Source organism: Epinephelus fuscoguttatus, linkage group LG14 (assembly GCF_011397635.1).
Source record: "Epinephelus fuscoguttatus linkage group LG14, E.fuscoguttatus.final_Chr_v1".
In the NCBI taxonomy this organism is placed as follows: Eukaryota; Metazoa; Chordata; class Actinopteri; order Perciformes; family Serranidae; genus Epinephelus; species Epinephelus fuscoguttatus.
This window is the reverse complement of record NC_064765.1, coordinates 3,847,404-3,991,582: the sequence shown is the minus strand read 5'-3', so window position 1 is coordinate 3,991,582 and position 144,179 is coordinate 3,847,404. Positions and strand designations below refer to the sequence as shown.

At 41.6% G+C, this 144,179-nt stretch overlaps 1 protein-coding gene across 1 annotated transcript; it reads right to left on the bottom strand.

The window, feature by feature from the left end:
• Positions 1 to 51,731: 51,731 nt before the first annotated feature.
• prkd1 (protein kinase D1) lies at positions 51,732 to 130,978 on the bottom strand. The gene is made up of 21 exons (XM_049596164.1): positions 130,347 to 130,978; positions 106,840 to 106,978; positions 88,216 to 88,347; positions 87,924 to 88,093; positions 86,808 to 86,831; positions 86,202 to 86,409; positions 85,934 to 86,011; positions 85,543 to 85,744; positions 85,326 to 85,449; positions 83,913 to 83,990; positions 83,589 to 83,756; positions 83,204 to 83,315; positions 79,519 to 79,571; positions 72,427 to 72,499; positions 70,622 to 70,728; positions 68,467 to 68,628; positions 67,988 to 68,086; positions 60,286 to 60,446; positions 59,997 to 60,103; positions 54,662 to 54,747; positions 51,732 to 52,119 (listed from the first exon to the last, which is right to left on the bottom strand). The coding sequence occupies exons 1-21, from the start codon at positions 130,590 to 130,592 to the stop codon at positions 51,883 to 51,885; spliced, it is 2,766 nt and encodes a 921-aa protein (XP_049452121.1). The 5' UTR covers positions 130,593 to 130,978; the 3' UTR covers positions 51,732 to 51,882.
• Between the last annotated feature and the right edge of the window lie 13,201 nt (positions 130,979 to 144,179).

Below are 144,179 nucleotides of genomic sequence, written 5' to 3'. Positions count from 1 at the left end.
ACCACTCCTCTGCATCATCTCCTGTTGGTTTAGAGGCTAGTTTGGTGTATTTTCTGTCTCTGTTGGGTCACAAAGTTTGCTCTTTCCTGCACTAAAAGTCACTTTAACATCAGTAAATGATGAAGCCCATGCCGCTGTGATAGAAAGCAGACAGACAGAGGAGTCCCTGCAGCTCTGTAACCAACTGCCGCCTCCTCTAATGATCAGATCAGTGAATTAATGACAGCCTGGTCGGTCTGGGAGAAGCCTCTCGCCGTGTTTCTCAGACCTCCAGGTCCTGCAGGGATTAGACAGAGCCGGGGGCTGCTGCGTTAGCATGGCCCAAAACCACAGCTTGTCCCTGGGGAGAGTGGTGAGGCACTCACCCAGAGACCCGGAGGAACAGGTGGAGCGTGGGAAGGAAATCTGATGTACAGGTAATGAATAACTGTACTGGGTGACATGTTCCCTTATCACCATGAACACACACACTGTAGTTTATTTTCACTCAGTCCCACACACACCGTCACACCGCTGACACAAATACTCACTGGAGCACCAAATGAGGATTAATCCGCCGCTGAAAATAGTCCCCAGAGTCACTATGTCCTCCTGTTTGTTTCATAAAAGCTACAGTGAGCAGCTGTTTGAGGAAATCACTGATGAATCTGTGGATTTGTGTTTATAAAGATCTCCAGTAAGAACCAACGTGCCTTTGAGCTGAAACCACCCCCCCACCCCACCCCCGTAAGTCTTGTGTTTGCTCAGGTGAGCGACCTGCCGGTGTCACGTTTCACCTTCACAACACTTGTGTTTAAAAACAAACACTTCTTTGGCCACAGACGGAGCGAGAACACAAAGACTCTTTGTGGTCTCTGGTTTCTGGTGACAGACATCAAACGAACACATTTAATAAACTGTAATTAATATGTTTGTTTGTTTGTTTTTGTCACAACAGCGTCTCATGTTTCTCATGTTTATTTTGATGAAAATAAAAGTTCTATTGCACAAACTGGACTCTATTTACTTTTGATAATGTCACGCAAACATCACAAAGTGAAAAATAAAAAGTTAAGGATCTTGCTGATCATCTGTTTGACAAGGTGTTAAAAACCTTTTGTGAGAGTCTGATCTCTGTTTGATGGAAACCTGAGATGTTTGTAGCATCTGTGAAATCACTTAAAGCTCCAGTGTTCAGGACTTAGGGGAACATGTTGGCAGAAATGGAATATAATATATTAAGCATGTTTCTTTAGTGTATAATCACCTGAAAATAAGAATCACTGTGTTTTTGCTAACTTAGAATGAGCTGTTTATATCTACATAGGGAGCAGGTCCTCGTCTACAGAGATCACCACGTTGCACCATCATGTTACAGCAGCCCACAACGGACAAACCAAACACTGGATTCAGGTTATTGCATCAGCCACCGCAGTAAGAAGCAAACCTGCAATGTGCAGCACCAGAGTTTCACTGATTCGTTACATTAACTACTTTATTCAGTGTTTTTACTGGTTTAAATCATCATGCCTGGTTGTTTTGGAGAGGAAGAGACCTCTGTGGATACTTCAGCTCTCGATAAAAAACCTCCCCACCAAATTCCTTTAAATCTTACAGCGGCGGGGTTTCTGTGAAGCGCTGTAAAGTTTAGATGATTGAAAACACATATAAAACATACATTAAACACACATAAAACACATATTAAACACACATTAAACACATATTAAACACACATTAAACACACATTAAACACATATTAAACACATATCAAACATACATTAAACACATATTAAACACACATTAAACACATATTAAACACACGTTAAACACACATTAAACACATTAAACACACATTAAACACATAACACACACATTAAACACACATTAATTAAACACACATTAAACACACGTTAAACACACATTAATTAAACACACATTAAACACACATTAAACATGGCTTAATAGAGATAGTTTCAAACACAAATCAGCTTCACTATAACTCGCAGCATTCACAGACAAACACTTGTCTTTATCTAGACACATTTTCCCCACAAATACAACATGCTAACGTTATTAGCACAAGCCTATGGCATTTTACATTGTATAAATTAGCCTAGCAGCTAGCGGACTTTTCCCTCTACTCATATGAAGCCAGGGACAACAGCAACATTTAACAATGGTAACGTTACAAATTTGTTTCAATTGTAACTCACAAGGTTCACTGAACTGTCTTAAACTAGACACGTTTTCACCACAAATACAACATGCTAATGTTATTAGCATAAGCCTATGGCATTTTACATTGTATAAATTAGCCTCATGGCTAGCAGAGCTTTTCTCTACTCACATGAAGACAGGATAAATCACACACAGAACCTAAATTGCCACTTAGCTGAGACACTTTCTAGAAAACTTGCAGCCCCCCCCAGGATGGTTAAGAGGAATGAGGAGTCAGCAGTCAGTGACAATATAAAACAGGCTATTCAACTATTATTCATCACTGTAACCAAGGGAGGTCCTTAGGCATACAGTCATACATGTACACACAAAATATTAGGCTGACTGGTCCAATAGTTTGAGAGATTAGTTGCAGACAGACGGATACACACACTCACACACACACGACCAAATGATTACACCTGGCAGAGATATGACATGTAGTCCAATAAGAAGTACATTTGTAAATACAAATGCATTATGTTAGTTGACTGAAAATCAGTTCTTAATTGTTTATAAATTAGGGTTGAAAGGATAAATCAAAAAATTAAGTGGCTTCTTCCCTCTCAGTTCTAACTAACTATTCGTGATGATGATATAGTTCTTGTTCATGTGATAAAAAAAAAAAGTCAATAAAACAGTCTTTTCAACTATTGCGACTACAAGGAACCATAAGAGGTCCTTGAGCATGCCTTCATACACATAAAATATTAGGCTGATTGTTCCAGTAGTTTGAGAGATTAGCTGTGGACACGCAGATGTGCAGACTCACACGCACGACCAAATGCAAATGACCTGCCATCAGGTTAACACTACAGGAGTATCTAAGCAAGAACCACAAGACCGCTGAAAAGCTTCCCTCAAGCTGATAGGCTGCTGAACAGCCAATCCCCCAGACTCTGCTGCAAAGACTTTATTTGCACCTTTATCACCACATCTGGACACTTAAATTTCAAAGATCCTTCAATTATAAGATAAGATCGGTAAAAGAAACACACAGATCAGTATGGTAAGAAAACTGTGTAAAACACAAAGCAATTTAATAAGTAAGCTGCAAAACAGAATAATCAGACAGAGTGGCTGATTTCACATCATGGATGTATAGATATGGCACAGTTTAGCATGTACTGATTTTGCACACATCATTCAGCACTTGTCACTGTTTTGTTTGTGTTTGTTTTTAGTGCGATTGTTCTTTTATTATAATGTTCATTCTGTATTTTGCAGCTGAGATCTTTAAGACGCACACTCTCTCATTCTGCCCTGCAAAACACATGTGTGGTGAAATGACAAAAACGCTGAAGTGAATTGAACTAATTATGATAGAGGGATAGTGAGGACACTTTAGGAACACGTGGACATATTTAGAAATCAAGGACATTTGGGGGTGACAGTGACACTGTTTTTGAAATTTAAAGGCCTTTGGACAAAGAGGAGATTTTATTATGTTTGTAGGCTTCAGATAAGGTTTCAGTTAAAGGACGCTCGCCTGCTCTTCTCAAACTGTTTATATCTTAAATGTTGTGACACACAAGTTAAACTGAAACCCACCCGGAGCTGCTTCAGGGTCACACTGAAATATACATTATTCATCATTATTCGTAGAATTAGTGAGTGGAAACTGTGTGTGAGTGTTTAATCTAAAGATAGACGTGTGTCCCCGCAGGTCCTGCTGTTAACATTTTAACTCCTGACATCAGAAACGTGAAGCCTGATTAAATCTTCTTCTGTGGTGTTCGGGGCAGTCTGCTGTATTTACACCACAGTGGAAATGAAATTATCTCTGCTGGAACCGAGCTTGATTGAGAAGAAGAAATGAAAAAAAACAAAAACTGAATGATGAGTATTTTCAGGCCGAGCTGATCTAAATACTCCCGGCTTCAGGTTTGCAATGTGCACGTTCGGGGGCGTAGAAACACACACTTCCTTTATTTCCTGCATGTCAATCATCGTCCTTTTTATTAGACGATTAGTTAAGAGAAGAAAAACACTGTGATTCTGCAGCGGGATCTCCAGGAAGCGAGCGGCGGTCTGATTGCGGCGCCGCTCGGCCCCTCGCCGTCGACGGCCCTCGTCGGCTGAATGCCAGTAATCATTTGTCTGATTTGATACGAGGAGGAATGAAGCGAGCCATCTTGATTAATGCTGATTTGAACGGATGGATGGATGGATGGACCCCCCCCCCCTTCTTCTCCTCCTCCTCCTCCACGCTACCACCATCACCAGTATCACCAGCACCGGCCCCCCTGAGGAGACAGCGGCCTGCGGGAATATTTTTACACATCGACGGCCTCCAATCAGCTAATGGCTGCTTAGCAGACGGGAAGGTGGAGGATTGTGGGATATCTGACCTCCTCAGCAAGAACGAAGGCCGACGCCTGAACACACCGCCGGCCTGTTTGGATCCAAACAGGCAAAAAACACCACAAAGCAAGAGGAGAGTCGTCCAGACAGACACTCAGCAGCGCGGCTAGATTCATCAGATTTTATATGAGTCTCTTTTTATTACAGCAACTCATCTTTCACTTATTTTATACCTTTATGCCACAAGATAAAGACAAAAGTAATCCCTCTAAATCATCATTTCTGACACACTCTCTGTGTTTTCCTATTTTCTTCTTATTTTGCTGTAGGCCAGACGTTCCTGATGGAAACCAGTAAAGTAGAACAGGCATAATTTGATCTATGGAGGGAGTCCTAGTAATGACACGGTCATGTGTGACTTTAAACTGAGTCTTTTGGACTTTTGATCTGAAAAAAAAAATAGGTATTCATAAGTGATTTTGAGCTCTCGTGAGTAATAATGTGTTAAAGATAACCCATTGTTCACTGATCAAAAAAATAATCTGCAGTTGCAGCTGTAAACCAATGTTTTACAAAATGCTTTACAAGAAGAGGAAAGACAAAGAGACAGGAAGATATGAAGAAATATAGGATGTGGTCAAAGGACAAAATATAAAGTTATAAAATTAAGAAGTAGTAAGTTATAAGATGCTTTTTAATCAAGTGGACGTTTGTGCCAAATTTGAATGAATTTCCTCCAGCTGTTCTTGAGATACTGTATTCATTAGAATGAAACACATGCAAGGTCTCAGCAACCTTGACCTTTGACCAACAAAGTCTAATCAATTCATCGCTAAGTCCAAAAGAAAGTTTTTTTCAAATATGAAAAACTCCCTCAAAGATCAGAGTAACCTTGACCTTTGATTACCAAAATCCAATCAGTTTATTCTTCAGTCCAAGTGGATGTTTGTACAAAACCCCCTCAAAGCCTTCTTGAGATATCACATTCACTAGACTGAAACAGAAGCAAGGTCACAGTGACCTTGACCTTTGACCACCAAAATCTAATTAATTAACTGTCAATTGATTCACTACCACACTTTAAATCCAGGCTGAAAACTCACATGTTCAGGCTTTCCTACTCTCTTTGAGTGGGTAAGTCTGAACAGATGTTTTGCTTATGTTTGTTTTGTTTGCTTTTTAAACTGATATTTGTTTGTTTGTTGTAAAATGTTGAATTATCTTGTACTTTGTATTTTATTGTATTTTGCTCTTGAGTGTCATGAAAGACGCCTAGAAATAAAATGTATTATTATTATTATTATTATTAGTATTAGTATTAGTATTAGTATTAAGTCCAAGAGAATGTTTTTGCTAAATTTGAAGACATTCCCTCAATGTGTTCCTGAGATATCGCATTCACAAGAATGTGATGGTATGCAAGGTCACAGTAACCTTGACCATGTAAGAAGTTCATCATTGGATCCGAGTGGACGTTTGTGCCAAATTTAACAATAACTTCCTCAAGGTGGTCCTTAGATATTGCCCTCAGAAGAATGAAACAGATGTGATCAAAGTGACTTTGACCTTTTACCTATGACCACAACAATCTTATCAGTTTATTCTTTAGTCCAAGTGGACATTTGTGCCAAATTTGATGACTTCCCGAAAGTTATTCTTGAGATATCGCGTTCACAAGAACTGGACAGACAGACAACCTGGAAACATGATGCCTCTGGCTTTCTTTAGCAAACCCTGGAGGCTCAACTTATAAAAAAATAAAGAAATTATATTTTCATGTCTTAAAAGAGTCGGTTCACGCTAAAATATTAAAGCCATCATTTATAACACGATCACTTCAGGTTTAAACACAACACGAGTGCTTCCTGTTTAACTGCCAACATCTATAAATCTGTGATATTTAAAGAGGGAATGTGAAGAAATTTAATGGGCCTTTCTAGTTATCTGAAATCTGGTGGCAGACCCCGCCTCTACAGGAGGATGTACAGGAGGCAGACTCCAGTTCTAACCATTAATCTAAGTGATATGCTGCAACAACTGACCCTAAATTCTATGAATGCATGAAACAGGGTTTCTCGTGGATGGAAACAAGCAGAATTTTCCATTTTGGGCAGAAAGAAATTCACAATTTTATAAACTGTAACTTCCTCTCTAGAAAATTCAGATTCTCACACATCTCTTTGTTGCATCAAATCAGAGCTGGTTTTGTTGGTGTTTGTCACAAATCTGCCTCACTCACAGATCCATGGCTCAGCCTCCGTCAGTTGTCGGCAGCGTGAAATAAATGCCTTCATTTTTTATTCAGGAAACAACTTTGATGAAATTTGCTTCACCCGGCGGTGCTTGAATCAAAGTGCAAATCAGAGGTAACAGCGAGAGGCTGCAGGCCAGTGACGGAGACGATGCAAAGACACATCTGATCAAGAAAAATCAAAGTGTGGCTCCTTCGCCGCTCACAGGGAGAATGAATACGTCCTGGCTTCTGATGATGACGATCTAAAAATACTTTTTTTTTTTTGGTTCAGAATAACCTGCATGTTTGGCAGGAAGCCTCCATCAGTGTTACGTGACAAACACACAATAGATTATAAATACCTTCTTAAAAAAACGTGGTTCTGGCTGCTCAGACGATTGTAGGCGTCTCAGTTCAAGTTAAATGAAGTCGTTGTCAGTCTGGATCCATCAGACAATGCCTTACAGGGTGATCCTGTGAAAAACATAAATTTATTGTTATATTCTTTATGAACAGGGGTGTGTGTGGTTTCACAAGACACAGTAAATAACACATTATGATACAACTGGTCTTTTGGCCCTCAAACAAAAAGTCTAAAAAAATAATTAGTAATGGGGCCTTAAAGGATTCGTTCAACCCAAAAAAATATGAACTGTAAATAGTGTTTAACTCTGTCTGTGTTCCCAGGAAGAGTTTTCTATTGAATGGCAGTAAGGTGAGTGGAGCACCCAAAACATGAGAGCATATCAGTGGAAACAGACTTTGATGGACACCAAATGACGCCAGAACGTCTGAAAAACTTGGGTGTGTTTGGATTTCAGTGAGCCGACTAATGGGTAGAAGACATCTGATAATGCTGCGCAGGTATTTTTCCAGACCTTCCATTCAGCCTCCATCAAGGTCTGTTTACCAACAAAATATTACTGTCAATAGAAACATCGTTTTGGGACCATGGAAAGCCTTGTGTTGAGAGTCTATATTGTGTTTGGGTGAGCTGTTCCTTTATCAGTGATTATTAGAATTTAAACTCACTCACTTTTCACTTCCACAGTGAAAAGCTGTGGATGGTCCCAACAGAAGCGTTCCTTAGCGTCCCCATGTTTGGTCCCCCCTCTGTTGGGGTACCTAGCACACAGATCTGGTACTAAAAGGTGGAGCTGTGAACACTGCAGTCTGATTGGTCAGTAGAGGACGGTCACTCTGCTCAGGGCTGAGTTGTGTCTGGTTTTGAGGCTCATGTAACCACTGTTCATACTGTGGAGAGTTTTATTAGTAAACTGTAACTATAAAATGAAAGGATGTGTTGCTGCCTCTCACAGCAGCTGGAGTCTGAGAAAAAATAACTTCATTCACTGGGCAGACTGCCGGCAACTTTTAAGGTGGAACGTTAACTTGTAATGTTACTCAATGCATGAGTTGATGACGTGAATCCATCAGCACACCTTAAATTTCACTGTGACAACTTTGACCATCACTTTAGTTTTTATATGACACACACTTTTAGTAATGACTTTAAAAATATAGATTCATTTGGAGCGGATTATGTGAAGGTCATATATTCTAATCCTCACTTCCTGTGGGCTACAGCAACACTAAACCCCTGAGCTTGCCTGAGAAGGACTAAATGCACAAAGCTGCTATTTTGAAATATCCCATGGAGAGAGACTCTCACTGCAGCCTGTTCTATTTTGTTGTGAAAATGTGGGCGTGCAGCCTCGTTCTGTGGACGATAAACCAGGTGCAGACTTCCATCTGTGTCACCGCTGATGAGGAAATACAGCGAGTGCTTGGCGGAGCAGTGAGTGACAACAACCCCGCCCACATTTAAGAGGACTGTCTGAACACACCGAGGGTCTAGGTACCATGTCTGAAGGCTTACTGCTGGTTCCAGAGGGACTGGACTGAAAGGGTTTGGTGGAAACAGGGCTTAGAAGACCATAAAGAAAGTGTCGCAGGGCTGACTAGTAGCAAGGAGAAAATGTTGGCATTGTACATTTCTGCAAACCATGAATACATTGGGAGGTGGAGGGGACAGTGGTGTAACACCGAGGCAAGACGCCTGCCAAGCTGCAGACCACTGTTCAGACCAACAAACAACAAAGGTTGTTTTTCACCAAGACATCTCAGCATTCCAAGCAGGGATTGTGCCCCCAAAAGGCAAAACACGATCTTTTACAAACCATAACCAAGTGGTTTGTGTGCTAAAACAAAACCACACGTTTACCACAATGTTATTGTAACGTAAAGTTTTAATTTAGAAATGTAACATATCCGTGGTTTGCAGAAACGCACAGTGCCAACATTTATTCTGGTGACTGGGTGGCACAGCAACCTAATCTTCTAGAAATTACATTTGTATGTCAAGTAAACAAGATGATTCTGATGTGTTCTTATAACTGTTTCATAGCTATTCAGATTTGGTTAGCTCTTAGCAGCTGTGAGGAGCTTCTTTATTTCCTCCCTACACTGCACAACCCTCCTTGTTCTAGAAATTAAGTTTATACATGGCTAACTAGCAGGAGCTAATATAGTTTCAGAGAAACAGGCAAAAACACCAGCCTGTTAAATTACTCACACAAAAGTATTAATGCACATATGATACTTACTACTTTACTAAATATTCAATTTAAAAATAGGGTTACTGTTGTTGTATGTGTGCAGCTAAGCTAAGCTATCACTGCCCTCATTAGCACAGGAGGCTAACATGTTTACAGCTTAGCAGACACAAAATGAAGGGGTTCAAACATGCTAACTTCACCAGCCACCGACATGTACGATTTTAAAGATGGGGTTACTGTTGTTGTTGCTAAGCTATCACTGCTCTCTCATTAGCATAAGAGGCTAACATGCTAGCTTTCCAGCTAAGCAGACAGAAAATGGAGGGCTCAAACATGCTAACTTTACTAGCAACTGATATTAATCACATTTTTAATGGAGGAACACATATATTAATCACACACACATTAAAATGGATTTATTGATGCGTTCAACTCATCGAGTTTCAGGTTGTTACCTAAATGTTTGCTGCTCCCAGCTGGTTACCTGCAGGTGAAGGTGCAGACTGTCAAACAGGAAGTGGAAGAATCCAACTGGTTTTATAGGAGGGGGAACCTGGACTGTACCAAGTGGGGGAGAGTACAGAGGGGGGTTTGTCAAAATGTATAGTTGTCAACAGAGAAATATAGTCTTTAAAAGTACATTAAGCAACATCTATTGTGAACTTTATGGACATGATTTTTTACTTGTTTATAAGTTAAAAAAAATGTTTTGTCATTTAATGATTTATGCTTGAAAAGGTTAATTTAAATACTAACTAGTAACTGTGCGAGTCAGATAAATGAAGTGCAGTAAGAGGTGCAATACTCACCTCTGAGATGTGCAGGAGCGTAAAGAAGCATCGAATAGAAATACTCAAGAACAAGTGCTTTAAAACTGTACTCAAGTACATCATCTGAGTAAATGTATTTAGTTACTTGCACCACTGGTCGAATGCTTCATTTATGTCCTCATTTATCCACTAAGACAGATTCTAGCACCAGTGGTGTTGTTAAGCCTGGGCGTCCAAGGCGTCAGTCCCAAATGTTTTATGAATAGCATGATGTGATATTGCTGTAATCCTGGAAACACCCCTGTCAAGTTCACTGTTTTTATTGACAGACAATCTTTTTCACTTAAAAATGTGAAAACTTTTTGGTGATATTTTGACTTTTGCTTTGAATCCCTGGTGTTTGGAGCACAGAGTCACAAGCACAAGAGTCATTTAATTTAGTTTTCAGAACAAAGAGCTTTAACTAAAGGCGACTAACACTTCACCAGTCTGAAATTAAATAAATCATCAGAGCTCCCTCTCACTACGTTCACTCTCAGCGCTGTGTGACGGCCCAAGGCCTCGTCTGAACCTGACTCAGTCAGCTCCAATCAGCTGCTGGCTGACGGTTGTCAAAGCAACGGGTTGAAAAGGTGTTTGATGTGGGGGCAACACAACAGTAAAGCTGCCCTCGCTTACCGAGCTGACCAATCAGCTGCTGCCCCCGCTGCCAACATGTGACAGCGCTTAGCCCCGCCCGGCTCAAGTAGAGGCCCGTCTCAGTGCCACGAGACTGGTTAATCTGTGTGTGTTTGACCAAAGACAGCGAGGGAGACAGGAAACAGACAGACAGGCAGCATGAAAACAAGATGGAGGAGTTGAGGAGGAGGTCACGTCTCTCCGTGGCTCTGGGTTTTAATTTCCTGTGTGTTACTCAGCTCCTTGTACAATATTTGTCAAACTGACAAACTCCGAGTCAAAGCGTTCAACCCTCTTTAACTTTTATATGAATCTTAACAACTCTGAGAGTCTGCAGCCACGCTAACGCTGCTCTGAGGCTGTAATTAGTCTGGGAGATGTGGAGGTTTGTCACAGGAGGGCTGACGTTTGGACCTGCTGGTGCTGCTACATACATGGAAAAGCATCAAAGTCACGAGGATTCATCTTCTGGAAACCATGAATATGTGTTCCAGATTAGTTGTCAGATCCTTTACTTCAGTAAAAGTCTGAAAAATGTACTTAAAGTCGAAGTTATGTTGCAGGAAGGGACTGTTCTTAATTTATCAGAGAAAGGCTGGTGGCTGGATGTGAGTTTTTCTTTTGACTCTCCCCTAAGCTATAAATATTTTTCCTTGAGACACCTTGACTGGCAGAAAATCCATGACCCTCCCTCCACCATTAATTAGTTATTAGATTTCTAAAACTTATCCTCTGATGTTTGAAAGTTATAAATTGAGGACAAAATCCAGGAGTTGAAAAAAGCCTTGCTTTTTCACTCTTAATGTCGTGCTGGCGCAGGCTCTTCTCAGAAAGTGTTTGTACGATTTCCTGCAAAAAAGTGTAATTAGGTTCATTTTGTCTACTCAAAATAGATTAAGTGTAGAAAGTTTATTTTTACCAGACAGTGAGTTTTTAAGGAGATGTAGTTTACCTTGACATGTTTCGACTGTCACTTCAGTCTTCTTCAGAAGCGTCATCTGACATGCGTCATGACGTGTCTTTATCAGCTGGTAGTATCCCGGAGGCGTGACCAGCCTGGCAGTCCGACAGATTTGCCAGGCTGGTCACGCCTCCCGAAAAACCAAAAGCAGCTACAAAGACATGCTGACTGTATCATACATCAGGGGGATCAGCGAGCGCATACAGAGGACAATGAAAAAACACAAAATAAACGCAATAGTAAAACCTCACACAAAACTCCGCCAGCTTTTAGTTCACCCACAAGACAAGATAAACATGGACAAAAAATGCAATGTGATATACCAAATCCCATGCATAACGTGAAAAAACATACATAGGAGAAACAGGAAGAAGCTTCAATACAAGAAAAACAGAACATAAAAAAGAATGCGAAAAGGAAACGACAGAGAGAAAGCAGAGCAGGTGAATCTAAAATCAGCCATATCAGATCACTGTAAAAGAAATAATCACGTCATGGACTGGCACAACGCAAAAATCATCGGATCGGAAAGCAACAAGTCCAAAAGTTGGATCACGGAGGCCATAGAGGTCAGGAGGCGGGCCAGGGACACCATCAACCAGGATGAGGGGGCTTTCATGCTGTCGCACACTTGGGACTCTCTCCTCCAAAGAACACTGGGCGGCGGGAGGCATGACGCAGAGATGACGCTTCTGAAGAAGACTGCAGTGACAGTCGAAACATGTCAAGGTAAACTACATCTCCTTAAAAACTCATTGTCCGGTAAAAAGAAACTTTCTTCACTTATTCCTGCGAAAAAGTACTGCACCCCAACTCATATATATCACATGTATTTTTGGAAGTCTGCGCTCATGTGACCGATGCAATCATGAAATCAGTCTGGAGTGGTCTGTAAGGAGACAGGTTGCGGTGGTGGATGGGTCACAAAAATGCGTTTGGAACAATGTAAACTTTGACTCATTTTAAGGCACTAAACTAAACTTAACCTTGACCTTACGTTTAACTGTACCTGAAGGATGTAACGTCATTCATGGGGCGCTAAATTTAAGGATGCCACACAAACCGTTCTATGAGAATACCTTGGCCGGTTAATTCATGCAAAGGGTGAAATTCTAAATGAGCGTAGAATAAAGTGATTTTGATGATGTATCACCATTTTAACTTATGTTAGTCGTTATGTTTTTTCTGTTAAAAGCATTCATTGCACATGATGTCACCAAGGACCGCTGGAAATTTAAAAATCCATCTATAATGCTTGTTACAGTTTCTGGCTGTGAATAAATAATGATAAATTATAGCTGCTGTGCAGTGATGTGTTGGGTCTGGGCATTTTTAGGCAATTCTGAGCAACAAGCAGAAGAATTGGAAGACATTTAGGAATTTAGCAACACAATCTGCCTTTTGCATCAGCTGAGGCTTGAACTCACAACCTCTGAGACTAAGAATCAATTTCTATCTCACTGAGCTAACTAGTCAGTGACAATTTGTGTGTAGCTTCACAAACTGATTAAGCCAGACGTGCAGGTTTAGCAGCTGTCCATGCATGGAAAAGCAGATTTCAAACCACTGTAAAAAAATTTAGTTATCGAAACAAAAATCTGAAAATACACATATTGCATCTAGACAGCATGGAGATGTTGGTAATTTGTTTGTAACAATGATTGATTTGCTCCATAAGTGAAAAACTGATGTTTAAAATTGCCATTTTTACATTGACTCCAATTGTTCACATTAGAGCAAAATTCAAAATGCTGTCAAAAATTCAGTTTTTGAGATAAAATTCTGAATTTTGCCACACATCATCTACCATGACTCTAGAATTTTGTCTTTTTTTCATGAACATTGAAGATTTATTTAGCAAGAATTTGCATGTATATGTTTACAGTCAAACATTTTGATGCACTGTAGGCTCAATTTTTGATAAATCAAAAATCTGAGAAAAAACAAGATGTGCTCATTTTAACTCCTTAATATTTTGTTGGGTCGTTAAATCTACAGCGATGCATCGTGTTCTACTCAAGACGTTAACTTTTCATGGTGTGAACAGTTTTGTGACAACCTTTCCAGCTGATCCAAGGGGGTTTCTCAAAGAGTTTATTTCACTTAAGGAGGAATCCATCAGTTTATATCAAACATTCATATCAACTTATCTGGCGATACATGGTTTTCCAGCCCGTTCTCAGGCTTAAGTCATCAAGTACTGCTGCCTATCAGTGATCCTGGCATCAGATACCGACGCTAAAATCCACCTTTTGCGGCAGTATGATACGCTGCTGGACAGCGTCAGTTTGTAACACAGCAAGAGGGAAGAGAGAGCATCAGTTCATATCGTTTTGCCCGATGGCACCTGGCGCAGTGGTATATGCCAGTGGATTGTGTTAGTTTGAAACACTGCCACTAATGACGTAATCTAAGAAATATAAGGAAAGTCGGGAGGGACAGTGGATGGGTCCAACAAACCCTGGACTTTCACCCAGGAGCCCGGTGTTTGCTACCTGTATGAATGTAGAGCCAAACTATGATGTGTGTTTCTAAACCTAACCACGTGCTTTTGTTGACGTCCCGGGGGTTGGTTGTGGCGTCCCGCAACATCAACAACAGACACAGGAGGATACCTATCGCATAATATGACGTGAAAGTTCACTGACAAAGCAGCGATATGTAATGGCTTGGGGTGAGAACGTGTTGGGTTTTCAGTCAACAGGAAGGGGGGTAAAAAACTGTCATCTTAAAAGTAACTTAAAGTGTCAGACAAATGTAGTGAACAAAAAAGTACAATATTCACCTCTGAGATGGAGGAGAAGAAAGGAGCAGAAGATGGAATACTCAAGGAAAGTACAAGTACTCAGTGATGTCGTGTGTACAATATATGCCGGTATACCCATATTCTTTTTTCTAGCTGTTTATCATGTACCCACCTATCAACTAAAGAGCCACTGGAATATAAAGGCTAAGGTATTTACCCTCTGTAACCTTCCCATGTAGCTCGTATACAGCCACTACAATCAACTCAAAACTGTACTTGATACACTACCTACGGATTTCATTGTAATCTATGGCGTCATCAGTGATCATTAATGTTGAGGTGTGAACTCTCTGCTGCATGATAGTCTGTCAGACTGTTGGGATCACAGGTCAGATTAAATAACTCTGACCTCTAACTGGTAGCTGTCTTACAGGAAAATATATTTTGTTTGTGGTTCAACAAAAAACAGACTAATCTATAAGTTAAAGTAAATAGAGATGATTTTCATATATTGTTTAATGATGCCTGACTCCACCGGCACACTTAACTTTAATATCTACTAAAGTGTTAATGTCTCATTTGCATGTATTTCCTGGCGTCACCTCTTTCTTTTCATTTACAAGTGCAAATAAAGCAAACTAATAACATGGGCGACATCACATTTAATTATCCACAAATTGTCTTCACATTCTGTAGAATGACACTTTCACCAATCTTCCTCAGCAAGAAAAATATAGCCTGATAAATTAATGTAAAATATTGTTTCTGTGCTTTCGAGATACTGAAAGCAGCAGTCGTTGCACACTTTAATTTCCACCAGTCACGTTCCTAATTGAGTGAGAACAGAGGCTGGTGGAGTTTTAATGACAGCGTTGTTTTTCTTCAGACACTTCACAAAGTTTAAATTTGCTTTTTTGAAAATTACTTTCCCACATAATTTTCAATTAAAGCTGAGATACACTGAAACATTCTGACATCAGCTGACATCCAGTTTCCCCACAGGGATCGTCGTCTCATCATCCTGCTCCCGAAAAAACAACTGAAAAACATCTCAACAAACTTCAACTGAACTAAAACTGCACAAGCATCTGACAGTTATTATTCACAGTTTGTTTTCCTGGATTTTATGCTAAAAGTGGAGTGTAGAAAACACGGTTTATATAAAACCTGCTTAAAGCAACAATATTGACTCAACACACCACCTGATTTTATTTTTGGTATCAATCTACTGTGAGTTCGTTTCCTGTAATCACTCTAAAATCCATACATATTTCCAGACTAGATGCTGTGAAATCTAGATTTATTCATTTATTTATCTATTTAGTCTAATCAAATTTTTATTTCGTTTCCTTGCAATGCATTAATAATAAATCATATATCCTCCTGAGATCTCAGCTTCTGTTTGATATACATTTCTAATGTCTCTGAGCTATTTGAAATCATTTAAGTATAAAAGTATAAAAAGTTTGAAGTATAAAAAAATGAGTTTATAAAACTGTATAAAGAGTGCAGTGATGATAAGAATGATAAAAACCTTGTCTTTATACAGGAAGTAGTTCTGGAGAAAAAAAAGTAAAGATGTCCTCACATGGGGACGATGGGTTTATCTTAACAGTCACAAGTGTGTAATAAAGTATAAAACTGATCACCTGAACATTGTTGTGCAAAAACTAAACTACAAATAATGCAACAAATCTAAAAGTCATGTGATTTGTTATTTAAAAACTCTGCAGGAATTTTTCTTGATCCACTCCAAGCTAAGAATGTCCTTTTGTCTCTAGGAACAGTCTGTCACATCTGATTGGTCCCAACATCCTGAAATTAGACGATTATAAAAGCTTGTTACTGATGCTTAAACTGGTCAAATTTGTTGCCGTTTCAAACTACAAACATTATTTATCATAAACAAACAGGTCTCAAACATAAAATGTGATCAGGTTTTGGACCTTGTCCACTTTTGTGTCAGGACTGACTTGGCAGAGATGGCTGCCATCTTGTTTTGCACGGATGGGTGTTTTGTACTTTTGCTGCCACTAGATGGGACAAAAAAGTGTCTGTGAACGAGGGCAACAGGTCTACGTTACGTAGACTGAAGTATAAGGTGCAGCAAATCCAGAATGTGATGTCCTCATATGAGGACGCGGGGTCTCAGGAGGATATGCATAGCCTCATCTCTCTGTAGGTGTCCATATATTTTACAAATTTTGCAGTTATTGAAACTCCAGAAGAAAAAAATTAAGCTTTTGCCTAACCCTTCCCTCCACACACCAGCTGGTTTAGGATGACCTGTGATGTCTAAGTTATATAATATAAACGAGAAGGGGGAAAAACAAACAACAACCCCCCAGAAAAAACGTACATGGATACAGGGACAAGAGAGACAAAATGAACTAGAAAAGCACTCAGAGAGTGCAGACCCCCCCCCCCCCCGCCTTGCCTCTGCCAACCGGTGGCACACGTCTGGTCATGGAATGAGTCTATTCTAAAAGTCGTTGAATACACAGTGCTATTTAGCGCTATTTTATTATTTTATCCACTTTGCTTCAACTGATCACCACCAAAATTGTATCATCTGTTCCTCGTCCCATTATCCACCTTTTCTGAAAATTTCATCAAAATCCGTTCATAACATTTTGAGTTATTTTGCAGACAAACAGACCAACGTAGGCAAAAACATAACCTCCTTGGCGGAGGTAATAACTACAAAAAAGGGACCATCTTACTCAGACAATAATAGCAACAGGACTATCACTAATAAAAGTAATGCTTGCACACAAATACCGTATACGTGTACACATGCCTACACATATCTAAATCTAGTTTTAATGTTGAAGATGAAACAAACAGCACAGTCGCCAAAAGAAAATCTACGTATGTTGTACGTTTCTGCAAACTATTGATAAGTCACATTTGTCCGTTTTATGTCATATCAACGTTTCTGAAGTGACGTGTGAGCTGACTTTGTCACTATGTAGTGGAGGAAATGGTGGATGACGTAACTTAACGGGAAATTTCGGTTTATTTCAACCTGTCTCCTATCATCCTAAATTTGTTTCAAGTGACTAGTGACATAAAAATAATAGTTAGCATGTTAGCCGTTAGCCTGGATATAGTAGCGTCAGACCTGTTAAAACGTACGGCACTGTATGAGATTGCTGCTTGTTCTCGTGATATTTCGGCCGCGCTTTGGAAAGCAGAGCTAGATGGTAAACAAACATGGCAGCACACCGGTAAGGTAAGACAACACGTTTACATGTGGTTTTCTATATGTTCTCTGACATTTATCCTAACGATATGAGGCGGTCTTTGTGGAAAAAAAGCTTGTTTAGTGGACTAACTTTGCACTTGAAGGTTGCCCGTTCACTTATGTTTTAACAGGTCTGATGCTACTTTGCGCCCCGGCTGTATCCAGGCTAACGGCTAGATTTTGCCCCAAATTTAGGACGATAGGAGACAGGTTGAAATAAACCGAAATTTCCCTTTAATGTATTCTTATATAATGGTTTGTATGTTATCTCACGAATTAGCATCCCTCCAATGACGTTAAGTCTTTGACGTACAGTTACGTAATTAACTTAAAGTTACAGCGGCTAGGTTTGGAAAAAGAAATATGCTGAGCACGTACCTTAAAACGTCTCAAAGTTCACACAGTCCTGAAGACATGACTCCAGGGGACAGTCTGGGTTTTTGTCCCCCAGCTGCCACTCCAACCTGCCTCCTTATAAGATCACCTGGGACTGCTTCCTGTCAGCACGAGGGCTGGGCGATATGGTGCTAAAACAATATCACAATATTTCAGGGTATTTTTGTGATAACAATGTTCTAGTTTGTTTAGTGACCTCGGCCCTAAAAGGGTCCATACATCATTACAGCAGTGAATACTGTGTGTATTTATTCACAAGTATTTGACTCAAATGTCTAATGGACTCAACGACTGGAGAAACAACAGGATGTGCAATCAGTTTGAAATGACCCTCCAATGAACATAAAATCATTTGACCTCCTCAGCAAATTAAATGTCACGACTCATTCTAATCAGTTTTTGTGACGTCATTCAAATGTCAGAGTGTGGTGCAGTGATCTGAGGACAGTGATGGCGTTGGATGTAGCAACAGTTAGTCCTGGTAATTCTCCTCTACTCTCACTGTTCACCTCCTCAACTCCATGTTCTCACCGTCTCTCTGTAAAGGTCGCGTCCACTTGTTTCACTTGTTTCTCTTCTAAATGATTTTTTCATGCAGCGAGCGGCAGACAAAGACAGAATTCTCCTAAATGTCTCATTAAATCACCTCAGTCTGATGTGAAGTATCTTCATACTAAATGCAGATACGTTAATACAGGTGTAGAGCGGACGCAACAAGAAGTGTAGAAGTTTTTTCCAAACCAGAACAAAATACTGCTTATTACAGTCTGAACACTACCTCCATGCTAAGGTCACCTGACGACATCTGACGCTCTCCTTTCACCAGAAACAGCTGTGGTTCTTGAACTGGTTCTGTTCAGGGTTATGGGAACCTCGGTAACTTCACCTCCTAAGTGTCCTGTTTACTGCTGTGGGTTGACGTGGACCCTTGATTGTACTAAGAATAAAATCACGTGCACATCTGCATGACAGTAGCTGTCCACGGACATTCAATGCAGATAGTATGTCCAAGCTTAACTAGATTTATCCGACACTAATCGCAGTGATGGATTACTGAAAGAGGAAAGCACATGAGAAGAAGGGAGGAAGAGAAAGACACCTCAGCATCCAAACCAGCATCCAGACCTCTGACACAGCGACAGAGTTCACAGGCAGAGTCTCTTTCGAGAGGCTCAGACAAGAAATATGTAGGTATACGACAGCCTTGTGAAATTAATATTTTAGTCAAATCAACATTGGTTAATGTTACGTTTTCAAACTGTCGATCATCACTTGCCGACTGCTTCTTAACCTCATAAATTATGACATGCCGCTCTCCCCCACATTAAAAAGCCACTTTTAATAATAAAAAGTGTCTTATCAGTATCGATATCAGCGATTTTGGCCCCGTATTACTGGGTATCGGATTAAAACCAAATTTTGTGGTATCACCCACCCCTTGTTTCCAGCGAACCGGCCTGAATTTCCACCAGTTTTCGCCAGTACCATCAACAGAGGGCGCTGCACAACGCACACCAGACTGTGTACCAGTAAGTAAACAGGTTTCCATCACCCTGTGGAGACATCAACACCCCTGATGATAGGAAGTTGACGGAGAGGGCAACTTGTTTTAACAACAGGTGGAGAGCACCTCGATGTGTTGGAGTGGTAGACGGCAGCCATGTTCCCATAACAGCGCCAGAACTGGACCCACGTGACTCATAAAACAGACTGTTGTTGAAGGGAAAGGTCTGTTCCAAGATGTGTGTGTGTCAGGTATCACAGGAGTGTGCATGATGCACGAGTAATGGAACAGTCACATCTGTGGGAAGTGGGGAGCAATGGACAGTTTTTACCAAACACACTGTCAATATCTCTAACCATGACACAGGACACTACGTCACTGGACACCCTGCGCACCCACTGTATAAACTTGGCTGATAAAGTGTTTTTCTGATGCAAGCAGACTAACCTCGTACCAAGAGGTACAACGCCAGTGCAAGAGCAAATGTGGGGACGACCTTCTGGAGACAAAGGTCCTGATTAGCAGAATAGCTGAACAGACCCATTCATGTTGACGTCATATTTCGATGTTGCCAGGACGCCAAAAATATACACCTGGGTGAAAATAGCCACACTGGCTCTTTTAGGTGTGAACTCAAGTCACATGACATTGAGTCAGAGTCAAATCATTAATTTTATGACGTCACAATTGACTTTAAAAAATCAAAAAAGACTTGAATTGACTTCATCACCTGTGATTCATGACTTCACTTGGACAAGAGCCTTTGGACATGAAAGTACTTACCTACCCTCCAAACCCAAAGATTAAAAAGTGCACCTCAAATCAAGTCACCTGACTCTAACACTGTTCATTCCCATCAAGTCAACACTTAATTCTTCAGGTCCACTTTATTTGAATGAACCTGACTGCATCCAATCAAGTTGCAAGAGAGAACTATGAAGGACAAATGCTACATTAGTGAGCACCAGTTAGAAAAATGGCACCAAAGACAATTTCATTCTTGAACAACGAGTATGTGGAGGTCAACAAAAAACAAACGCAGTAGTCAAAAATTTCATACGGAGACGACCAACAACAAGCAAACATCTTTTAACTAATAAACCGAGCGTAGTGTTAGCTCAGGCAGGACATGATGTGAAGCTCAGCTCAAAGCCCAGCTACATCAGCTGATCTCAAGCAGCCCAATCAACTGATGGAGCAGCTGATGCCAAGTTTACAGTTGGTAAACAATGGAGGAGAAATTGGTGGTAGCGGTTGCTGGATACCCAGAGCTATACGACTTTATAAACCGCAGTAAAAAGCAGGCGTGGAAGCAGATGAGTGCAGTACTGTAAACGTCCATGATGGAGGAGAAGCTCCTGGACCAACTGGTGGTACTCCCCATGATCCAGCCTCTTTTTTAGGGTCTCATGTACCCACACAGATCTCTGTTTATCTGCTGACAGCCTCTCACCCTCAACCAGAGCTACAGACAGTACCCTCTGCCTCAACATGGCAGCAGCTACACACTGATTACTGGTAGATTGATTAGACAGGAAAGTTAGGGTACAGAGTTGATGGGTTGGTTGCCTTGCAACAATAAAACATTTTTACTAGTGGCTTTCGATCTGGGCCTGAATGAGCCTTAATTCCAGTTTATTTCGTAGTTAGTTTAGAGTGCACTCAGAAATATTCGGTCCAAGCGCCGTGGCACATTTTGGTACAAACTGGAATGTTCGTAAATTTGGAGCGTTCTTGGAATGCTCTTTTTAATTGTCCAGAGCAACACACTCTAGAAGCAGCAGAGCGTTCTCTCGGCACTCTGTCCGGGGGGGGCGGAGCAGCACCAACACCGGAGCAAAGCGAATGTGTGATTAACTTCAGACTTATTGCAGTGTAAAGCATCAAGACTGGATTTACAAACGCACCCCGCGTTCCACCAACAGAGCCTGTCAGTCCTGTTACTATGGTTACCCTCAGGTTAATACTGTATGTACCTTGAGCTGTGGTTAAACTGTATTTGAGGCGTCTTGATATGAGACAGAGACCGGGATCAGAAACAACTATTTCCTGCAGCCACGTCGAAAACATAATCCCCCCTCGAAAAATTGTTCTCCTAATGAAACCACATTGGACATGAAGGTAATTCTTCAGAGAAAAGGTTATATTAGCTTTCTAATTTAGCAGCTAGCATCTCTGATTGGTTGGGGGAGTGGACTCACCCTGAGAGACGGAGAGACAAAGAGTGGTTTAATTCCCTCAGTGAAGGCCGGAGCTGCATGAGAAACCAATCTGAGAGCTATTATCTTCTTCTTCTCTCATCAAATTGGAAGCAGGTCTGATTTGGCCTTAATCGAGCTAATCTCCCCCGCTGCTTCTGCACAAAAACTGGCTGCAGCTCAAATCATTTCCCTGCCTGAGGAAGAATATTGGTCATTTTCTTTTAGCACCAGGACTCTTATTAAGAGCCATCTCTAATTTTCTCTCTGTCTCACTGAGGGGTTCATGGTTGGAGGAGGAGGAGGAGGAGGAGGGGGAGGAGGAAGGAGAACCAGGCGTCGGCACGTGATTACAGTTACCTAGACGACGGTCCGGCAGTGCCTCCGGGATCATGGCCGGGCAGGGTGATGGAGAGCAGAGGGAGAGCTGAAATTGCATTCCATTAGTGCTAATACAGAGACATTAAGAGTCTTGTCTGAAGCGCAGGCCGCTAACGATTACGGTCACTAATTCATCCAATCAGCTCGCAAGCAGACGCTTCACCAAGTCATAATGACCTCACCGCCTCTCCTTGCTGGCTATTACCGAGTGATTGACAGCAGCCAGGGCTTTGTTTTAAACGGAGCCAGAGAGGAGAGAAAGGCCAAGAGGAGAAACATCAGCGTCACTCTGACAACGATTTCTCCTCCAGCCTGACAGCTCTGTACATTAAAGGAGCAGGCCGCAAATTTATCTCAGTGTTTCAGCTCTTATGTCACACATCATGTTCCTCACAACTTAAACTATACCAAAGAGATCAATCTGCAGCAGGCAGCCACGGTTTCACTTCATTCCCATCAAACTGCAGAGAAACTAACACATCAGAGTCAACATGTGGGGACTGTTGGTTATTTGTTAGGGGGAGGGGGTGGTGCAAAAAGGGGAGGTTTTTAATTTGGCGTAGGAGAGAGATGATATACAACTTCAAATGGCTGTCCTTTGAATTTATTTTGCACAGATTTTTATGCTGCATGTTTTCCATATGTACAGATACTCAATTTTAAATGACTCAGATCGGGATCAGGGTAAAAAACTTGATTGTGACATCCTGATAAAATGTAACGCACCTGTTTCTAATAAAGTCCTCGGGGTGGGACTCTGCAGGCACCTCATGATCCAATTCGATAAAATGATTATTGGCGTAAGTAAGTATTCACAATATTCTTCATGTTTACCTCACAAATGTAAATTATTAAGGCACTAAATGAAAACAAGCTGCAGCCGCCGTCTTTTGTGAGGATGAATTAGTACAAGTCAAAGTTAACCTGTTCTGTCAACATCTTGCAGGGCCGCTCCTCCCTAAACGCACAACACGCGCTGTGCGTAGGGCCTCATCTTCCATGGGGGGCCACATTTTGCGCGAGGGGACGCGCGTACAATCAGCTTGAGGAAGGAGAGAAGAGACCTGACCGCCCATGCGTCGCTGCAATGATTGACAGCACTCCACATCTGAACAATCAGAGGGGTGCGCTGGCAGGCACTTGCAGAGCTGCAGCAGGTGAAGAGTTGTCGACATGTCGTCCAAAAGAGCCTCAGGAGTATGTGCGGGGACTTTCTTTTGATGAGTAATTGATGGCTATTTGTGACTCAGATTTGTTTATTTATTTATTTCAGTTTGAAGTTATTTTTATTTAATATTTATTTATTTATTTCAGGTTGAAGTTTTTATTTTATTTGACTCATACAGCCAAACTACTGTATCTACAGTACATTTGTTATTGCCAATAAAAGTTGTCAAATTAAATGGCAAGTTGTTGTACGGTCATTTTGTACCTATGATACATTTGGGATGGGGGCCTCCAAATACTGGGCCCCAGTTTGGTCAGGGGCAGCCCTGACATCTTGTTATGAACAAACATTTAAATAATCAGTTATTGACATTTGTGAATTGATGCCAAATCGTCCACATCGTGATGCATCTATGAATTCATTTTCACCCCAGTATAAATGAGCACCACTTTAAAAAAATCCAGAGGATTTATTTGTCATAAATCAGCTCAGGAACGACCCAAACGCAGAGCAGTTTTAACAAAAAACAAGATTTAATAAAGCTGATGAAAAGGCAGGTAACAGGAAGTCCAAGTGACAGAAGAACCAAAACTAACCTGAAAACAAACCGGGATAATACGATGAAGAAAGGTAAATAAATCCAAACTAAACACAAGACACCAGGCAGGAAACGGAACAGTGAACGACACCAAGAATGACCAGGAACAAAGGGAAACACACAGGTATATAAACACAGAAAACTAATCACCTAGAATGAGACACAGCTGGAGCAGGTGGACACAGGCAAAAGGGAGGAAATGGGGATTGGCTAACAACAAGGGTGGAGCAAACAAGGCTAACACAGAACAGGTGTGAAGGGTTAGTGTTAGGACTTTGGGAAGAGGGAAGGACTAACGAGACTGATGACGACAGGTGCAACAGAAAACAGGCGGGAAAACACACAAAAACAGGAAGTAATATCAGACACGACTCATGAAGAGAGAATCTACAAAATAAAACAGGAAACAGACTGAATATAAATTTGTAACATGAAACAAGGAACACAAACGCCTCAAAACAAAGCCTGCAAGATAACATAATATTAACAAAAACTCAGGATCATTACGTTATTTATTAGTAAAACTTAAAAGTTATGATTAAATGAAAAAGCACCTTTAACATCATGGTCCCAGTATGTTGTACTGGTTACAGGGCTGCAGGAGCATCGTTGTAATGAGTAAACAGCATAAACCACCAGACAGTGTGGATTTAAAACCTGGCACAAGCCTTACGAATCTCCCAAACAACAGTCGTGACAAAAAATTGATGGACATGGATATATAAAGAGACCTGGATACAGCATTGGCAGCGGTGCCCTGTTCATTCCAATGAGAGCTGCTCAGTGGTGCATGAAGCCAAGAAAACTCTATTTCTGTGGTATGAAATTACCTGGATGATGGCCGCTGCGTCTGCATCATTGGACCCATAGAGCAGACAGTACTGGCCACTGAGCACTGCCGAGCAGCCAGCTTCAGGTTTAGCACTCTGCTAACTTGAATGGGGATACAATTATTTCAACTTGTGGCTCTCTTAGACTTCACAAATGTCATCGGACCCACTGTATTAAATCATGACAGTGGAGCAAGTCATTTCACAGAGGTCACACGCTCAAAAAATGTATTTATAGATGATTCTTTCCCAATGTAAGTTTATGGGAAAAAGTATTTTGGACCCAGAAAATTCCAGTCCCATTGTTTGGCCACTATGAAGAACTTGGCTTTAAAGCCTGCAGAGAGAACATGAAGAACAGCGAGACTTTTCGGCCCAGTTCAGACCAAAGATTCGTGACAAGACGAACCGTGTTAGAAAAGCTGCAGCAGTGTGATCTGGCCGGTCTGAGCTCTTTAGAGTATGACGACAGGACATAGATGATGATGTCAGAATGTAGATTATGATGACAGGATGTAGATGATGATGTCAAGACACCATCAGCCGGCTTGAGTCGAGCTCAGACTGGCCAGTTCACACTGCTGCAACTTTCCTAAAACAGCTTTGTCTCGTTGTGAGTCTTTGGTCTGAGCTGGACTGTAAATGTTCGCACAGAGGAACTTAGAGATAGCTCTTCTTTGGCAGTTTTTGTTGCGATAAAAAAACAAAAACGCACAAACTAAGGTTGCATTACAGCTGTGCACATCATTAAAGGTCAGGGGAAATAAGAGTTCATTTCCAGCAGTGTTTGGAGCTGGATAACTCGCTCCACTCATAATACTGTATGTTCATCCTTAAAATGGAAACCTGTCGATGGCTGAATCACGGCTCTAACAGCAGGGCAGGTTTGCCTTCATTTGAAGAGCGTTGATTAAATAACGTGGCCAGAAGCTGCTTTTTATACACACGCGTTATAATGTGGAACGGCCCTCCGTTAAGTCTAAGTGGTTAAAAGTAAGAGGGTCTCTCAGGTGCAGCTTTTGTCACACTGTTCTCTGCCCACATCGGAGACAAAGACCTGTGTCTAAATCTGGGTACACATTCAAGTTCTAGGTACTTCAGATCCTGGTGAACTTTGAGCTTCCTGTTCTCCAGCTGCAGGGAGTCTGGTCTCTGGTGACTGTAGAAAGAAACTCTTATTTCTGAAAGGGACAAAACTTAAACCAAAGAAACACGTTCGTCGTTTACCTTACAAGTCACAATGAATTTCATGAACGCCTTCTGATCCGTCACCTCTGTAGACAAAGTTTGTTTAGATTCAGGTCACCAGGAGCCTTTTTACACCTTGCATGTTTGGTTGGACTGTAGGACCAAATACAGGACGTTTCACGAGGCCATCATCAGAACCAGAAAATGAAAAAACAATCAAACAAAATGAGCCGTGTAGCACATGGGGAGAGGAGGAAACCAAATATTTACCTGACATTTGGTCAGACTGTTTTATTGAGAGTAGGTTGGAAAAAAAATCCCCCAAAATTCATTCATTCATCCATCTTCTAACTGCTTCATCCTCTTGAGGATCATGGGGGGGCTGGAGCCTATCCCAGCTGACACTGGGTGAGAGGCAGGGTTCACCCTGGACAGGTCACCAGACTATCACAGGGCTGACACATAGAGACAGACAACCATTCACACTGACATTCACACCTACGGACAATTTAGAGTCACCAATTAACCTGCGTGTCTTTGGACTGTGGGAGGAAGCTGGAGCACCTGGAGGAAACCCACGCTGACACAGGGAGAACATGCAAACTCCACACAGAAGGGCTCCCACACCCGGGATCGAACCGGCAACCCTCTTGTCGTGAGGCGACAGTGCTAACCACCACACCACCGTGCCGCCCTTCCCCCAAAATTCAACACTCTACATTTATTTTCTAAGAACGAGATGATACGAGAGCATCTACAAACCAATCAATGTCAAGCGGAGACGCAGCTCGTGTAGATAATGACATCAGGATCTTTGTGTTGTCAGGACATGAATCTTGATGTCAGGACATAGATTAAATTGACAGGACGGAGATGATGGCAACAAGATCTAGATGATGACGTGAGAATGTAGAATATGACGTTAGGATGTAGATCATGAGGACAGAACGTAGATGATGGACATTAATTATGTCGTCAGGACACAGATTAAGATGTCAGGAAGTAGATTACGATGACAGCAGGTAGATGATGACAGGATTTAGATCATGACATCAGGAGGTAGACTATGATGACAGGATGTGTATTATGATAACGGGATGTAGACTATCACGACAGGACATAGATTAAGACGTGAGGACCTAGATGATGACAACAGGACATGGATTATGATGAGAGGATGTAGAATATGATATTAAGACGTAGATTATGATGCCAGGACATAGATTATGACAGGATTTAGATCATGACAATAGGATGTAGACTATGACGCCAGGACATAGATCATGATGTGAGGACCTAGATTATGAAACAAGACATAGAAGATGATGTCAGAACGTAGATGATAACATCAGGACGCAGGTATTGAGGTCAAATACTCACATGAAAATAAGTTTCCAATACAGAAAATGTAGTTTTTCATGGGTGAGTAAGATGAGTCAATATTTTTATTTGTGATGAAGAAAAATCTTCATTTGGGTAGCTAAGAAGTAGCTACGTGAAATCCTGTCTTATTTTAGTTTCAGGTGGTATTTAAGATTTTTGAGATTCCCTGACTGCTTTTAGGGGTAAAAATCTTACCTTAATTTAAGGATAGGAAATTGCCTGTAACAGAAGTGTCCTCATTTAGGAATTACTCAAGTCAGAAATGGCATAGACTCCTAAATTCAAAATAACTGCCAAAAATGGCAGCAGCACCATTGTTGGGTTTGCATGGCCAACATCAGTCAGTGTTGCTTTCTTTTAACCATGACTATGATGGTTTCCTCATCGCTAACCAAGACGTATTTGTGCCTAAGTCTAAACAAACATGAACAGTAAAGGTGGCAGATCAGATCAGAGAGGCTCATGGGAATCATTTCTGTAAATATGTTGTTTGATCAGAAAACACTGAGTCATGTTTGAAGGCAAGTAACACACAAGCTGTTTGGCCGTTCAGGTCGGAGATCATCTAACCAGCCTGATCTCTGCTTCCAACAGGCAGGAGTCTTAGGCTGCTGTCAGCCCTAGAGTGGTCTCCTTTGGTCTGAATCAGGGACTCATGTTGTTCCAAAGTTGTATAATTGCCTAGAGTTGGTTGGTGTTCTCACGGCAGCATTTACAAGAGGACCAGATCAAATGCCTTGTGTGAGAAAGCTGCTCTTGATTGGTCAGAATTTCCATGTGGGAAAAATCCAGGAAGTAAAGCAAACGTTGAAGAAGAGTACACTTGCAAGATAAATGTGACACTTTCTAATGTCACAATGGAGGGACAACTACGCAGGTTGATTTTAGCGCTGCTCATCGTGGACTATATTGCTGTCATTGTTCATTTTAGTCAAAGCATACAGTTTGAAAACGAGGCAAACGCGGCTCCAACTAGAAAACAATGTTTTGATGCATTGGATGTGCTGAATGTGCATATTAAGGCAGTACAGGAGGAGGTGCACATTAATAATCCTCCAGGACTGTAACATGCTCATGTTTAACCCAAACAATGTGTCATGTGACTGCAGTTGCTTCACATCCAGGTCGCAACACCTTCTCACCACAAACCAACCGCACCAGAGTTCCTTTGGAACCGGACTGAGACCACCTCTTCAAGAAGGTCTCGGTCTGGTTGTTTTGGTGCACACCTGAGTGTGATTGCTGTGTTCACACCTGCCCAAACGAACTGCACTGAGGGGGCAAACCAACCTGAGCTCGCTGAATCGAAGTGGTCAATATCCGAAGCTTGGGCAGCGACAGATACTGACGAGAAAAGCTGTCCGTGTGATTCACGACCTGTTGCCATTAGTTTAAGCAGCGTCAGGGGAAACACAGCAGGACAAGAATGAAAGTTAAGGCAGTTAAAGTCAAAGCAGGGCAGGCAGGAGGGGTGGATGGGACCAACAAACACCGACTTCCACCCAAGAGAGCAGTGTTTGCATCTGATTATAAAGCCAAACCCTGTTCTTTTTTCCTAGACCCAACCACATGCTGTTGTTGTTGAAGGGCGTAGAGAGTCTATGACCAAACGTGGATATGCGACGAGGTCAGAGTGAGAATGTGTTGAATTCACAGGCCTACGACAGATCTTCGTCTGTAAATGTAATCGCAGGTTGTTTTAGGCATTTGAAGAGCGATGCTGTTGTTTCTGTGGTCTGAAACATTGTGCAGTCATCAGGAGGAAAAACAAACGGAAAAGAAACTGAGACGGCAGCTGAAAATAAAACACCACTCCTCTTTCTTTTTTTGGAGCAGATCTCCCAACATGCCACGTCTTGCCTTGTTCTCAGTTATCATCTATCTTCTGTATGTGCATCAGGTCATTTTCCTCCATCTTCCTGCCGCGATCAATAATGTTTCATCTCATCTCGATGAAACCACAAAACAACAAACACCCAGGATCCGAGATGGAAAACCGACTCGACGGCAGGGCGATAATTGTGAGGCTCGATTCATTTGTTTTTACTCGTCTGTTGTCTTTTCTGCTGCTGTGTGTAATCAACATGCGAGCGAGCATGGCGGACAGACGGATGGATGCGGGTAGGATGGAGGGAGGAGGGAGGGAGGGGGGGTGTTCATGTTGTCTAGTCTCATTTTGTTTCCTAACAGACACAACTAAATCATTTCGACGTGGGAAAACTGTTGTATTTGTGTGTCGTCATCGGGTGATGCTGCTGGTGCCAACAGAGGGAGGCTGAATGAAGGAGTTACTACGGCAACAAACCCATCATCCCTCGGTGTCTGCCAGAGACAGAGAGAATAGACAGAGAGAAAAGTGAAAGACGACGAGAGGATGAAGAGGAGGGAGAGGAGGAAAAAGAGCGAGAGATGAAGACAAAGAGACAGTGGAAGAGAGAGACTGTGAGAGACGGTGACGGGGAAGAAAAAACAGGAGTAAAGAGAGGCTGAAAACAGATAAAGAGCGGCAGAGAGAACAATCCTCACATGTTGCTGTAATGGCTTCACCACAAAAAAACACAAAAACAATAAAAAACGGATGTTAGTCACGTATAAAAACAGTTTTAATATTACGTACACATATATGTTTTTGATGATTTCTCCAAGCACATGCGGGAACGTCAGAAATGTTTGAGCAGCTGTTACTTTTATGATCGTATAGCGTTTTCCCTGCAGCCCAGTATCAGCATTACATCTAAATATTCAGACGTTTCACATCTAGCACCAGCAGAGAAAGCAGCGTGTCCTTCATGTAAAGAGATGCAGAGTGAGGGCACATTTACACTCAACGTTAGAGGCGCAGCCTTCTGTCTGTACTCTACATTCGTCCGTAGTTGTGCACGTTTCCTGAAAGCTAACAGATACTGAGGAAGTAGAGCTGTACCACCGGAGATCACGGAGGCAGTGTAGCGTAGATCAAGTGAGATAGAACCGAAAGAGATGACGAAGAAATTTAAATATTAACAGCAGGGAATGAATCAGTATATATATATAATAATGTATAGTGGAAAGAATTCTCCGTTCACATGCATAGACGTATAAAATGGCCGCACAGCCCGCTGAAGTAATTGATGTTTTGACTATTGTAAAATTTGTCTTAAATTTCATTCCAAGTGGAATTAGAAAGTCTTCAGAAGTCTTAAATCTAAGGGCTTATTTATGTCCAACGTTAGAGATGGGGACAGACGGAGCCTTCTGTCCATACTCTACGATAATTTCATCCATATTTTTGTCCGTTTTCTGAAAACTTACGGATATGGACGAAATGGAGCAGAACCACCGGAGACTGTAGAGGCAGTGTAGCGTAGCCCAGGCGAGTTACGACCGTAAGAGATGACGAAGACATTTAAATATGGAATCCGTAACGTGTAATAATATCTAGTGAAATTGGTGAAAAGGATTCTCTGTCAACGTAGGGATGTATTTAATGGCCACATAGACCACCATCTATAACGCTGTCTCCATTTGAAGGTGGAGAAGGTTGTAATAAGATAGATAGATAGATAGATAGATAGATAGATAGATAGATGGTATTTTATTGATCCCAAACTTCAATAATGTCCTAGTTTGGGATCAATAAAGTACCATCTATCGATCTATCTTATTACGACCTCCTCCACTGTCGCCTTGTTTGTTGTTGTGTCACACTTTTGACTCCGCCCCCCAGTGCCAACTATTGGCTGTACCATCATGAAGGACGCAAAGAAGTATGACTGACGTTTACCATGTTTGAAACGGACGTGTCTATTGTCGTACGTAAAGGATGTATAAATCAGTTGGCAATGGAGCTAAGTTCAGTCAGATAACTCAAAACATTTATTTCATCAGCAGAACATAGTTGGAGTTTGGCGTCTGGACTCCGACCTCATCGCTCCCTGCAGATATGTTTACATGAGATATCGGGGAGTGATGGTTAAATATTTTCCACCTTAGTCGAAATTTTGCAGTTTAAATAGGCCGCCACATTGAGAGGGAGGTGGGAGGGTTTTGTAGATGACATTTGGAGAGTGACGTGTGTTTGAATCAGTGCAGGACGAGTTGACTACCTGAAGTAGCTCGCAGGCAACGCCTCCATCTTCAAATCTGCAGTTTACAAGTTAATATTAAATATTTAAGTTTTGTCTTTGTCCAGGTTTGTTGTCTCTGTTTTAAGATGCAAGTCTTAATGTCTATTTAGCAACAAAACAGCAAAAAACGGATGTCAGACTCCGTGTACGTGCACAGCAGCCACCGCTTGTACATTTCCTATGAAAAGTAATGCACCAAAATTCATATATATTCCACATAATGGTGAGCCAGTAATTCATGGATAACCCACGAATTCTGGAAGGCTGTGATCATGTGACCAATATGCGGTATTGTAAGGAGGCAGGTTATGGTGGTGGATGGGTCATTAAACCAAAGACTTTCCCAGGGACTTTCTCCAGCAGTCCTCTAACCTAATTTTACACTGAAGTTGTTGCGTCATTCATGGGGCGCTAATTTGTAGGATACCATACAAATTGTTGTGTGAGGATACGATACGTTTTCTGTTTGAAACCATCGCACTGGGACGTTTGCAGGATTTGAGGACTTTGGGGGTTTTGCCCGTCCCTCTGTAGAGGGGGTCCTGGGGATCCTCCCGTTTCTATTTCAATGCTTTTTTATGCACTCTGGCACCTTTTTAACCTCTAAAAACTTTTAAAACTTCTTCATTAACTATGAATTGTGATGTTAGAAATATTAGTAGCTGTTAGTGATAAGTATCGAGTAGAAGCAGAATACTTTACAGTCGTTATTATTAAAAATGTATTGACCAGAGTTGGAAAAACAGTTAAATGTATGTATTTATGTTAACAGTGGTGGAATGTAACTATGTATATTATTCATGCACAAGTAAAAACAGAGTGACGTATCATTAGCTCCTGAGCTTTTTTTATTTTTCGGCCTATTCTTATTTTTTAAACATATGTTTAGCCTTTGTATTTAGACCTCAATCTGTTTATGAAAACTCTGATGCCATTACCATCACTTGTTACCCATAATGCCCTGTATGTGTGAACCTACAGAGATGTTGACATGCATCTTTTGAAAAACACAATCCCAGGCCAAAGGTTTGGTCACGCTACACTTTGTTTGTCTCCCATTCACTTCAATTAAAGCCCATAGAACAGACAAATTTGAGCATGCATTACTGTTTTAATTTGATCTCTGAAGTTCCTCCATGTTTCATCTTGTTTTGCAAAATACCAAAGCACCAGACGACAAAGCTGCAGAGAAACCTGATGATCTGATTAGCTGCAAATTTCTTTTAGACTTTGGAGCTTTCAATACAAATGAACAATCCTGTTTTATTCACTAATCTGGTGGCTCTGTGTCAAAGTGTAGCTTCATTATTCTAAGTTGTACGTTACCATAAGCAAACAGTTATTATTTTAGCATGGTGCTAGGTTGTTAGGGACTATTTGCGGCGGCGGATTAATCTACATTTGGTGTCGAGGGTATTTGTGGCTGCAGGACGGTGTATGTGGAATTGATTCAGAATAAACTCCAGTGTGTGTGTTCATGGTAATGAAGGAACATGTCACCCGGTGACACAGTGTGGATCACTGATGTGTTTGAACAACAATGGAGGAAGAAGATAAACAGCGTTTGGATACACACACACACGTATTTGTGTTGTGTCGAGTCTGAACATAAAATATAGAATAAAAACCAGAGTTACAGAAACAATCTGCAGGTTTATCTTCATTATCTCAGCAACACTGTCTTTAAATGTGAAATCAAAGCATTCTGGATTTTAAGATTTGACAGTGAGCGGCAGAAGGACGGAGATTAAACGATGAAAGAGGGAGAAATGAATCAATACAGCGACGAGGATGAAGGAGCAGAGAAAAGGACTGAAAGGAGAGAGAGGGAGTAATGAAGCGAGAAAACGAGGCAGAGCGGAGACATATGGCGGCTGGTGGTTTGCAGACTTTTCTGCCTCGCGGCGTCGAGCTGACAGCTCGCCTCACCGCTCTGAATAACACGGGAACACAACATGTAAAAATAGAAATAAAAGGTAGAGACAATGGAAAGAGACACAAGTGGAGAAAGTAGGAAAAAAACCTGAAATACAGATCTGAGTGGAACATTTACGTTCAGGTTTCTGTCGTGTCAGAAACAGAAAGGACGAAGGATCCACAGATTCAAATAAAAGAAATAAAACGGAAATTTAATAGAATTAAATGTAAATTTAAAACAAAACAGGGATAAATCTGATCTGATCTGATGTTTGTGTGTTTAAATATACAGTAAAACATAATCTTTGAATAAACCACAGATTAAAGAGGATTAACAAAATATCACAGCAGGAACAGAGATGGATTTTAAAAGGAAAAAACAAAATTACAGAAAGAAATAAATAAAGCACACAAAAAGCATCTCAGTGCTGTGTGTGTTTAATATCTATTAAAATCTGTATTTTCTTTACATTATATCAATTTTTATTATTTTCCATACACCTGTTTCTAATATTTAAACTGCAAATACATTTTTAAATAAAAGAGAAGAAAAATAAACGATAAAACAACATAAAATAAAACATTTCGATAATTAGAAACATTTCTGTTTCAAAATTAAATTACAAATCTTTTTGTTTCAAGAGTGGCACAGAAATGTGAGCATTTAAAGATAATACCAGTAGTAATAAAGGTAAAAATAAAGGATTAAAATATAAAAACAAAAGATTTTAAGAGTTTATTTATCACAGCATTCAAAATAATAATAAAGGAATCTGCAAACTAAATGTTGTGGTGTCGCATTAATCTGTGCTGTTGGCTCGTTCCTATGATAATTAACATTAAATAAAATGTATTAGAAAATCACAATTGTGATAATTAACCATAAAAATACAAATTAAAATTAGAATCAAAAGCTGAAGCAGCAGCAGAGAAGCTCACAGAGAAAATAAGAATAGAATAAAATACCTAATAAATGTATTTTATATGTGTATGTTGTATTTGGTGATGAATAAAGGTGTATTTAATTGAAACATCTGCACAGAAATCATCCCCTCTTTTATTTAATTCCCTTTCTTTATTATTATTATTATTATTATTGTCTGCTTGCTCACTATTTGCATATAATAAAATAATCTGTTTTACTCCAAACTAAATTCAAACATAATAAATAATCTCCTCTTATTTCCTGCTCTATTAAAATGACACCTTTTCTTTTAATCCTCACATCACAGCAGCGTCGACGTGTCTTCTCCAACCTGAAGGTTCTCATGCGTGCAGCTTTAATTCCCTGTAGAGCGCTCATTGTACATGCTATAGAATAATTGATGAGGTGTTATATGTAGGTTTCTTTATGGTTTGGTTGCTGCCTCAGCAGGCGGACGCTTAACGAGAGTCTCAACACAAAGAATGTGTGTTTTTTTTTTTCTCCTTCGTTCAGCTGAACAGACTGAAGCTTCTTTCTGCTGCAGAGGCAAGAAACAAACGGCTCCACTGAACGAACCAGGCAGAGAGGAGACGAAGAGCAGAGGGAGGAAACGTGGAAATAATAAAAGTATAAGAAAATAAAACGAAAACAGAAACTTCTGCAGGATTGAGACACAAAAACATCTCACAGTATAGCTGCTTGTACAGTATTTAAAATGTCAAAATGTACTCAAACAAATAAATATAATTTAACTTATTTAATAGTAAAACCTCGTCCTAATGATAATGATAAAGAATGTATTTCATTTTCTATTTTTGGGGATGCTTTCTGTCAGTTTATTTTCCCACACTGAGCTCTTAATTCAGTTCAAAACCTCTGTCACACAGCCAAACAGATATCTATATATAAATACATGTTTGGTTCATTTCTGAGACATTGATTTATTCATTATTTTACTGTCCCAATAGTTTGTAAAATTTAAACATATACGCTTTAAAATACTGAAATTAGCTCCCAAATAAATCCACCATGTGTAAGTCAATTCAATTCAATTCAATTGTAAACAGGTTGTTTCCACATTTACTAAAGTAAATCTATTAATAAAAACTGCATTAGTAAACAAGTGTTTATTTAAACAATATTATTATAAAACACCTATTACTGTTGTTATTATTATTTTATGGTTATAATTAGAAATGAATGCCTTTCCCATAATAAATCACATAATCTGTTTTATTTCATGTGCCGACACTCTTTTTTTAATTTATGACAGTTTAGTTTTTACTTTTTTATTATTATTATTTTATTATTTGCAGTATTAACATCTGCAGCAGTTATAATAACTTTTAAATTTTATTAAGTACAAATGTATTATTATCATCTTAAACATTTTTAATATTTGTTTCAAATTTGACATAAAGTTATGAAGACAAATTCTTATTTCAGTACAGTCTGTGTTGCTAATAATTGTATAAAATGGAAAACAATTAAATAATAATAATAATGAATAAACACAAATATATAACTTGTATGTACATGTTCGATGCATATGTACAGTATTATATGTGTAATATGTGCTTTTTTTCCCCAACACAATTCTGCATCAAATACATCTTGCACTCTGTAATGTATAATGTAGGCCTCAGTAGAGTCTATATGATTCAATAATACAATAATATTTTACAGAAGTAGAAACAATATCTGAATATTGCAAAGAAATTTACTTTGAAAACAGGGAAAAACTGTTTCAATATTCAGATTGAAATAAGATTAAATTAAAAAAGCCTGCAACATGTTTCTGTATTTGTATTTATTGTGCATTAATAATAAAAGTGTTTATTATTCCTGGTTATTATTGTTATAATAAAACATTATGTAAAGACAAAGTGAACACAACGAAGACTCGGCTCAATTTTCCTGCAGCTGCTTTGGTTCAACAACTCATTTACACACATGTGACAGGTTTCACAGTGTGTGTGTGTGTGTGTGTGTGTGTGTGTGTGTGTATACCACACCGGCGTGAGGACACGAAGCCCGGGGTATCGACGTGTGTTTTGCTGCAGAAAAAACAAACTGAGCTCAAACTGTCTGCTATTTGTTTTTTACACTTAAGATGAAATGAATGATTCTTCTTCTGTGGTTATTTGTCAGGTTTCATATTAAAAATCTGGAGGATGTGAAGCCTCCGAGCCGCAGAGCGAAGACGCTTGTCTCTGCTAATGGTTGCTTTTCTTTAATGGCTCGCACTGAGTCTCTAAAATAATTCAGTTTTTTGTCTTAAACCCGCCTCCCTCTCTTCCTCTCTGTTTCTCTCTCTCGGTTTTTTTAATTGGCATATAGGGAGGCTTGTTTGTTTTTGTTGTCTGCTGTTTCTTAAATGTGTGTGTTCGTGTTCATGTGGCCCCCGGTGTCCCAACAAGCACCGCGGTAGGTGTTGGGAGGCGCTTTCGGCGGCACAAACACACACAACAAAACAACACACACACACACACACACACACAAAAATACACAAGACAAAATAGATGACAAAGACAGAAATACACAAAGACAACAAACACACAAAGACTCATAGCATGGGAAATCACACACACACACATAGACACACACACACACACGTAGACACACACACAACAAAACCCGCTAAACACACAAAAACATTAAAAACACACATCCTCGTAGAGAAACACACACACACAGTGTAAGTGAGAGACACACACACACTCAGAGGAAACCAGTTGCTTCTCATGGGGCGCCATCTTGTGGCCACATCGACCATCAGAGCCGGCAGACACCTGCAGAGACTCTGTGTGTCTCAGTTTTCTCATGTTTCCTGTTTAAACTACAAACAGTCTGTTTTCAGATCTGTTGTTCAGTTTATAAAATGTAGGAGATATTAAGTCAAAACAGGAACATATTGTATTAAATGTATTTTGTTTTATAAGATAAAAATAAGACATTAAGTATCACTGTTGGCAGTTTAGTTGATCTGGTGATAGTTTGCAGGTTCTGTTTTGGGGAGAATTTTAGCAAATATATGAATTAAAACACAGTGTCTGCTGTATTTTACATGAACATGACTACTGTTGTCTCGCTGCCAAAATAACTTGAAATCATATATCATGCACTAGGTAAGTGATTACAGTTGGTTAGGGACTGTTCGTTATTTACTGGGGGGAGGAGGTGCAAAAAAGGGAAAGATGTCATAATTTTTTAAGCACTTGGGAGGGATTTATGTTTTTTTTTTGTTTTGGCTCAGGGGAGGGACATACAAATTTAAATGTTTTTTTAAATATATTTTATATCTTTATTTATTACTGCAGATTTTTAAAGAAAACATGTCTTCCTAATACATGTTTTCTTTAAAAATAGCCAAAATTATACCATTTACTACAAGAAACTGTAAAAAATATAATTTATCACTGGATTTTTAAATTTCCAATGGTGCATGTGTAATGAACATTTAAATCTGGGGAGAAGACATAACCAAATCTGAGCCTTAAATAGTGATATTCCATCAAAAATAACTGTATTCTATGTGTCATTTACAATTTGCCCCAAAATAAACCACTTTGGTTAAGAGGAGGGGCATACAAATGTAAATGGTAATATTTTGTACATATGTATTTTTTTGCCGCCATTTTTAAAGAAAACATGTCTCCCGAAGGCATGTTTTCTTTAAAAATTGCCAAATTTACAGCATTTATCACAGCCATCAATTTAAAAAAAAAGAAATTATCATTGGATTTTAAAGTTCCAACGGCCCTTGGCACATCATCTGCAACGAATGCTTAAATCACAAAAAAAACAACCAAAAAATCGAAATCTGAACTAAATAGTGATATTTCATTAGAATCACTTTATTCTACCTTTCATTTAAAATTGCCAAAAAATAAACCATTTGCATGAACTAACGTGTCAAGAGTCAAGAGAATGGCTTTTTTCAACTACAGGATTTTGTCTGAAACTTTTTAATATCTAATATGCATTCATGGTGAAGGGAAGGTCATGCATTTTCCACTAGTCACTCAGGGAGGCTCTAGGAAAAATATGTGCTGCTCTGAGGAGGGTAAAAAACCAAAGTCGCACCCCAGCCACCCCCCGCCTCTGATAAGTAAAGAACAGTCCCTTATTGGTTTGCAGATGAGTCAAGCAGTATCTATGGCACAGACAACAGTAGTGTAATATAATTATTGAGTGCATTAATTGTACCACAGGTGTGGCAGTGACAGTAACAGTAATAGTAGAACATTTCCAGGAGCTAACTGTTAAGAGCTGTAAGGCTGCTAAATAAAGCTACCACAAGTGCACAGAGTTGAAGTAGTACAGTTGTAACTGTGCAGTGTGGTAATGCTCTCCCTACGGACAGTGTTCATTTAGTATTCTTAGTAAAACCGTGACATCAGTAGCAGGTGGGAGTAGAAGCACCGGCAGTGGTAGCAGACATAGTACTAGAGGGAGTTAATCATGTAGTATCTACAGTGCACTAGTGCTACTCTTATTATACCAGCAACAGCAGTAGAAGTACAGTACTTCTGGGTGATACTAGAAGAGTCATTGTGCTAAACCAGGCCAAGAAATTGTAGCAGCAATATTGGTATAAAAGCAGCTGCAGCCGTACTAACAGCAGTAGTAGTAGTCTTGTAGTATTCAGAGCATTCTTGCAGTACTCTTCAGTAATGGTAGCAAAGCAGTAGCACTGACAGAAGCAGGCCTATTAGTTATAGCAGCAGTATTTTAATAGTACAGTTGTCTTGTAGTACTCTGAGAATAACAGCAGTAATGCTAATAGCTGCAGCAGGGGTGTGTGTAGTACACTGTGGGGGGAGTACCTTTATACTAGGCTTTGTAGTTATAGTATTAGTATTAGCAGTACTTGGAGAAGCAGTAGCACAGTACTCTTCAGTAGTGATAGTAAAGCAGTAGTACTAACAGCAGCAGGCCTGTTTGTTGTAGCAACAACATTTTAATAGTAGTACAATCAGTCATTTTACTCGCAGTAGTGGTAGATTTAGCACTATATATATATGTATAGGTCCAGTTTGTGTATGTGTGTGTTCGGACCTGTGTGTAATTTACAACAGAGTGAAAAATTGAATTTCCCCTCGGGGATTAATAAATTATATAAAATTAAAAAAAAATTTAATTAAAACTATGAGAAGTAATCGTATAATATTAAGAGTTCTAGTATCCGTAGAATCTAAGTAGTTTGTTTTGTGTAATTTAAAGTGTTTCTCAACAATGTGTAAAAACAAAACTGTCTTGACCAATACATTTACATTTTAAATCAATATCAAACATTAATAACGTGATTAGAAAAAGTCTGTTCGTCCCGTTAGGACCTGGATCGTCCTCTCTGTCAGAGCTGGAGGGATTACTCTACATCTAACCCGTCGGTTGGTGTTGTTGACTCTTTCCACTTGTCTCTCTAAAGAGCTGTTTCCGCCTCGTCCCCCTGAGGCCTTTTCTCCGTCACCCCCCATTACCATCAAACCTGAACATGGAGGAAAACTAGAAAGGCTCTCAGCGAGCAAAAAACCTCCATTGACACGGAGCTCTTCCCCAGCGGGATGCTTGACTTCATCCTTAGATACTGTCAGTGTGAAGACGAAGGCAAAGGAGATTAAACAACACATTTGTAGAGGGTTAGCATGACTTACCATGAAGAGTGCTTTGAGCACTTTTTTCCACTACGTGCCTGGAAGCAGGAGAAAATACACCTACAATGCCAAAACCTATCCACCTCATTCCTAGCCCCCATGATGCCTTACAAGAACTACAGGCATGACTTCCAGTGCTGAACCAGGATGGGCATTTTCCTATGCTAACTGTTAGCTAACGGTAGCCTAATCCTCTTTTGTTGAGCGATAGGAAAATAAAACATGGACCACACCACCTCAAATAGGTAATGTGATCATAGCTCTGCCATCTCTGACAGCCATCTCAGAACACTGGTAGTCTTCCTTTTTAAGTAAGTACATTAGTAATAAGCTTGCTTGGCTATGTTAAATTTAATGGAGTTCCAGCTAGCTAACGGTAAACATCTACATCTTCGAAAAGATAATTTATCATTTCTACCCATAAACAGACTTTAACAGATTTGGGTCCTCCTATCCACCTCATCCACCAAATTCACTCTGGTTCTTGAAATGGTTACCTTTTGGACTCTTAGATGGCAGATCATATTTTGTTCTGTTATTATAGAAATGTGTTTATTATCCAAAAACAAGCATGGACTAACCATCAATGAGACCACTGCGCTCTTTTTTCGCGATGATTTCTCACTTAACGTCCTTTATGGTTGCTTTCTCCATCCTGTCGTTCCAACCCTTGAATATGGCGCCCAACGCTGTCGTTGTAGTTTGCATTAAAGGTTAAGAGAACGTCTGCTATAGCTGAGAACCAACTGTACAGGTTCAGAACCAATGTATTGTTTGCTGGTGGAAAAGGGGTACTAATGACATTTCTCTCAAACTTTACTGTGAGGAATAGTTGTAGGAGACAGGTTTGCCTTGGTAGATGTTTACTACCTAAAAAGTTTTGCTATGTTGCCACTCTAAATCAAAACTATCGATCTTAACGGATAAGCACAATATGAGAAATAAATCGTGGCAGCATTTTGGATAGATGGAAAAAATCCTGAATAAAGATTAAAAAGTGTAAGCTCACTTGGTGAAACGCACCGGTTCGACAGATACGTTAGCTTGTCACTCAGTGAGGTAGCAGAAGCACCGCAAATAACGGAATGTCAATTCGACATTACAGATTAATTTGAACAAATTCTAATTCATTCGAAGTGAGAGCCGTGATGGTAATGACCTTTTTCATTAAAATATTAAATATTAAATATATATATTTTTATATATATATATAACATATATATTATATATTATTGTATTTAATATATATACTGAAGAATAAAACAAATGTCGACATGACAGTAAACTATTACTGTATTATCTGTGCAAAGGCCTTTAAACACCAGGTGCGTAATAACTAAATGATACAGAAAATCCAAATACTTATCTGCAATTTTTTGCATTAATACTACTAATATCGGCAGCAGTACCAATTTGCGACAGCTGCAACACTTGTTCAGTAGTTACACCGGCAGCCATGTAAATTTGCAACAACTACCAGGATTCTTTTGCCTCGGTCTAGGTAAGCATCGGGAAGGTAAGTTATTGTATAGCATTAGCTACTATAAGCTATTTGAGTTTTTCCTTTTGATTCCTCTATTTTCAGTACAAAGGCTCAGAAAAATCTACCTCATTCGGAAAAAAATGTAGTCACTTCTTCCATCGTAACATTAACATTCTGTATTCACCTCATTTTTCACGGAAACACAGAGGCAAAACAGAACGCAGCCAGCTTCCGTTTTTTTGTGCGACACTTCGGTCCAGCACTCTTGACCACTGTGTAAATGGGAATCGCCTTGTTGTTTACCTTGTTGAGTATATATATATATATATATATGTATATGTGTATCACATTTTTCACATCACTATATCACCGTTTAGACTAATCTGATGCTTGCAAAGTCTATAAACACGATTGAACAAACATTACTATTTCTGTGTGCACGTTTTGTAATTAACATGGTTATCGTAGATTAGCTGGGCTAACTGTTAGCTGTTAGCCGTTAGCTGTTAGGGGTGTCTGCAATAACTCAATAACTCAATAAACAGTCCGTGAAAAAAATATTTTTTCCAGCAGATGTCTTAGTTACAACATGATTGAGCTAACTGGAGTAGTTTCATGTCGTATCCGACAACGGGAGGCTTTTAACAGATGACGCCCTGATGTTAGCTTTGCTGCTAGTGTTAGCTGTCCCTGTCAGCTGCAGCCACTGATGCTTTCTAGATAATGTGATTTCCCAAAACTGAATAAATACCACACACAGCAACACAAAATTGCTTTGGTAGCTCGATCATGTTGTAACAGCTGGCTGGTTGATGTGTACATGCTGATTCGGGTGCTGTCAGAGCCGATCTGCGCATCACTATGGTTTAATAATCAACTCAGTCAATAAAAACAACCCGTCCTGTGTTAGGAGTGTATGTCGCTGACAGAAAAAAAGGAAGAAAGAAAAGGAAAAAAAAGAAAAGCAGCGTACACCTCACATATTTATTTCTCACAGCTGTGCACACGTTTGGCTGGCATGCAGAAGCACCGTCTGTGTGTCTGTGTGTCGAGGGTGCGAGCCGCAGCTTCAGCTGCTCAGGTAGAGAGGCTATGTAGCCCGGTGTGTTTTTATGGAACGTGGAAAGGATGTTTTTCGCTGATTCGGTTCTGCAGGTTCTCTGCTGGTACACTGGAGACGGGGATCAAGCAGTTTGTCTCACTTGGGATAGATTGTGCTTTTTTGGTTCATAGTTTTTGATTGACGTGCGATTTGTTCGCGTTTGGAGGGAATAAATTTCCGTTATAACGGAAACATGGGCACAGTTTTCTATATAAAATACACAGACTAACTAACTAACTGACTGACTAACATAAACAATTGAAAATTGAAAAAAATTAGCTTGCACCGTTAGCTCCGGTAAGGGAAAGCATGAGGGAAAGCGGCTGACCGGAAGTAACGCACAAAAAAACGGAAGTTGATAACTATTTACTTCCGTGTTTAAAAATAATGTGGATAGTCAGGGGAAGAAGAACAGTTCAAAAATACATTTATGTGTAATCCATTGCAACACAAAAAAAGCTACAGGGGTCTGATTTATAAACATTGCGTACGCACAGAATGAAGCCTGAGAGGCGGACCCAACTACTCACGGAAAAGTTGTGATCTATAAAAACAGACTTGATGGGAGAAAATTTGACCCGTGCATACCAAAGTTTTGGAGATGGGAAACTGGTGACACAGATGGTGAGGTAGAAGTCAGATTGTAGAAATTATTACGTGCATTTTTAGTATTGATCTTATATTTTTTATAAATGTGACCCCTGGTGTGTTAAGGCCTTGAGTCAACCAATCGTTAACAAGAACGAGATTCAAGAAAATGCCACTTAACAAGCAACAATCACCTCTGAGTTGATTTTAAAATGTCTTTATTTAAACATGATCCAGAAAAAAATACATCTTTAAAGTTCCTGCAGTTAGCAAACACTTTGTGAGCACTTCAGGCAGGTTGTTCAGAGCACATACGCTAGAGGAGTGAAGCCACATAAGAAACAGTCAACCATTCAGCAACATGGACACACAGGCTAACAGCTCTGAGCCCGAAGCTAAAGACATCCAGAGGAATTACCCCTCCACTAATACTGAGCTGAAACGCACAGCTAACGGTTCATCAGCCACATTTTATAATCCAAGTCAACACACTTCTGCCAACACACTTAACCCAGAGTGATTACAGGGGAGCAAATCTATGTTCCCAGGGTTCTGTGTTCCCCAGCTCAATGTCCTCCCAACATGACACATTAAAGCCTTTCAAAGACTTTCATGTTCTCAGGAGCTTTTTTTCCCACAAAATTAAATGTTCAGTGGATGTTTTCCTGGGACAATGTGTTGAAGTCCTTCACCATCAGTTTACAGCCTACTGATGTTACACTATTTTATAGACCCTTTTACTATTAGTAAACAGTATAACGTTGTTTGGTGGGTGGGGCTTAGCTGGTTGCAAAACAATTCTCCACAGACATTAGCTAGAGCTAGCTAGCAAGTTCTGTTGGCTTGTTTTTAGACAATGGAGGAAGATGATGTGAGTGGTGCGTTCAGAAATGTTAATTCTGAGTCCCGGAGTGTACTCTGACACAAACTGGACCGTTCATAAATTCGTAACGCTGTCGGAATGTTTTGCTAACGAAAGGTAACGTAAGCTAATAATAATACATGTGAGCATTTTTGATGATGGCCTCCGTCCAGTCCTTTGGTCTTATCACATTTAACCATAGTTGTCTTTGTTTTTGTTGACGGGCAGTGGCGGCTGGTTTTGAGCCATGACTCCTATTCTGGCTCCCAATAATAAAACAAGACAAACACATTTTAACACTCCTATGTAAGGCTGAAGGAAGGAGGACGCACAAGTCCAATGTTTCCAATCGTGATGGGTTCAAGTTGCAGAGGAGTTCCAAAGAAACTAGCAGTCAAAATCTGTGTTCAAATCTATGTTTCGGCCTAAACCTTTGAAGAAGCATTTTGGCCCAAGCCTTCGAAATGCGTCTGTCATTTTGTTTGGCCGTGTGTTGCCCTATTAAAACACAGATTTTGACTCTAGTCTTTTGTGAGTGCTGTTGCCTACTAGTTTCTTAAGACTCCTATGTAGCCTACAACCCTGTGGTGGAGAGGCAATTTTTGCTTCCTGCTAACAAACTGACATCATTATGACATTGCCCCTAAAAGGTTCTATACCAATAGCCTCATATTTGTGGGCCAGACAGTTTTATCTACACAGTAGCTGAACCTATTTTTACCATTTAAACTGCATTTATAACATCTAGCTCCCTTCATGCTCTTGCAATTTGAACTGTGAAGAGAGTCCTTACCAATGTCTGTAATGTCTTATATTTTATAATCAAGGAGTACAGAGCTGGGGAACATAGGACCTTGGAAAATGAGAGATGACTCTGCTTACAGTCTGTTTTACAGCGACACTCACAACATCAAACCTGTGACCTGTCACACAAAGGACAGTATATAGTCCTAAATTTAATTTAAAAATCCCTGGATCTTGACTATAATCCACTGCTGATGGATACGGTCTTGAGATACCCAAACTCCAAACATAAGGACGCAAAGTTTTTAAGTAGAAATTTCCTTTCTGAAATATTTAGAGGTAAAGTTTGGCTTCGGGTAAAGGTATACTTGCGTTTAAAGAGTAGTTCGACATTTTGGGAAATCACCTTCACCTTTTGCTAAAAATCAGATACGAGGTGTTCGATACTGATCACGTATCTGTCCCTGCATTTGGGAAAAAAATACTGACATAGTATACCTATTTTTTTTTTATCTAACTGACACAAAAACAAAGTCAAGTTGTGTTTTTTTCAGGGGATTGTGTGCGGGAATGTTTCTTGGCAGTGACCTCCCAAGTGTTGTCCTCACCATGACATGTCCATGAAACCAGCGAAGACTTCTACAGGAATCCTCAACTCTCCTGTGTTTTTGGTGATATGAGGACCCACTAGCATCTCATAACCTGATTACAATATCTGTTGTCAATCCTGGTGAGAACAGTCTTATCTAAGAAGCCCTTGATTATTTACTGGTGGTTCTGATGTCTCCGCAGCATTTAAACATAAAATACAGTAACTTTTTTACATTAAATGACTTGGAATATATATTTTTAGTTGCCAAATTGGTTTGACTGAAGGTAAATGAACAGTATATAACAGCATTTCCGCCTTTATGTAGTTCTGGCTCTTGTTATTTACAGATCTTAACACATTTAAATACAAATTATTAAATATATATAAACAAAATCAAGCATTTGCAGTGTGGCATATATTTGATTCAGTATATTATACATAAACACTAAAATGAGGGTAACAGATCTATCAGCTGACCACATCTGACCGTCAGTAATTTTCAAGTTTGGAATTGTGGTTTTGTGTTTTCGGATGTTAATGGAAGCTGCTTCCCATAGCGTCTTTTTTTGATTGTCTGAAAGAAGAAGTGCGACTTTTAGCCTCTCTGATAGATAACTCAGTGGGTCAAGGCTGAGCACTATGGAAGTGCATTACAATCACTAAATAAAAAAATATCTATATCTATGACTATACATGCTTGAAAAATCTATCTAGAAGTTTGGATCCTTTCTTAATTTCAAGGTGAGGATCTCAGGAATTATGTCACATCTCAGTGTCCATTTAATTTTTCCACGTCCTCCCAAGTCTTGAGTTTGGACTCCCGAGTTCAACATGCAGAGTTTGAACACCCAAGAACTCAAACTTGTCGTTCTTTGTATTTGGTCTATGGGAAAATGAGTAGCACTGTTACCTGGTCACCTGATATAACCTCTAACATGTCCTTATACAACAGTTCGTATGATATGCTACGAATTAGTGCCCCATGAAAGACGTAACGTACTTAATGTGAAGTTACACATTAATGTAAAGTTATGAAGGTTAGGTTTAGGAAAAGAAACATGTTGATGACGTACCTTAAAATGACCCAAAGGTTATTAAAACTTGGGTAAAGTCCCGAGTAAAAGTCCCATGTTTTGAGACCTATTGACCACCCCAACCTGCCTCCTTACCAGGCACTCTTAAGGACGAAGTGGTCGAAGAATGATAAAATAAACGTATATGCAGTGTTTTACTGACATTGTAAGTTTATCTTGAAAAAGACTACAACTATTGAGCAGAAACTGTACATTTCCTGTTAAAATGGAGGTTTATTTTGAAAAGACATGATGCGTGTAACAGGTGTAAAATGACACGACGAGTGTCAACAACAGACGCACCCAGGATACCTAGCACGTAATATGTAGACGTAAAAGTCCCTAGGCCAAGTGGTGACATGTGACGAGTTGGCAGTGAGAATGAGTTGATGTTGATGACATACCTTAAATGACTCACTCAAGTTCACATGCTTCCCAATACCCGTCTCCTGGGAAATGTCCTATGTTTTTTTGACCCGAACCTGCCTCCTAGCCTGACTTTTCTGGACAACTTCCATCTTCACTCCCATCAGCGTAGCGTTTCAAAATACATGGGTGATGCATGACTTACTGGCTCATGTTTCAAAGTATATGTACAAATTTTGGTGAATAACTCTTCGTAGGAAAACGTACGAACAGTGCATAAGAACTGCCTGCCTCACCTTGCCCTTTATTAGTCCTTACTTCCTGTGTATACCTTCAGTAGCAGACTGTTGCTGCGTGGATGAACACCTGGAACTGCACCAGCCATCTACAGCTTCTTAAAAATAGATAGCAAACACCACTGTTGGACCAATTGTACACACAATTACAAAACAAGTATTTGAACAAATTGATTAGTCACCTCTTCACAGAGAAACATAAGAGACAGGTGACATTTCTGTTCCAGGTGAAGCTGAAACGTCAAAGAAGACAGAAGCATTGATCAGCAAGAGAGAGGCACAAAGAAGACAAGGCCATGAAGGCTTCAGAGAAACAGCCCTTATTTTTCAGATCTATGGCAGTATTATAATAATATAATAACCCTGATACATGCTGTTCTCCTTTGTGTCTGTATGGGAGAAGTTCAAAATGTGGCAGTTCAACTCTGCCTTGCTTATCGGTAAACAGACATCTTGTAGAGCGTAACGGGAGGCCTTTTCTCAACCATTACTGTCCACTGAGCAGCACAAAGGCCAATAAACTATAAACTTTTAAAATTAATTTGCTGTAATCATTACAGCCGCCCACCATGTGCTCTGGTGGAAAAAGATTGTAGGAGGAACATGAAGGAAAAATATGACATTTTGAATGCTCAAGTGCCAAAGTATCAAATAAATTGGAAAAAAAGGCTTGAAGTCATGTTTTATGATGTGAGTGGAAAAAAAAAAACTTTAAAATGTCCTCAGTTTTTACTGCATGGAAGCCAGAAATACAGCGAGACAGATGGGGATGTACTAGTAATTATATCAGTGTAACAAGATTAATTTTCTGGTACTTAGACAAAAAAAAAAATAAAAAAAAATCCATGTTTATTAAAACACCGTAACAAAGTGAATGGCCAAAAAGATGATCTGTGAAATTCTGATGAAGGGCAGGAGGTGATAAATCCTTATTTTACATCCTACATTGCAGGTATCGTCAGAAAATTGGAACTCACGTTGGATGTGATCCAAACAAAACAAAGGTATTTCTCCAATAATCTGACTTGACTTGTGGATATTTTGTATGCCGTTGGGTGCACAACTGAAACAACTGCCGTCTTGTCTTTGGCCGGACAAGTAAATGTATTGAGTACAATCTCAACTCCTCCCAGGCCTACCACTCCGTTTTGAGGGCGGCTGCATGTGGGATCAAGGGGTAGTTTTCACCGAGCCCTCCAGGTAGCCCTCCGGACAGTGTGTTTTTATCTTAGTTTAACATAGACGGAAAATGTAATTTGATTGTTAAAGAAAGCATTTCAGGAAAAAACCCTTCTGTGTTAACAGCTCAGTAGATGTTTCAAATGTTGATCCATTAGCTACCTAATACTATTTCATTACTTTTGGCCAATTTTTTCAACCATTATTCATCAGTAACTAAAGCTATTTCAGCTGATAGCTAGTAGTCTTTATTTGTTACTTTTAGCTAACTAAGGCTATATCAGCACTGTTTTTAGTTATTTTTAGCTAACCAACCATTATTCGTTACTTTTAGCTTACTATTTTAAAAACTGTTCATTAGTTACTTTTAGCTAACTAATGCTGTTTCAACCGCTTGTCACTTCCTTTCAACCTCATCGGCTTATTGTTAGCCAACTAATGCTATTTCAACTGCTCTTTAGTTACTTTTAGTTAACCAATCATTAATCATCACGTTCAGCTAACTATTTCAACTGCTTATTAGTTACTTTTAGCTAATTACTACTATATCAGCATTGTTTTTAGTCATTCTTAGCTAACCAATCATTATTCATTACTTTTAGCTGACTATTTTAAAAACTGTTCATTAGTTACTTTTAGCTAACTAATGCTGTTTCAACCGCTTGTTAGTTACTTTTAACCAACTGTTTCATCAGCATATTGTTAGCTAACTAATGCTATTTCAACTGTTCTTAAGTTACTTTAAGCTAACCAATCATTATTCATTACTTTTAGCTAACTATTTTCAAAACAGTTAGTTACTTTTAGCTAACTAATGCTGTTTCAACTGCTTGTCAGTTACTTTTAACCAACTGTTTCATCGGCTTACTGTTAGCTAACTGATGCTATTTCAACTGTTCTTTAGTTATTTTAAGCTAACCAATCATTACTCATTACTTTTAGCTAACTATTTTGAAAACAGTTCATTAGTTACTTTTAGCTAACTAATGCTGTTTCAACCGCTTCTCATTTACTTTTAACCAACTGTTTCATTGGCATATTGTTAGCCAACTAATGCTATTTAAACTGTTCTTTAGTTACTTTTAGCTAACCAATCATTGTTACTTTTAGCTAACTATTTAAAATGTTCTTTAGTTACTTAGTTTCAACCATTAATTTATTAGTGTTAACTTTGCTTAGCCTGCTGTCACTGCAACCTGGCCTTGGATAAGCGTTTGAAAATGGATGGATGAATGGTTGGATGGATGGATGGTAGCATTTTGTTTAACTGTGCAACACAAATGCAGCATTTCCAGATACTGTTTATCAGTAAGCAAGTCAACTCTGGACCAACAGGGTTTACTGTAGGCCATGATCAGACCTGTTTTTCCCCTCTAATCTAAAACGTAAAACAAAACTGTGTCATTAGAAACAGGTTAAAAAGCAGTTTGCATGTTGCCTTGCTAACAGTAGCAAACTTAGCGGTCTTCTTTAGCTAACGTTGACATTTAAAACTCAACTCAAAGCCAGATAAGCTTCTCAAAACTTGTAAAATCCAAAAGCTAACTCAGCAAAATTTTCAGCTGACACGTTCTGAAAAGCTCCCAGTGTGATCATGGCCTTGACGTTATATCCCATACAAAGCTAGAACAGTATGTATTTGGGCTATTTGCACAGTAAAGATGCTGAGAAACTAACAACATTCATTCTGTTTACAGAAGACGCTACGTAGCATTCAGGAGAACTTCCTGTCCAACTGAAAACACACACACACACCATGCTGTATAATACCTTTAGAAAAAAACAAACAATTTTACTTTTTTTTTTTTTTTTTAAACTTAAACTAAAGTTAGTACAGAACAGTTTTTTTAACAACAACAACAAAAAAGTTAAGATTGCGTGACAGATGGCTGTTTTGTTAAACCACAGCTGGCAACACCCACTGAAATGGGAGCTTTGCTACTGTCGCCTCCCTGTGGTCCAAACAGCCTTTTAAAAGAAATAACAAAACCCTGGTGATGCAAAAGTATCTTAACATTTCCGTCAGTGTTGGATAACTGTTAATAGGGTGTTTTTTGGTATTTGTTGGCACTGTTTTTTTTTTTTGTTTTTTTTTTAACTGATTGAGGATTTTCATTCCAAAATGCTACATATCCATTTTCAGAAAACAGTACTCCATCATGGTGAAATTTTTTTCACAGATGCAGTTGCTTTCTTTATAAATAACCTCCATAATTCTGGATATCTCCTTTTGGAATGAAACCCCGGACACATCATTGCTACCCTACAAAGGAAATCATCTGGAACTACATTTGTGAACGGTCCTTAGTGGAGTTGAAACTCCATAAACGGCTTTATATAGTAACACATTACACACCCCAAAAAAACAAAAAACAAAAATAAGGCTGGAGATGAACGTTAATGACGCTTTTCTTAGTTGTGCGGCTTAACAAGTTTTAGAACATACACTGGCCAAGAGAGCTGAACTTAACAAAATTCTACTACAACTTATTGACAGAAGAATATGAAATTATGGACATGTCTTATTAAATTTTTAATAATAATCTGCCTCTGTCTTAAATGATTTACTTAAATTTAAAGCCGTGGCTTGTTTCCGTAACTTGACTGTAATCATCAGTGCAAAGTCTTTTATGTAGAAAAGTGATGATTACACCAGAGGCACAAACTGAGAGGTTTCATGTTATCCGAATGTGAATGAAAGCTGCTTATAGTAGTGTCTTTTTCTGATTGTCTCAAAGAAGAAGTGCGACTTTTAGCCTCTGTGACAAATAAGTCGATGGGTCGAGGCTTAAGATCTGCATTATAATCACCAAAGAAAAATTTTATGTGACTGTATACATACTCGGAAATACATTCGTAAGTTACAGATCCTTGTTTTGTGTATACAAGGTAAGGATGTTGTAATGATCTTATCTATTTCTGATCTAATTTATAAAGATAAATATTGTTACAAGGCAAAAAGAAATTATGAAACGTGATCTTGCAATTACAAGGTATGGACACTGTAGGAGATATTTATCTCATAATCATCTTATCGGTACTTGTTTTATTTTATGACTTGGCATTTCGTACTTATAAGATCCGTATCTTAGTTGTTGTTGTTTTTTTTGGTTTTTTTTTTTACAATTTTACAAAAAAAGGACATTGTAATTACTTGATAAAATAATCAAAAGATCTCAACCCTGTAACAGGAATAGATGAAAAATGATCTTGATGAACGACCTGTACATTAAAACAAAGATTTCCTGTTGAAGGGATCAAATATTTACAATACAAACAGGGATCTCATAATTATGAGAAATAATTTTAAGATTCTTTCCTCATAATTACGACCTTGTACAGACAAAACAAGGATGTTAACGAGACAAAGCTCCGTGCTGAAGCTAACTAGCCAAGATATGTTTCTCATAATTATGAGATATAGGCAATGAAATTTTCAGATGTTAAGTCATTATTATGAAATTATTTTTTTCTTTTGTGAATGCAGTATGCCTTCATAGAATAAGGGTGGGTTTACACCTTAAACTCCCTGATATCCATAATAAATAACCAATTATTGGGTTTAATTCTAAATCTAAATTTGCGTTTCAATTAATTTTCTACTTTTCTTTTGTTGGAGTTGCTGTTTCTCGTCTCCTGTTGGAGTTCCATCCTCAGAGTTCACTGACCCTCTCACTGAGGGTCTCCAGCTCCTCCTCTTGCTCCTTGTAATGATGCTCCATTATCTGACCGCTGTCGCCACGGGGGGGACCGTTGACGAGGTGCGAGGGGTAGTCGAGGCCGCTGAGCTGGGCGTGGTGATGCCAGCGCAGGTCGTCACTCTCATGGGTTATGTAGCGCTCGTTCATCCGGGACTCCAGGTTCCTCAGGTCCAGCCACATCTGGTAGTCCTGGTGAAGAAGGCAAACACACCCTCAGACATACAGAGCTGTTCATGTTTACTGTAAAACTTCAATTGCCTGGGCTATTATTTGCTTAAATCACTGAAATCAATGGGCCTTTATTAGGGACAGGCCTTTAATTCATTTCACACAAAACTGTTGCTCAGCAAAGATCCATTGTTTAAACCAGCATGAATATTACTTGTATAACAATTAGGCTTCAGATAATATATCACTCATGATCTGAGGAACCTTGTGGACTAAAGGATGATGAATAACTTGCAGGGCAATCAAGGAATGGACACATAATTTGACATAGCTAGCAACCTGGTTATATATCTGAAGAGCTTCACGATAATGAAAATGAACTGCTTGGCAATCAGACCAGGCTTCTAATTGAGACAGGCCTTTATTTGTCAAAATGTGTAGCCATATCGGGCTAGTTAAAAGGGACTAGGCCTTTAATTGAAGTTTGATAGTAAATAGTTTAATTCCATCAAAGTTTTTGAATTTAAGTTTATTATTAATATTTTTTTAAAAAAATCTATTTTATTACTCGGGCACACTAAGGATTACAGTGTTTAGGGTTAGTTTATTTTAATTATGTAGCACAAACTCAGAACTTTGGGCGGCACGGTGGTGTGGTGGTTAGCACTCTCGCCTCACAGCAAGAGGGTTGCCGGTTCGATCCCGGGCGTGGGAGCCTTTCTGTGCGGAGTTTGCATGTTCTCCCCATGTCAGCGTGGGTTTCCTCCAGGTGCTCCAGCTTCCTCCCACAGACATGCATGTCCAAAGACATGCAGGTTAATTGGTAACTCTAAATTGTCCGTAGGTGTGAATGTGAGCATGAATGGTTGTTTGTCTCTATGTGTCAGCCCTGTGATAGTCTGGCGACCTCTCGCCCGATGTCAGCTGGGATAGGCTCCAGCCCCCCCCCCCCGCGACCCTCAAGAGGATGAAGTGGTTAGAAGATGAATGAAATTCAGAACTTTTTGAGGGCTCACATTCTGTACAACGATCAAAACCCTTCATCTGTTGACCTTTTGATTCAGCTGAGGAAAGGGCTTTAGGCAAGTCTTTTTGACATTTACTGGCCTTATCATCATACACCACTGGTTCACAAACTATCGTACCACTGGTGGTACATGAGCACCCTCAAGTGTTACGCAGAGGAGTCTAAGAAAAAAAAAATTTGATGTGTCTTTCTGAATAGGGTACGTTCGGAAAGACTCATTCTGTGTCAGAGTGCACTCCGGCACAAGCTGGACCGTTCATTAATTCGTTACGCTGTAACACTGTCTGAATGTACCATTCGGTTACTCAGAGTATCGCACTCTCCGAGTAGCAAACTGATGCTCTGTCTGTGGAAACGGAGCAGCAGAGCGCCGAGCGGAGTGAATGTGTGATTAACTTAACCGTTGGTTCATTCATGTAGAAATATAACGCTGCGTTTCTTCCACCAACAGGGCTCTCATTTTAGTGTAGAGCGTCAGACTGAATTTACCAACGCACCATGTCAGGTCACTCACTCTCCGGGACCGCCAGTGTTACTTGAATAAGTAAACACTGACCAACGGGACCAGACTGGCCGACTCAGTGGATGGATGATGTCACAGGAAGCCAATCTTACAAAGGAGGACCATGCTATGGAAGCTAACGTTAGCTAATGTGCTAAAAAGTTAGCATTGCGGAGAAATCCAATCTTCCTCTTAATCCCTCCCCAGTTTCTGATGAGGTGGACATGATAACCCTTAATACACATAACCTTATTCATCCCTACAACAGGAAATACTTTTTCCCTAACCTGATATGAAGTGTGCGCTGCACATGTGAGCATTTTTGATGATGGCCTCCGTCCAGTCCTTTGGTCTTATCACATTTAACCATAGTTGTCTTTGTTTTTGTTGACGGGCAGTGGCGGCTGGTTTTGAGCCATGACTCCTTCTATTCTGGCTCCCAATAACACAACAAGACAAACACATTTTAACACTCCTATGGAGCCTACAGCCCTGTGGGGGAGAGGCAGCTGCACCTCCAGGTAATGAGGTGACGTCATCGTGCGGTTGGCTCCACAGGGGTCTATAAGTGTAAAATTAATTGGCACATTTACACAGACTTTTCTGAAAACCTTTTAACAACAAAATGTAAAATCAAATTAATGAATGCAAAACAGAACACATCAAAAACAGTTGCACTTTTAAATTTGTATGTTTTCCACTCTGATTTGCTTGATCCAAACCAACCACTGATTTTTAATTAACTTTAAGTCTTTAATCTTTGTTGTTTTAAGTCTAATCTTTATTACTGAGCTCTTTACTGCAGAACGTGTTATTTAGTCTGGTATTTATTGCTAAAACCCCACTGTTTCATCCCCCAGCTGTCTTCCAACATTTTGTCTTGCCTTTAAATTTAGTATTAACACAAATATTTAGTTATTGCAGAATTGAAGTTTGGTCATTTAACTTATCTTTAAGTCTTTATGTTTTACAGTAATTTAACATGCCAGAAATGCACCAAAAATGACGGAGAATAAATTATTTTATTGTCTTACCTGTAACCAGGGGTGACTGAGGGTCTTGTCGACGCTGTATCTCTTCCTCATCTTCACTTGCAGCAGGTTGTTAATCAGGTCAATCGCTGCGAGGAAGTTAGGAAAATAAAGAAAGGAGGAAACAAGAAAAAGAAAGACAGAAGAAGTGATAAGCGAGAGAAGTTTGAGGTAAAGCGAGTGCCCAATGGAGGGAGGGATGAATAAGGGGAGGAGGAGGAGGAGGATGTAGGGTCAGCCCCCCTCCCCCCCGTGGTGAGGGGCCAGTTGGGGCTAATGAGCAAAGCTAACATGATGTTAACATTTCTTCAGGGGTCAGCGGTCTGAACAGCTTGAGGACCCCGGGCCCCTCAGGTCTATGGGGGCCTCCATCGCTTGGCATTATGCACATGAATGGCCCAGCACATGAATACCCCCCCAGATCTGTCCGTCTCACTCTCTTTCCAAGAACTGCCCGGACTCTCGCTGCTTCTCAGGGTTTTTTTCTCTCAGATATTTTATCCCCGCCCTCATTCCTCTTTCACAGGGGAGTCACATGACCCACCTTTAATCTGCACTTCTTTATTTAGCAGTGGGGCCAAAGGATGGCGATGTCAGTCTGTCCTACAGCAGCTCAGAGGACCATGTCTACAACTAGGCTCAGACTGGCCATCGGGTAATAATGGTAAATGCCAGATGGGCCGGACCACTTTGTGGGCTGCACAGCCACAGCAAACAATGTTGAAAACAAAAATATTGTAGGAAAAAAGAAAGACCTGCCGGCTGCAGCCCACTTGATATTGGAACAGTCCATCTGATAAGAGGTTACACAGTCCCCAAATTTTCAAGGGACTACCTATCCACCTTATTTTCAAACACGGACGTAAATAGTGATCAACTTCCCTTTTTTTGTGTGTGACTTCCGGTCAGCCGCTTTCCCTCATGCTTTCCCTTACCGGAGCTAACGGTGCAAGCCATGTTTTTTTTCAATTTTTAGTTGTTTATGTTAGTCAATCAGTTAGTTAGTTAGTCTGTGTATTTTGTATAGAAAACTGTGCCCATGTTTCCGTTATAACGGAAATTTATTCCCTCCAAACGCGAACAAATCGCACGTCAATCATAAACTATGAACCGAAAAAGCACAATCTATCCCGAGTGAGACAAAACTGCTTGATCCCCGTCTCCAGTGTACCAGCAAAGAACCTGCAGAACCGAATCAGCGAAAAAACACACCGGGCTACACAGCCTCTCTACCTGAGCAGCTGAAGCTGCGGCTCGCACCCTCGACACACAGACGGTGCTTCTGCATGCCAGCCACACGTGTGCGCAACTGTGAGAAATAAATATGTGAGGTGTACGCTGCTTTTCTATCTTTTTTTCCTTTTCTTTCTTTCTTTCTTTCTTTCTGTCGGCGACATACACTCCTAACACAGGACGGGTTGTTTTAATTGACTGAGTTGATTATTAAGCCATAGTGATGCACGGATCGGCTCTGATAGCACCTGAATCAGCATGTACGCATCAACCATCCAGCCGTTACAACATGATTGAGCTAGCAAAGCAGTTTTGTGTTGCTATGTGTGGTATTTATTCAGTTTTGGGAAATCACAATGTCTAGAAAGCATCAGTGGCTGCAGCTGACAGGGACAGCTAACATTAACACTAGCAGCAAAGCTAACATCAGGATGTCATTTGTTAAAAGCCTCCCGATGTCGGATATGACATGAAACTACTCCAGTTAGCTCAATCATGTTGTAACTAAGACATCCGCTGGAGAAAATTTTTTTTTCACGGGCCACTTTGTGAGTTTAGTGAGTTATTACAGACACGGCTAACGGTTAGCCCAGCTAATCTACGATAACCATGTTATTAATTACACACAGAGAAAATACTAATGTTTGTTCAGTCATTGTGTTTATAGACTTTACAAACATCAGATTAGTCTAAACGGTGATATAGTGACGTGAAAAATGTGATATATACATATATATATAGCTAAACTCAGCAAGGTAAACAACAAGGTGATTCCCATTTACACAGTGGTAAGAGTGCTGGACCGGAAGTGTCGCACAAAAAAAACGGAAGCTGGCTGCGTTCTGTTTTGCCTCCGTGTTTCCGTGAAAAATAAGGTGGATAATGTGAAGCCCAGTGATGATACATGATGAGACGGCGTATCATCTCTAGTCAACAACTCTCTGTACTTCTGATCTGTAACGTTGACAGGAAGTGACCACCATGAGACGGCGTATCATCTCTAGTCAACGACTCTCCGTGCTTCTGATCTGTAACGTCGACAGGAAGTGGCCGCCGTGAGACGGCGTATCATCTCTAGTCAACGACTCTCCGTGCTTCTGATCTGTAACGTCGACAGGAAGTGGCCGCCGTGAGACGGCGTATCATCTCTAGTCAACAGCTCTCCGTGCTTCTGATCTGTAACGCTGACAGGAAGTGGCCGCCGTGAGACGGGGTATCATCTCTAGTCAACGACTCTCCGTGCTTCTGATCTGTAACGCTGACAGGAAGTGACCGCCGTGAGACGGCGTATCATCTCTAGTCAACGACTCTCCATGCTTCTGATCTGTAACGCTGACAGGAAGTGACCGCCGTGAGACGGCGTATCATCTCTAGTCAACAGCTCTCCGTGCTTCTGATCTGTAACGCTGACAGGAAGTGGCCGCCGTGAGACGGGGTATCATCTCTAGTCAACGACTCTCCGTGCTTCTGATCTGTAACGCTGACAGGAAGTGACCGCCGTGAGACGGCGTATCATCTCTAGTCAATAACTCTCTGTACTTCTGTTCTGATTTGCAGCTTTTCAGACTTATTTTGTGGCTGAATATAATTTGTAGCTTCTTAAAATCTGAATGAGGATAGTGATAGTGAGATACTGGCTACAGTGATGAAACAAAATCAGCATCAGATGGACTGTATTCATAATCAATACGCCACAATGATATATATAACCAGCGCCAATTCATCAGTCAGTGAGAATGTGTGTGTGTGGGCGGGGCATAAGCACATTGACCGACTTGACCAGCGGACTTCACTACAAGCTGATTGGCTGTTGAAACAGGTGACGTGCTTTAAAACTAGCCACCGGCCATTTGACCAGCTGAGTTGCACATGACGCCATCAGCCGACTTGAGTCGAGCTCAGACCGGCCAGTTCACACTGCTGACACTTTTCTCTGCAGTGTTCTAAAACTGTTTCATCTTGTTGAGTATCAGTGGTACTGACCGTGTTCACCTCCCCCCATTCTGTCAAGTGAATCAGTCCATCATGTAATGCCTGACGTCAGGCGGAAACTAGATTAAATTAAGCACAGAGTAACGGTAACGGAAATAAAAACTAGTTGGATAAAGGAGTTGAAAAAAGAAAAGGTAGAACAGAAAAGATCAGAGACAAAAATAAAAAGTACAAAGTGCTTAACTTAATCAAGAGGAGGAAAGAGTCATGTGGACAGAGGAGCAGCTGGCCGATACCAGCGGAGTAACGTTACAGGCAAGGAGCAAGAAGAGGTTGTCACTGTGCTCTGCTGAGGACCAGTGACATGACAGCTTCTCAAAAGGTCATTCTGCTAACGCTCAGCGAGCTCACGTAGTGACGGTTAAAAGAGCTAGCCAGGTACGGAAGTACTGCCAGTACAGTGTTTCTAGCTCAACCTGTTAGTACCAGATTAGTGTGCTAGGTACCCCAACTGAGGGGGGACCAAAAATGGGAACGGTAAGGAACGGTTCTATTAGTACCATCCACAACTGGACTGAACTGCACCAGACAGCTTAGTAGAAACAGAGCTTTTGTCAGTCTGGTTGAACCATCGTACAACATTTTGTTCTCCATGTCCAAAAACCCTTTCTACTAAATATTATCTGTTGGTAAAGAGGACTTTCTACAACCGAGACCAAGCAAATAGACATCTGACGGACCACATCAAGCTCTGTGGCAGCAGATAAACATTTAAAAAGTAGTGTATCTGTACCTCTGAACACAACTGTCAGAGTGCACATGATACAGTCAGAAACACAGATTATAATTCGCTGCCATCAGACTGTCAGGCTGCATCTCTCTCTGACAGATGCTGCATAATATTCAGTCTACGTTCACAGCATGGTGACGATAAAACAATATAACTTCTTTATTCCAGTGTCACCATTATGAAACTTGAATTGCGTTTGTGGGCAGAGGAAAAAAATGAGTTCTATAACAGAATCCATTTAAAGTGTCTTCTTTTAAAGTGATCTTTGAAAATGCAGATTTGTTGACGCACTCACAGTTTATTCTCTGACATTTAATCCTCCTGCGACTGACAGAAGACAACTTTTTACAACATTTATTTTGAAGCGCAGCTGAAGTCGCTGTGGCGGGATGAGGAGGTGGAGGGGAGGTTGAGAGCACTTCGGGGATCCGGGCCGAGGAGCGAGTGAGTCAGGCTGATTTAAATCTGTCTCGTAGTCAACAGGACGACTCCAGCCAACACGCACGACGGACGCTTTTAGAGACAATGACGACAACAACATGAGTCACGCGGCAGCAGAGGAACTGACTTCAATGATGTGTTGGGGATATCATACTGCAGCAGGAGGAAATAATAACCTGCGCTGATGTTTGAGGACAAAAAATAACCACCGAGTCACAGAGAGGTGAAACAAAGCGCTCATCTATCATCATGGCATTACGGGGGATGTTAACACTATTTATATTTGTTGGTAGAGCACAGCTGATACATGGTTTCATTACAAAGCGACCTCTGTAGCCACCCTCAGGTGTATTACAGACACATCAGGTGTATTTTTATCACTGTTTTTAGACATCCTGGTTTTGATCACATTCAGAACACAGTATTCACATACAACAAGACTGTTTGACTAAAATGAACAATGACAGCAATATAGTCCACGATGAGCAGCGCTAAAATCAACCTGCGTAGTTGTCCCTCCATTGTGACATTAGAAAGTGTCACATTTATCTTGCAAGTGTACTCTTCTTCAACGTTTGCTTTACTTCCTGGATTTTTCCCACATGGAAATTCTGACCAATCAAGAGCAGCTTTCTCACACAAGGCATTTGATCTGGTCCTCTTGAAAATGCTGCCGTGAGAACACGAACCAACTCTAGGCAATTATACAACTTTGGAACAACATGAGTCCCTGATTCAGACCAGAGGAGACCACTCTAGGGCTGACAGCAGCCCAAGTTCACACGAGTCTGAACGAGATTCCAGGGAACGAGTATGAGCAATTTAGTACTCAATTTAGATGTCAGAATTCGTTCAACATATGGGCTAATCACTGTTCTTGGGTTTTTGATTAAAATTAAGATCAACTCGGCAGCTGTGGTTGTGGTCCCCGATGTTACATACCTTCCTGGGACACTTTCTTCCAGGGATGAGGAGGGTACATGAAGGCAGCATTCTGGATCTGATCGTTGATGTCTTCATCCTCATTGAAAGGGAACGTCCCACTGAGACTGCAGAGCACACAAAAACAGAAATTCCACTGCAGATTAAACCTGTAATTTCGTATGGATTAATAATTATGGAATGACGATGATTATAGTTTTGTATGTTTTATATTGTAGTGATTTCATCGGTCAAATTTTGGAAACGAGAACAAAAAAGTTAAAAATCAAGAGCTAGATGAGTCTCCTACCTGACGTAGATGATGACTCCGACCGACCACATGTCCAAGGAGCGGTTGTAGCCTTTGTTCCTCAGGACCTCAGGAGCGAGATACGCTGGCGTGCCAACCACCGAACGCCTGAACGACTTCTCGCCAATGATCCGAGCGAAGCCAAAGTCACACAGCTTCACCTGAAACAGGTGAGGACAGAGGTGTGTTTTCAAATAAATTTCACATGACAAATGACTTTTCTTACTGGTTACCCTGTGGTTTACCTCACTGACACTCTTAAGATCTTTGGTTTGAAATGTCGAGGTCATAGCAACAGATTTGGAAGGCTCCTATTGGCTCAAGTGAGGTGTCAAGGAAAAGGCCAGGAGTTCACTTCCATTGCAAAACACATCAGTCGTTTTGTTGACATGCAGATTGAGAGAAATTCTGGATAATATGTGGAGAAGTATGAAGTATGAGGACTGAACATTTCATCAACAGATCATCTGGACTGTTGGCAGTCCTTTCATCCCGGGGGTGTCCAGGGAAGACCAGTGCTCCTCTCAAACACATTTTCTATTGTCACCGGGACAACAAGATGCCCTGGTCCTGAACCATGACTCAACAGGGACGAATACTGTTTGCTGTCTTTGTAGAATGTTGAACTAAAAAGAAGCAAATGAATCAGAATGTTTGTGGTACTGTGACGCTGCCTTGGCGTAAGCTCAGACTGGAGGTACTTTCACTTATTTAACCTTTATTTAGCCAGGTAATCTCATCGAGACACGCAGTCCCACTCTCAAGAGAGACTTGATAAAGTTAGTGGACACAGGGGGCCACCTACAGGCGATTACTGGTGGACACAGAGTAAGTTTTCTGGCCCCGGGCCATGGTTAACCCTGCATTCAATCATCTTGTTTAGATGTGAACACAGGGGGAGGATGAGTGTGATGAAGCTGCTGACAGTGAAGAGCTGCTGGCTGCAATCGTTACAGGATGATTCACACACACTTAGGAGAAAGATGGAAGTGATCAGGGATATGTTGGCTCGCTTCACAGTCCGCTTGTGATGAATCAGTGCTCTTCAGCACTGAAACTGCAGCTCACATCTATTTTGGGTTCCCTTTGATTTAGAGACGGTCTCTCCTCATTCAGGTGCACATTCTAATGTAGGTGGACTGACACTGTTTCAGGTGTTGGTAAAACCTCCAGGAAATCACTTATTTCTGTACCAGACGCTCAGAGGAAACTGGAGAATGAGAATTTAACCACATTTTGGACAGGTCCTTTGATATAGCCCTCAGCTGCTGGTTAGCTGGCAAGCTAATGTACCAATTAGATAATGTTAGCTCTCCAGCTGGGGTTCAAGAAAAATAGACTTGAGGAGTCAGAATACAATTAGCTTTCTAGCTGTTGTTAGCATAACTGTCCTGTTTTGTTCTTAATGCTATCACTTTGGCTAAAGATTACTCAATTCCAGCTAATTTTTAGATTTATTTTTCTCTTTTGATTATGCTAGGCTAGTAATCCCCCTGCTTCCAGTCTTTGTGCTAAGCTAGGCTAAACACATCCTGGACTATTTTTTTTTTTTCTGTAGTGGACACTCAGAGCTAAAACTGACAAATGATGTCATTTCACCACATTTTGGACAGTTCGTCTGACGCTCTACATTAAAATAACAGCCCTGTTGTCTGAAGAAACAAAGCATTGTGTTCTACATTAATCAAAAATAATTAAGTTAATCACATGTTTGCTCCGGTTGCTGGTTGGCTAGTAAGATAATGTTAGCTATCTAGCTAGCAAATATTCTCTCATAAGCAACTGAAGTCTTTGTTTTGGGGGGTTTGGAGAATACACTTAGCTTGTTAGCTATTGTTAGCATAACCTTCAGGCATTATAAGTCTGCCATTTTTGTTATCACCATGATCATCACCATGAAGATTACTTAATTCCACCCAATTTTCAGATTCATTTTTCTCTCTTCTGATCATGCTAGGCTAATCTCCCCCCGCTTCAGTCTTTGTTCTAAACACGTCCTGGATTTATTTCTGCAATTGACACACATAAATGAAACTTAAGAATAACTATTTCACTGAATTTTGGACAGTTTTTTTAATATAGTTCTATGCTGCTGGTTGGCTACTAAGCTAATGTGCCAACTAACGTAAGCTCTCTTGCTGACAAATGTTAGCTCATTAGCAATGGAAGGTCTTGTTTTGTGGGATTTTGAAAAAAAATTAAAACCAACTTTAAGAGTCACAATACAATTAGCTCGCTTGCTATCATTAATTGCTAAATGCCCAATAAGTTTTTCTGAGCACACACAACCCCGTGAACTGACTTGTTTCATTATTGGGATTTGATCCATTCAGTCCAAAAACATTTAGTCTAGATGAGCCAAACAATTAAATCATTTTATCCTGATTCAAGTTAACAGAGTGCTAACACGGGAGTTAGCCATTCAGCCGGCTGAATGCTCAACCAGTGTAATGCTGTGCTCACACCAAACAGGATGTGAATTTTTGTGTTGCGTTACTTGCATGAGTTTGAACACTACAATATTTTGTGTTGACGTGGGTGAAATTGCTGAATCAATGAGTAAATTTATGTCATATGTCCCCGGAGGATTTCAATGCTGATTGGCTATCACGGCTTGAATTGGTTGCTGAATTTCAGATTTTTCAACACTGTCTCACTTCATTTGCGCCGCTTAATTTGCACATTTCCTGTCACATCATATTTTGCATCGCGTCCATGGTTGCACCCAGCAGAAATTTGCGTCTAATCGCATCTTTACATTGACTTTACATGTAATTAACATGCACAAATTGTTGCCCAATGTAAACACAACATAAATCTAGCGCTGATCATCCCCAGATCTTTCAGGTAGATTTATACACTGCACTTGAACCATTTTGGCGTCATACACCACTGAGCAACTTTTTGATAGGAATAAATGTGGCAATGCGTTCAACGCTGCGTCCAATTCCCCAAAGCGGCCGTACACATGCCATGTCTTTGACCGCCTAGACAACGCTAAGTCGGGCACTGGGCCCTACTCTTGTGCCGTTTCTGTGACAACTTTCAAGAGCACGGAGGCAGGCTGCGTCTGAGGTTGCTAAGTGTATGACAGTGTCACTCCTCCATTTTTTCTATATTGAAAACAAAATATTCGAGAGCACAAAAAACATGGCCTACATGTATGGCACCTTATACATCCATGAGCAAACTACGAACTCACTCAGCCAACTTCTGTTAGCGCCCAAGCTAATGTTAATGCAGCAGTTCCACACTACCTTTTTAATACATGAGCATTTTGTTTGTTTCCTGATATTTGAGTAGCAGGCTCTGCAGATTTATACACAGAAAGTAAAGTGTGTGAGCCCAACAGCCGGCCTGATGCATCATTAGAGCTAACAGCTAACAGTCTGTCTGACACAAACAGCTATTTCTGGAGAGGAGACTGAAAACTGCAGAAAGCTGCTAATAGTTACACTGAAAGCTAATGGACCGACTGTCTGCGTCTGGTTTGTTTGCCTGTCTGGAGCTTCCTGTTCCACCTCTATGTACGTGTGTGTGTGTGTGTGTGTGTGTGTGTGTGTGTGGCCTAAATTATGGTATATATATATATATATATATATATATATACACACATATCTTTCTGTTAGTGTCATCTTCTAGTATCATGAAGCCTGGTTGTGTTTAACACCTGTGAACCTTTCTGTGCTCACATGTACTGTGTAACTCCATATTTGAGTCTTCCTCGAGATTATTTCATATGTATCTTGTTGATGTTTGGTCAACATGCATTCAGAGTTTTAAAATAGTTTTGTATCTTTACTGTCACAATGCCAGACGCATCCAAGTTTCCTCTCACCTGCCCTGCAGTAACCTTTGTGTTCCTGCCATCTTCCCTCACCTGGGGTCCGTTTCACAAAGCAGGTTCAACAAACTCTGAGTCTAATCCTGAACTCTGAGTTGATCTACTTTGAGATAGGAAACTCTGAGTTTCCAGTTCCAGAACAGCTGATTTGAATCAGTTTAATCAACTCGGAGTAGTTTCACTTGGAGTTAAGCGCGTGCACCACAACTATAAAAAGCCAGCATCAATGGAGCCCCGATTCGACGAGTCACCATGGCAACGCGGAAGAGGACTGCGTTTTTCACCCCACTAGAATTAGAAATCTTAATGCACTCATACGGCGAGTTTGCATACTTTTTCAAAAAGAAGTGCAACACCGCTGCAGCTGCAAAAGAGAGGGAGACAGCGTGGGAGAACATTGCTGCTCGGGTCTTGAATGGTAGCCTATTAATTTATTTCATTTAGGTGCAATCCCGCGGGGGAGAAGCGCACTTGGCAGCAGTTTAGGATGAAATATAAAAACATTGTTCAAACAGGTAAGACCTCGGCATAATCTCATGGGGGTGCCTCATTTTGATCATGTTTTACATTGTAAAGTAAATATTAAGTGGCTGTTTGACTGTGCAGTTGTTTTATCCCCAACATAATACTGTTTTCACACACATAAATGTCTTCTCATCTGTATCATGTTCTGTTAAATAATTAAGCCTATTTAAACTAACACAGACTTCTACTCAGCCAACAGAAAGAAGGCAGATGCCTGTAAAACGAGCACACTTTTCTGACTGCCCTGCATACAGTTGCCTTAGTCAAGTGCTCAGCATCTCCGACATTGTACAAAAAACTTCCATTTGCAAAGAAACACAGCGCATTTTTATACAGTCTATGAGCGCAACACACAATATCTGCTGGGATGTGAGAGCATGACTACGATTGGTAATGTTGCAAATGTAAGGACGGATTAGGTTGTGTATGTAGATGATGGACTGTGACGTGAAACGGTACCGCTCAAAAACATAATTGTGTGGAAATGCCAGAACATCTATGCGCGGTCTGATAACCATCTCGAATATTTAATTCTCTGCGCAGTAATGCTGCTCCTTCATCCACGGGATCGTTATCAAAAGGACATGCCATGTTAGTGAAAAAAGTCGCCGCCTACTGTGCCTGATGGACTTCTAATATACTGACTCTGATTTTTTTAAATGATTTTTTTAAAAGACAGACGGCAGAAGTAGGCTACGCCAAAACTCGCCTGCTGACTGAATGAATGAGGAAATCAAATGGAGTGTGTGGCTCTGAAAGAGGGCGGAGACAGAGAGAAACTCGAGGTTCACTGAGAAAAACCTGGTCCCGACCAGGTTAGGTTCATAGAGTCTGTCACTACGGTAACTGACCGAGAGCTTAAGTTACCTCTCTCTCTGAAACAGGCTAGAGTTACCCCTCTTTCTCTGGTTTGAGTTACCTCCCTTTTTGAAACGGAAAACTCAGAGTTTCCCTCATTTCAGGGTTAACAGACTCTGAGTTTTCACTAAACCTGCTTTGTGAAACGGACCCCTGACCTCCCCGCCCACCTGCACACCTGTTCCCACTTCCCCGTCAGCCCAGTAGCAAACAAACTGTCCATGATCCTGCGGTCTTCTGTATTCTCTAATATAAGTTGGAGCCCACCCCAGCATGTGTCAAACAGAGTGCCCCAGAAATGAGTCCTAAAACCCAAAAATGAGATAACAGTTTTGCATTCCTGGTTCCCTTGTCTCAAAGTCAGTTGGTTTTTGATTGGGTTTTTGGTTAGATGCCTGAAATAAGGTCTGTGGTTAAAGGGATTTTGCACCCAAAAATGAAAATTCAGCCGTTATCTACTCACCCATATGCCGAGGGAGGCTCAGGTGAAGTTTTAGAGTCCTCACATCACTTGCAGAGATCCAAGGGGAGAGGAGGTAGCAACACAACTCCACCTAATGGAGGCTGACGGCGCCCCAGATTCAAACGTCCAAAAACACATAATGGAAACCACAAAATATCTCCATACTGCTCGTCCGTAGTGATCCAAGTGTCCTGAAGCCCCGACATAAAAAGTTGTTTGGAAAAACGTCATTTGAACTCTGTTTTTAGCCTCATTGTAGCCTGCAGCTCTGACTGCCTCTCTGGGCACCGCACTCACGTGTGTGCGCTTAGGCGAGATCGTGAGACATGGGCACCATGTTCATGTGCGTTCACGTGCTTTCGCTGGTCTCACGTGCAAGCGGGCACATGTGAGCTTGGTGTACACAGAAGCAGTTAGAGCTACAGGCTACAATGAGGCTAAAAGAGTTCAAATGACGTTTTTCCAAACAACTTTTTTGGACGTTTGAATCTGGGGCGCCGTCAGCCTCCATTAGGTGGAGTTGTGTTGCTACCTCCTCTCCCCTTGGATCTCCGCAAGTGATGTGAGGACTCTAAAACTTCACCTGAGCCTCCCTCGGCATATGGGTGAGTAGATAATGGCTGAACTTTCATTTTTGGGTGCACTATCCCTTTAACACAAAAGAGACTTTCACGTTTTGTTCTATGAAAAAAACCCCAAAACAGTAGTAAGGACCCCACTGTGAATTTTAAAGCCTTTAATTAAAAAGGCAGCTTCAAGTGGCTAAATGAGACATCAGAACATCACCACACTGAATATGGCATTAGGGATGTTTAGTCATGTGACTGTAGTGTAACTTGTTTATAGCCTGACGTTAGCTTTTTACTCCTGGCAATTGCATTTAGACCTCAAAGATCATACAAGGTGTTCATTTGTGAAGATTATCTTGCTGAGCAAAATGTGGAAGGATCATAAATGTTTGTTTGCAGAGAGTTTATTTTCAGCAATAATCCAAAATCCAACAGAAGAATCCCAGAGGCTTTTTGAGCAGGGATTTGGGGTGACAATAACTTCTGCATTTGCCTACAAAAAGAAAAATCTATTTCAAAAACATCCAACGTTCTGGATTTACTGGGGGAAATAAGCCCATTTTTCAAATCCACACACATTATTCCTGTGGTCTAAGACTGTCTACTACTCTACTAGAATATTAGTTAACATGAACAACTTTCTCTGAAATCCAAAACTAGAGTGCTAAAACTCATATCTGTGATTTCAGAGGGCAGTGGTTCCCAACTGGTCCAGCCGCAGGGTCCAGATTTCTCCCTAGTCATTAGTTCAATGTCCACACAGTTTAATACATTCAGTGTTGTGTTTGGCCATGTCACTGAGCTAGTTTGCTGTCTCTGTCAAGTAGCTGTCTGTTAGTCACTCACTCTACAGCAGGAAATGGCACTTCAAAATAAAAGCTCTGTGCTGGCGATTCACTGTACTTCTAAATAAAAAGTGGTTTTCCAAACTTGACATGATCCTGAGTCACTTGCAGCCCATTCACAATGGACCTGGGACCCACTGTTGGACCATGACCCACCAGTTGGGAACCACTGTTCTAGATGACACTGAGAGCGTCCAGGGGTCTCTGGTTTCTGGCTTTGACAGAGAGTTGCTCATGTTCACAAATACTGACTGAACTTTCATAGGCCATGGGAACTGCAAACTGGAATTCTTAATTTTGGTGGTGTTCCCCTTTAAATTGTCAGTATGGGAAAAGAAACATTTGAATAGTTTCTGCTTCAAAAGAAGGGTAAATATGATTAATTATACTTTCAAATAAATGTAAAAGTCTGCACACCAAGGCTTCATACAAAATGAATTTCTAAGTAAGAAAGAAACAAAAACAAAAACTGAAAGCACTTGAATAACTTTGCATAATTCTCTCAGAAAATATAAATAAATAGAAATTCACATCAGAAAGACTCAAAAGAGGTCGTTAATACAATTCAGCCACACACACACACACACACGCTCAGTACCTGTGGAAATGAGTCTGCAGACGCCAGCAGGACATTTTCAGGTTTCAGATCACAGTGGACGATGTTCTTGAAGTGCAGGTGACGCAAAGCCACAAGAATCTGACAGTGACACAGAAACACACACACACACAACAAAGCTGTCAGTAATAATTCACCATAACAACTGTACGAGAGACATTTTTAGGGTGGTGCTGGAGGAAAAGTCACAGTGTCATTACTGCCAACAGGGTTCATCCTCTGGGGAGCAGGAGTGTGAGTATTTAATTGAAATGTTATTTGGATTTGTCCACACTTCAAGTCCCTGATTGAATGACAAACGTCACAAACTCCACCACATGACGCAGGAAGTCTTTTCGTGCTTGTCCAGAACTTCAGAACCAATTCACACTGACTCACATTATGCGTGTTGAGCTATCTGATCTCAAAAAAGAGCATTAAAAGTGTAAAGCACACTCTTTGTGTTTGTGTGTATGTGTCACCTGAGTGACCAGGAACTTGGTGATCCTCTCAGGAAGTCGTCCTTTCTCACTGGACAGGATCATCTCCAGCATGTCTCCGTGGAGCTTCTCCATGACGACGAACACTCTCTCCGGTGTCTCAAACATGCAGTCCAGGTTAACCACGCCCGGGTGGTGCAAACTCTGGAGGAAGGAGGGGAGGAAATTATCTTTATCCAAGGTTCAGGAAGTTCAGGTTTGGATGTGGTCATTCTCTAAATGTCATTTATTAAGGATTTCTCTCTGCGACTTTTCCAACTGTCTGAGTCCATGGGTATATCCCAAGTCTCATATTTGTCATTTCCTTGCTCCTCTATTCTCGCTGGAAACTTAAGTTGTTCAGACTGTCCCAAAGCTCTTATTTGTGCTCAGAGGATTGAGGATCAACGATGCACGAGAGCAGCCTTCACAGAAGTCTTTTATCAGCCGACACGCCCCTGTATTATATTGATTGGACGCAGCAGCTGATCGGACTGATCTGATACATCACATCATACTGGAGTGAAGACAGATGAGAGATTAAACTCAAGTGTAACAATCCTACATTTGATATATTGTTATTTTATTCACAATCTCATTTCACTTACACCACATTTCCTCGTTTCCTCTCTCCTTGAATAGTTTCCTTGCATCTCTCCATAGGTGGGAGGGACTAATGTTGAATTTTTGCTTTGCATTATGTTGAGTTCACACTGAGTGTGAATAAAACAGTTTGCATGAGTGAATTACATGTAAAGTCCATGTAAAGACGCAATCAGATGTGAAGTGGCGAGTGATCAGATGGCGGCGTGATGGACATGATGGATGTGACGTGAAATACCTTAATTAAGTGGCACAAATTAAGTAAGTAGCGTGATTTCACATCATATGCTTTTTAGTGAGACTTGAAAAATCTGAACTTCAGCAACCGATGCGAATTTCCGCATCGCAAATTAAGCTAGTAGCGCAAATTTTCACAATGAGCTACTCGTGTGAGTGAGAACGCTAGAATATTTTTATGATGTGATTTATTCGGGCATCTGAAATGAGTGAACACACAATATTCTAGCGTTCAAACTCACTCAAGTACAGCAACGTGAAAATTCGAGCTACTTGATTGATTTGCAACACAAAAATTTGTATCGTGCTCGGTGTGAACACAACATTACTCACGCAAGTTTGAACACTTTAATATTTCTGTTGACTCACATCATACTCACATGAAACCGCTGAATCGATGAATGATCTGCCATCGGTGCGTTCTCAGTGTCATATGTCCCCGGAGGATCTCAATGTTGATTGGCTATCGTGGTGCGAATTGGTTGCTGAAGTTCAGATTTTTTAACTCTCGCGAATAAGCCTATGATGAAGTCTCGCTAATTGCTTCATTCGTGGTGGGTAATTTGCGTCATATACATCGCGCCGCCCAGCCAGAATTCAGCTCTAATCATGTTTTTTACATTTACTTTACATGTAATTAATTTGCTGTAATTGTTTTATTCTTGCCCGGTGAGAACACAACACAAGATGCAAGGAAAAGACACAAGTGAGGGAAACATGGATGCAATTTCAGAGACAATGGATGTGATGCAGGAAGAGACAGAGTGTAGATAATGTGTTTAGCCTGGTGATCAGTGATGGAAAAAACTAACCACAAAGGAGCGTTTTAAGAACCAGAATGATTTTAGGCTTTTGTATTGAGGAAACATTATGATATGATGCAGTCAGCCCTGTGCTAAACTGTAAACAAGCAGCTTTCAGACAAATAATATTTCTTCCAATAAATTATAAAACTGGAAACAACTTCAGTGATAGATTTAAATTCTGAGTCTGTTTTAATGAAATATTCACCTGCTCATGTGTCTGTGAAAAGAACCGATATCGTGGTAAAATGACAACGTGAAGACATTAAAATTAATTGAAATTCGAATATTCCCAAAAGGTTCCTGAGACAGAACAGAGCAGATCTGAACTGAACAGTGTTTCCTGTGCAGGTGTGTGTTGCAGCAGCAGCAACGTCTGCAGGTTGAGCAGTGCTGAAATATTACGGGATGTCACACCCCTACAGTGTTGCCACGGTAATGAAGTCGTTCGCGACAGGAAGTCTCACCCACTGCCGACAGCACTGCGGTATGTGTGTGTGCGTGTGTGTGTGTACCTGCAGGATGGCCACCTCGTTGCGCAGCTGACTCTCCTGTTTGGTGGGGAAGCGGAGTTTGTCGATGATCTTGATGGCAACGTCTCGGCCGGACTTTCTGTGTTTACCTGCAGGACAACACATGGAAATCAACGTCATGAACAAACTCATCTTTCATAAGCCCCATTTCAACCAAGCAGTTCAGTTCAGTTCAGTACGCTTTTTTTTTCAGTTTCCACTGTGAAAAGTTGTGGATGGTACCAATGGAACCGTTCCTTACCGTCCTCATGTTTGGTCCCCTCTCTGTTGGGGTACGTTGATGAGGAAATACAGCGAGTGCTGGACGGAGCAGTGAGTGACAACAACCCCGCCCACATTTAAGAGGACTGTCTGAACAGACCGAGGGTCTAGGTACCATGTCTGAAGGCTTACTGCTGGTTCCAAAGGTACTGGACTGAAAGGGTTTGGTGGAGACGGGGCTTTATTCTATGTCCACTTTGTTTGGATGTATTGATTTGAGCTGCGTCTAATGAGATTCAGGGAAACAAAATTTATAATAAACAATATTCTCCTATTATTAAGACTTAAACTCTCAATAAATTCTCTTTTTTTTTTTAATGTTTCAACCTTGTTGTCAAAATCTCACTTGCTTGTCCTTAAAGGGAAATTTCGGTTTATTTCAACCTGTCTCCTATCGTCCTAAATTTGTTTCAGGTGACTAGTGACATAAAAATAATAGTTAGCATGTTAGCCATTAGCCTAGATACAGCCGTAGCGTCAGACCTGTTAAAACGTAAGTGAACGGGCAACCTTCAAGTGCAAAGTTAGTCCACTAAACAAGCTTTTTTTCCACAAAGACCGCCTCATATCGTTAGGATAAATGTCAGAGAACATATAGAAAACCACATGTAAACGTGTTGTCTTACCTTACCGGTGTGCTGCCATGTTTGTTTACCATCTAGCTCTGCTTTCCAAGGCACGGCCGAAATATATCTCGTGAGCTCTAGATAAAGCCCAGCTGGATACTACTCCAGGTGGAGGTGTCTCGTCCTCGGTCACATCCAGACCTTGAAAATAAGGCTGCAACCGGTCCCATTCCTTGCAACAGAGGCATTCCTCTTCTGTGGGCACTGGGGCACAGCATTCACAGGTACACCACCAATCTCCAGAGCTACGCAGCCTTGCAGCAGCCATTCCTCCTCTCTCGTCCTCTACCTGTTGCGCCTCTCTCTCTCTCCTCCTCCGTTCTTCAATTTCATGAAGCTCTTCGTCAGTGTATTCTGCCTCAAATAAATAAGGGCAGCCATCAAACTCTGCAAAATCAAATTCCTCCTCCACAAAGTCGAAGTCTGGCAAAAAGTCAGCCATTATTCTATAAATCTTTCATAAAATAAATGAATGAACTTTTCAGGCTACTGTCCTGTTCTGCCTTCCAGATTTCGGCCGCGCTTTGGAAAGCAGAGCTAAATGGTAAACAACAAACATGGCAGCACACCGGTAAGGTAAGACAACACGTTTACATGTGGTTTTCTATATGTTCTCTGACATTTATCCTAACGATATGAGGCGGTCTTTGTGGAAAAAAAGCTTGTTTAGTGGACTAACTTTGCACTTGAAGGTTGCCCGTTCACTTATGTTTTAACAGGTCTGACGCTACTATGCGCCCCGGCTGTATCTAGGCTAACAGCTAACATGATAACTATTATTTTTATTTCACTAGTCACTTGAAACAAAGTTAGGACGATAGGAGACAGGTTGAAATAAACCAAAATTTCCCTTTAAGTGACAGAACCAATCAGTGACTGCAGGTCTAAATGTTCTTTCACCTCCATAGACGATGCCAAACTGTCCAGAGCCGAGAACCTCGTCTGGGAAGATCTGATACACAGAGTTGATATCCTGAAAAACAGAACAGCTCTGAGCATATAGTCACATCAATCATTCAACATTGTTTGAGTAAAGAGTGAAATAAACGCCTTTATATGAAGGTAATTACTAAAATCACATTGCACCACTCTCAGAGTTGCAACGCTGCTGAACCGCTCTGAGGTCAAAGCTCTGAGCTTCCTGTTCAGGAGAGACCAGAGGCCCGGTGCACCACAGATACAGAGATGCAAGAGACCCTGACCCGAGCATCAATGGATGCACGCTTTGGGAAACACGCTGGGATGAAGAGAGGTCCGAAACCTTAGATCCCAAACTCCACACACATCAAACATGGATGGTACAGATGGGGGAGAATATTGATACAGCATGGTATTGCGATATTTTTAGCTTGGCAGTATTGTATAGATACATTATTTATTATATAAATTAATATTACAAATACAAATTAAACTTCAGGTAGCCTGCTAGATTAAAAAATATATATTTTTCCGTCTAATAGATACAATTTGCAAAAATGCAGTAAGATAGACCAGACCAGAACAGACTAAAAATGTTCTTTTCTAATTAGATAAAACTGATGTTGACCAAGTTTTGTTTTGGGGATATGACTCATTATTCATAATTTCTTATTGCAATACTCAGCATATCCCAAAACACTTAAAATGACAAGAATATTGTATTTTGCGTCAAGTATCGTGATAATATTGTATCCTGGGGCCTCTGGTGATTCCCACCTCTCATGGACGGGTCACAAAGGAAAACAACCGACAATAGAGGAGGCTGCAGCCCTGGTTTCATTCAGTTGGAGCAGTAATCAGCTGTGCAACACTCAAAAGTGACACCAGAGGAACTGAACATGTTGAAACACATCGGGGGCACGATTTAGACAATTCAACAAGATGATAGGACAATTAGGAGCCGCGGTCTGTGCAAAACAAGGAAACAGTTTGATGTGTTTGACACCATTTTGAGACACAGATCTTCATGTATTTGCAGTTCTTCTCAGGGTTGACGTGACCAGAGGTGGAAGAAGATCATTTACTTAAGTAGAAGTAGTGTTACCACAGTGTGGGAATACTCAGTTACAAGCAAAAGTCCTGCATCTGATTCATGCAACACCCCAAATCACTAAGCTTTACAGTCTATGCTGCACTCACGCAATAACAAGTAATAAATGTATTCTATCTAGCAACTTTCACCTTTCAAAGACCCCAAAAGAATCAAAAGAACAAGCACTAGACAATTTAGGTTGGGACAAAGGCCGCTGTGAAAAGATGGGTCTTAAGGTGACTTTTAAAGGTTTCGAAAGAGACTCCTGAACGTAAACCTGATGGAAGAGTTCCATAGCGAGAGCCATGACTACTAGGGATGCACCGATCCGATATCTGGATCGAATATCAGCCCTGATATCATCAAAATAGATGGATCGGGTATTGGAAAAAGCATTCTTGGAACCCGTCGGCTGTATTCGGCATCTGACTTCCGGCATGTATTGACATTCCGGTTTGATTTAGGCAGAGGAGGCGGATTTCCGTTTCCGACTTCTGTTTATATATAAGTAAATATGCTGAACCATTGCGATGGATTCAGAGTTCGCAGTGACGCCAATTATGTTCCGCCTCGTTAGTTCACCGCACGGAGCGTTTAACCTGACAACAACTGCAGCCGGCTCAAACATGACTGATTCTTCTGCTCTTCTTCCAGAGACAAGATCTCTGGGGTTTGCCTATGGAAAATGCAACCTATACCTGTGGCGATCCATTCCCTTTAAATCTATTGCGATGCGAGCTACGTCACACGTCATGGAGCGAAGGAGAGAATCTGCTGTGTGGAGGTATTTCACACTATTTCTACTGCTGTTGCACAATTGTTTATTTTTGTTAAAAATAAATAGTTCATCACTGCACTAATCTGTTTCATCTTGTTTCATTTTATCTTAGGAAAGAACTGTGTAGTCATCAATGCCTGATGCCTCTAATCTTTTCTGTTCTACATGTAAAGGTATATAGCTTCTTAGCTCAACCATGGTATCGGTTCTGTATCGGGTATTGGCTGATACTCAAAGCCGCAGCATCGGGATCGGGATTGAAACTGAAAAAGCTGGATCGGTGCATCTCTAACGACTACAAAGGCATGATCACCTTTTGTTTTCAGTCTGTAGCGGTGGACAGCCAGTAGGTCCGAGTCAGAAGACCAAAGAGACCAACTGATGATAAAACATGTATTCAGGTGCCTGACCATGGAGGGCTCTTTGCGTAAGAACGAGTGCCTTAAAATGAATCCTGAACCTGATGGGAAGCCAGTGTGAAGAAACTAAAATGGGAGTGATGTGGGTTGACCCGTTGGACCTGGTTAACAGCCGAGCAGCGGCAATCTGGATTATTTGAGGACGATTCAGAGAAGATTTGTTGAGATGAGTAGAAAGAGAATTACAGTAGTCTAGACGGGGCGACACAAAAGCATGGATAATCATCTGCAGCTCAGGTCGAGACACAACAGACCTGAGCTTTGCAGTATTTCTTAGCTGAATAAAACAAGTTTGGGTCATTGATTTAATGTAGTGATCAAAATGCATGATCAAAAATATCACCAAGATTCCTAAGTTGCTATGCTGCATTTTTATGTTGGAGGGAAAGTTATGCATGTTCCTCAGTAAATGAGGGAGGGTTAGTGGAAAGTATTTGTAGCTCCAGGGAGAGTCAAGATAAATCAAAAAGTCAAAAAAGTGGCATACGAGTAAAGTACAATCACCTGTAAACAGTACCAGATACAGTACTTGAGTAAATGTACTCAGTTACTTTCCAGCCCTGGAAATGCACCTAAAGCCCCGAGCTGTTAAAAGTTGTGAAAGCTGTGAAGTTCCTTTGATGGAAAGCGGCTCTAACTGAAGTGGAGGGAGGCGAGGCCGTGTGACACAAAGTGGGTTCAACAAAAAAGTGAATAGCATCAATTCATCACCTGGTGGAGGAGTTCTCAGAAAAGCTTTTTGTAGAGGAGAGCCCACTGAGTGTAACTACACAGCGTCAGTGATCTGCCACAGCTTTGACACCAAAACTGCTAAATATTTTCTCCTTGTCTGCAATCACGTCTCCCTTTTCTCCCCCGTTAGCTGACAGCCTAATATCACACCTCAGGCAAAGAGGACAGAAATACAATATTATAAACCTCCTCCCCCTTCCCCGAGCCTCGCTGCCTAATTACCATCCGTCGCCATGGAAACCGTTTGGCTGAGTGAGTAATCACAGTAATCTCCATTTGAGGTGCTTGAAGACGTGCTCACCTTGGAGACGGCGAAGGTGCACGCACTGCATGGAAATGGGACTGGATGTTCTCTGCCGTTACATTTGCATGAATAGAGTTTGGTGTAAATCTGTATGATGTGAACGTACAGGAGCGCCCTGATGCACCCTGACCTGCTCGGGGAAGCTCTGTGACACGCTCTCCGGGTCTTCAAATGCAAATGAATGAGGAGGGAGAGAAAGCAGGAGAGGATCAGATGGAGGAGATGAACAGGATGCAGTTTGTGAACAGGGAAGGCGAAAGTCCTTTTCACACTGGAGCTGTGATCAGGCCCAGAAAATCAGGCCTGACCCCACATGAACACACACAATTTGTATGTTATAATTATTTTTTAAATATTACAACATTTATTACAAGATAAGGGCTGAAATGTTTCCTTGCTCAAGTTCTCCTTCGTCTCTTCCTTTCCAACAGGTTCAGAAGAACTCGCTGCGCCCCTCAAAGCGTCTCGTGCACATGGCGGTCCACTACGATGCAGCACACAAATGATGACCACCTGTCTTTGCTGCATTTTACACACCTCCCCTACTGCTGTGGAGGCAGACGCAAACACTAGTAATCACGGCACCTTCAAGAGGCAACCTCCAGGCTTGAGAAATGAAGCCAATGCAGGAGTGCCGAAAACTGCAGTTCCCTGGACGGCCACTTGGGGCTGACTCCAAAACCAAGTCAGTTCTCTACAACTTATTTCAACATTCAAAGTGTGGAGATAAATTTTTTATATTTACATATGATTAAAGCCCAAAGTTATGCCTATTTAAGGGCGGGCGGGTTGAGCAACAAGCTGTCTGCGAGGTGTCGCTACAGTCTACGACTGTGTCCAAAATCACTCACTATTCGCTATATAGTGAATTCGCCATTTTGTAGTGCTGTCCAAATGTACAGTATGAATTATTATAGTCTATATAATGGACTCAAAGTATCACACAATGCACAGTGAAAAGTAGTGTACAACTGAAGGTCACTAACCAAGCAATATATCCCATCATGCACTGCGCCAAAGGAAGGGACTGACTATATGGGACGGATAGACTCACAAGTCAGTCTTTAGACGCTTTGCTTAACTAAAGACTGATGACTTTCTCCCTGATTTTGTGTTTAGATGGGCGGATACAATTTCAGAGTTTAAAAAAACTCCCTACGTTGCAGAACCAATAGTAAATCTGCAGGGCGGTCCTTCGGTGGCTCGCTGAACTCTTGTGCTTGTAAACACAGTCCCACTAGAAACACGTGTAGCGGTACAAAATGGCTCAGCCGTGCTCGCAGAAAACTCCGTCAAAGTTAGTGGATGTTTGTCGCGTTTGCAGCGACACATTCTCGCCAACTAAAAGAAACAAACATAATCTTTTACAAGGCCATGACTCATCTGTCCGGCCGGACTATAGAGGCCTTGTAAACAACAAGGCAATTCCCTCTATAGTCCGGGTAGAAAACCAGCAGAGCTTTTAGCTATATATATAGCCTACGTATCACATTTTTCACATCACTGTATCACCGTTTAGACTAATCCGATGTTTGTAAAGTCTATAAACACAATGATTGAACAAACATTACTATTTCTGTGTGCACGTTTAGCTGGGCTAACCGTTAGCTGTTAGCCATTAGCGGTGTATGTAGTAGGTAATAACTCACCCTGTCCGTGAAAAAAATATCTTTTCCAGTGGATATCTTAGTTACAACATGACTGAGCTAGCAAAGCAGTTTTGTGTTGCTATGTGTGGTATTTATTCAGTTTTGGGAAATCACGATGTCTAGAAAGCATCGGTTGACAGGGACAGCTATTAATACAATAATGTTGTATATCACGGTGAATCCCGTTCGGGCGGAGATGGCTCGCGCACAAGCCAGGCCAGAGAGGGACGCAGCGACGGAGGGAGAGGCGCTCGGAGGAGCCCGCTGCGCCAACACCACCCACTGCGCCAACACCACCCACTGCGCTGTCCGCGATGTGTGACCTGGGCTGGCCGAAAAACTTGGATTGGACTCCATGAAAAACTGGATCAGAGTTCTGGATCGGCATTTTTCCATGCAGTCCGATCTGATGCAGATGCACGTTTTTTGCTAATATCGGCGGCCGATACCAATCCAAATATTGGATCGGGACATCCCTAGTAGGATAGTTTGCAATCATGCTGCTCTCTCCTGTTGTCTGTCTGCCAGTGTAACCTTACTAATATGTTCTTCCATGGACCAAACCAGTCCTCGTCCTGCGTCCTTGCAAGCGTTACAGGCTGATGTGGTCTTGCCTGTTTTTTCAAGCATCCCAAAGCAATGTGCTCTAATGGGCTACATACAACAGCAAAGAGGAACATGAACCTGGAGTGCGATGTGTTCACAGTGCACAGGTTAAGCGAACCGCACTGCAGACTTGAAGCAATATCAGGAGGTGGTCTGAGTTCTCTTGGAGTGTTCACATATGTGCAAAAAATTCTAAGTCACCGCTCTGAGTCCGCTTACAGGGCTGAAAAGGACCAAGTGTGAAAACATCTCTCCATGGCACTTCCTGAGCTGCGTACACTACTGCTGAAATTCTTCTTAAAGCTGTTTCTTGGTGGCATCTCTCCAATCCTGGTTCACGTGCTAGAGTCTTTGCACACAGCACAACAGCTGCCCTTAAATGTTGTTTAGTGGGCATTACATATGCTAATAGGTGACTGAGGCTGAAAACACACCAGCAGCGCCGCCGCGTGGTGTCATGACGCGTGTCAAGCACCACCCCTAGCACACACCGGACATGTTCCACTGCAGGCTGTCAACAGACAATCACACAAACTTATTACAACCCTCACTGAAAGATCTGTACCTCCTCCATCTCTGCCTTAGCTTAAACTCGTGTGTGAACAGCCGCTAATTAGAGCAGCTCTCCAGAGCCATGACTCGCCAGGAAGAATCTTTTTGGTCATTGCCTTTATAATGACGGGGTCATTTAGCTCGGGATATTTCTCGACCTCAGCAATGAGTCTCTCCTCATGAAGTCTTTGTCACCCACAAGACACAGCAACAGCTACAGAGTTCTCTTTAAACATCCTTGGTGAGGAGAGGAGTCGAGCTGCCACAGGAGCAGAGAACAAGAGCTGCTATGGGAGCTGGTTTGTACATGCAGAGAGCGCGTGGGGGAACAATGCAGGTAATGTTGGGGCTGTACATTAAAAATAATGATTTTGGATGCAGGCCGGTCGCTACCGGTGTGTTTTGGCCTTTATGATCAAGTGGGACTTATCATTCAGCACACCTGGGTCAGAGTGGGAGGGATGATTGAGAATGTTTGGTGCACCTGGAGTTTTCTTATTTTATCTCTTATCAGAAAATTAGAATTAAATTAGACAATTTGAAAATATAAAAGAACTGTAAGACAATGTTGCTACATGAGGCCAAATGTCTCGTCATGCATCTCATGCTCTTTTGAAATAGGAGCATTAGGAGTGCTTGTGATACAGTTCATTTTCTTGCCAATACTTCGGTATTTTTACATACTGTAAGTGGAATTTTGAATGCAGGATTTTTACTTGTAGTGGAGTATTTTTATACTGTGGTACTGGTGCGTCTTCCACCACTGCAGGTTACAGGGAGGTACATCCTATGCCTGACATGTGTGATACGCATCAGCAGCTAATTTTAGGTACGTATGTGTCAAATCCTCGTGCCCAGAGATGTGTATACACCGTATACCTGCGTATACACACCACTACACCTGAGTGTGTTTGTGTTTGTGTTTGTGTGTGTTTTCTTACCACGTTCTCCTGGATCTGGCAGTTGGAGACAGAAATACTGACGGAGATTTCCTCTGTTGATGAGACACAAACATGATCAGAGTCAAAACTGCAGGCAAACGACCAGAGTGAATCATCTTTAAAGGAGGGATTAAAAACACAGGTAATGATGAACACTGATGTTCAGAATTTAACTCCAAATGATGAGTATCTTATTTTGGATTTAAAACAATGTGAAAACTAATTAAACATCATTGTTAAAAACAGTTCTAGGTGCACATTTTGTCACCAGAAGCTTCTGTTAAAGTATAAAAGCAGTGTGTGAACTCTGCGTATTGATAATAAACGTTATGAATCTGACGCCTGCAGCCTTTTGGCGGTTAACACACAGTATTATTTTGGTGAACTCTTCCCCACAGGTGAACACACGGAGTCAGAGAAGGCACCGAGACCAACAGTGAAGCGTTAGTCATGATCACTTTGACGTCAGAGGAGGTCTGAAATATCTCTGATGGGTTTTGTGTGGGTGTTGACGGCCCTGAGGGATCTGAGAGTCTGCCGGAGAATTCAGCCTCAACGTGAACATTAATACCTGAGCTGGAAATGTGTCCTTTCACAGGCGGGATAATAACGCAAGAATGACATTTACATTGGTTCAATTTTATTCTCAGAGAGATTCTCTGCTGTACTGAAGGCTGGCACGAAAGAAAGGCATGTCCTGTGTTCATATTAAAGACAGAACGTGACTTTAACCTCTGAACATCAAGTATTCGCCTTTTATGTCCCTTAAATACCAAAAACGTGTGTTATTCCATAATGTCTGACAATATAATGATGTGTTTATTATGCGTCATGATGTTCCACTGCAGCTTCATATTTCTACAGAGTAAAACATTCAAATCAAAGACTCCATGATTTTGATGATTGGATGTTCACATTTTAGATGTCTTTGTCTTTTATTTTATACACATTCCCAAGCCAAAAAAAAAAATCCAATACATGTTTTGTATAATAAAAACAGAGAGGATGTGGAGGAGGTTCTTCCCTCAGGCCGTGTTGGTCCTGAACCAGTGACTACAGACTCATACATAATTCATCATAGATAATTTTGATCATCGTCACTCCAATATTTATAGATTATTATGTACTGGTTTAAATGTCATACTGATTATATATATATAGTCTTATTGTTCATTTTTAGTTCATTTTATATTTTTTTAACCTTATTTCATCTATTTGTTGGATTCATTTTTAATGTATTTGTTATGTTTCTTTTGGAGCTTGGCATCTAAGCATTTAACTATTGGTTTTACAGTCTAAGATTAAATGTATGTCAATAACTAGATTTGATTTAAAACTTTGGGATCTTTAGAAGAATCTAAGATGAAGTTATGTGTTTGGCTGTATGACTTTTAACTGGCTAAAGAGAAATAGAAATGCTTACAGGTCCAGTGTGTCGGCTTTAGGGGGATAAATTGGCAGAAATGGAAAGTAACATAATTAGTATGTTTTCTTTAGTGTATTATCACCTGAAAATGAGAATCATTGTGTTTTTGTTGCCTTAAAATGAGTGATTTATATCTACACAGGCAGCAGGTCTCTGTTTATGGAGACTGCCATGTTGCGCCGTCATGTTTCCACAGTTGCCCAGAACAGACAAACCAAACACTGGATTTTGATAGGGCCATTTGGGTTTTTGCATTTTTGCATTTTTGTGTTTTCACATCAGCCAACTCTTTAAGAAGCCGAACTGCAATGAGCGGCGCCAGAGTTACACTAATTTGTAATGTCAGACTGCTTTATCAGGTGTTTCCGGTGGTTTAAATCGCCTCGAGTTCATCTGGATCTTGTTATTGGGGAAAAACGGTGATTACACATTAGCATGTGTTGGACTAGCTGCCTTTTCCCGCCCAGAAAATGTGGATTTAGAGGAAGAGAAAAAAAAATCCCACCGTTTATGACGGCTTCTCTGGCCCGATACATAGCCTGGGCTATGTTGTCTTTAGAGTATGCCCTCTATTTAGATCTTTATATTTTTGTATATTGTTATGATTATTATTGCATATTGTATTTTTGGCTTGAGCCCATGTTTTGAATCACATTTCAGATGTGTGGATATATCATGTACTGTGCTCGCTTTCGGATTGGTGCTATGACATATTTTACACTTATATATGTTTATACATGACTTAGGTGACTTCAGACTTGACTCCAGACTCTCTGACCTGTGGACCTTTGTGTGTGTCTGGATGTATTGCTCTTTTCATTTAAGGTAATCAACACATCAGATCTGTGTCATGTAATCACTGCAGCTGCTTGTCATGTGACCATAATTGCAACATGTGATCAGCTATATTTAAGATGGCCTCTCACAGTATTTGTTTGTCTGACGAAGAGCACACAGCTCGAAACGTATGTCACGGTGTAATAAATTATATTTTTTTCTGCAAAGAGTCCTGCAGTGTTGGAAGTCATTCACCTTTCTTCGATTTAAAGGAAGAGACCTCTGTAAATAATTCAGCTCCCAACAAAAACTCCCTAACAATGAACACCAAAAGAATTCTGGCTGAGAAAAGTTTTAGCTGGTTGCAATCTGCAATTCACTAGATGCCACCAAATCCCCCTAAATCTTGCACACTTTACCTTTCAAACTGTATGGTAGAAAAGCTACAGCTACACAAACATTTCCAAAATGCTGATGCAGTTTTGAAAGCAGTAAAGACGGCTCAGGTCGTATGGATTAACAGCTATATAGAGCTGGGTGTCGTCTGCATAGCGATTAACATCAGTGTTGTCTTTGTACCATGCAAAGACTGAAAAGTAGTACTTCCAGAATCGAGCCCTGTGGCACTCCTTAAGGATTTTCATTTTAAACTAAATGTACAGAGGCCCTGAGAGGAAAGATGAATTGTTTTCTTCTTTATGCAGGCAATGTTAAACCGTAAAAAAGTTAGTTTTGTCTCCCTTACACTTAGTAAGCACACAGTAAGTGAGGGAGAGATCTATGTAGGAGATGTTATTACCTACACAGTAGAGAAACTTTTAGGCTCAATTAGGCTGGTTTCAGAATAAGAAAGTCACTCTCATTGTGAGAAGACAGAATGAAGCACTTAGTGTACGATATAAAGGTAATTGAACGTTTAGCCAAATACAGCATAAGCAAAAGGTTTTACCTTTTCAGTTAGGTAACGACAAATGTCCACTGTAAACATAATGGACCTGTTTAGTGGTGTCGGCAGGATTCTATTTCATATCCACACAATAACCGCCCACCCGCAAGGTCTAGGTTGCCACATGCTCCCATATATGCAGTCTATTCAGTGAGTGAGTGAGCCAGGAGGAGAAAGAGGGATTGATTTATGATTTTTACACTAATGTTATATAGCGCCATGAAACTCTGATTAGCCATTGCACACATTTAACAGTTACTCAGAGATCAACAAAGCAGGTCAAGGCAGTTTCCTATCGGCCGAGGATACAAAGTCAAGTGTCAGAGTTTACCAAAATATTTAACCTAAAAGTACGTGTAGTGGATGTGAACTTCTATGATCAATGGGTGTCACTGAGCTCTTATCTCAAAAATGGCAGGACAAAACCTTTTAAAAACAATGTAACCACACAAAGAACCAGATTTAAAGACAAACACTACTAATAATACAAACGTTTATAGGTTTTAGACTGTATGCGAGCTGTGATGTTGTCTTACTGTGTCCGCTGCGATGGGAGCTGTGGGAAATTCCTGTAGAGACGGCCGGCATCAGAGCGTGCTGGATAGCCATCTCCCACATCCGAGCCACATCCTGCCCCACGCCGCTGACCTGAAACAAGTCAGTATAACAAGTCATCTGTATTTATCTGTGATATATATGTAATATTAACATGTATATTTATTTTTTGAAGGTGGGGGAAGACTCGCCTATGGCACCATATTTGCTAGGGCCGCCACTGACATTCTGATTATAATACGGGTGTACCTTTACTGACTTCTACTTGTAATAAGGTACTTCTACCAACACTGGACATGGACGGTCGTCAGAAGTATAATGAGCTGTTGTAGCTTTACTACATGACATAAATACCACATTATTCACCAGGATGCTGCTGCCGGTCACAGATGATTCAGCTCTCTGCAGGTGCTCTCCCACGTAGTAAACCAGAGACGCTGTGGCGATCTCGAAGCAGTGAGGATTGGCTCCATCAGGAAGCAGAGAGAGGGTCTGAGCTGGTTCCAGAGATAAGATCTCTGACAGAGGGATCTCCTGCACACAGACGATGGACAGAGGATGAAGAAACAAGTCATTTAACTCTTTACAAAACCTGCTGCTCAGAGTGCTGATATGATGATGAGTAAAAACTCCAAACACACTGGAATAAGAGGTCCGTGATGAAGCAGGCGGTGTCAGAGCTCATCTTACCTTGTAGTATTTACTTCCGGTGTCGTTCTGAAACAGCGTAATGCATTTACTGTCCAGCCGCCAGTAATGTCTCTTCCTCTGAAACACAGAGGTGGAGAGATGTTAGATGAGACAGCAGGTGAAGAGAGATGAAAGGAGTGAGATTAAAAAACAGAAAGACAAAAGTCCAAAGGAGGAGAACACAGAGAAACTCAATAGAATAACATTTGACTTCTTTCAACTTCCGCACAGCTGAAAGACACAGGGCAGCGACACCTCCTCTGACTGAAAACTTTTGTTGGAAAAACTTTCTGATTAAAGTGTGTCTCAATTATGAAGAGAGGTATGCAAAAATTTTCGCATCACTTTTCTGTCAATGACTGTTGCTAATTATTCATCCTCTATCCATCCATTTTCAACTGTTTATCCCAGCCCAGGTTGTGGGGGCAGTAGGCTGAGCAGTACTCCAGGCGTCCCTCTCCACAGCAACGCTTTCAAGCTCCTCCTGGAGGACCCCGAGGTGTTCCCAGGCCAGACGAAATATATAATCCCTCTAGCATGTTCTGGGTCTGCCCCGGGGCCTCCTACCAGTGGGACTTGCCCAGAACACCTCTAACAGGAGGCACCCAGGAGGATCCTGATCAGAAGCCTGAATCACCTCACCTGACCCCTTTAAGGAGCAGCTCTACTCCGAGCTCCCTCTGGATGTCAGAGCTCCTCCCCCTATCTCTAAGGCTGAGCCCAGACACCCTACAGAGGAAACTCATTTCAGCCATTTTGACCTCAGTCTTTCGGTCACTACCCAGAGCTCATGACCACAGGTGAGGGTTGGGATGTAGATGGACCAGTGAATTGAAAGCTTTGCCTTCTGGCTCAGCTCTCCCTCCTCACCAGGACGGTCTGGTGCAGCGCCCGCAACACTGCAGACACCGCACCAAACTGTAGATCCATCTCATGCTCCATTTTATGGTCAATCATGAACAAGACCCCCAGATACTTGAACTCCCTTGCTTGAGGCAGTAACTCCCTCCCAACCCAGAGGAGGCAATCCACTGTGTTTCACCAGAGAGCCATGACCTCAGATTTGGAGGTGCTGACTCGTCCTGACCGCAACACGCTCAGCTGCAACCTGCCCCGGTGCATGCTGGGGGTCAGACTATAAAATGAAAGGATGTTTTGCTGCCTCTCACAGCAGCTGGAGTCTGAGAAAAAATAACTTCATTCACTGGGCCGACTGCCGGCAACTTTTAAGGTGGAACGTTAACTTGTAATGTTACTCAATGCATGAGTTGATGACGTGAATCCATCAGCACACCTTAAATTTCACTGTGACAACTTTGACCATCACTTTAGTTTTTATATGAGCAGGCAAGTCAGATAAACGGGTAAGTCGACAGATGGAAAGGTCGACAGAGAGACAGACAGGTGCAGTACCAGAGTGTCCTTGCTGGTGTAGTGGACCATCCAGCCCTCCTTCATCACGTTGCTGCTCTTCCTCTTTGTGTGTTTGACGGATTGAACGACTCGCATCAGAGGGATGTTGTTACTGGTGGTCGGGCTGTAAGGGGGGCGGGACAATGATCAATCTCACATCTGTGTGTGTTTGTGTTTTTTAGTGTCTGTGTGTGTTTGTATGTGTGTGTTTCTGTACCTGATGGCCCGGTTGGACTCGTCCAGGTCGGGGTCATGCAGGTCGCAGAGGTCGCTCGGCCCCGCCTCCAGCAGGAGACCCCCTTCTGATGTCAGCGCCTCGTCCATGTCATCCAACAGGCCGCCACCTCTGTCGACATCATGGTCATCAAGGCAACCCTCCACCATGACGACGTCTGACTCCGCCCCAGGGCTCAAGAGCTCTGTGAAACAAACACACATCTGGAACTGTTTGTTTTGCTGTCAGTGTGAGGACCGAATGTTTTATACCGCACTGTGAGGACATTAAGACTTTGATGTTGTATTAACATTGAAATCAGGTTCATAATAAGGTTTGCATGTGTGTGTGTGTGTGTGTGTGTGTGTGTGTATGTGTGTGTGCTGAAACATGCCTCCATTTTTGGAAACTTCTCCCAAGCAGTTGTTTGGCACTTTAGGAGCACATCGTTTGTGACAATTAAATTTACAATCTGAGGGAGAAACGAAGAAGAAGAGCAGCCGTTATGTCAAAGCAGATCACAGTCCCACATCTGACACCGTGTTGGCCAAAACACCCATTCATTCACCAGGTAAACACCACTTTCATTGCTAACACGCGCACGCTTGTATGTGATGATGTAGGCTGTAAAAGGTTGTATAGCTTAATAAAAAACAGCTCACCTTTACACTGCAGGCCCTGTCTGAAGAGGCCTTTCAGCAGCTTTTTGCAGTGCTGGCAGACGGTGGGCCGGGTGTACGAGTGGATCAGGAAGGTGTGAGGAACTTTAACCTTCGACAGTAGGATCTTGTCCAGTTCGATGGGACGGCCAACATACGACTGGGAGCTGGAGCGCCGCTCTCGACAGAAGTAATCTAACTGGTTCTTCTGCTGTTAGGAGAGACAAAGATCAGGAGACCAGAGTGGAGTCATGACCAAAAAAATATAGATTCACAGGATGTAGATTCATTTAAAAGTGACTTATTTTGGATGCTAAGAAAATGTTTCAGACAATGGTTGGTTACTTGATAAAACAGCAGGTAAACAAATATTGGTAAAAATTTCAGGTTCACATCTGTTCTGAGGGACTCAGATGTAAAAAAGAAAATCTTCCTTTTTTTTCCTAAGTTTATGCTAAAAACAACAATAATCAAATTGACTGATATTGGAAATAAAGTGTCATACAATTAAAGTTTTAATGAAAGTACAGTACATCTTAATTCCTTGGAGAAACAATGCTTCAGGTTGTTATTAAAAGTATTATTATGGACAAAACTAGTGGGACTTACCTCCATGCTGGGACTGACTGGAGACTGGAAAACAAAAGAAATAAAGATAGTTAAAGTGAGGTCTGAATGTTCTGATGAAAGAAACTAAATGCAAAGTATCTTTCATCCTCTGAACAACCGAAACAGTGCCATGATCCAAGGGTTTGTTCATCAGTGCATTCCAGTACCCAAACTACCATGCTATACAGTATGGCAGAAAGATTTAGTGTGTCCCAATACACAGTATGTCAAATGCAGTGTGTCCCTGAGTTCATTCCTGTGTTCCTCATACCACCCTGGTTCAGTTTAGCTTTGGTGCTTCTTTTGTACTTTGAGAACATCTGCCATGATCTTCAGTTTCTTTGCCTGTCTGCATTAAAGCTCACTTTTTGTTAAACCCACCTGCCTACCTGATGTTCTGCATGTGGGTCCTCTATGAACTGATATCCTGTCAAGCACAGACTTCCAAAAACTCTAGAATTTTTGTGTTTGAACAAAAGATGCATCATGCATGATGTATTAATCATCACCGACAACTGATGCATCATCAAGTACATGAACCTGCTAGCTTGGTAGCATGAATAAAATCTGCAATTTGCAGATTTCAGTGCAGATGAGATGTCAGGTTTTGGTTCTTTCAACAAGACTAGTCTTCCAAAAAAAATACAACAACAGTGACATGTTTCAAGCTGTTCTCATGAACTGTTCGTACGTTTTTTTTTTTTACAAAAACTAAGGCACCAAAATTTGTACATAACCCAAGTAACGATGAGCAAAGTAATTCGTGCATAACCCAGTTATTTTTTTAAGGCTGCGATCATGTGACCAATCCATTACGGGAGTAAAGAAGGAAGCAGTCTTGAGCGATCCAAGGAGGCAGGTTAGGGAGGTGGATGAGTCACAAAATATGGAACTTTCCCTTGAAGACTGGTGTTCAGATCCATGTTAACTCTGAGTCATGTTAAGATATGTCCTCGCCATGTCTGCTTTCCTAAATCTAACATCCGTAAACTTATGTTAATTACATAACTTTACATTAAGGGCGTTACGTCATTTGTCGGCCACAATGTGGTAGATACCATATGAACTGTTGTAAGAGGTTGCACTGCATGTTTAGGATGTATATTATCTACTGACCAGTAAAGCATCGTCGGTGTAGTGGGGCGGTGAGGGCTCAGCAGAGAGGGGGCGGCCCAGGTTTACCAGCCCCCCTGTCAGAGAGACGTTAGACGAGCGACGCCTCCTCACTCCGCTGCAGTTATTGGGGATCTTAAAGGCACAGCGCTTGTGATAGTTCAGACCACAGCCTGGACAGGAAGTAAGACAACGGTAAATTTATTAACCACTGACTAATTTGTTGAACACCTACATGGACAGAAATGTGAAAACTAATGGACAAGAACAGAAAATTACATCAGTAAGTCCGCACCTTCACATTTGAGTCCCTGACGTACGAGTCCCCACAGCATCTCTCCACAGTGGTCGCAGAAGGCCGGAGCTCGGTACGAGTGGACGAACAGACAGTGTGGACGGATCTGGAAGTCCTCCACTGTGGCTGAAGCTGCAGAAAAACAAAAGATGTGGAGGACATGTCAGCAATGATGACAGACCAGGGAAATCTTCTGTAAAATACAACACAAGAAGACTGGAATAGTAGACTTCACTCCCCCATCCTCCACTCCCAAGTGGCACCAGAAAACCAGTTCCTTCTCTTAGGTCGGTCCTCAGGAGACTCTGAATAAACCCAGTATTCCATGAGAGTTTAAGTTGAGATGTGAGCACCGAAAGGAGTTGAAGAATGTTGAAGTAAAGGCTTTAAGAGGATATGAAACATCAGTTAAAATGTACAAACTCAGTACGTTTATATCAGTGGCGATTGCTCTAAGACTGCAAGGGAAGCCCAGCTTCCTCTAAAATGTCAAAAAATAAGTGGTCAAATATGTACTGTTGTGTTTACATTTCATTGACTAAATATGCGCTAGAACACGTTCAACTTTTATTCAGAATCAGCTACTGATCACAGGTCACTGACGCGACTTTCTTCTCATTCATTCTTGTAGCGTCACGGTGCATTGAACAGTGGAAGCTTAGTGTCCAAAGACTTCAGTGGGGAAGCATAGAGTGGGTTGTTCCACTGCAGCGAAACTAAACAGTCATTGGATAAATGTTCGGTTTTGTCCCGCCCGTCGGACGCTCAGCGTCTCTGGAGGTTTATGGGGCAGTGGGCTGGCCTCGGCTGGCCTGGACGCTGGGCTTCTGCATGATGATTGGATGATCTGTCTGAGGCTGAATCCCTTTTTGATTGACAACGAAATGAGCGAATCAGCAATCTTGAAATATAAACCACCGGAGCATTTTTCAAGTTTCATTCCGTTGTTCCGAGTTGATCTGGAGACTTTTCCAATCCTCTTAGTGACTTTTTCTTTGTTAAAAATGACTAGCGACAAATCTAGCATCTTTTTCTGGTGTTATTGGAGACTGTACTCGTGTTTGGAGACTCTGACTTCTGTCGCTCTGCAGTTACTGTCCCCAGCGAGCAGCGGGTGCTGCTGTGAGCCCCTCCACCGTCCCAAAGCACCCACAGGCGGTCGCACTAGCCTCGCACAGCAGCCGCTACTGGTTTATATGCACAGTTAAGTTGAGCTACGGTTACAGCTTGAATAAGCCATTTAATTGGACAACTGTCCTCGTCCCAGTATACATGTGCCGAGTGTATTTAGGACCCAAATGCAGCACTCTGGAAATCAGTGACAGTTGGTAAGGACCTATATTTAAACAGAGGCAAAAGAGGAACTTGGGCAGATGAAGAAACACAGGTAGCAGTTTGTTCTTTAGGCTGGTAGCCCACACACAGTCTCTGGGGTTCAGGCTCGAGGGTCGAACCGAGCCGAACCCGGAAACAGGGCCATGAGCAGTGGTGTGAGCCCACGGACTAACACAGTTCAGTCTGTCGGGGGGTGACAGTACCTGAGAGGGGCAGGCAGGGTACACGGTTGACGAGGCAGAGGGTTGAGAACCAGACGAGCAGGCAGATGAAGCAGAGCGACTGATGACAAAGAAGCAGGAAGAAGACCAGGGCCAGGCAGAGGATTCAGAACCAGGTAGGCGACAGGGGACGAGCAGGAGGTAAATAGAGACCAGGTGAGGGATCGAGGAGCCAACAGGTGGGTGAACAGAGAATGCACACATGAACACATGCAGCATCTCACCATCAGTCAGTCAGTGAGCTGCAGCTGACACAAGGTTAGCAGATGGGAACTCTCACACTTGACGAAAGACAACACAACACAGCCACAGGAAAACAAGAACGAGACATGCTGAGGCAGTACTCGTGGTCAGGGACAGAAGGCTGGTGTGTTTACCAGAAGCCGGATGAGGAAGGCCGGTCAGAGGTAGGAAGAGTCGGCAACAGGAGATCAGGCGGGTAAAGAATGGTGTAAAGTCTTGCATGAAGGTAAAGTGAGCTGGAGAGGCTGATTGGGGATGAGCTGCAGCTGTGGAGGCAGGAGAGTGGAGTTGGGCTGGCAGGCAGTATGTGCGACTCCTCTACGATAGGTGGAGATATGCCCCCTTTCAGCTTGTTAGTATTGGACCTTTTTCCTGTTGACCTATTACGTCACAGACCAAACAATGGACAAACAAGTTAGCTACGGTTAGCTAGCAGCTAACTGCTACCATGGTGGACAACTTTACAGCTCTGTACATTTGGTCCGTCCAAAAAGTCACGGCTCTGGATGTAGATTTCTCCATGTTGTTACCGGCTTCTTCTTCTCTTACACATTTAATGCTATTGGACTTGTGGATCAAAGCCCGGGGCGGAAACAATTGCTGAATGCAACTTAAGTACTATAAAACATTTCAGCCGTAAAAGGAATATCAGCCACTTTATGAGCTGATTAATTAGACACCAACCAGTCCATCAGAGACACCAGAGGAATGAAGGCCCATTTCACACATGTTGACTCACCAAGAAACAAAATGTTTGTTCTGAGATTTATGTGTGAACATTCACTGAAATCAATCTTCCATAAATGACTTTTTCAGCATTAAAAACAATCCAAACCCGAAGTTAGCAGCAGAACAACAGTCCAGTATTCTGCTCTCTCTAATGGGGAGCAAACAAACCGCTCTGTGACTCAGTGGCAACACGTATTATTCTGAAGTGATTTCTCTTTTGAAATCGTCTCTCAGAGTCGAGCAGCTGCTGAACTGGGGTGACTGGGCCGCTGGCCATAATAGCCATCTGAGCTCAAACATCCTCCAGCTGTTTTCACAAAAACTCAGTTGGGCACTCTGGCAGCATGGCGGACTCCCACTGACGAACCCACAACACCACAGAGGGAAGCAACCGGCCTGCAGCAGCCATTAAAAAGTTAACCCAAACTTCTCAGGTTTACTTGTGAGTTTAGAAATCTGCACAAACTGTCAGAGTAAAGACTGAGCAGCTCGGGGACAGGTGAGCAGGAAACATCTGGTTGAGGTAAGAACACTCACTGTGTGATGGTTTAATGAGCTGTGCAGCAGTTTGGGATCAACACTCTCCTGATTCATGAGCATCTGTTTTACTGTGCGCGCTTTCAAACTGCAGTTTGGTGACAGCTGACAGTTTATCATCATTTAAGTTCGACACAGAGTGACGGGTTTTAGAAGCAAAATGCAGCATTTAGTTTTGGTGTGAGTTCAGGGCTCATCAGCTGGACACTGGGTACGTTTATATGTTCACAAATATTCCACTACTATTCTAAATATGACAGTATTCTGTTTTAATATTCCAGATTAGGCCTTTTTCTGAATTCATCATTTTCGGATTCAGACTTTTTTTTTGGCATTCTCTTGTTAACAGAGCCTACTTCCATCATATTTACGAGTGTACATTGTGCAAAAAAACAATTGAAAATGGCTGCTCTCAGTTCACAGAACATGTTTTCATTGCCTGTACTGAGGGTATGTTGGGAGTTTGGCAAACGAGCATTTATGTATGCAGTTCAAAATATGTGGAATCTTCTACAGAAGGATTTTGCACTGAAATGCACTGCTGCAAGATTTTTGTACACAACCATTTATATGCCAGTGTCAGGGTGTATCTGAGCTGGTCTTTGTAATCATGTGTAGTTGCTCCTACTTTTTGTTCTTTTTGTTTTTATTCTTTTTTTTCCCTCCATTTTTATGGTTCACTTATAGAGTGCCGAAGTCACGCCCCTTCCGGTGAAGCTCAGGGGACCTTAGATCGGAAAAAATATGAATGGCAATGAATGGGGAGAGAAATATTATCTTTTGTTCCCGTTTGAGTTGCGACATGAAATCTAAATATGTCGTTAATGAATTTAAAACATAAATTTTAAGGTCAAGAAAGTCATACTTTGTGGTAAAACTGTTGAGATATAAGCTTTTTAATTAGAAAGACTCAAGAGTACACAGGAGGAGGTCGCATATGTGACGTCATAGCTTTCGCTTGCTTCCTGCAGCTTGGCCTCCCCGCTGAAATTCCACTGTTTTATGATTAATCGATTTATGATTGAAGATTGAAGTCTGTGTGTTTTGTGCCAGGTTGCAGTCACTCCAAGCTGCAGGAAGCGAGCGAAAGCTATGACGTCACATACGCGACTGCCTCCTGTGTAGTTTTTCTAATTGTGTTTTTTTCAAAAGCTTATATCTCAACAGTTTTACCACAAAGTATGACTTTCTTGACCTTAAAATGTATGTTTTAAATTCATTAATGACATATTTGGATTTCATGTCACAACTCAAACGGGACCAAAAGATAATATTTCTCTTCTCTAAGGTCCCATGAGCTTCACCAGAAGGGGCGTGACTTCGGCACTCTATAGCAGGGGTCTGCAACCTGTGGCTTTGACAGACAAATTATATGGAAATGAAAAACCATTTTTATTATTATTTTTTTCTTGACATTTTAATTTTCATTTATTGTTGTAGACCTAAAACGATTCTTACATTCTTCACCTGTAAAAATGCATAGCCTATACACTGATTTAAGAAAATATTTTAAAATCTCTTGAACTAAAATGTGCGTCATATGTCTCTGGCCTGGCGCCTTTTCATCTAAAAACATCACTAGCGATGGCTACATTAGTGTTGAGTCTTCCTAGCTGAGCTAGCTGTGGATTCAAAATCCAGAAAGGTTAAAGTCTCAGGGGAAAATAGAGTTTCAACAGGAGTGGACAAATTTGTTTGTCAGCAAAGTGTAAGTACCAAATAATCAAAAATAGCCCACTGCAGAGTAGCCACCTTGTGCTAAACATATTCATATAACAGATCCATTAGTAATGTTGATTGGCTAAATTCAACTTAAAACCTTAACCTTTACTATCAGGCTCAAATATGTTTTGCAGCTCCAGACAGATTTTATTTTTATTTATACATAAATATACTTTCTGGCTTTTTTATGTAGTAATCTCACTAGTTTTAGAGCTGTATATTTTCATTTTGTATTTTTGTTCCATGTTGTCTGTCTGTAACTTTATGTTGCTGCCTGTCTCGACACTATTGAGAAAGATATCTTTAATCTCAAAAGTTAAGTTAAAATAAATAAAAAATATGCTAGTATTATTCAAGTTTTAATAGTATTATTTGGACATGTGTACAGCGCATTCAGAATCTGCGTCTCAGTTGTTGTTTTTTACGGCAGTTTGCGACACATGGCCTCTTTGTTTGTACAATCAGCTCAGTACGTTGTCATGGATACATTGTACACAAACCAGCTCGCCAACGGTTTGAAGGCTGGTGTAGAGATGCGTGCCCAAAACAAAAAGCCTACATTTCTGGTCGGAGGGAGAAACTACTCCTTAACGTTATGAAAGAATTGGATACCATCAGGTTTTTGGATGCACAAATATCACAACACCAACATTTTCAAGAAGGTGGTTCAAGGAATGAAAGAGTGAGGCTGTGCTCACACGATCCAACAAGTCTGCCACTGGTGGAAAGAAATCCTACTATGATGCAAAGCAGTTCCATATTCTGACATGATAAACGACATGTTAGGAGACGTTAATCAGAGTATGCACAGCTGCATGTAAACAGGAATATTAGTGCAATATTCATTTCCAACAGCCATGTAAACAGCTTAATAGGAATGTTGTCTTTTTCATTATAAGGGCAAACACTGGGGTCAGTATTTGAATTGTTAGATGCCTTCATTTTTGTACTGATCTTCAAATGTGTACTACTTTTCATATCTGATTTCTAAAACATGTTTATCCATAAAAACCTTTGTAAATGTGACGAGAAGCCAGATTTCACTAATGTGGTTTAAAGGCCCCGCAGGCTGCACAGTGGACCTGCACAGGTGTTTACACTGATTGTGCCTGATTAAAATTCTTCAGAGGTGGGTGTGTAAAGACTTCAGTGTTTCATTAACATTTCTCCTCACATGCTGTTGCAACTGTGAGGAAACAGAAACACTTGGACCTTTTGTCTCTCTTAAGACTCATTTATTCTCCCTTTATGTACATTAATAGATGCGTCCGTTTCAAATGTTGTGAACGTCACTGTCCTCATACTTCCATGCTTCCCTTATGATGGCACAGATACAGCCAATGAGAAGAAGACTCAAAAGTTTCACACAACAAACGAGGTGACAGTGGAGGAGGTCGTAATATTTTACCTTTAAATGGAGACGGTGTTGGTCTTTGAGGCCACTATATAGCCTACATTCAGATATGTGGACGGAGAATTCTTTTCACCATATTACTGATTTGTTCTTTCCCACAATGACTTAAATTTCTTCATCATCTCCTGCGGTTTTACTTCCCTACCTCGAAATATGCCACACTGCATCCACGATCTCTGGTGGTACTTCTCCATTCTGTCTTCAACCGTACGTAATACAACATATTACAAGGAGGTGTAAAGTCCCTATAGACGAATTCGGCGAGCGATTTGTGTATGCCGCCATCTTGCAGCGGCCATCAATTCATGATGCTGTCATTGTGAACTGACTCTCTACAATGACAGCATCATGAATAGCTGGATTGATGATGTTAGACAGTGGCCTCCGGTAACTTATGAAGGTATCTTAAATGAGTACCGATATTATTATAGAAATTAATCATTTGTTTGAGCGATAAGCAGGAAAGATTAGAGTAATAGGGAGATAACAGACTGTATCATTAAACACTGTGTAATATAACGTTAGCGTATGTTACGTGTGCTGACGTTAGCAAGCTAGCAGCGTGACATTTAATCATTATGGACAGGCTACGTGACTAAAAACAACAACAACACGTGTTTGTGTTTTGTTTTAGGTATTCAAGAATATTTTATTGATGGCCTGGCCTCCGATGACCAGAAAAACGGCAATTACAGGTCTCTGATTGAGGGTCAAAATTACCTGAGCTCCGGATGGGTTGGGCAAATTTTACACCGCCTTTTAGACGACCATCATATCATATTGAAGGCGATCAATATTGATCGCCTTCAATATGATGTGATGGTCACGTAGCCTGTCCATAATGATTAAATGTCATGCTGCTAGCTTGCTAACGTCAGCACACGTAACATATGCTAACGTTATATTACACAGTGTTTAATGATACAGTCTATTATCTCCCTATTACTCTAATCTTTCCTGCTTATTGTTCAAACAAATGATTAATTTCTATATTAATATCGGTACTCATTTAAGATACCTTCATCAGTTACCGGAGGCCACCGTCTAACATCATCAATCCAGCTATTCATGATGCTGTCACTGTAGAGAGTCAGTTCACAATGACAGCATCATGAATTGATGACTGACACATGTCACTGCAGCAATGGCGCCGCCGCAAGATGGCGGCATACACAAATCGCTCGCCGAATTCGTCTATAGGGACAGTGAAAGTGGTCGTGGATGGGTCAAACAAACCCTGGACTTTCACCTGGGATCCCAATGTTCGCTTCCAGTTTGAATGTAGAGCCAAACCATGATGTTTTTTTCTAAACCTAACCTCTTGCTTTTGTTGACGTCCTGGTGTTGGTTGCTGTATCCCGGAACATCAACAGCAGACACAGGAGGACACCTATCACGTAATACAGAGACATGAAAAGCCACAGACAAAGCAGCGGTATGTGACGGCTTGGGGACATGTTTAAATGCCCTAAAACAGGCTGCCAGACAGACTTGGTAAACCCAAACATGTAAGGGAGGGTGAACTGGGAATGTCTGGCTGAGGCCCCTGTCCTTGGGGACTTCAACTCCCATCCAGCGCATCCTAGGGGAGGCTGGGGACGTGGAATCCAAGTGGTCCATGTTCATAGCCTCTCAATATGGAGACGGCTGCTAGATGCTGTGGATACAAGGCTGTCGGTGCTTGTCAGGGCAGCAACCTACAAAGTAGGAGGCCTTTTTGTTCTGGCTGGTCCAGGGGTCTCCTGAAGCAGCACACAGCTACCGATGGCTGAAGCAAAAACTCAGGTGTGGGAGAAGTTTGGGGAGGCTATGGAGAAGGAAATATTGTCGAGCAGTGGAGGGAGCACTTTGAGGAACTCCTGAATTCCATCCCATCCTCCATGAAGAAAGCAGAGCCTGCGGATTGGCAAACCAGGTGGTGGTTCCCATTTTCAAAAAATGGGAGTGGAGGATGTGCTCCAATTAGCAGGATATCACACTGCTCAGTCTCCCAGGTAAAGTTTACACCAGGGTGCTGGAAAGGAGGCTCTGACTGATGCGGATTCCATCCTGGTCTTGGAACAGTGGACCAGCTCTTTGCCCTTGCGAGGCTGCTGAAGAGGTTGTGGGAGTTTGCCCATCCAGGCTACATGGGATTTGTGGACTTGGAGAAAGACTTACGACCACGTCCCCCCAGGGGGTCTTGTGGTGGGTACTGCAGAAATACAGGATACCAAGGTTGCTGCTATGAGCCATCTGGTCCTTGTATAACCAAAATGACAGTGTCCACATACTTGGGATAAAGTCAAACACCTTCTCATTGGGTGTTGGCCTCCACCAGGTCCTTCCCATCCGGCTGATATGAGTTTCCTCTGTGGGGTGTCTGGGCTCAGCCTTAGAGATAGGTTGAGGAGCTTAGCTATCCAGAGGGAGCTCAGAGTAGAGCCGCTGCTCCTTCATGCCGAAAAGGGTCAGTTGAGGTGATTCAACATCTGATCAGGATCCTCCTGGACGCGTCCCGTTGAAGGTGTTTCAGGCACGTCCCACTAGTAGGAGGCCCCGGGGCAGACCCAGAACATGCTGGAGGGATTACATATCTCATCTGGCCTGGGAATGTATTGGGGGTCCCCCAGGAGGAGCTGGAAAGCACTGCTGGGACGAGGAACGTCTGGGGTGCTTTGCTTGGCCTGCTGCCCCCGCCACCTTGGATAAGCGGATGATAATGGATAGTTGGATGGATGGATGGGACCGGAGGGGGTGTTCCAATTATCAAGGTTCACACTGCTCAGCCTCCCTGGGAAAGTTTACTCCAGGGTGCGGGAAAGGAGGCTCCGACCAATTGTTGAACCATGGATTCAGGAGGAGCAACACGGATTCCATTCTTGTTGTGGAACAGTGGACCAGCTCTTTAAAAACAGCTGCTCACTGTGGCTTTTATCAAACAAACAGGATGAAATAGTGCATTTGGGGACTATTTTCAGCAGCAGATTAATCCACATTTGATGCTCCGGTGAGTATTTGTGTCAGCAACGTGAGGCAAAATAAACTACAGTGTGTGTTCATGGTAATGAAGGAACATGTCACCCAGGGACACAGTGATGTGTTTCTAATAACAGTGGAGGAAGCAGAGATACCAGGCTGCAGAAACACACACGACTTGTTGGTCGATTCGCTCACTGTTGGTTTGAGTCTGAAATATTTTGAAAAGATAAAACCAGAGTTAGAGCTGCAGAGACAGAGAGGAGAGGGGAGGGAGATAAACACAACAACAGAGACAAAGAGTAATGAATGGGTTGTTAGCGGGTATTTTGTAAATGTTTTGGAGGTATGAGAGGCTCTTAGCGGGCGCAGATGGACCGAGTGTTTGTTTGGTTGGCCAGCAGGCTTGGCAAGGCATGATGGGTAGTTTGGGATGTCGTTTTCACTCCCTTTCTCTCTGTCTCTGCATGTATTTCTGAAATCCCTCTCGCCTTTTCCTTTTTCCTACACACACACACACACACACACATACACACTCGCCCTGTGCTGTGGTCCTCCAGTAGAATACGGCTCTGATTAGACATTCTGCTGCAGGAAATTACCTCCATTTATTCAAATTATTGTTTATGCCTTTTGTTTGGAGGGCCAACATACGTTTGGAAGTCTGAACAAGCTCCCAAACTGTTATTATATGCTTCAGAAAATGACTTGTGTGTCTATGTGTGTGTGTGTGTGTGTGTGTGTGTGTGTGAGGGTTTCCTAGGTAGTCCTTGTCTGAATATAAATGCGGTGTTTATGTGTGTGTTCTCTGTGGTGGAATTAAATGCGTTAAGGAGCGCTCGCTGCTGGCTTGTTAACCCACAACCAGAAAACAAACACTGCGGGTGGAGAAACTGTAAACCAGCAGTGGTGCAACAGCAGGGTGTGGTGCGTTAATAATTACATCCATGTTTTGGCTGTTAAGCTCGATAACTTTGCGCAACAGCAGATTAAACTTTAATGATCAGAAATCAGTCTTTATAAAGACGCACAGTAAACATTTACTGATGTTATTATAACTATTGTTCAACAACAAGAGCACGCTTCTCTCTCCCACTAATGCAAATCACCTTTCATTCATTCATTTATTTTCCATAACCACTTATCCTGTTGGGGGTCGTAGGGGGGCTGGAGCCTACCCCAGGTTGCATTGGGTGAACGGCAAGGTACACCCTGAAGAGGTCACTAGACTATCACGGGGCTGACACACCAAGACAGACAACCATTTAACCTAGCCTGAATGTCTTTGGACTGTGGGAGGAAGTCGGAGCACCCCGAGAAAACCCACGCTGACACGGGAGAACATACAGACTCCACACAGAAGGGCTTCCCCACCCTGGGGTTCAAACCAGGAACCCTCTTGCTTTAAGGCGACAATGCTAACCACTGCACCAGCTGCCAATTCAATTTACCTACAACTCGCTAATTCAACCACCTCTGCCTTATAGGTGTGTCTAACCCTTTCTCCTCAACTCGTCTCAGTTCTCACAACCATCCCCCCAAACCGTGTTCTTCTTCTCTCTTCCTTCTCAGCAGGACAGCAAAGGGGTTCAGCCGTGAGTACCATCACCTCACAACAAGGTCGTCCTTGATATCCGCAGTTTTGTAAACAGTAGATTCCCTCAATTCCCTAACGCACCCACGGATTCTCCATTGGACATGTTCATTAAACCAGCAACTGCCCTTAAGGGAATGATGTCATACTTCTACACTCATATCCATTCTCTTCGCCTTGATTCTTTAAATTCAATTAAAGCGCTTTGGGAAACGGACCTGGGACAGGAGACTGCCAAGGAACTCTGGGAGGAGGCCCTTGACAGAGTCCATAAATCCTCTATCTGTGCAAAACACAGATTAATCCAGTGCAAAATTATTCACCGCGCCCACTTCACAAAGGTTAGGTTTTCCAAGATCTACAAGGACGTGGACCCAACTTGTGACAGGTGTCGCCAGGCACCGGCAAGTCATGTGCACATGTTTTGGTCCTGACCTGCCTTACACTCCTATTGGAGAGACATTTTTACATCCTTATCAAAGGTTACTAATAAATTAATAGAACCAAATGCAATAATTGCTTTGTTTGGTGTATCTCCACCGACCATTTCACTCTCCTCTTCAGAGGTTGCTCTTATATTCTTTGTTACTTTATTAGCGAGACGCTTGATTTTGCTCAAGTGGAAATCTCCAATTCCTCCTTCATACACGTTATGGATAAGAGAAATCCTTAATTTTGTGAGACTAGAAAAGATCAGATACCTTTTTGAAGGGCTTCCTTAGGAAATTCTGTAAGATATGGGACACCTTTTTGGTGTATATTTGTGAGCTGGACTTCCTGGTTATTCCCAAGTGACCCATTAGGTACCCCAGTAATGTTAAAGCTGTGACATGACAGATTCTGGACTGACCAACAGCTACTATTCTATGTTTTATTATTTTATTTTATATTGTTATCATTATTCGTATATCTTTTTTACAGCCCTTTAAGTTTGTTTTTTTTCTTTCTCTGTCTATAGTCCTCCTTGTCTTAGGTTTTGTTCTTTTGTTCTTTAGATATTGTAATATTTGTCCTGTCTTAGTTCTTTTGAGATCTTTCACTGTTCTCATCTTGTTTATTTCTCGAACTGTTGCTCTATCAATATTCAGTTCATTAATGACACTGTGATATTTATCTGTTCTATTTGAAAATTCCAATAAAGAGATTGTGGAAAAAAAAAAAAGATGGTCCTTGATGTGAACCCGGGGGTGAATATGCAGCATGGAGCTCATCAAGATGTGTCCCCGACCCTGAGTCTCCACCCCTGGGTTCAAAAATGCTCCGGCCTCACCACAACTAGATCTCACGAACTTCCTTTTGTTCCTCTCCTCAACCCTCACCCGCAACCTTCAGGTCCCCTTTATTCCCTTGCAAACGATCACTTTTTATCCCTACCCCTATCGTCCCATTGAACTCGACCCTCTCCCCATCATCCCTGATCCCCCAGTCATCCAATAAAAACACTTTTATACTGTACGTATGGTGTGGTCTTTGTTAGTGAATCAGCTAATAGATTGAATCACATGTTTGTTTACAATAACTTCGGGGTAGAAAACCCCCAGGTCCAAACATAACAAGTGCTGCCTTAATGGGTTTGTTTTTAGACACCTAAAAATATCCCTATCTGTTTCGGTGTACTTCGAACCTTTTCCGAACATGAACTGAAGCCATTATCTCAAATACACCAGACTCCATTGACAAAAACATTTTAAGAACATGGGAGTTCTCAGGGGCTTGTTCACGAGTGAGGGTGGAATGGAGCGTGAGATGGATCGGCGGTTTGGCGCCGAACTTCTGTGGTGAAGAAAGAGTTGAGCTAGAAGGCGAAGCTATACTCGTCAATCTCTGCCTCCAACCCTCACCTAAGGTCATGAGCTCTGGGTAGTGCTGAAAGAATGAGATGGCTGGGCTCAGCTTTAGAGATAGGGTGAGGAGTTCAGGCACCTGGAGGGAGCTCTGTGACATGGTGCGTTATCCTGCTGGAAGTAGCCATCAGAAGATGGGTACACTGTGGTCATAAAGGGATGGACACGGTCAGCAACAATACTCAGGTAGGCTGTGGTGTTTAAACCATGCTCAGTTGGTACTAAGAAAATCTCCCCCACACCATTACACCAGCAGCAGCAGCAGCAGCCTGAAGCGTTGATACAAGGCAGGATGGATCCATGCTTCCATCTGAATGTGGTTTTTCCAATCTTCTATTGTCCAGTTTTGGTGAGAAAACCCGTGTGAATTGTAGCCTCAGTTTCCTGTTGTTAGCTGACAGGAGTGGCACCTGGTGTGGTCTTCTGCTGCTGTAGCCCATCTGCTTCAAGGTTGGACAAGGTGTTGTTGCTTCAGAGATGCTCTTCTGCACACCTTGGTTGGAACCAGTGCTTATTTGACTTCCTGTTGCCTTTCTATCATCTTGAACCAGTCTGGCCATTCTCCTCTGACCTCTGGCATCAACAAGGCATTTTGGCTCACTGGATATTTTCTCTTTTTGGGACCATCCTCTGTAAACCCTAGAGATGGTTGTGCTGAAAATCCCAGTCGCAGTTTCTGGCACCAACAACCATGCCACGTTCAAAGTCACTTCAATCACCTTTCTTCATCATTCTGATGCTCCGTTTGAACTTCAGCAGCTCGTCTTCACCATGTCTAAATACACTGGATGTTTGCACTGATTATGGTGACGCATTACGCATGTGTACATATACACATATGGACATGTGTATGTGCATGTGTCTTTCATTTGTTTTGTTTTTTAATAATTTTGTAATTTGCCTATTATTAAATTAGTGTTTGGCGTCACGGCAAACTTTAATGAAAACAACAGATCACAGGCAAAGTAAATGGGAGCGGTGGAATCACATCATCCTCGGGGTTTATTGTGGATTGTAAACAACTTTAATCAACATGTGAGCTGATTAAAAAAAAAAAAAAAAGCAGGAGGAAACATCATAGTTTATTAGCTAGCTCTCGGGTTAAAATCACAGCCAATAAAACCTGTCTGGATGAGTGTTTCGGGAATTATCAGGATGTTTTTTTTACAGGTCGTTTGTGACCAATCAGCTCGCTTGGCTGGAGCTCCCTGTTACACCGTACAAAGTCAATTTCCTGTTTGTTTCCTCCACACTTCGAGCTGTCGCCGAGACTGACAGAGAGCTGTTAACAAAAGTGTTTTTAACTGAGTGTCAGCATCCTGACAGGAGGAGGAGGAGGAGGAGGAGGGAGAAGAAAAGGTAGAGGAGGTGGGAGAGGAGGGGGTGGAGAAGAAGAGGGGAATGATATGGAGGAAGAGGAGGATGATAGATGAAGGTGGGAGGAGACAGAGTGAGGTGAGGTGGTAAAGGAGCAGGAAAACATTACAGTGGAGATGAAACATTGAACATTAGGACTGTGGTTTGTTTGATTTTTACCTCAGACAGATTTGACACTGCAATAAACCTGATATCCACCTGGATCTGCTAAAAACAAGATTGTATCTCATGTTTCTTCAGCAGGGTGCAGCCATTTTACAACAAGCTGCTTGTGACGTCACTGGGATGCAAATTTGCGCATCCTGGGATAGCAAAGCAAAGGCCTGCCTCACCCTAACTGATTTCACCCCTATTCATTCATCTTCTCTAATAGCCTGTCCTGTTGGGAGTCGCAGGAGCCTGGAGCCTATCCCAGCTACACTGGGTGAGAGGCGGGGTTCACCCTGGACAGGTCACCAGACTATCACAGGGCTGACACATAGAGACAGACAACCATTCACACTCACATGTGACTGTGGGAGGAAGCTGGAGTACCCAGTGAGGCACGGGAGGAGCACATGGGCTCGGCACAGAGGGGCTCCCAAACCCTGGGTTCAAACCAGGAACCGTCTTGCGAGAATCAAACAGCATTTTTACAAAATGAACAACGGGAGTGGCACCAGTGTCCTATACGCACATTTTAAACTCCATGGCAAACACAATGTGCAGAGCATGGGCCTGGAGAGCAATAGGGATTGGACCATGGGCCAGAGACGAGCAGCGGAGAGGAGATGGATTCATCTATTAAAAACAATAAACCCTACTGGTCTCAATGAAAAATATGGTTGATGAATCCATTTCCACTTGTTAATAGAAGATTTTTTTTTAGCATTTATTAGAAATGCTTACCTCCTGACTTTCCAGGGCCTCTTTTCCACAGGTTTTTAATGGGGCTCTGGCTGCGGAACACCAACGGATAAATGAATTTTATGTATTTGCTTTCTAAATTTTTATTTTTATTTTTTATATATTTTAAATTTTACTGGGTTTATTTGTTTATATTACTAGAATGCAGCTTCTCCCAATTGGTTTAATGATTTATTACTTTTTGTGTGTGTGTGTGTATATTGTATATATTTATTTTATGCATGCTCTTACAATATATATTTTTTTATATTTCACCCTTCTATGAATTTTAGTGTGTATTTTAAATTACTATGATCACTTTTTTATATAGCACTTACTGATTCATGTTGGACGAAGCTGCATCTTTATTTACAATGTATTATTTATTTACTATATTTATTTATTTTCTTAATTATTCTATTTACTTATTTATTTTTATTATTAACTTATTCATTTTATCTGTAGCATTACACCAGCTTTTGGCCCGCAGCCTGAGTGCCCATTAACCTTTATTATTTTAAATAAACTTTATTGAAAAATCTGGGGTGAGCTATGTTTTATTTATAAACCAGAGCAAGTTTTAGATTGGGGGCTTGAATTGTACATCATAAGTCACTAGACATCAAAGAATTGCATGTTTTAAAATTACTTATTTATATTTTATGAACTTTTGTGATTTCCCTTTAATTGTTTTTATTGTTCTATGTACTTTTATTGAGTTGTCATTCAGCACTTTTGCATGCATTTATTTATTTATATATTTTAAAAGCACTTATTAATCTTTCTTCCTTTATGTCGGTTTTCTTAATCCAACCCTTGCACTTATTTTCATTTATTTTATACAAATTTTATCTTTGTAGCTTTGTAGCACAACTCAACTCTTCCGAATGTTTCAGATGCTTTTTTTTGTTTATTTATTTATTTATTTGTGGGCGAAAGCACATGTTTATTATCCTCACAATATTAAGCAGATCTCAGTAACTAAACTCTCTGAGTACTATGTTTTTATCACTGATATTATCTATAGACAAAAACTACTAATACAAGAACTATCCAAGAGGAACACACTAAAAACACGCATGTAAAGAAGCTGCATTACCACAAAGACAAATGGAAACACATTCATTAAAACAACCAGCATTATGCAAATTATACATACACACACACACACACACACACACACACACACACACACACTGCACTGGGTGGTGACAGAGAGGCAGGAAATTGGGGAGCAGCAGCTGTCGGGCCGTTAGCGTAGCGTAGCATGAACACCTGAGTCCTGAGCTGGACGGCAGCCAGACTGACGAGTCTCACATACATCAACAATATGAGAAGGGAAATTATTATTATTATTTACATCTGGATCCTTTAAGGTGTTTGTCAGGCTGCCAGAAATGTTAATCCTTTGAAAACAATATCCCATGGGTATCGTTTGCATGATTCTGTTCAAATAGATCTAAAATAATAACAATAATAGTTACAGCATTTATTCCTTTAGCAGAAGAAAGCTAAAGCTTCTGTCTTCCCTGTTATCACGCCTGGACCTCACATTACCTTACCTTACATGCTGTGCAAACATTGGCTTTCTGCATTATTATGCCAGTATTTCCCTGTAATGGCTGCAGGAGATTCTTGTTTGGATAGTCCTGTATATATATCAATCTAAAATAAAATCATAATAGTTCGAGCATTCATTGTTTTAGCAGCAGAAAGTTTAGACTTCTGTCTTCATTGTTTGCTCGTAATGAGATTATTGCACTACATAACGTGTACAAAATCGTGCTGTGGCACAAAGGAATGAATGACGAATCCATCACAATGCCTTTGCACTCTGCCCATAAAAATGAGCACATTTAAAAAACTAAATAATGTACACAGTTCAAATAACTTGTGGAGCGCTGAGAAATATTTTGTTTATGTTTCTTTATTTAAAAATCTTTTGGATCAAAATGATTTGTGCTTTTATTTTGTAAAATCTGAAACAAATGTCTGATTTTTGTGGGGGGTTTTCATGACACAGTTTCAATACTTTCATCAATTATTATGGTTGATTGACTGACACATTTTTGTATCTTATCCTAAGCATTTGAAGATACTCCAAGAAATGACATCGCAATAAGCAAAATTACCACTGTAGGCACTGGCAGACCGTCTCTATTGCAGAATTCAAAGAGTTTAGAGAGTTTTTACCTGTCAGCACATCCTCACTGTGACCTCGTCACATGTCCACATTTGCTCATGGACTTTCCACGTCCACATATGACGTCCAAGGTACCCTGGGTGTGTTGGTTGTTGACGTTCTGGGACGCCGTGTCAACTTCAGCCTGTTACATGCATTGTCTGTTTTCAAAATACACTTCTGTTTTCACAGGAAATGTACAGTTTGCATACAGTCTCTTTCAAAATAAAAGCACTACGTCGCTACAACACTGCAATATAATGTTTTTTTCTTTCGACAACAAATGGACTTGGTTGGCTTCAGGAGAAAAGAACAGGGTTTGGCTTTACAATCTTACGGGAAATGAACACCTGCCTCCTGGGTGAAAGTCCTGCCTGACTTTGGCAGCATATCAACCTGATGCCGTCCAGCAGTGTGTCATACCGCCACAACAGGTGCCATCCAACCACATTATGAACTGATGCCGCCCATCCACAAAACATATTGCCAGGAAAGGTGCTGTTCGGCCGACCAGCAGCACATCAAAACACTAGGAAAGGTTCTGTCTGGCTGGGTCACAAACTGATGCCGCCTGCTGGTGTATTACATCACTACAAAAGGTTTTTTTGTTGATGTCTGACGCTGGAAGTCACTGACCAAGTGCTGGATTTCGACGACTTCAGAGTGAGACCGAAACCAGTGAGTTGAAACCTGCAGTGGGTTTTCTTTGTTTTTTAAAAAAATTGTTGAGACTTATTTCTTTTTCTCAGTGTCCTCTTTTTGTAAATATTTATTTCTGCATATATTATTCCTGTTGTAAACAACTGCACATTTCTTTAGTCCATATTTTTGCAGATATATTCTTCATATTTTTTACTGTAAATTTCTGTTTTATGTCCAGTGTATCTGACTTGTGCAGTGCTCATATTTCTCTGTTCTCTTCCTGTGTTTATTGTGACTAAAACACCAAAGCAAAGTCCTTCAATGTGTGAAAACCAACTTGTCAAGAAACAAACTGTGTTTCTGTGATTTGAATCGATCGTTGTTCTTTTGGTCTTGTCTTGAGGTCTGTCAACAACAGTAATAATAAAAACACAGGATGTCGTTAGAGTCGACAGAAGACCGGGGCAGACAGACGATTAAAAAGAAGAGAATGATGAGGTTTGTTTGGTTCATGTGTTGACGAGTGTGTGAGTGTAAAAGAGAGCATCACCCAGGAGGTGACAGCAATGTGAGACATCTTCACACACATTCATTCACCCAATGAGGTGAAGCCTGACCCGCTGAGCGTTTGACACCTTTACAGAATCAAACACTTGACTCCCTACAGCTCGGCTGAACACACACAAACACAACTTCACTTTGAATCCAAAGCTGTTTTTACTCCAGTTTTTATTTCCTGTATTTATAGACATTTGGCAGAATCACTACGTCTTAGACAGCCGAGACACATATTGTTATTTTCAGAGGATGTTGGGCTACTCAGAAATGCCTTCAGTTAACTGAGTAGGAGTCAAGTCTTTACTCATTTATTTGTGTTTCTTGTGTCACGCGTTCATGTCCTGCCCCTCCCTGCGGTGACATCACCACCCAGCCTCTACTACCTGACAGCACGGCCTCCACCAGGTCGCCCTCCTGGATCTGAGAGGCCGAGCGCAGCAGCTGCAGCACGTTCTCTGATGTCTGGTCATGACGAAACAGCAGGATCTTCTCATACATCCCATAGAAAACACACTCCGGTATCTGCAGAAACAGAGAACAGAGCACTGAGCAGACAGCAGCCATGATGAGAGCGTGTCAGACAACACGTTCTCATCCCAGCTCCTCAAATGTTGCATTTGGTCGGTGGACTTTCACACCTTTACACGATGCTGTAGGTATTCGTGGTGCATCTGTTGTCACACTTGTAACATGCGTAAACTTCTGTTTTCATAGGAAATGTGCAGTTTCTGCTCGTTAGATGCAAACAGTGTTTTTCAAAATAAACCTACAATGTCACTAAAACACCTTGTGTATATGTTTATTTCTTTGTACAACATATGCATGTGGTTAGAAAAACACATCATACATACAGGAAGCAAACACTGGGCTCTCGGGTGAAAGTCCAGAGTTTGTTGGACCCCTCCTGCCCGCACTATAGTCACCTTCCAGCTCCTTATGTTACATTGATATCCGGCTGTTACGACCAGCCACATTTTCACTGTATATCTTTTATGGTGTGTGGCAGCAGGGGATGTTTCAGGAGACTGAACGCTTTGCTTCTTGTGAAGATCTCTGTTTGTCTCCGGGTGCAGGTGCCCATCTCCCGTGACATCGCTGCTGCGGACTGGCTGAGCTGGGGGCTTAGCTTACTTAACGGAGGGTTGATGCTTCCAGCCAGTTTCCTCCTCGGCCTTCCAACTGTCATACTGCTGGGTTTTTGTTGTGTGATTGTACTCAGTACAGTGAGCTATGCATTTTGTGATCTGTGCAGCAGTCTGGGAGAAGATAGGTGGGCTTTGTTTGGTAGTTTTGTTGTTCACTCACCCATTTTTTAAAATTAACTTTCAGATCCATTGTTTTAGCAATATATTGCTCACTATTCATTCATTCATACTTGGTCTCCGTTTCACTTTTTACGTTAGGCTCTAAAACCGGGAGTATGGGGTTGGTGGCCCCTTGCTAGGGGCCATCCAGTCCCTTTCCCGAAGGAGCATGAGTCTGGTTCGCGTGGCCAGCAGTAAGTCGGACCTGTTCCCGGTGAGAGTTGGACTCTCGTCCCTGCTTTTTGCGGATGACGTGGTCCTCCTAGCTCCATCGAACAGTGACCATCAGCTCTTGCTGGGATGGTTCGCAGCCGAGTGTGAAGCGGCTGGGATGAGAATCTCCCAGCCGCCTCCAAGTCTGAGGCCATGGTCCTCAGCCGGAAAAGGGTGGATTACCCACTCCAGGTCGGGGGGGAGGTCCTTCCTCAGGTGGAGGAGTTTAAGTATCTCGGGATCTTGTTCACGAGTGAGGGTAGGATGGAGCGAGAGATTGACAGGCGGATTGGGGCGGCGTCAGCAGTGATGCAGGCACTTAACCGGTCCATTGTGGTGAAGAGGGAGCTTAGCCAGAAAGCGAAGCTCTCGATTTACCGGTCGATTTACGTTCCAACCCTCACCTATGGTCACGAGCTCTGGGTAGTGACCGAAAGAAAGAGATTGCGAGTACAAGCGGCCGAAATGAGTTTCCTCCACAGGGTGGCTGGGCTCAGCCTTAGAGATAGGGTGAGGAGCTCGGACATCCGGGAGGGACTCGGAGTAGAGCCGCTACTCCTCCACATTGAGAGGAGCCAGTTGAGGTGGTTTGGGCATTGGGTAAGGATGCCTTCCGGACATGTCCAACCGGGAGAAGACCTCGGGGCCGCCCCAGGACACGCTGGAGGGATTACATCACCCGGCTGGCCTGGGAACGCCTCGGGGTTCCCTCGGAAGAGCTGACGTAAGTGGCTGGGGAGAGGACTGTCTGGGCTTCTCTGCTGAGGCTGCTGCCCCCGCGACCCGGACCCGGATAAGCGGAGGAAGACGAGTACGAGTATGAGTATGACGACGAGTAGGAGTACGACGACGAGTAGGAGTATGAGTATGAGTCTAAAACCCCTAAACTGGCACGTATCATACCGCCACTGCTTTTTCTTTAGTAGTCGCGTTTCCATCACAGTTATGCGCAGAATAAATGCGATATTTCTAAAGTTTCGACAAAGTACAATTGCGACTTGCAGTGTTTCCATTTAAAGGTGTTTGCGTATGAGCTGTAATTCTCGTAAAATTGCGTCCCACGAGACTCCACTTTGTTTGCGGAGATAAGATGGACATTCCAAATCTCTTGCGAGCTGGAGCAATCATCTCGGTTGCCACTGCTGCTGTTGCAGTCGTCTACAACCGTAGACGAAGAGAGAGTGTGGTATTCCAAAGACAAAGCCCTTATGTGTGGCAGCGACCACAGATAAAAGATTTCTGGGAGAGGATCGTGAACGAGGAATTCGCAGAGGACTTCGTATATTTGTGAAAAAAGTGTTTCCATTACACTTTTGCGATGTAGTTCTATATCGACACATCTGAAAAACCACCTCATGAGAGCGTAAAAACCTTTTCTCAATGTTTGAGAGTTTTTTTTTAAATATAGGTGTTTCCACTACCAGTTTTTTATTGCGATATTTACGTTTTGCGCATTTCTAGGCTTAATGGAAACACACTTACAGTCTGACGTTAAAATCACTGACCAAGCAACTGGGAACGTGTTGGAAGTTTCTTATCCTCAGCTGGAGTAGATTTTATTTCTAACAACTGGCACTGGCTTTGCTCGATGTCTTCGCAGCCACTATGAACACAAGGAACTCTCAAAAAGATTGTGCAGCTTTGCAGCTGTTAAAATAAGACAAAAAGAAACCATGTAGTTCTCAAAGCACCTGCAGAAGGTGAAATGTCCCGACTGTGCTGCAAAGCTAATCACGTCTCACTGCTGCTATGCTATTTGTACATATTTAAAGCCTCAAATTCACAAAGGTCAGCATAGCTACACACAGTTACAGTGAAATTATTTGTGTCTCCAAGGAGTTGGTGGAAGCCTGACTCTTTTTTGGTGCCTGTTTTCTTCCTCTCTCTACTCGTCTCCAAGTTGTGCATCTGGGTTCAGATCTGTCTGCTTCCTGAGCTGCTTTACAATTAACCAGAAAACTGTGACCCTCTCTTTTAATTATGGTCATGACAATAAAGCAAATCTAAATTAGAGTGAGACAGAGAAGAGAAAAAAAGAAACAATGAGCTTTGATCTTCATCAGCAGATGAATAAATCATTCAAATTATCATCAGGAGCTGATGGACAGAATAATCTAACAGAATAAATTAATATGAAAACACTAATGTGGTAAATTTAACGGAGAGCGAACTCTGTCAAAGATGAACCAAACCGCCACGTTCATGTTTTCAACTTCAGCTAATTAACTCAAACTTCACACTGCGATCCAATCAAATTAATCAAATAATAGCCTGACAGTTCCATTACATTATCTGGCAATTAGGTGTATTCACAGGATTTATTATATTTTGTTTAAAAATAATCATCATTTCATAAATGAGAGACACATGATGAGAAATGTCACTTCTGTCGCAGCATGAAGGAGAAACGATGAAATGTGAGACACATCTTTGATTTGGACACGTTGACCTTACAGATATGTGAATATGTTGTGCTCTAATAAGTTCCAGTGAAGGCTAAATTATTTTTTTCTGCCATGAAAAACAATAAAAACTGAAATCCTGATATAAATCTGACGGTCGCTGTTCTCCACGAAGGACAAAACCAGAGGTGAGAGTTTTTATACGAGCGGAGAGTCACTTTAAACACATCTGAGGTCATTATGTAAAGTTTAATTGCTCAAATTGGTCCTCACCGGTATAAGAGCGCACACACACACACACACACACACACACACACACACACGGTGGAGTGAAACCACAGGAAGTTAAAGGTGCAGTTCACTGTTACGTGGAGGATCGATGAGGCATCGCTCAAATGAGCAACACATTGACCGACTGCAGAGCACCACTGAGACAACTATCGACCACACACACACACACACACACACACACACACACACAGAAACACCACATACACAACATCAGTAAAATTTACAAACATGAACATAAAACACACGAGAAGAATATCCTTGTGCAGCCTCCAGGAGTCGGTTGCACAAAAGACGCTCAAGTTAAGATTTTCCTTACAGTCCTCGTTAAGGTTTCCTCAAAATAATATCTGTTGAAGTCTTCTCCTTAAAATGTTCACTGAAGTATTCATGGTTTTCTCCTTGTCTTTGTCATGCACTTTAGGAATCCTTCGACTGTGTCACAAAAGACTTCAGCAACCAAAGCAGGATGAAGAAACTTAAGCGTACTCCGACTCCATCTTAACTGAACGTGAGCGAGTTTATTGTGATAAATGACAGTCGTTTTCTGTTTTCTGGTATTTGGGATCAAATTTACGTTGTAGTTTGTGTTCTCAATGATTGTCTTTCTTTCAGAAGTTTAATCTTCTCCTCCTCTGACCAGTATGGTTTTCTTGTCTAATAACTATAACCCAACTTTGTGAGACGATAACAGGCGTCACAAGTGCGCGTCCAAGCGAACGAACAGTCTCCATGGAGACTTGTACCGCTGTAAAATCTCTTTCAATGCAGTAAATGGGTTCATGTTTTCCTTAAGGAAAACATTCAAGGGATTCTGTGCAACTGTGTAAGTCCCTCAGCTAAGGAGATGTCATACTTAAGGAGGAAACACAAGGTTTTTCATGCAAGCCGTCCAAGAACGTTTGCTACAGGGCCACTAGGAAAATATGTCATTCAGCAAACAAAGAAAAACAACATACAGATATTCAATCAAAGTAGTCATCAGTGTGTGAGGTAACCAATCCAACATCAGCATCCAGCAAGGGAAGCATCAGAACATCACTGACTTTTTTTTTTTTTTTTTAAACCAATAAAACTGCCTTAATCAGTGTTTTCATTAGTTTCATCACCAGGGGTCTCATTTGTAAATCAGTGCGTAGGATCCATACTAAAAGTGTTCATGTGGACAAAAGCAGAAAAAAGCGTGCGCCAAAAAATATTCTGATTTATAAAACCATGCAGATGCCCTACAGTGTGCAGTTTCCTTTTATAAATCCCAAATCAACTTTGAATTGTCTGCACATGGACGCGCCTCATATCCCGCCCTCTGCGTAAAGGTCCTTATGAACGCTGATGCAAAGACATGAGCTGCTGATCTGATCTGGGCAGCCGAGTGTCGCTGAAGTGATTAAATGTTTATAGCTTTTAGACTGATTGATTCACACCTTGCCAAAATGATCATGACAGTCAGTGTGTCCGTGACGCTGGGATATAATCTGAAGATGGAGGTTTGACAGGTGAACACTACTTATTCATTTATTTATTTTAGTGTGTTGTGGTGATCTTGGCCTTCATAATGACCAGGACTCAAAAATGAAGATATGGAGTTTAATAATTGTGCGAGAGCTGTCACTGACTTTATTTCCAGACTTTACTAACTTACACAATCCATATGTGCAGGTGAAGATGTATGTAAGTCAACTGGAGAAGGAAAAGTGTGTGGCAGCCACAATGCTGTCTCCAGTGCGCACAGTCATGTTCACTGCAGTGATTTTACACACTAAAACTATCTGAAAACTTAAATCTTACACACTGTTCTTTTAAATACAGTACTTGAGTACTTGAGTACTTTTCACTTTTCATGTGTGTGTTCAGTACGGAGCTGGAGTCTGGGCGTGGTTAGCCTAGCTTAGCATCAAGATGCAGGGGTAAACAGCTCTGTCCAAAGTTCATTAATACACTGACCATCATTTTGTATCTCGTTTGTTTATCTGAACACAAACAGAAATGTAAAAATATAAAGCTTTAACAGCTGAGAGGAAGACGCTGATGAAGAAAACAAAAGAAGAAGCAAACGAGGAGGATATTATGAAAGACCAGGATCAGGAGGAGGTGGAGAAAGAAATCCAGAGGACAATGACATGGAGGATGAGGAGGGTGATGAAGATGATGAAGGAGAGAAAAGGAGAGAGCAAGTCGAAGATGATGAAGAGGAGAAGACTCTTCACTTTTCATGTTCTCACTCATCAGGCCTTCACCTCTCTGTGTCTCTCAATAACGTCCTCAACAATACACTTCATAGATACATCTTTGTGTGTGTGTGTGTGTGTGTGTGTGTGTGTGCGGTGTCACCATGGCAGCAGTGCTAGTCTTGTTGTCATGGCAGCAAGAACTCAAGGCTGATTCCTCTCCTCCTTCTCCTCCATCTCTGCTTATTATTCAATTCTGTACTGAATGTACTATGGCATATATTAAGCTCTGTGCATGGCATTGTGGGTACTGGAGTCTCGCAGCAGAAGCTCAGCTGGCTGTTTTCTTTTTTAGATCTGAACGTGTCAACTTGTTGCTCAGCAGATGTCATAAATCATAAAATAATGATGTTTCTGATCAGAGTGTGAACTTAGTGATGTGTTGATAACTCATATCTGAATTGATGATGTCACTTCCTGTCTTGCCTCTGTTCCAGTAGCTTCTAGAAGTCAATACAATCTCTCATCGAAGGTTTCTTTGACTGGCGTTTTTTGAAAAAGTCTAACATGTTTCTATACACTAAGACGAAGGAAAACAGCTGGTAAAACTTTTTGATTTCAGTGTTAATTTTTTTGACGAAAACTACAATGAAAATTTTTCATTAACGACCTTTTTTCCAGACAAAAACAAGACGATAACGAGCTAAAAAGAGATCTTGATGATAAAATCTAAGACAATCCTGTGGATCATTTATTTCAGTTTGTATTTGTTTGGGTTAATGGGTTCAATTTTACTGCTTGTATTTCTGTTACTGTGATACTACCTCTGTATTACTGCAATAGAATGTGTTTACAAAACAAACAAAAAACAAAGACGAAATCTATGTTTAATTCTACTGACGAGGTGAGACGTGGCAAAAATGTTAGTGGTGGACTCTCGGACTTTGAAAGCCAAGAATGGCTTGTTATTATCTTCGAGGCTGGTAAACTCCAGTAAATAGTCTGCACCATCCAGCAGACACAGTCAGGGCGAAGCAGCTGTGTGTGTCTGACTGTGGATGGTGGAGCTGCTGAATGGATTTGTGGAGTTTGTTAGTCGCAGCGGTGGCTGTTAGCAGCTAGCTCTGCTCGTTCGCTGCTAAACGGCAGCGGAGCAATCGGCCGCCGGACTGCACATCTATTGATCCCCTCAGGACTCCACCCAGATCCAGACTATCTCGAGAACGTTTGTGGGTTGATGGTGTTTGACAGGCAGGTAGGAGGCTCAGTTATCTGTGAGTGTAGCTGTGCTGTAAGTAAACAGTCTGAACTCAGATCAGTTTTCTCTGACAGAGATGAAAGTTTAGTTTGAATCACCAACTCTGTGAGAGGACACCAGTTTAAACCTCCAGACTAACATGTTGCACATGAAGAAACAAGTTATGTTTCTGCTTCTTAACAGTCACATGGATAAGTCAGAGTTTACATGTTGTTAATTAGTGATCTTTAGAGGTGTTGGGAGGTTTGATGTTAAACTTTGTTTTTCCCTGCTGTTATAAAAGGACTTCATTTTCCTTTAAGAGTTAAAGTATGTTTGACGATGAGTGAATTTAAGAGGAGGCTGTGAGATGAGTGTGAGTTGTTTACTGCAGCCAACAGTGCTGTAAACAAGAGATCAATACTGACACACACTGTTGACCTACTAACAGAGCTCAGATACAGTCCAGCTCTCTGACCAGTCCACTTCCACACCAGGGGCCTCATTTATAAAACTCAAACACAAATAAGGACATGTACGTACGCCATAAAATATTCTGATTTATAAAACCATGCGTACGCCTGCCAGTACGCGATTTCCTTTTATAAATCCCAAATCAACTTGGCATTGTCAACACGTGGACCAGCCTCATATCCCACCCTCTGCACACATTCAGCCACATGTGGTCAATGCAAAGCACCTCAATAATGCTGATGCACAGACATGAGCCAGCTAATCAAGTCAAGTCAGGATTTATTTCTAGAGCACATTTAAAACGATGGCAGTCGACCAAAGTGCTGCACATTGGGGGGTACAGAGTTTAAACAACATCAGTAACAAAAATAGAATAGATGTAGAAAACAACGATAAGAAGAGCAAACAGTGCAAACATTAAAATAGCAATTTAAAAAAAATGATATAATCAGTGTTTATTTATGGTAAATCACATCAACGACCGAGAGGAAAACCGAGAAAAGAATATTCCTGATGCAGAAATCGAGGTGCTTGTGGGTGAGCTGGAGGTTAGAAAGCACACTGCCTATTGTTAGCTGGGCAGTGGGGTCACACACAAAAGAAAAGGCAGCGAGTGGGAACATGTTGCTGCTCTGCAGTGAGTTCATCAAACAGGACACTACCTGACTTTAAAAAAAGAGTCGTATCTAAAAGTGAATGCTACAAAGAAAATCCACCCTGACGTCTTTATAACTTAAGCTACACTTGTTCTATTATGCGCAGGAGGAGATGTGCAGGTGAGAAGCAGTGCCTCCAGTGCGCTCTGTGCACAGAAGCACAGAAGTATCAAGGTAGAAGTGTATTCAGACCTTTAACTAAAGCAGCACCACACAGTAGAAATACTTTGTTACAAGTCCTGCTCACTTAAGTATTAGCACATCAAAGCATCAAACTATACTTGAAGTACCAAAAGATGAAGTACTAGTTATGCAGAATGGTCCATATCTGAATAAAATATTATATTATTTGATTATAATTATTTTATACACTTTTCGTCCAAATGTGTGCACTTTTTCGGAGCGCTTGCGAGACGCAGTGTTGCGTAACTCAAGTGAGATTTGACCGTAGAAGATGACAAAGAAATTTAAATAATGGCGAATTAATCAGTAATGTAGTGAAAATAATTCGTTGAGATGTATATGATGGCTGCACAGACCAATGCTGGGCTCAGACAACACAACATTTTGTCAATTCCAGCAGTCACTGTCAGATTAGACGACTGTGAAGTCATAAATCTTGCTGTGACAGACTGCACGTTGGTCCACACCAGTCATCCCTTGTTTTCTGTCACGATGTGCATTTTGTCATCCGGTTATTCTTGTCCTATTTTTATTATTATAACTATTATTTCAGTCACTGTGTCTGTTCATGTGTCAGCCGAAATGTTGTTGTAGTAAAATAAAAAGTGTCACCAGATGGGCGGAGCTACATTTGAAGTACTGCATGCAAACATGCAAGTCACTGAATCCTCCAGCGCAAGTTCCTGCAAATGTTTCACAATAAAAGCCTTTTTAGAAGAGGAAGGGATTCTCCCAGTCAAAATTATAAGACGCTTTTAATTTTAAACGAATACAGGAAGTGTTTGAAATGAAGATGTGATGAACTCAATTTAACAGGACGAACAGGAGCAGATTAAAAAGTAAAAACAGATAAATCCAGAGGGAATAATAAATGACGGCACGTTTCTAATGTCGTGTGTTTGACATGAAGCTGGTAGCCTCTGCAGCTGTGCTGAGTAAAGGCCCCGACACTGTCTGTGAGTTTGATTCCTTTATAAAGAAAGAAGATCGTTTGCTAGCTTGATGCTAACGGCAGTACTCAGCGGGTTGATAAAGTGCTTCTGCAGTTTCCTTTTTACTCTGTGTGCTAACGTCCCTACAGGAAATATCTGAAAGGCTGGGCTGTTGTTGTCACACAGTTTGCACAGCAGCAGATCGCTCTGTGTTCCTACTGGTCAAAGTGACGGCTGTGACGAAGTCGTAAACGACAACAAGAAAATGAACATGCTAGACTTTCTGTCGGGACATCGTGAGGCGTCCCAGACGTGGTGTCGGTTGTTATAGACACACTACACCAGATGAAACGATGAATTATCGCATATGACACGATCCATCATTCACGATCCGAACCGACAATGCGAGTACGACAGTATGATGCTGTGTAATCACGCTGATATCGTGTAATGTGCAGCCGACAAAAGTCACAGTACTTGAGTAAATCACTTCATCGTGAGCTCTGCTGTTCAACCATTTCTTATTTTTTCATGTTTTTATTTTTGCTGAACAACACTTTTGATTCTGTTGAAGTCAAGTCAGTTTTATTTATGTAACACAAGATCACAAATTTGCCTCAAGATGTTTTCGTTTCATAAATGTATTACTGGCATCTTTGGCCTGTTTTTGGGCATCAGTGATGCTGTAAAGAAAATTATGATGAACAGGTCTCCATACTGACCTTTAAGTCCAGGATGTGCAGAGTGAAATGAAATGTTTAGTTGGGGATTGTCTGAACTCCTCTGTGAGCTGTGTGGACAGATTCAGTATCAAAGAGAATAAAAGCCCACTAACAGGCCTTTTTCACAGCGGGTAAAATCACAGGTGTAATCAATAACATTAACGACACAGCATTTAAATGAGCCAGTTCCAGGTCCCTGCTGTTGTTGTGAATGCTGGCTGACTGTCGCGGCTCACTGGGACACTTGTTGGAGCCGAGCCATCGTTAATGTTATTAGCTCCACCTGTGCTTCTCCTGCCTGCTGCGAGGAAAAAAAGGGTCTGCTGAAGCCAGTACAGCTGTAGGTTTAATGTGTGAAACACTCATTATGTTTACAGCATCAGTGACTGACTGTGAGCGCACAGAAACGCTCGCTAACAGCAGCTGAAATCTTCGTCTCCAAACCAAACTCTTCACCTCGTTTCAACTTGAGTGTGTTTAAGACACAAAAAGAGACAGAATGGTTTGACTGCTGCATGAAGATCACCCAAGCAGGAGTTACAGCAGAGATGATGATGATGATGATGATGGTGGTCCTCGCTTAGATCATCTAATGGGGCTGAGAAGGGGCTATCACCATGACGACAGGACATGCTGCATGATGCCAGCTATAAAGGTGTGTGTGTGTGTGTGTGTGATTATTTAGTGACATCAGCAGTGACAGCAGCAGACACAGTTTGATCTGTGTGTGTGTGTGTGTGTGTGTGTGTGCGCGCGTAAACAAATCAAAACGTTTTTGTGTTTATATGAGACAAAGATCTGCACTCTGCGTTCGTACTCTAATAAAGTGTCGTAACTAAATACAATATCAATGTATTTCTGTATTTCCACTTTATGCTACTTTATACCTCGGCTGCACTACATTTATCTGCAGCTGCAGTTACTGATTACATTTCAGATTAAGATTACTTAAAGATTAATCCAGTGTTACATGTCATTTTTGACCCGCTCCCCTTATAATAAGCTTGTTGGTGCTCCTTATCATGTTTCCATCAAAAGTGTTTCTGCATAATGACTGTGTTACATTTACAATTTACATACGTATCTTATCTACGCTTCTAAAGTGATGTAGTATATGAGCTGATTCTATCGTCAGAAGGAATGGATGGTGGATGACGTGACACCTACGCCAGCAAAGCGGCAGACCACTGTTTAAGACCAGCAAACAACAAAACTGGCTGTGTTTAAGTGACCAGTTGCTGTGTTTCCAGCTTTATAGGCAGCAAAGGTGGGTACTTTAAAGTGACCTGTTTTTCCACCAGGGATCGTGCCACAGTAAGCTGCTGTTTCCTACTAAGACAATCCTGCATTTCCTGCCTGGATAGAACCATGAAAACTGGTTGTTTTTTACCACGACTTATCCACAAAAAGATGTTGCTTCTTAGGAAGACATTCCTGCATTTCCTGCTGGCAAAGTCCTATGACAAGCACATTTTTAACCAAGCCATCGCTGCTTTTCCAGCCCGGGACTGTGCCATGAAAAGCAGTTGTTTTTTGACCACAACACTGCCACGACAAGTCTTTGTTTTTTGCCAAGACATCCCTGCATTTCCTGCCTGGACAGTGCCATAAAGAGCGGTTGTTTTTATACCATGACATCACCACAAAAAGCCACTGTTTCTTACTAAGACATCCCTGCGTTTCCTGCTGAGACAGTGCCATGAAAAGCATGTTTTTAAGCAAACCATCACTGTTTTTCCAGCCGGGGATTGTGCCATGAAAAGCAGTTGTTTTTTATTAGGTCATCGCCACGAAAACAGTTTATTTTTTTTAACCAAGATATTGCCATGTTTTAGCAGCTTTCCAGCCCCAACAGTGCCACTACAGCTGCTGTTTGCTGCAGAGACATCGCTGTGCTTCCAGCAGGATTGTGCCCCCAGAACTGGGTATTTTAATTCAAGGCACAATCCTTCTTTCCTAAACCTAAAATGTTTTTTGTGCCAAAACCTAAGTACACCTAACCACAGCGTTGCTAAAACATAAAGTCTAAAAGTATCTGCTACTTTATGATGTGCAAATGTCACGTATCTGTGGTTAGCAGAAATACAAGACCAACATTTATTCTGGCAAATGGGTGGAAATTATCCAAAATTTCGTCCAAAAAAAAGCAAATATTTTTCTTATCAGAATTTGAATTCTTCTTCTTCTTCTTCTCTCTCCTCAGGTTTATCTGTTGAGCCTTTAGAGGGGCCCGACTGCTAGGCTGGAAACTAAACTGGCTAACTGTAGATAAAGTAGTTGGGACAAGTACTTTTATTTTGATAAAACTTTTACTTGAGTAAACTTTCAAATACAGAACCTCTGATTTTAATCAAGTATTTTAACACTGTTGTATTGGTACTTTTACTTAAGTAAATGATCTGACCTCTTCCTTCTCTGACACTATCTGCCCAGTGTAACATTAGCATTTTAGATAGAAGAGTAAAAGACGTAAATCTGAAAATATCTCTCCTGACACTAAATCAAAATGACGTGTAATGATGTTCTAAATTCTTTTATTTTACAAAAATAACATAATGTACCTCAAATTACAAAAGGCTAAATGACGGTCAGCGAGGTTAGCATTATCATATATTTCCACTTCATAAATACTGCTAACAAACAAATATTTCTCTGTGTGTGCATACATCAATATAACAGTGTAACAGCTACATTTATAAAAGATCAGTGTTAAGTCTCATGTTGCTTTGCCCTCACAAGTGGCAGTTATGATAATACAATTTTAATTACACCCAAACTAAGAACATGTTGGTCTGTCTCTCTGTAATGTCTGACTTCCTGTGTGTATGCTCACTGGTTTCTACTGAACATTTTAAAAACATGAATATATAGTGATAGAGCGGTATGGCACAGAGGAAGAAGATATAATCAGGATGTAGATACACACACTATATTTGTCTGTAGATACATGCAGTGTTGGTTTGAGTCTGAACACGTTGACAAAAATAAAAATGTCAACAGATTTTAAGGAGAGAAGGTAAAGACAAGACACGGAGACGGAACGAGAGAAACTGAGATGAATAAAGAGACATGAATGGATAAAAAAGTGAGGAGATGAAAGAGAGAGAACAATGACACACACATCTGTTCTGCTTCATTCAGTGTGTGTGTGTGTGTGTGTGTGTGTGTGTCATAATGGCCCTTAGAAGGACACTTCACAGCCGCAATCATCATCAGTTGCCAGGCAACAAGAAGAAACCGCTACCGACAGAAACACAGCACACACAGCTTTATTATTACTGTTAGAGAGTGGCAGAGGGCTGTGTGTGTGTGTGTGTGTGTGTGTGTGTGTGTGTGTGGAAACACAGATGCCAGTGACGGTGTTTGGGTCATTACTGGGAACAAAAGTCCATCTTTACCTCCACAGAGCTGCAGCCCAGCCGTCTGATATCTTCTCTCTCAGAGGTTCATTTCATCAGTGTCACACCTGATTTTCAGCTCAGTCTGTTCAGTTTTAGCGAACGAGAACTGAAGATATTTTAGTCTGGTATGTCCGAGGCAAGGCCGTAGCCATGGAGTCAACACTGTCTGAACACATACAGATATTTTCAAACACAGATCGTTCACTTGCTCTGTTTAAAAAAAAATTGTGTCCACACGAACATCGTTTTACAAACATCTCCATACACACTGCAAATGTTCGCCTGTATTTTCTGTCTTCAGCCGTCTGCCTTTATCACAAAGGTAGGAAAGTGCACAGACACCAACAGTACCTTTCTCAATATGACGACTGAGGATCTCGTCACCATTGATTCCTCTTCCATAAAAGAACCGAGTTATTATTTAACGTTATTTATTTGTGAATAAATCAGCAGAGTAGACGTGTTCAATTCAATATCAATTTTGGAGAAAAAACTGATCGGTCAACAGACAGAGCACATGTCATATGTAAACTATGACATTACGAGATAAAACACAACGTTACCTGTCTGGATGGCATCTCACTCCGCTAACTTCTTGCTTTAGCAATATTAGCTGCTCCGTTTCATGATTTCACGATGTTCGACCGAAAAAACATTCAAACAGGCTGAAATTCAAAAGAGCTGTTCTGTCGGGAGATGCGGCGACTTAAACCAAAGGTGACTAAGAAAAATAATAACATAACATGTAATATGGTAAGCATGAGTAGAGGAAAACTCTGCTAGCCGCTAGGCTAATTTATGCAATGAAAACATGCTTAAACTCATAATGAGTGAGCAGCAAAAAAAGTTGTTTAGTCTCTGAACCTTGACAGTTATCACTGACTCCTTTTTTCTTTTATGGCCAAAAGCAAAACAGAAAAGTTGTGGCAGCGTCTTCTGTAACAACAGATGATATCATCTCATCTCGATCAAGCCCTGAATGGCACCGAATCAAGATCGTATCATGGCAGATTTTGTGATATCAGCAATATCGTATTGTTGTCCAAAAATCTCGTCCAAGAACACATAATTGAAACCACAAAATATCTCCATACTGCTCGTCCGTAGTGATCCAAGTGTCCTGTTTACGTTTTTCCAAACAACTTTTTATGTCGGGGCTTCAGGACACTTGGATCACTACGGACGAGCAGTATGGAGATATTTTGTGTTCTTGGACGTTTGAATCTGGGGCGCCGTCAGCTTCCATTAGGTGGAGTTGTGTTGCTACCTCCTCTCCCCTTGGATCTCTGCAAGTGTCTGCAAGGACTCTAAAACTTCACCTGAGCCTCCCTCGGCATATGGGTGAGTAGATAATGGCTGAATTTTCATTTTTGGGTGCACTATCCCTTTAATATATTTTATAATTACTGCCTTGATCTGAGGGCATTGTTACACCTGAAAGTCTGAACCAAGGTTCATGCTTTTGTACATTTACTTGAACTGCTGGATGTGGAAACAAGAAAAGTGTTTGCTAACACGTTTGACATATCAACTTAAAAGTTACTGACATGTTAATGTTAAGTTCACTACTTGTTTCTGCTGAAAACAAGCAGCCAAATCCAGAGTTTCTAATATCTGGAGGAAAACAGCCAGTGTCTGACGAGACAGTTGTGTTTTAATGTGTTAAAGCTCTGTACAGCCTGATAACAAAGTTAACCATCACCTTTATTGGACAGATCAGCCAATGAGCAAGCAGCTAAAGAAACCAGATGTTTAGTCTCAGCTGTGATTGGACCTCAGATCTGTCAGTCAAACATTTAGAGGACCAGAAACTTTGATCTTTTGTTGAAGAAACAGTTTGAGTTTTTGAAAACCTTTCGGAGCATTTATAAAAAGGCATTTCACACACACGCACACACACACCTCTTGTTAATCAGTTCATTTTGTGCCATTTGAAGTGTTAAGTGTCGCATGTTGTGAGCGATGTCACACAGGTGCGGTGTGTGAACAGGTGTCGCGGTGACCTGCTGTACTTTATATTCCTCTGTAGAATATATAACAACCTGCTAACAAACACTTAATCAACAACCCGTGTGTGTGTGTGTGTGTGTGTGTGTGTGTGTGCATTTGTCTTTGTGTCTGTCGCACAGTGTCAAGCCGTTAGTATCCTGGCTCTCAGGTTTCAGGTGTGTGTGTGTGTGTGTGTGTGTGTGTGTTCAGGTGTAAAAGTCTCACTGTGGGGAAATGAGGTGATTTTCACCTGAAATGAGACGATTAGTGAATCTGAGCAGAGATAATGGACACGTCACACCGTGTGTGTGCATGTGTGTGTGTGTGAGAGAGTGTGTGTCTGTGAGGAAATGTCCACACTAATGTGCAAAAATGTTCCTATTTTAATCTCCATTTGTGGCTCACGTTCACACTAAGCAGATGTTTTTCCACCATTTTCTAATTTGCTCTCCAGAGCAAGTTAGTTTGAAAATGTTGCTTTAATGTTGCATTTCAACACGAGACCAATGGGGTGGTCTACATGAAGGGTTGAAGGGAACTGAAAATCCCTCAGGTTCTGGATACGCATGAAGTGCCACCCCTTGGACACACTGGACACGTTGCCCTGCAGCTTGTCAACAGACAACCATGCAATGTTATTACTATTTTCACTTAAAAAACTTTACTTTACCCATTTCTGCATTAGCTTAAAATCATGTGTGGACAGCCACAGATTAAACTTGATCTCCAGAGCTATGGCTCGCTAGGTGACATTTTGTGGCCATTCGTCCTTATAATGACAGAGCAGGACACATGGGATAGGGCAACAGCAACAAAGTTCTCTCTATAGGTCAAAGGTGAGGAGGGGAGTCGAGCTGCCATAGGAGCAGAGAAAAAGAGCTGCTACAGGAGCCGGTATGTACGAGCAGAGAGGCGTGAAGTGCCGCGGGGGCACCCTAACCCTGATAGCCACCCGCAATAGCCGTAACTAATGGTAGCACGCCTTAAGCAAAAGAGGTTGAATCCTCTATAGACGATGAAACTGTAAAGGGATAGTGCAACCAAAAATGAAAATTCAGCCATTATCTACTCACCCATATGGCGAGGGAGGCTCTGGTGAAGTTTTAGAGTCCTCACATCACTTGCAGAGATCCAAGGGGAGAGGAGGTAGCAACACAACTCCACCTAATGGAGGCTGACGGCGCCCCAGATTCAAACGTCCAAAAACCCATAACTGAAACCACAAAATATCTCCATACTGCTCGTCCGTAGTGATCCAAGTGTCCTGAAGCCCCGACATAAAAAGCTGTTTGGAAAAACGTCATTTGAACTCTGTTTTTAGCCTCATTGTAGCCTGTAGCTCTGACTGCCTCTGTGTAAACCGTGCTCACATGCGTGCGCTTGCGCGAGACCGTGAGACATGGGCACCATGTTCATGTGTGTTCACGTGCTTTCGCTGGTCTCGTGTGCACACGTGAGCGCTGTGCACAGAGAGGAGTTGTGTTGCTACCTCCTCTCCCCTTGGATCTCCGCAAGTGATGTGAGGACTCTAAAACTTCACCTGAGCCTCCCTCGGCATATGGGTGAGTAGATAATGGCTGAATTTCCATTTTTGGGTGCACTATACTTTTAAGATAGGTTTTTTTTAATCATCATTTCAGGTACTTAATTAGCTAGCTGGATAATTTGTTGTTGGAGATAACTGGGCTTTTTTTCATTATGTTGACGTTAGCTCAGCATTTTTACTAGCAAACACATACTGAGAGAGACAAAGACCAAAGATGGGCACAATTGGGTCCCAGTGCTGTGTTTGATGCCTAAAAGCAGCTAACATTAGCATGCCTTCAGCCAGAAGCAAAGAAGTTGCACCCTCCACAAACAACAAAACTTAACACAAGGCACATTTGACATCTTCGGCCAAAAAATGAGGGAGTAAATACCAAACAAAGGTAGCATTGGTTACTGGTACAGAACTTAAGGTACCCATATCAGTTCAAATGTGAAAAGTACCCAACTCTATAGTCTGAGTGGGTGGAAGTTTGCTGCAGAGATCAGCCTCTCATTGGGCAGAACGAGCCACCCGCTGAAGTCCCGCCCTACCACCTCCGGTTGTGTAGCAGTTTTCAACACGTCCTTTACTAACTTTTGCGGTGTATGATCTTGCGGGGATGTAGCCATTTTTCTGCCATGGTTCGCGTCCTGTAGGCGATATTTTTGTGGGCGTGTTACACCAAAACCTGTTTCCCCCGGCAATATTTTTGCAAGTGCACTGTTGCTGTGGCACCGCCCAGAACGATTGTGATTGGTTGAAAGAAATACAAGCAGCCGGGGCATTTTTTTCTCCAATCTCAAAGTGAGAGTCGGCCCAGCCAGACCTTTCTTTTCTTGAGAAAGGTCTGGTGAGCGAGACTACCAACTCTACAATCACAACCCTAACCAAAACCCAATCTCATCCTAATCCCATTCAAATTCCTTCCCTTTCTGTCTGTTCTCTCTTGTACTTCATCAGCATCCTTAGGTAATGAATTAACTAGCTGTTTAACTTGCTGTTGGAATTAACTAGGTCTTTTTTCACTGTCTTCGTTGATGTTGGCTTAGTGTTAGCCAACACTAACTGAGAGAGAGAGAAGAACCAAGGAAAAGTACGGTTGGGTCCTGATACCATGTTTGATGCCTAAAAGCCTCCCATGGTAGCTGCAGCTAATGTTAGCACACCTGTAGCCAGCAGCAAATACGTTGCACCCTCCATAGACAATGAAACTTTATGTTAGGCATATTTGACATCTTTGGCCACAAGTTCCAGGTATAATCGCATCCCTATCCAAAACCCAATCTCATCCAGATTCTTTCTGTTCGTTCCCTATTGTGATCGCGATTCTGTCCCAGTACCATTTCAATCTCATCCAGTTCCCTTCTCGACTTCTCCCAGATTCAGTCAGGATACCATCAGAATACCATTAGGTTCCTGCTTCCTTTATTCCTGATCCTGTTCTAACCTTTCCCCCATTCGGTTCAAATCCCGTCACAGTCTCATCCAGATTCTATCAGGATACCATCCTGATCTTAATCCTGCAGTACCACAACTTTAGTACATTTACTTTTTCATTTACTTTCAACGAAAGCTTTACGCAAACAGAAAAAGTAGAATAAAAATGATTACGAAACAGGTAAATTAATAAATAAATGAATATAATCTCTCCTATAATCTCTCGATTTTGGGACAGATTCAGTGTTGACAGAAAAATCAGATTCGTAAGATCATTATTTGTGTAAATGAGAGCAAAACACACTCACATTCACAAACTCATTGCTCTGCTTGTGTATGTGAGAACATGGACATCTATCACATTCATAAGGACACTGACACTGTCTGTGTGTGTCTGCGCAGTTTAATTGTGAACGCTTGGCAACAGCTTCAGTTCATAAAGCAAAAGCCAGAAAAACAGAGAAACCCCTGCAGAGCGAGCGAACAAAGGCAGAATTCATCCTGTTTCCAACGAGAAGTGACTGAGCCTCCGAGTGAGTCACCACTCTGACTAACACTGGAGCAGATCGCTGATTTCCAGGCTCACATACTGTACACTTTACACATGGAGGGAAACACTGCTAAACACACTGCAAGCCATCAGAGAAATGTGGTGTGTTCATGTGTTCCTGGAGGCTTTGCAAATAAATCTCAAGTCTCCCGTTGATTACACTCTCGCCATCGAGGAGGAATGCTGTCTGTTACATCCTCAATCCACGTATCTAACAGTGTTTTAGAGGAAGTTCGTCTCACCACACACCTTGAACTTAAACTGGTTTTATCATTTTATCAGAAGGGGTAAACAGCAAAGATGCAGGTTTGAATTTATGGTTCGCTAATTAATATCACCACCTCAATGCCAGACGGATGTGCTATGACTGTCTCAAACCTGTTGTACATTGAGGACGTGGTCAAACCATCCACTACAGTCTGCTACCAACAATCAGCACAGAGGACAATGTTGGCATTGTGCGTGTCTGCAAACCACGAATAGGCCTACCCTTCGCTGTAGCCTGACATGCCCTCCCCAGGAATGTAACTACACGTCACAGCGATGCAGGCCCATGAATAGACTTCCTTTTTATTTCTGTAAGCTGGAACCATTTCCCTCAGGCACAACGACACTTTTATTCCTTTTTTTCACAGATAAGAAACAATAAATTGTGAAGACAATAAAGCCTCCACAAAAATAGCCTTTTAAGTCTTGTGTGTGATTTATCCTGGCTTCATATGAGCAGAGGAAAACTCCGCTAGTCGCTAGGCTAATTTATGCAATGGGAAACATCATAGGCTTATGCTAATAATGTTAGCATGTTGTGTATGTGGGAAACGCAGCCCGTTCTCATTCTGACGCCACCTTTCATGGGGGTATGATACTCCACCGAGCAGCATCAGTTTCTTACACAGACGGACAGATCCTTTTGTGGTGTTGTGATACGCTGTCGGAAGGTGTCGGTTCATAACACCTGTCGCAGCAGTATGAGGACACTATCGGCAGACTACTCCGTTTGTATTCGTCAAGTCAGCTAAGTCATCAAATACTGCTGCTTCGGGGTCAGACACCTAAAGCCATAAGCCACCTTTTGCAGGGGTATGATTCACCACAGGCAGCGTCAGTTTCTTAAGCCGTCGGACAGAACCTTTTTACATTGTTATGATTAGGGCTGGCCCAAAAAATTTGAAGCTTCGAAGCTTCGTTTGATGGCACGGGATTCGATTGTGAAAAAATATTTTTGAAGCTTCGACGCTTTTTTTTTCGTTTTTTGGGGGGGAGGCCATAAACACAACACTAACCCCCACCAGTCTAATACTGACAACGAGTGCACTCAGAGCTGGCAGGCATGTCCAAGAGGTCATCAGATGTGCGGTTGCACTTCAAAATATGCCCCGACAACCCCCAGAAAGCAGAGTGCCAGATTTGCCAAAAGCAACTGGCATATCACAACAAATTTGGGAAATCACTTGAAAACGGTAAGTAGTAACTAGCAGGCCTAATGTGCATTTTCCAGTTCCACCGGTCCGCTCTGAGTCTGGTGTCAGAGACACTTCTGATGCTCTGAGTTGCGCCTCTGTTTGATTGTGCTGCAGTGTGCGCCGAGGGTTTTAATTTAGTGTTCGATCAAAAGTTAAACACTACTTATCACCAACCATTAGTGTTTTTTCATTTGTGAATATTTTAGTTGCTGCAGTATGAGGACACTATTCTTCGTCTATTATTCATCTAAGTCGTCAAATACCGCTGCTTTGTCAGTGATTTCGGTGTCAGACACCAGCAGCGAACGCCACCTTTTGCCCACTGGGCAGCGTCAGTTGTAGCACTGCTTGACAGCATCAGGTTGAAACACTGTCCGTAATGACATAATGTAAGGAGCTGGAACGTCCGAGTATGGTCTGCGGGAGGGGTGGTGGATGGGTCCGTTAAACCTCGGACTTTCACCCAGGAGTCCGGTGTTCACTTCCTGAATAAATGCACAGCCAAACCATGATGTTTTTTTTTGTAAACCTAACCACGTCATCTTGGTTTTTTTGGAGCAGAAAGTGACCATATTTGGGCAAGAGGCTGGAGCTATGGAGGAGTGAAAGGGGACTCTGACGAAGAAGGTGAGGACACTATCAGCTGTCCAGCCCGTTCTTATTCTGAAGTATAAGCTGCTTTGTCACCTTTTGTGGCAGTGTGATACTCCGCTGGGCAGTGTCAGTCTGCTAGCTGCTAGGCTAATTTTTTGTAATGCAGAGTGTCATAGGCTTATTGCTAATACCACTTGCATGTTGTGTATGTGAGAAAACGTGTCCATGAGGGTCCCAGGTCAAACTAAGTGAGGACAGATTGCTTCAGCGGACTGCTGAGGCGGAGGAGAACACGCTAACAGCTAGCATCCAATGGCTACCTTACTTTAGCCTGGCTCACTAGGCTGACGTTATTCATACCGCAAGAGGCGTTCAGACACATATGCAGCATTATCCAGAAAAAACAAACAGCTCCTTAATATCTGAAAACATTCGAATAAGGACGTACAATACTTCCCTCTGCCTCGTCTGTTGTTTTCCATGCAATTATGTAGTAAAGCAGAGAAATAACCAGACAAATAAAACAAAACAAACAATAGAAAACCCACACACTGCATGTCTCCTCTCCAACCTGCAGTCAAACATCACACTGTCGCCAGCAGCACATTCAAAAGCACAACAAGGTGACTCCGTGTTGTCGTCTCATTGTGTTGAAACAAAACATGTCACTTTTTTTAAACCATTATTGGTCTAATCTGCCGAATCTTCACTGATCCTGAGACGTAAAAACACAAACACAAACATTCAGTTTGTTTCTGACACGATTGTGTGGAAACAGCCCAAAGAATTCAAGTTAACTTTCTGTCCGACATTTTTCTTTTCACAACACCAGAAACAGCCTCAGACACCATGTTGAGTAAATGTCTGGTCAATAAAGCGTGATGTAGTGGAGGGGAGTTGGGTCACATGAGGGTCCAGCAGGTCACAAAGGGTTAATGTTGTGTCATTGACTGAGTGTTTCTATAGACGGCATCGCCTGTGGCACCGCACATCATCCATACATGTTATTGAATATTCCTACATGCACACACACACACGTACATACATGTACTGTCCCTGCATGTGGGAAAATGTCAGCTACACGACAGGTTTCAGTGACCAAGTCTGAAAAGATGCCTGTTTGGGGTCGAGTCAAAGCTCTTTGAGGTTGTTTTGAGTCTCTTTGCAGTCGCTTGTGTCTGTTTTTAATCATTTTGCATCTCTTTGAGATCATTTTGTGCCATTTTGTGTCTCTTTGTGGTCGTTTGTATCCCGATGAGGCCACATTGCATCTCTTTGCAGTCTTGGGTCTCTTTGAAGTCATTTTGCTTTTGAGTCTACTTGTGGTCATTTTGTGTCCTTGCAGTCATTTTGCGTCTCTTTGCATTTTGCATTTCTCTTCTGTCATTTTGCATCGCTTCTCCTTCGTTTTGAATCTCTGACATCGTTTTATGTCTCTTTGTGGTCATTTGTGTTGTTTTGCTCATCTTAGGGATTGTTTTGCATCTTTAAGCTTATTCTGTATCTCCTTTAGGTAATTTTGCATCTTGTTAAGGTCATTTTGCATCTCTTTGCTGTCATTTTGCATCTCTGCGGTCATTTTATGTCTATTTGAGGTCATTTTGCATCTCTTTGCTGTCATACTGCGTCATTTTTTGTCTCTTTGCAGTTGGTATGTGTCATTTTGCACCTCTTTGAGGTCACTTTGAGTGAGTTGCAATTTTGAGTTTATTTGCAGTCATTTTTTTGTATCTCTGTGATCATTTTGTGTCTCTTCGCATTTATCTCGTGACACTTTGTGGTCATTTTGCGTGTCTCTGCTGTCGCTTTGTGTCTGCAGTTTAAAGAAGGTTTTTAATAGACTGTGAGTTTACCTGGAAAACTGACAAAATAAAGTTTATTCAAGTCAGGTTCATACAACAAATCCTTAAGTGATGTATTAAATCAAATGGCCACACAAACAAAGTGGGGCCTGTGCGTCCTGCAGATGGGACTGTGTTGAGGCCCCAGGGGCCCCTGAGTACAATAATTGTAAGTTGCTAACTGTATGTTATTTTACTATTTTTTCTTCATTTGATCTGGGCACATACAGCTTACTGACTCTGTGTTCTTTGTTTTTATTTTTTATGTATAATTTTGCAGGTTTGACATTAAACTAAAAGCTTAAAAAATGTGATTAATTTAAAGTTGGAATTTGCCTTTAGTTTTACTGTAAAATATAAATACACATATTGATTCAGCCTTTGATGTATCAATATTTAAAACAAAAAGTTTGCAGCACTTTAACTTTTGAAACTTTTGGCACACCATTAAAACTTGTGCAGGAGTTGCAAAGTGTCTGATGAGGACTGGGTCCACTCTCTCAGTTACCTTCTGGTCCACGATGGAGCACGCCACCTCCCGGACCTGACTGAGGCTGAGCTCTGCGGCGTCCAGCAGCACCGGCTCCCGGCTCAGACCGATCTGGATGTGGAAGGAGATCACATCGCCACCTCCTCCCCCTCCACCACCACCACCACCACCTCCTCCTCCTCCCCCGGTGCCGGTGTTGGTGTTGTTTGTCCCCCCTGAGAACGGGAGCGGGCTGGGCGCACGGATCAGCGGAGGCGCACTCATATGAGCCTTTTCCCCGGTGGTCTCCAACGCTGCCAGGAAACAATTAGGACTCCCGACGTTGATTAAATGACCGCACGGGTGAGTGAATGGGGAGATGAACGGGTCCAGGTGGAGCAGCCAGAGGAGGGAGCTGAAGCTGGAGAGGCGCTCGGACGCACGGAACTCCTGGAAGCGTCAAAAAAGCGCAAAAACAAAGAGTTTCCGACACAAACGACGACTGATTAACTACAAGAGAACTGAGAGGGAAAGCGCAGAAGAGCCGTGAGAAGACAAACAGGGACAGGACGTGGATACAGAGGGAATAAGGAGAGCCATAATGACTACATGACTGGACCACAGAACAGCGTGGAAACCGGTGATGCGGGTGACAGAGCCATGGACGTCAACAGTGGCTGGAGAGGAGGAGGAGGAGGGAGGGGAGGAGGGGAGAGGAGAGAGAAGAGGAGAGGAGAGAGGGAAGCCTCCTGGACTGATGGATGATGGATGCATGACGGGAGAAATGTGCAGACAGAGTTTATTTACAGTCTTTAATTTGAGGAAGTGAGTTTCACTTCATCATGTACAGCCTGATGTTTAAAGATGACGAAGAGTTTTTTCACTTGTTGGATAATCTGTCCAATAAACTGATGATTTTCATAAAGGAAACTTGTTATTAATTCATTCTTTTGATATTTCATGGTTAAATTAAAAGGTTATGACTTTAAAAACTAACAATCCCAAGACGGGATCAGAGCTTTAAACAGGATTTCAGAAGGGAAACTTTTTCTGGTTTGAACTTTTCATATTTTATTTCTAAGGTTTGCTGTGATATTTTCTGCAGGTTTTATTTAAATGCAGCGCTTCTTTTAAGAACATATATTCATTCTGAATAAATACTCAAAACTTGTTTCTATTTCCTCCAATAATTAGTGCCAGATTGCAAAGTTCTTTCATGGAAACTCTTTGGGACATTTCAGCCTCGTGAGAATAATCCTTATCTTTTTATTTCCTCACATGAATCCTGAATCTTTATTTTATTTTGCTGACTTAAAAATGGTCTTAAAATAGTGGATTTAGCCCCAAAATGACCTCACAAAGCTTCTGTCCCTGTCCTCAGTGTCGGCAAAGACCCTGATCTGGACAGAACTGGACAGATAAACCCCCTAAATTAAAAAAAGAAAGAGAAAGTAAGTTGGGACAAGTTTGAGGATGAAGGGATGATAATGAGAACTTAAATCATGGTCAGAAGAAGAGGTGTGTTCACTGATGGATGATGTTTTGTAAACTCCTGACAGTTCTGTCACACAGCGCCACCAGGAGGTTGTTTCTAGCCTGGTTTAATTCAGACAGGTCTGGTGTTGTGTTCACTCGTCGCTCTATTCTTCTGTTAAAGAAACAACGAGACAATTACAGCTTAGGATGCTCTCACACCTGCCCGTCCCAAGTTCATTTGCCCCCTCAGTGTGGTTCTTTTGGGCAGGTGTGAACACAGCAATCTCACTCAGGTGTGCACCACAACCAAGACGGTCTCGGTCCGCTTCGTTTGTGGTGAGAACGTGGATGAATTTTTATACAACTAACCTGTTTACATGTTATTAAAGCTTAAAGTTAAACATAATCAAGGGCGGGGCGTTTTGAGTGACAGGCTGTCTGTCCAACCTGTTCTTATCCCAACTCGTCACATATTGACACATGGTCAGTGCCGTTCTTGTCTACACAACATGCAAGGTGTCCTGCTGTGTTTCTTTCATATTCCAGGATGGGTGTCAATTTTTGCCTTTTAAATTTATTGTGTCTTTAAAGGGGAGCTAATGTTTTTTTCAACCTGGGCCCTATTTTCCGATCTACTTTTGTCTAAATGAGTGATAGGATGTTCAATATGTGACATTTCTCCAGTACGAAGCTAGGGTGACCTGCCTGCAGCCCATGAGCGCGTACCGTATTAAATAATAGGGCACTCAGACAGCGTCAAACAACGTCAAAATACGTCTACTAAAAGTGCATTTTTTTCGCACAGATAGGCTCGGATTGTTAGTATAATTATCCAACAACAGTGAACAGTGAATGTAGAGTCTGTAGACAAAACCCGGAGATCTTGCCCCTGGAAGAAGAGCGGAAGAGCCCTGGTTTCCAGTTATAGGCTGTTTGTAGTCCGTGTGATATTGACCAATCACGTTTGAGCCGGCTGTTGTTGTTGCCAGGTTAAACGCTCTGTGCGGTGAACTAAGGAGGCGGAACATAATTGGCGTCACCGCATCGCAGTGGTTCAGCATATTTACTTAAATATAAACGGAAGTCAGAAACAGAAATTCGCCTCCTCCGCCCAAATCAAACCAGAATGCCAAAAAATTGAGGGTCTGCCCCCAGAGGCTGTATCGCCGTCTGCCAGAAGTCAGGCGCCGAATACAGCCGATGGGTTCCGAGAATGCTGCTGGAGTGACCTTACAAACGCGAGGAGTTACTTTGTTTGGAGTCACTCTCTGAGTGAGTGTTTTGACTTGCTACAACAAACATCTGAATTTTAACCCGATTTTGACCAGCTGGATCTGGATGAGCCATTTGAATTTGATGACTGCTCGTATTTATTTGAACGGACGTACACGGACGCAGAGCTCACTGAAACTGAAGAGCGGACGAGGAGAGAGAGGGAGCAGCAACAGGCAGAGGAACATGTCTGAATCCAGCTAAAGGTAAACACACACGTTCATTTCTCCTTTCCGTTATGTTGTCAGATAATTATACTAACAATCCGAGCCTATCTGTGTGAAAAAAATGCACTTTTAGTGGACGTATTTTGACGTTGTTTGACGCTGTCTGAGTGCCCTATTATTTAATATAGCGCACGCTCACGGGCTGCAGGCAGGTCAGCCCTAGCTTCATACTGGAGAAATGTTACCTATTGAACATCCTATCACTCATTTAGACAAAAGTAGATCGGAATATAGGGCCCAGGCTGAAAAAAACATTAGTTCCCCTTTAACATTTATTTTCTTGTGCAACAAAAGCATGTGGTTAGGTTTAGAAAAATCATGGTTTGGCTAGTCATTCATGTGGGAGCGAATACAGGTGAAAGTCCAATGTTTGTTGGACCCATCCACCTCCCCTCCTGCGCACCCATAAGGACTCTCCAGCTCCTTGTATTATGTCATTACTGCCAACGTTTCAAACTGATGCCGTTCAGCAGAATATCATAATGCTGTGACAGGTGCCATTGGGCTGCATCATTAACTGATGCCACCTGTCCACATATCATACGGTCACAACAGGTCCCTAACCCTAACCCACAACAAACTGGCCAAAGCGTCCATATTTGACGCCTTTGTAATAAAAATGGACTGGTCTGCTGCACCCTCTCACCAGGGATGGTCACATCTGCCTCCAAAATACCAAGATGGCGACAGTTGTAAATTTCAAAATGGGAGTCCACAAACCAATGGGTGACGTCACTGTAACTATGTCCATCACTTATACACTGTATGCTTCCACATTAGATCATATCATATAGGTACGTCTCCACAAGTATTAAGTGAGGAAAATAAATCCATTTCCAATTCCTTATGACGATGAAATATTTTACACCATGTCACATTAACGTTAAATAACTCAGTTAGTTTAAGACTAACACACACACTCCTCTCTCGAGCGTCCAGCATACTTCACTGGAGAAAAAGCTTTTTTTGTGCTGCATGTCGATCACAAAGCTGTGGATATAAAGACGACGAAATGCAAACATTACAGTGCTTTTTATCCAGAAGAATGCCACTCCCCAGGCAGGTCCTGCTCTCTCTAATATGATGGTGTCGTTGACGTATGGCAGCAATGGGCTTACACAGTCAGTGTAGCGTCTACATGTGGGTCCATGGTGTGAACAGCGTGGGAATCGGAAAAGTGTGGATGATGATGTTTGCAGCTGTATGTTGACTGACCCATTAGTCACTGCTGGTCAGGATGAATCTGCAAAAGACAAGTCAGAGTATAAAGAACAAATTGTTCCAGCTCATATTTAATAACTCTGTCTGTCTATCTGTCTATCTATCTATCTATCTATTGCAGAGAGGGAAGTGTGTTGGTTGCTAGGAGACACAATCACACACACACATATAGATATATACACAAAGACACACTCCTGCCAGCCATCCCACGCTTCAACCTTGCCTCCATTTACTTCCATTTATTACCAAGGATGGTGCCAGAAGTGTGGCACATGTTTGTGTGTGTGTGTGTGTGTGTGTGCGTGTGTGTGTGTGAACAGTGTGTACCTGTCAGGTCAGCAGGTCAGTGTTTGGATGACAAACAAACAGAACAAACAGGTGCTAATATTGTCATAATAACTAAATATGGTTATGAAGATGAACTTGTTATTAAGTCAGTGAGTGTGTCATGTGATAACACTTCATTAACACGAACACTCACACACAGTGAACATCTTACATTAACTTTAACCTAAAGAGGGAGAACACAGTCGTATGGATCAGTTTGTTATAATGGATTTAACACTAGTTTATTCAGTGTAATGTGACACAGTGCATGTATGTATATATTCTTACACACTTACAGACTCTGCACGGTGAAGTTATATATCTTATTCTTAATATGAGATATATAACTTCACCGTGCAGTTATATATCTTATTCTTAATATGAGATATATAACTTCACCGTGCAGTTATATATCTTATTCTTAATATTTTAAGTACTAGTGTTAACACTGTGGCATCATGCACATTTGTATTTCTATTTTATTGTATTTTATTACGTTACATTTATATACCCCACACCTAAATTCGTACAAATCCCAAGTAATCATCAGTCGGTAATTCGTGCATAACCCACGTATTTTGGAAGGTGTGATCCAGTGCGCTGCAGCTTGTCAACAGATGACCACATAAGGTTATTGCTACTTTTACTGAAAGATCTGAACTTCCTCCACCTCTGCGTTAGCTTAAAATCACGTTTGGACAGCCGCTAATTAAAGTTGATTTCTCACATGAAGAACCGATCTCCAGAGCTGTGACTCGCCACAAAGTATCTTTTTGGACATTGTCTCTATAATGACGGGACCGGGGGTCGTTTAGCTCGGGATATTTCTCGACCTCAACAATGAGTCTCCTCTCATACATTCTTGGTCACACACGAGACACAGCAACAGCTACAGAGTTCTCTTTATACATCAATGGTGAGGAGAGGAGTCGAGCTGCTATAGGAGCAGAGAAAAAGAGCTGCTACGGGAGCTGGAATGTATAGACAGAGAGAAAGTGGGTAAAAATGCATTTAATTCTGGGAGTGGTGAGGCTGGAAATAGGACAGTGGCGTGAAGTGCTGCGGGACGCAAGGATAGCCGCCAGTGTGAGTACATTGAAAATAATAGAGGCGTATGTTTTTAAGTGCAGCGTTCGTGGCTGGTGTGTTTTGACCTTTCCCCCCTTAACTTTCCCAGGAAAAGCATGTTTTTTGAACTTTAAGCGAATTTGAGTCATTTCAGCTTACGTCCTCACCAGTTTCCTGTTGCTAAACCCAACCTCTGTAACTTTGCGTTAAATAATGAAACTTCGCATTAAGGGCGCAACATCATTTATAACACTGTTTTTTGCAGAAACGTACAATATCAACATTTTATTCTGGTGACTGGACTGAAATAGATTTTTATATTTTTGTTTCTTACACTATATGTGTGTATAAATAGCAAACAATATTTTTTACACATTTTCAAGTGTAGGTCCTGGCAGCTGTAAATTGACACAGTAAAAGTGTTTTGCAGGTTGAAAAACACGACACGCACTCCACTGACTTTTTTTGTTAATTGAATGCCACTAGCTTGTTGCGCCTTTTTATTGTTGCCAGACAACCACCCCATTGCCTCCTTACCCTAACCTTACCGAGTAATCAATTGACCTATGGCTAAGTCCCGCCCTCAAACGCGATGAGCTAATCACAGTGCGTATAGCCATTCCCATACACTGGGACATTCTCTGCCTGGACGTCCATTGAAATGCATTACAGAAAGTCAGTTTTGTTCGGTTTTATGAGCTTTTTCGGACATTTGAAGTTTAAAAATGGTCAAATGGTGTGCATGGGGTACATGCAACTCTGACACAAGGTATCCTGAGAGGCTGGGCGACCAGGTGTATTTTTTACACTTTAAACCACATCTCAAGCGAGAAAAGTGTCTCCTTTGGATAAAGTTGTGTGGTAACGTTAGACCACAACATCAACTCAACGTGAATAAGATTAACAATGATGTCTACATCTGTTCTAAGGTAAGTCAACATTGTGTTTGAGGCAACATATTGTCACTTTGCTGGAAAGAAATATAAAGTTATCTTTAACATCTCTAGCTAACGTTAGCTAAAGTTAGCCTAACGTTAGCTCCTAGCTGCGTTGTTCATCATGTCACCTTGTTTGCTGGGAGTTCATTAGCCTATTTTGTTCTAGTTTTGTACTTTGGTGATGGTACATCATTGTTAGCTGTTGTCCAAAGGGCTCTAGTTAAGCTAACGTTAACTTCTGGAGCTTAGCTTCATTAACTTATCTGTAATGGCAGAGATAACAAAGGTTGGCAAACGTTATGCTGAATGATTCAGTGTAAATACTGTAGCACCAAACTAACGGAGAGACACTCTTGGTAAAGATGGTAAAAAGGCCGTTATCCTTTTCTCATATTCTGAGCCAAAAACCTTAACTTCAGTGGCACTTTAACTTGTTGTCTTTGATGGTGACGGCAACCAGATGCAGTTCACAAGCGTACACTGTGACCTGTAAATTTTGGCTTGTAATTTAAGCTTTTCATCGACCTTCTCAACAATAAAATGATGAATATATCCCTCCAATGCGTAGTTTAGGCCCTTTTGGTTACTTCTCAATGACATCTGATCGTTACGTCCCCAAAAATTATCAGTTGCCTCCTGTGAAATGCCGTGTACTGTGACACCTGCCATAGCGCCGGTGGAGGGGGGCGTGGCTTAGCCATAGGTTAATTCTCCATTTATTTTTTTTGTGAGTAATCAGTGTGTAGCTGCTGCCATGTTGAGGCAGAGGGTGCTGTCTGTAGCTGTGGTTGAGGGTGAGAGGCTGTCAGCAGATAAACAGAGATCTGTGTGGGTACATGAGACCCTAAAAAAGAGGCTGGATCATGGGGAGTACCACCAGTTGGTCCAGGAGCTTCTCCTCCATCATGAACGTTTACAGGCGTATTTTAGGATGACTCAGGGGCAGTTTGACAACCTGCTGTCTATCCAGCAACCACGACCACCAGTTTCTCCACCATTGTTTACCAACTGTAAACTTGTTGTCTTCGCTACCACAGAAGGCCCGCCTCTCAAATGAGAAAAGAGTGGAGATGATATGGTGGTATTCTGCTCTGAGCTGGTTTTCCAACTCGAGAATTTCAGAGCGCTCTGGCAAAAACGCCAGGCGCCTATAGAGCAGAAACACAACGCATGTAGCAATGTAAAAACAGCAACAAAAAGCTTCAATCTCAATAAACTGAATTACAAAAAGCCTCCTCCTCCGATTTTTAAAAGAAGCTAAAGACAAAAATCAACGGAGACAGACTCCAGAGGATTTAAAAGGACAACAAACTTAAAATCCACTTATCCTTGTGAACACAGTCCAAATATTTAGTACTCTGATGCTCAGAAGTCGTAACCATGGAAATCTGTCTTGCTCAGATCTTCCTCCTACGTGAGTTTGAATAACGTTTGAGCTGATCAAACTTTGCTCTGAAGGGCAGCACACACCAGCTGCATCATCATGGTTTAACGTGAAACAGAGCAGAATATATCGCTGCTGTCCTGAGAGTGAAAACATCTTAATTTCATCCTGAGTCAGAGGAGCTGTAACAATGAAACATCACTCAGGTTATTTTTATAACTCCAGGTGCTGTGACTGACAGATTAACCTGCAGGAAGTGATTTGCTCCAGTATGACAGATTAAATTTTCCGTGTTTGGTCGAGAGGACGTGACGTCCAGCAGTAATCCCATCAGAAGTGGCGCTAACAGCATGAGATCTAATAATCTCCCTGTTTTATCATCACATACCAAGCTGTAAACTCTTCATCTATCAGACACATCCGCCATCCTCCTCTCACTGATTCACTGCGCCAGGGTTCAGCTCCCTGTAGATCTCCCGGCTGAAAATGTGCAGTGTAGTAATCGTCTTTATTTATAGAGACGTGTGTTAAAACAGTACGATGAAGATGAGTCACGGAGGATGATGCCTTGGCTCCAAACTTCATGACGGCAGAACTTTATTCGTCAGCAGGGAAGGTACAAAGAGAGAAGAGTCTTCACCGATTAAGAAGACAGCACTGTTTTTAGGTTCAAATGACTCAAAGCATGTTACGTTCTCCTGAAAAACATCCTCTCGTTATTGTGTTGGAAGAAGCTCTCTGTTGTTCGCTGTGTGTTGAACCTCAAAAAAACATGTCAGTGTGACCCAGCGCTCCCTGAGGCTCAACGTGGGGAAGAAGGTTAAACGTCTGCACAACCTGGAGACGACCGGTCAGCTCGTTTTGACTCCCTGCTGAAACAAGCTGTTTTGTCAGAGTTGTCAGGAAAAAAAGATATCCACTTCATATCAACACAACACAGATAACACCAGAGACAGCCAGTTCAGTACGTACCTACATGGAGAGAAAGTTGACTGTCTACATTTTCCTTAAATCTCTATTTAACAACTTTAACACTCTGAAGTCGTTGCAATCTGACTTGCGGCGTCAGAAACCAATGAAAAAAGGCGTCCTTTAACGTCAGCATGATACGCAGCTGGTTGTGGTTATAGTTTAATGGTGCCCCGCAGCGTCAGGTGGAAACAGAGCAGGACGAGGACGAAAATTAAGGAGGCGGAAGTCCAACTGGGGCGGGTGGAAGAGGTGATGGATTAGTCCAACCAACACGTTTCACCCGAGAGAGCGGTGTTAGCCTCCCATAAGGTTGTAAAGCCAAAGCCTGTTCTTTTTTCTTAAATCCAACCATTGTTTGTTGTCTAAGGGAAAAAAAACCATCTATCTGTGGTGCTGCACCAACATAGTGCTTTTATTTTGAAAGAGACTGTATGTAAACTGTACATTTCCTGTGAAAACAGAAGTGTATTTTGAAAACAGACAATGCATGTAACAGGCTGAAGTTGACACGGTGTCCCAGAACGTCAACAGCCAACACACCCAGGGTACCTTGGACGTCACATGTGGACGTGGAAAGTCCATGACCAAACGTGGACATGTGACGAGGTCACAGATTTTCGTTCTATCTTTACTAATCCTCGTAAACGGTGTTCCTGTGATCATGAAGGATCTGGAAAAGCTGATGAGCGTGAGGGGGTCCAGTTGGCTGGATCTCCAGTTCTGGGATTTTAGTTAGGTGAGGTTAAGTTTATTTTAGGACACAATATTGTTTTTATCTTTTTCTTTCTCTTTGTTTAAAGATATCTTACATTTATAGTTCATCAATAAATGTGTTACAGCAATATGATATTTGGTTATGATGATAAAATGTTTTTGTTTCTCACAAATTTCTAAAAAACTATATAATCCTTCTGAACTCTGTCATAGCAGTGGTCTGCCAGTGCTGGTATATCCTCTGGCGCCACCACAGGTTGTCCCCATCTTTTGGGCTGCTTGTAGCATGACGCAATGACGTTAACGCAAGTGGACTAGTGCAAAAGACGGAAGTCTTGGCTTTCTGTTGCAAAGAAAAAAAAACATTTTAGTTCATACAGTTTCTTTTTTTAAATTTGAGATCAATTTTATACAATCACGTGAACAACAATCTCCCGCACCATGACAGGACAATACAGTGGCGTCATGACATGTTTTCACCATGTTTTGGACTGCTTGTAGTATAACACAGTGACGTCATAGCAAGTGAACAACGTGATGGCGCAAAAAAACAGGTATCTTAGCCATTTGGTGCAAAAACAATGAACGCTCTAGCTCTTATAGTTATTATTTTAAATCAATTTTAAACAGCATCATGTAAATAAAAAAGAAAACGCCCCGTTCAGGATGTCTGTTTTCAGAAGGTTAATGAGCTGCTTTAAGTCGAAGAAAGAAAAAAAAACATGCGTGAAAACTCAGCAGTAGCAGTGTAGCATGAGAGTTGATGGTGTTCCTAATAAAATGGCCACTGTATGTCTAAAAACCTGTCCTACTGACCAAAAAATACGCCACCAAATATGTGTACCGTACACTCCTAACTTACATCTTTCTGCAGACTGTGCTGCATCACCCCTGTGGAGCAGTTTATATTCCAGCAGAGCAGGCTTCTAGACACTCCGTGGCCACTTTATTAGGTACACCTGTGAATACTCAAGCTAGTTGCCGGAAAAAAATGCTGACACTGTACCCGTCTGTAAACCATGGACCTGTGACAGCGCTGTGGTTCAGTTTAGGCACAAAAACATTTGATATTTGTTAGAAAAAGGTGTTTTGTCTTAAAATACCAGATTTAAGTGGCACAACAGGAAATGTAAGAATCCCATTTTGTAGCACTGTCACCAGCTGGATAAACAGTGACCCGCTGCTAAAAAACAACTGGTTTTGTTGGTTGTTGGTCTCATAGTTGAGCTCATGGGACTTGTTGTGAATAGAGAGAATAATCAGCACTTGCCGGCGTCTTGTGTCTTGAGTGGGAGAAGGTATTTACTTCATCAGGGTCATCAGGTGGGCACCCTTCTTTGTTGGTGTTTCACTGATGCGCCCACGACACCTGGCGTCCCAGGTGTGCCCCCCTCTGCTTTTACCCCACATGTTGGACATGTTGCAGACCAGCTGGAGTCCGTCCTCTTCATCCAAAGCCTGACAGCCTCAACTGCCACTGACACTGTCAGAGAGTTGTTAATTCAACTATATGTTTATTTAGGCTGTACTGGTTCATGTATTCCTGCCAAACTGAACTCACAGTGATGAGTTGTAGCTCCTCCCAGGTGTGCTGCATTGCCTAACAAGGTGCATTACTCAGTGAGGTGCACCTGGCCTGAGGCGGAGGGGCTTAACAGCTCCTATTCCAGCAGCAGAGGAGAGAGGTCTCTGGTGTGAGGGCTGCCCATTGCTGCCTCTGCCTGGGATTATTATCTTTTTATCCTATCATTGTCCGCTTTTGCATGACGTCAGAGCAAGTCGGACACAAATCTAACTGGCATGTATTATGCAGCGATCGCCAGTAGCCATGTTTCCATCAGCCTGTTTAGATGCACGCCTAGAAGTATCGCATCGGAAAATTATGATGGAAACGCCAAAATTTGAATTAAAATCCCCTGATTTGCACAAACTAAAATACGCTTGCTTTAGCCGGGTTTTGGTTGATTCGAAAAAACGGGGGATGGAAACAGTTATGTTCGAATTAAGTCTGACGTAGCGCACCTCTCCATGGTGATATCCACACTCTAGGTCGGGAAGGCGGTAATGCATTTACAAGCTGGTTGCCAACCGCCAGAAAACGTAGAAGAAGAATGCGAGACTTGTTTTGTTTCCGGTTCTGCGGAAAACTCGTGTGAGTTTGTAGTTTTCACCAAAGTCCGTACATTTAATGGAAACACACAGGATTCGTGTTTCTTTTGATGCGCACTTCCCAATGATTCAAATCACTTTTGGATAGAAACATAGCTAGTGATCAAATCTGTGCAGGCTCATCTCGTCTTTGGATCATTGGTAAAGTGCTGTTTGCCCCAAAGGGCTGCCTAAGAGTGGACGTAATAGTTTCCAGCGGGAACGTTGCCCCAAAGTGATCGTTTCCAACCACAACCAGGTGTTTTATGTGCCGAAATCTAACCACACATTAATCACAGTGTTGTTGAAATTTTCAATATTTCCTCAACATAACAATGTACAAATGTAACGTATGGTTTGCAGAAGTGACCATACCTACATTTTCTTGAGTGATTGTGCTGTGAACGCTGATTGACTGAACAAAACATGACTCCAATAGCTACAGTCAATGTTTGTTTTCTGTTTTACCTTCTCTTTCTTTCACCTTAATCACGTAGTTTTAATTCCCGAGCTGAACAACAGTCGAGTTTAACAAACACGGCAGTTTACTGTGGAGGAGTTGTTGATGTAGGTGGATGACATCTGAAGTCCGTCTGTTCTTCTTCAGACTTCTCTAAAGGATGCTCAAAAACAGATCTGTTGTCAGAGTCAGTGTGTAACATCAGTCAGCCGTGTTGTGTGGACTCCGTCTAACTGACTCACACTTTGATGTGAGGTGAGTCAGCAGTTCAACAGTCTGCTGTCAGGAAATCCAGACTCCCACTCCGACAACTCCTTCACTGACCTGCTCCTCCTCCTCAGTGTCTCTGCATTACAATAACTTTACACTTTACAAAGGCCGTGGGAGCCGGGTCTGGATCTCTTCTCTGTCTTGTCATCAGCAATTCACTGGTTAATGTGTTTCTGAGGAGACATTCTGGACAACTGGATTATGTTTCTTTCCACTCCAGGAAGTTTTTTTTGTATCATATTCACATCCACCTGTTTTTAAGTTTAAGATACTAAAATACTTTGGTTAAAGAAAGATGTAAAACTGTAAATGTTCTTGCTGTAAAGTGGATTTTGAAATCACAGCTGCTCTCTCACTCAGCACGTTTGCCATTTGCAATCACACAGGTGACGTCAACAGTCGTGATGTTTTTACATTAATCACAGTGTGAATCACAATCAATCAGCCTGACTCGGTATTTTGGTGCAGAATGAAAAACAAGTTCTGCAAAAGTCAAGAATCATAAAAAATATATAAAAGAAAGAATTAATAAAAAAAAAATGCTGTTAAACAAAGAGGATGAAATGTGCAAATGTTCACAGTATGAAGAATATGTGCATAAATAATCCACAGATTTGCATTAATGAGAGTCAGTGGGTTCATCTCAATACCTGACCTCGCATCCACGTTTCGTTCGCTTGTGCAACTTCCTCGCATTTTAGCTCCGTCCTCAGAAGACACACGGTAGAGATGCGAGGAAAGGGAAACAAGGGGTTTATCCCAATATCCCTCCTTGACTTCTCTATCCTTGATCACTTGACCTGGAAATTGTATGACCCACCATCTTGTAGGATGGCTCAATTTGTTAAATACCCTCGGAAGAGTTGAAGAGAGAGGAGGCTTAGAGGAGAAGGAAGCGAGGATACACAAGTGCAACCTTCAAGAAAGTGCTGACCGACATGATACGATACGATACAATGCGATACAATATACTTTATTGTCTGCTTGCACAGAAATTTGTCTTACAGCACAGCAGACCCCGACTGCAAAAACAAGAGAAAAAGAAATATACACCCCTCCAACTGCAGATCAGTTATTGTTTGGACATTGCAGTCAGAGGCGGTAAAAGTTTTTAGAGCTGTTAATAAAGCCTCCTGATAGTTGATCCAGCTGCTGACGTCATTAGAAACAGATGTCGCTTCACGTTGACACTTCAGAGGAAAGGACATCTCATTTCTCTAAGGACATATTTCCATGTTTCTCCTCTCCTTGCATCTCTCCCTCTGTGTCTTATGAGGGTGGAGCTAAGAAGCAAGGAAGAGACGCAAGTGAGGGAAACATGGAAGCGGGATAAGGTATTGGGATGACGTTTATACACTGAGGCATAATGTGAAGTGTTACTTCAGTTTAATCTCT

What these genes read in the sequence shown, in the direction of transcription:
- prkd1 (XM_049596164.1), bottom strand. Translation starts at nt 130,592, where the DNA reads ATGAGTGCGCCTCCGCTGATCCGTGCGCCCAGCCCGCTCCCGTTCTCA. An exon ending in TCAGGGACTCAAATGTGAAG is followed by an intron (nt 88,094 to 88,215) that starts GTGCGGACTTAC and finishes CTTCCTGTCCAG; the next exon opens with GCTGTGGTCTGAACTATCAC. An exon ending in TGACCGGCAGCAGCATCCTG is followed by an intron (nt 83,316 to 83,588) that starts GTGAATAATGTG and finishes GACTTGTTTCAG; the next exon opens with GTCAGCGGCGTGGGGCAGGA.